This window comes from Lepidochelys kempii, chromosome 18, assembly GCF_965140265.1.
Source record: "Lepidochelys kempii isolate rLepKem1 chromosome 18, rLepKem1.hap2, whole genome shotgun sequence".
Taxonomy (NCBI): Eukaryota; Metazoa; Chordata; order Testudines; family Cheloniidae; genus Lepidochelys; species Lepidochelys kempii.
Window position 1 is genome coordinate 19,983,502 of NC_133273.1, and position 114,294 is coordinate 20,097,795.

The window sequence follows — 114,294 nt, forward strand, 5'->3', positions numbered from 1 at the left end:
TCTTTCTGTGCTCCTTGAATGCATTCTTCCAAATCCTGCCTTACCTCATGGGACTATTGGAGCTCCTCGTGTCCCCTCTTTTTAAATAGCAAACTTGAAAAAACACCTTCTTAACTACGAGATTCAAAACCAAAACCTCGTCATATAGAGTGACAACTGAATGTATTTTAATATTCAGTTTTGCAGCAGGTGGGAAGAGTCTAAATTAAACCATGAAATTGCTGTGTAACAAAACAGCCTGAAGAAACATCGTACTCTTTACTTCACTGATTAGCTTGAAGATTTTTTTTTCAGATTTTTGTTTTTGTTGGGTTTTTTTTGTTTATGGTAGTGTACTGGAAATTGCAACCACAGAACATTGGCCTCCGCTCGGGGGAAGAGCTGCCTGGAGCCCTGGCATACAATTCAGAAGCTCCCTTTTGTCTCCAACATGGACACCTCCAAATCTCCCTTACTTCAAAATAAGTTTTCTGTTGCCCGCTTGGCTGAGGAGTTTTTCTGGATTGGTGGCAGCATCGTGGCTACGCCGAAATGGAAAATGGGCCAGATTGGTAAGACAGGGAATGTCAGAGTCCCTGCTGCTTAATTGCACAAGATAATAGTATCTTAAAGGCTTTCACATTTACATCTTATTTAATGACAGCTTTGTCTAGCCGTAGCTGGGGTTGGGAGGAGGATGTTGACACACATTTGCAGAGCATGCAGCCCCTATGTTCTTTTATCTTTCATTGCTTTATGAGTTCCTGGCATGTCTCTCTCTTTTATTGTGAAAGATTCAAGAACTTTTGAATTATATTTTGACTCTTGATTTCATTTTTTTTATGACAATCTGAATAAAATGTGTATGTCTTAACACACATTGACTTTGAAAATCCCTATTTTGCCATAGATTCCCCCCCCCCCCGAACACCCCCTCCGAAAAAGTAAAGTAAGTTGGTTGACTGGGCAGATCTGGTGTTAGCAGCAAGAGTTTGTGCAGTGTGAACCATTCCTCCTGGCTCATCGCTTTTCACAGTCTGTCCACTTTCAGCAAACTGAATCCTTCACCGTTGTAAATTTGAAGGAGCTGTGTTTAGAAGGAGCCATGTTGCCTTTTCCCAGATTCAGATCCCTTCCTGGGTGTTTAATTGTAAGTGCTGATAAGCTGTGGCACAATCCTTTGACCTCAGGATTGAAATTCTGTACTAGCTGGATGAGGTAAGAGCACTTTATTATTTAGGGAATAAAAAGGGGACACCTGGCTAGAAATGATATCATAAATATCTGCATGGTACAGTATAGTAATGTGATAGAACAAACAAAGCCTCCTGTTACATTGGTGCATTGTCACTCGATAACCGTGGGCTTGCCCAGATGTAACTGAGACTCTGTAGAAAAGGGGTTTGCCTACAGAGCCTTCTATTACTTACACCGTTCAAAGATCTACTTCTTAAAAGGAAGCCTGGGTTGGGGCTTGCTTGAAAACTGATCAGAGCTAGCTGCTTCTACTCTGGCCAGAACCACCGTCGTGAGTGGAGCACAGTGCTTCGGCAGCACCCCCGCCTGTAGGTGGGTTGAATGGATGTTAACATAACATAAGAGCATAAGAATGGCCAAAGGTCCATCCAGCCTAGTATCCTGTCTACTGACAGTGGCCAATGCCAGGTGTCCCTGAGGGAGTGAACCTAACAGGTAATGATCAAGTGATCTGTCTCCTGCCATCCATCTCCACCCTCTGACAAACAGAGGCTAGGGACACCATTCCTTACCTATCCTGGCTAATAGCCATTAACGGACTTAACCTCCATGAATTTATCCAGTTCTCTTTTAAACTCTGTTACAGTCCTAGCCTTATAGTTCCAGTCCAGAGGAGCAACTGCAGAAGCAACAGGTTGCCCGTAAATTAAGCTTTTTAATTTTTGCAGCGTTTCCAGTGTCTCTTTTCGCATTAACCTCTTTGTTAATGATTGTGCGCTTTAATAATGGAAACATTCCAATACACTCTGCTTTGTATAGTACCATATGTACAAACACTGCCCATCCCTCCACTTGCAGGTTTAAGTAGCCAGTAACTCAGTTCCCCTCTCCCTGATGTTTTAAGGGCTGTCTGCCCGGGGGAGGAGAAATGGGGTTCAGCTGAGAATTGAAATGAGACGTGAGTCAATGCAGGCAAGAACTTCAGAGGAGAAGGCTCTTGCACCAAGGGTGACGAGACAGTGTGCAGGGACAAAGGAGACCTGTTTATCCAGCACTGAGGCAACAGAGAGGCAGGAGTACAAAGAGAAACCAGGTAGAGGGAAGCTGAAGAAGTCTGAGAAAGGCAATTATTGAGCTGGGTCCTGGAATCAAGTGTGCAAATTGCTATCAAGGCAGCCCTCTGTGCCTGGTGCAGCTGTGACATAAGTGAGTCTCCTTGGCTCTGCCGACTGACTGTACCAGTCACTGCAACACAATAGCCTGCTCTCTGTCTGAAATGGAGTCAACCCAGTGAACAGCAGCCCATGCATTGTGTAAAAAGAGATTTTCCCTCTCTCCCCGAATGCTGCAAAGAAAAGCATTTGCAGAACATCTGTCCTCCACTTCCATTTGTGTGCAGAGCCTCAATCGCTCTTGATCACAGGGGTAATTTAAAAGAAACAGGCATAGCTATGACTGCTCACCCATCAGCATAGGGGCGTCTGCTGCTAGTGGCAAAAGCCCACTCTGGAGCCAGTGGCAGATCCTCACGTTTCTGTAGTAACAGAACTCAGGGGTGAATTTCTGCAGGGTAAGAGTGAGTGGAATGCAAGGCACCTTACACTGAGCACTCTAAGGTGAGTTGCCAGGGAAAGGACTAGCTCCCAGGAAGCCTTTAGTGCCGCTAGTGGGTTGGCTTTTTAATATGTCCTCCAGTTCTGTGGCCCTTCAATGGAACAGAATTCTCAGAGCTGAAGTAGGATACCGGGGTCTAAATTGTATGTGGGCCTCGTTCCTCCTCCCCCGTGTAAACTGGGACTAATGTCGCTGAGGGCAATGAGACTGCAGCCGTGTACAGCTGGGGTGCGCTTTAGACCATGCAGGGGCTGCTTCGGGCTGGCAAATGTCACATACTTGGAGATCCCTGAAAGGGAAATGAGACTCTCGTTAAGCAGGTGCTCTCTCTGTCTCCGCCACCCCCTGCAGCGAAAAGATGAGCCGTTGTCATGCAGGATGCAGAAAACATGCACTTTGTAGGTTTCCAAGTCAGACTCTGTTAACAAAACTGGGCTGAAAAGTTCAGCAGAGCTGTGAGCGGCTGGGCTTCTGACCTTCCTAGGGAGCCTGGCTGTGCTAGCAAAGCTGCATGATGCACCCTGGAACCGGGCCAAGCTGTGTTTCTGAATGTTCTGAGAAAAATCTGAGCCCAGGTGTGAAGATACCCAACTGCTCCCTCCCCTCTGCTACCTTGCATCCAGTACAGGCAGTCTCTTCCCCTGCCCCCCCCCTCACTGAAAGCAGTAAGAAAAGTTACAGTGTTACAGTGGGGAGATTTATATTTATATTTTCTCTACCTGGGTTTCTCAATCTGTAAAGTAGGGCTGCATCCCTGTATCACAAGAGTATTGTGAAGCTGAATTAGCGTTTGCAGGAAGGTGCTGCGGGGGTTTAGTGAAAGGGCAGAAATGAACAGTTAAGGAAGGTAGCTGAGCTCTGAGCTCATAGGAATATTTATCCACCTTCTCATGACTGTTCTCGTACATTAAGATTTTTCTACCTGTAACTTTCCTTGGTATAAATACCACCATGGAGCTCCTTTCCATAGAGCTGCCACATCTCCTCTAGGGGAAGGAGCTCTTCCAGACCTTAGGAGGTGCCTAAGAAAGGAGTGTAATGTATGTTTGGGCTCCCCACCCTACCCCAGAAATTCCTCTGCTCTCTCTACCACCACCACCCCCAAACCTCCCCAGGGCTGCCTTCTTTCCACGTTAGTAGGAATTTGCAGTTGTGTGCACCCGCAGGATGCTGCACCGCCGAAATGCTTGTCGGCGGCATGTGTGGCGCCCTCCACAGCCTTCTGGGAATAGGAATGTGCTATTCCCACAGAAAGGTTGGGGACCACTGGTCTAACCTAAAAGAGCCTTGCTCCCCCTGCCCTCCTTTGAATCTTGGCTTCTTTTGAGTCAAAGTCAAAACATGGCCATTGAGCGAAACTCTTATTACTGGAGCTCCTGCACCAATCCAGCCGACTGGGGGAATAGATATTCAAATACACAAGAGCAGTTAGGCTCCTGCTCAGATTGACTTTCAATAGCAGTTAAGTGCCTAGCTGTCTTTTTTCAGAGTAGCAGCCGTGTTAGTCTGTATTCGCAAAAAGAAAAGGAGGACTTGTGGCACCTTAGAGACTAACAAATTTGTTAGAGCATAAGCTTTCGTGAGCTACAGCTCACTTCATCGGATACATTCAGTGGAAAAGACAGTGGGGAGATTTATATACATAGAGAACATGAAACAATGGGGGTTACCATACACGCTGTCTTTTGTGCCTCTGAAAATCCACTCCATGAATAACAAATAAAAGTGTTGCACAAGAAACGCCTCTGTGACACTGGATGGTCTGGGTGTTAAACGGATACAGGTGTCTTTACTTGTGCATTGGGTGCAACATTTGAAGATTTTTCTTAACTTGGAAAGAATCATATCTTTGTTCCATTGCTTCTCAAACAGACAAAAAGGAATTTCCGAAAGAATATTGCTGATAAATTCACATTAAGCTTGTTCCAGATTCTTTTCTTTCTTATTCTTTTATTTTATTTATTTATTCTCCTTTCAAATCACACCAAAATATTTCTCATTTCTTTCTTCTTTACAAACTTTGCTACAAAGTGCAGTGCACATTGGAGTACCCTGGTGTGCTACCAGACAAGTTAAGGACTGCAAATCAATCTTGCCTCTGAACTTCCATGCATTTTATGCAAGAAACTTCTAACAGCTTCATGTTTTCTCCTGATCTTGCTCTAAATTATGGGAATGAGTTTACCTGAGACATGCCAACATTTGGGAACAGTTTTAGTTTTGCAAACCTAGGGGTGGTTCTGTTCTACTCCACTTATCACCATGGTTCTCAGATGTGGTTTCTCTTCTACCACAATCTGCAGATGTCAGGGTGGGATGGATAAGTGTTTGTCTCCTAAGCTTTAATGACTATATTAAATAGTATTGGACCACTAGACTTTAGGCTCCAATCTTGCAAATACCTAAACAACACAAGGCGTTTTACGGGGACTGCTCATGTGCTAAAAGTTGACTAATTTGTGTAAGCGTTTGCCCGATCTGGGTTCTAGACTTCAAGTGCTTTTTGGGCAAGGACTGTCTTCACTCTGGGCCTTGAGCAGTACTCAGTATTCAGTCAACATTTTAATAAAGTGTTCCATGAACTCCTATTTTTCAAATCCATATGAAAACAGACGGGGGGGATGGGTGGTTTTTCTTACTGCTTTTCTTGTACTGCCACCTTTGTTTTCTATTCTGTATAGGTGCTCATCACTGTAGTATCTGAGTGCCTTCCAGTCAGGGCATCAAGCAACACGGCTAACATCTGGCCTGTGTTTTGTTCTCTCCTTAGGAGGAGAGTGTGTAGTTGAGGGGGTTTTTTTTTGTTATTTATGGTTTGGATTTTTTTAAAATATATATTACACACCTTGCTCTAAGAAAAGGAGTACTTGTGGCACCTTAGAGACTAACCAGTTTATTTGAGCATGAGCTTTCGTGAGCTACAGCTCACTTCCTCTGTTTGTTAGAGAAGGCAGGTCAAGGAAGTGTGCATGGCACTGAATAGAAGGCGGACCGGTTTGGATCCTTAGTCCCTGGGGCAGTTCAGGCTACAGTCTTGGGCTGGCTCCCAAGAAAGCTCTGTCTCCTGCACAGATGAACTTTATTTACCCTAATGGTAGAAAGTTCCAGTGTGCTTGAGGAGCGGAGCTGTCAACCACAATCTTCATCCTGGAGCTTTAGTTGATCTTTTAGATACCTTGTGCCCAGGCCATTGAGCACCTTGAACTTGATTAAATATTCTCAGAGAAGCCAGCTTGTGCTGCTTTTTGCTATCCGACTGTCACAGCTGTAAGCAGACCAAGTTTAATGATCCTCTCTTGAATAGTTCAGCAGCAGATGGGAGTGCTTTATTGTCTGCTGGAGTTCAGAGCTCGGAGCCATAACCAGAGCATTCAAAGAAAGGCAACTGCGTATTTATCTTCAAAAAAAAATTTTTTTTAAAGTATTAACCCTGAAGCTGGCACATTAGAAACTCCCTCCATTGCAGACTTAGCCACTGCTTCGTATTGCTGGTTTTTATTAATAAATCTGTTTCATTTTTATCTACGAACTTACCTTAACATTGGGCTCAGATGGCCCATTAACATGAAATGAGCCTGAGAATATTGGCATCTAACTCACAGCAGTGCACAGAGTGATGCATGTTGGGTTTTTTTTTTTTTTAAATCTTACAGAAGTATATGATGCATAAGGAGAATGAGCATGAGTATTGATACTGTGGTGAGCAGCAAACAATTACCAAGCTCTAGTAATAGTCACTTGAGCATCAAACTGACTCACGGCTTCCGCTGCTCAGTTCCTAATGATGGGATGCAGGAGGTAGCAATGGTGCAAAGTTGGTTTGTTGCTTCTTTGAAGAACAGAACATTTAGGGAGATGGAGGGAATTGTTTTGGAATGCTTTGTTCAGCTCTGCGTCTCTCTGGCTATCGTACAAGGCACTTAGCATTACACAGAAGATAACTGCAGACTATTTTATAAGAATGTAGCCTCTGAGGCTGCCTTCGTCTTAGCAGATGGCCCTTTTAAAAAATAAATAAATGAATTGAATCCAGTGTGTGTTTCTAATAACCTTTGTGCTGTTAATTTTTAATGCCTCCCCTCTATAGTGAAAAAATGGTTTTTAGTTCTAAAGCAATTTGTACACTAAGGACTTTTGTGAATTATTTATCAGGTTCCAGAATATTTGCTATATTCTGAGTGGCCAAGTTGGGTAATTAATTTTTTTTCCTTTTAGTTAATTGGGCTCCGGGTAGGCAGGATGCTAATTCAGCCACTTCCCAGGAAGCAAATTTATTTCTAACTGGGGATGCTGCTGCCCAAAACTTCTGACTTTGTAGTGAGAAATGGTGGGGAGGAGGGGAAAGTGTTATCTTTTTGTTAAAGAGGCAGTTGGAAGTTTAAAGGTCAGCTCTCAGCTGGTCGGTGTAAATCTGTGTAGCTCCACTGATGGTAACAGTTATGCCAGTTTTACATCTGCTGATCATTTGACCTAAAGGTTGAAATTCCCCCGCCATGCAGAGGGTCAGCAGGAGGCCTAGACATCATAAAAGTCCAGCTTAAGTGGTGCCTAGTTCTTGTGCTGACCTCCTGTGCTAGTGTGGATTCCACCTTAGATGTGGAGGTGGAGCTTTTCAAAGGCACGGCTGGGAGCTGTCAGCGAGAAGGGACCCCTGTGATCATCTGGTCTGACTTCTTGTGCTACTGAGGCTAAAGAACCTCCCCCTTTGACTTCCTGGGGCAGTTGAGTGCCTAACTGCACGTTGTGCCTTTCAGAATTTTGAAGAATTTCAGTCTTGTGTCTAACTCAGGCTGTCCTTTATTTCTCTCTCCAGTGGAAAGATGTATGAGCTGCATGCAAGCTGGTACCCAGATGATCAAACTCCGGGGCAGTTCCAAAGGGCTAGTCCGGTTTTATTACCTCGATGAGCACAAGTCGTGTATTCGCTGGAGACCGTCGCGAAAGAATGAGAAAGCCAAAAGTAAGTGCCGGCCACCGGGTCTTTCTACTGAGAATGAGAGGTTTGCGTTGGCACTGAGCAGCCGACATGAGGGGTTCGGTAACATGGAAGATGACCAAGGCAAAAGCTGTTGCTGGATTGGCAGGACTGTGCCTGACTTGTATGAATGTTAATAACACATCTGCTAGTTGAGGGCTAAAATAACCCCACAGACTTGGAGATGAGCTCCAAGCAAATCCTATGTGAATAACCCCAGATTTAGGAGAGTCTGCAGTTTGACATTTGGGTCTTCCCTAGAAATGTCTGTGGGAGAAGGAAGGGATATTTCCTCCCCTCCACATCCATATCCCATGTGGCACAGCTAGCTAGCTGTATTTATGGTTAAGGCAATGTTCCTCTGAAGCACCTGCTAGTGATCATTGCTGGAGACAAGATCCGAGGTCACGTGGACCAGTTGTCTGATGGGTTGAGGGAGCTCTGGTAGGGTTTATCGTGCACCAGAAGGGTAATGATTATTGGTTGCAAATAAAGACCCCCAATCCTGCAACCAGGTCTATGTGGACAAAACCCCATTAGAGTCAATCAGGATCCATTTAGACACAGGGATCTGCCCTTGCAGATCATGCTGCATATTCTGGCTCCAAGAGCTGATATGTCTCTGCATTCAGCTACATGTTGTGTTGTATTAGTCATCCTGAGAGCCCCCCACTGAAATCGGGGCTCCATTGTGCTAGATGCTGGAGAAAAAGATAGTGAAAGGCTCCCTGCCACAAGGGGCTTGCAATGAAATCGACAAGACGGATGAAGTTTGGGAGCCCCACCCCATCTCCCAGTGGCCTAAGGGTAAGGGTTTTTACCTGTCAGGACTTTTGTTCTTTAACTGGGGCCGCTTTGTAATATTTTCCCCAAATGTGTGTGCATGTGTGTGTGTGTTTTTTTCAGTGTCTTTTTTCACCAGATGGTGGCTGATCCACTCCAATGAACATATACATGATTGAAAAGCAATGATTGCTTCACAGACACGAGTTGTAACCTGCACTAAAACAGGGCCTTCAATTATTTGTTTAACAAGATGTGTGAAACTGTGCTGGCAAGGAAATGCTGCAGAGAGGTGTCTGACAACCATCATGTTGAGGGGAGGATCAGGGAGACTGAGATCTTGGGGACCAAATTAATCTTATTGTTTCCCCTTTCAAAACTACAAATATGAATGTAAATGTTGGCACAATCTGCATCTCTGCTTGTGACCTGTTTGTTGGTATGTAAAGATGCACAGGTGCAATCTGAGAGGGGTGCTGGCATAGTGGTTAGGGACATAGTAGATTAGGACTTGGAAGATCTCGATTCAATTCCTGGCTCTACAATAAACTGCGTTGTGACTTCTGACAAGTCATTTAATCTCTCTGTGTCTCAGTTTCCCATCTGTGAAATGGGATAATAATCCCTCCTTTGTCTGTTTTAGCATAGATTGTTCAAAAGTGCCCAGCATCCCTGGGTGACTACAATGGGAGCTTGAGGAGCCCTTTGAAAATGTGACCCTTTTCCAGTGTTGACCCTAAACTCTTCAGGGCAGAGGTTGTCCCCCGCTAGCATGTTCATAGGGTGCCTAGCACAATGTGGCACCAATCGCAGTTGGAGCCTCTTGATTCTACTGAAATACAGATGAATAATAATGCACAGGAACGAATATTGAATAGTGAACTTAAACCTCTACTGAAATCTAGCTCTAGACTTTTCCTTTTGCCTCCTGTTGCATTATTCAGAACCAGCTTTTTAAACTGCATGCAGAAGACCTAAAAATTCCTTCAAGTATGTGAGTTAGAATTACTTGGCTGGTTGTTTAAGCAAAGATACTAACCCTAATAATAATTAATAACATGCACATCTTCTCCGACTAAGCTGTAACGGATTAGTTTAACCAGCTACCATTACGTTAAAGACATTTAGGAAATAGTTTTTTTCAAAGTCTGTGTCTCCTTGATCAGGCTTTTTTAATTTGCGTTGAGTGGCACAGTAAAGCTAGAAGCACTAGCATACCAAGCCACCTTGATAATGTCCAAAGTGTTAAATTTTTGCCCCGTTCTATAAAATGACTGCACGTAAATCGACTGCTCTAGACTATTAAAGGCTGGGCTTGGCGTTGACATTATCCTTGGTGTGAGTTGTGCCATCAGCACAGAGGGCTCATAAACCGGAGGTTAAGTCTTTTTGCATTTCCTCTTTTGACATTTGCTTTGACTAGTGCTATTTGAGCTCTGTGTGTCTGTGACTGTCCCATACCCCCTTGCTAAATAACAGTAAGCCCAGAGGGCAGTGATGTAACACAACACAAATTCACTGGTTTCTGCTTCGTTTAATTTCATATGAAGAAAATCTGCCAGGGTCTGGAGTCTGTGTTGGATTTTAAATGTTTTCCTCCCGTCCGCTTTGAGCTAACTGCTTCCCCCCTAGAAACAGTTAATGGTGCAGTTTGGATTTTGGCCCTGCTGCAACACTTTTCCTTTTTTAAATCTTTTAAACTTCTGGCACGTGTAGATCTGGGTAATATATCCTCTGTAGCTGCCCAGTACACATACCATAGCAAACAGCTGTCTGCTTCTAGGGAGAGCCATGCTTCTTGTAATCTCAGGAGGACACTGTAATCTGCAAAATTAAATTCTGTGCTGGGGTTTATTTTATTGTTAAAATTTCTCTTCTTGACACTCAGGATCTAGGATCTTTAGAAGGGAAACAAATTATTCAAATAATTATCGGATGTGCTGGCTCTGAGTGCATGTGGATACTAGACACCGTTTCATTAAACGTAAGGGCACTCTATAGCATTTTAAGATTTGTATATTCAAGGGGAAGAGGAATGGGGGTTGACAAACATTACCAATATCTTGGTAATTTACTCCCAAACCTAGATGTAGGAAGGAACCTGGTAGCTAGAAATGTGAACGATTAGTTGGATCAAGTCCTGCAAAGGCAAGAATTCATTCCTGAGTAAATGACACTAGGTGGTTCAGTGGATTGTTTCAGAGTCAGGGTACCTGGGTTCTGATCCTGGCTCTGCCACTGAACTATTGTGTGACCTGGGGCAAGTTACTTCACCTCTCTGTTCCTCTGTTTTGTCTCTCTTTGCCTGTGTTGTCTATTTAGATCAGAAGCTTCTCGGTGCAGAGACCATCTCACTGTGTATGTACAGTGCCTAGCACAATGGATCTCAGTGCTTAGAGCCCTCAACTATCATAATTATAGCTGTTCTACTGATACTGTGTTTCATCCTAGCCAAGAAGATTTACAGGATGCTTCACAACAGACTAGGATGTGCCTAATGTCCCTTGTTGGCTGAGCTTGCAAATGCCTTAAACCCAACTCAGCGGCATTTCTCTATCTATAATATTAGAGAGACAAGGTGGGTGAGGTAATATCTTTACTTGGACAAACTTCTGTTGGCGAGAGATACAAGCTTTCGAGCCACACAGCGCTCTTCTTGGGGTCTGGGAAAGGTGCTCCCAGTGTCATGGCAAAATGCAAGGGGGAACAGATTGTTCAGTAGTTGCATTTTCCTGTGACGCTGGGAATACCTTTCCGAGACCTGAAGAAGAGCTCTGGGCTTGTCTGCGCTTACAGCGCTGCAGCTGAACCGGTGGAGCTGCGCCACTGTAGCACTCAGTGAAGACACTACTGCGTGGATGGGAGAGCTTCTCCCTTCGGCGTAGGCCCTGCTTCTTGGGGAGGTGAAACCCTCCTGCTGACCTAATGCTCTCTACACCGGGAATTGGGTCAGTATAACTGTGTCACTCAAGGGTGTGGCTTGTCCGCATGCCTGAGCGATTTAGTTTTACTGCCATAAGTTGGTAGTATAGACCAAGCCTCTGTGTGGCTTGAAAGCTTGTCTCTCACCAACAGGAGTTGGTCCGATAAAATATATTGCCTCCCCCACCTCGTAGGCGTGTCAGTCCCAGGATATTAGACAGACAACACTGCGTAGTATCTGTAACATAACTTTGAATGCTCTAGCTGATCCATTCCAAACCTCACGGCATGTTCGAGGTATAAGTGGCTAGAACCCAACTGATTTGGAGAAAGGGGAAGAAATGGGGGCAGTAGGACACCTCTGCCAGCTCTTTAGCACTGTCACAGCCTCAGTGTGGGAAACTAGTTTTAAGAGCAACCATTCCTGGGGGAATTCTGAGGCTACGACTCATAAGAAATACTAGTTTTTAAGGTGTTTCTCTGAATTCTGCAAAGAGTTTTACCCACCTCTCCAGTGTTAGAGGCCTAGGATATTGACTGCCTGCTGCACAAAATCCATTGACATTGGTGCTAAATGCTGGTGAGAACATGGGGGGCTGGCTGGCTGCATGTGCCTCTGACTCTTCCATAGACAATGTGTAGGCTCTCTTTACAATGGGTTGTGTGTGGGGAAGCAACTGTAATATGCAAACTGTGTTCGATTTTATTTCTAGCTGGAGAATATAGCAAACCAAATATTGCCACAAAGAATGGTGGAAAAGTGTCACTAACAATTGATTGTCAATGCAGACAGGCTACAAAAGCTTAAAGGAAAGGCACGAGAGTACTAGAAACTAAACGGTTTCAGAGTAACAGCTGTGTTAGTCTGTATTCGCAAAAAGAAAAGGAGTACTTGTGGCACCTTAGAGACTAACCAATTTATTTGAGCATGAGCTTTCGTGAGCTACAGCTCACTTCATCGGATGCATACCGTGGAAACTGCAGCAGACTTTATATACTAAACTAAACGGTGTATCATAAGATCCTGTTGTATTAATATGCAGATTACCTCATGCTCCTTTACCTTCTCAGACTAAAATAAGATCTGGATGCTTGTCTGGGCTCATTTTGTTACAAATCCTTCCCCCCCCCCATGGAAAAGCTCTTTCATTTATTAAGTCATCCTCCAAGTGATAATGCTCAGCAATGAGGATAAAGGGGGTGATTTGTTTTTCCAGGACAAAAAAAAGGACCCTTTTCCCTCCAAGAGTCTGATTGTAACTAACTAACTAACACAAATGATCTTCCACTGACCATCTCTAACGAGCCACCCACCTCTCTTGTTCTTCTAGTCTCCATTGACTCCATGCAGGAGGTGTGCGAGGGGAAGCAGTCGGAGATCTTCCAGCGCTACGCCGATGGCAGCTTCGACCCCAACTGCTGCTTCAGCATCTATTATGGAGACCACATGGAGTCTCTCGACCTGGTGTCCTCCAGCGGGGAGGAGGCACGCACCTGGATCACGGGGCTCAAGTACCTGATGGCAGGGATCAGTGATGAAGACAGCCTGTCAAAACGGCAGAGGACCAGAGACCAATATCCTTCTGTGCTGTGGGGGAGGGTGCCTAGCAGGGTGGGGCGGTATCACTCCTAAAGGAATTTGTGGAGCTGTCCTTAGTGCTTTATTTCACTGGCAGCAAGTGTGAGGCATAGGATTGCACAACAAGTCCTATCATATGTTCCTGTTCCCATGGGGCCCTACACAACCGAGTATGGGGTGCAGCGTTCCATGCTCTATTTCATCCCAGAGCAGATTCCCACTTCTGCGCGCTCCCATTTAGATCCCCTCCTCCAGTCCAGCCCACACACCCGCTCTCCTGTTATCTGTGTCTCACCCACGCACATCCTGAAAAAGCCAGGGGGATATTTTCAAAGGCACAAATTAAGTGCATGACTCCCATTGACGTTCAGTGGGAGATGGGCTCCTACCTGCCCTTTGTGTCTTTGCCAATACCCTTAGCGGGTAGTTTTCAGCCTTCTGGGCTGAGAATAAGGGGCAAATGAGTGAGAGAGGCTGGGGGGTGGAGAAGGTGGGTTCTGTGTCCTATCACTGGTTGTCATCCTGCAGGAAAGTCTCAACAGCTGACACTTTGCATGTCAAAAGTCCTTCATTAGGATTAGAGGCTTGTGCTAGGCATATGGTGAAGGGAGAATGGAATTTTAAAAAAATAGAGGGCCACATTCTGCCTTCAGTTAGACCCTGTGCAGCCGTATCTATCTCTGCAGGTTGCAGAATTCAACCCTAAGTTTATATTTGTTCAGAGCTTAAAGCCATTTCTCATTGTGTATCTGTGGGTATATAGCCGGTGCTGCTGCTGAGGAGATTCACATGAGCAGGATTTTAATAGGCATCATTTAAAGCGCACGCGCAAGCAGACCAAAATCCTCTCCCCACATCTTAACATCAGGGACCGGAGAAAATTGTATTCATGGACAAAACTACATCAGACCCCCAAATCAGGCAGTGAGATCCTGGCTTGGGGCTGCTTCTGAGATGCTAAAGGCCCCATCACTCTCTGCTTATTGCAATTCCTGGATCACTCCGCTATGCTGGGCTATTGCAGGGTATCTGCTGTGGTCACCACTGGAAGACAGAATTTGCTGCCAGTGCCCATACAGTGAGATTTCTCCGAGATGCCATCATTTTCTTTCCCTGTATTTAGAATAGGAAACAGATTGTAGACTTGCCAAATATTGTCCCTTTGGTAATGGCCACTGTACGGTATCTCTGATGTTAACTCTGGCAGGTAGGAAGCCTTTGCTGCTTATTAGATCCTGTTCTGTAGAGGAAAGCCTGTCCCCTGCTATTGCATGTAGCCGCCTATTGTTATTTCCTTGTACAGGGAATGTTCTTGTGCTGGTGAGAAGAAAAGGGCATTGGGGTCCCTTTAGCTAACTGCTGCAAGGCAACGTTAGGTCGAGCAGTCTGAGATCCTGGCCTGGGAAAGAGGCACCATAACAAGGTGTGTAACAAACTGTCAGCCTTCAGGAAGGCTGCAAAGAACTTCAGCTTTTTTGGGGACCAATAACCTGTTTAACAAGCACCAGCCAGGAAAGGTGCTGGGAACCTGTTAAAAGCTTGTATACAGTACCTGACGTGCATTTGCATCCTTTGGATTAGGGGGTTTTTATATCCAGCTTAGGCTGTCAGGGTTCCCAGTGACAAATCTAGTTCATGGGCAATAAAGCTGCTTTTATTGTTTTTCTAGTTAAGCTATCTTTGGTTAGATAGTAAGAAAACCTTTCTAACTATAAGTGTGGTTGAGCTCTGGAAAAGGCTTCTAAGGGAAGTTGTGGAATCCCTGTCAATGGAGGTTTTTAAGAGCAGGTTAGACAGACACCTGTTGGGACAGTCTAGGTTTAGTTGGTCCTGCCTCAGCACAGGGGCTCAGACCTGATGACCTCCTGAGATCCCTTTCAGCTCTGTTTCTTTGATTTTTATGTGTGGTTTACAGCCTCAGTAGAAAGTCCACTAGTCTGTAGTGCTACGGCTGTGCCGCTGTTCACTTGCAGCGTTGACACTTTCTGCAGTGAGAGAGGGGGATTTTCCACCACTGTAATAAATGTACCACCTGGAGAGGGGGTAGCTAGGTCAACAGAAGGTGATTTTAGTGGTCAATGGAAGTATCTACTTCCATTTACCTAGGGGTGTCTATACTGGGGGCGCAGAGCAGCTTAACTACGTCTCTCCGGGTGTGAATTAGGTCCACGTACGTTTTAGGTATAGACTGGGCCTAAATAATGTTCAGTAAGGTTCCTTGATGCTCCATTGCCTTCCTTAACTCCAATTAAATGTGGTTGAAGCAAACCTTTGATGAGGCCGATAAGAATGGTGATGGCAGTTTGAGTATTAACGAGGTGCTCCAGCTGATGCACAAACTGAATGTGAACCTCCCCCGACAGAAAGTCAAGCAAATGTTTAAGGTAAGACGTGAGAATGATCATTTCTAAGGGAAAAAGGGCTGAGCTGCAGAGATCTAATGTGCAACACGGCAGGAGAGAGAGTAAATGCTTCGCTAGCAAATTCCTTTTCGTTTCCTCAGTGGATACTGCATTGTGCATTTCAGCAAGTCGGAGAGAACTTTGGAAACAAAGGGGTCGTTAGTAAATTCTTAGCTGCAAAAGGAAAAGATACTTGCACCAAGTTGCTTCTGGAGTTTTACAGTGTAAGGACAAGCACAGCGCATCTGCCTCTGTCAGCTTCCGTGCCCTACCCTCCTGTGCTCGGGGCCGGATTCCGATACCCTTATTTGCATTGAACCATGCCTTCTCACTGGAGGAATCTCAATCTCCATCATGGGAGGTTTTTTGGAGCAGGTTAAACAAACACCTGTCAGGGATGATCTAGATAATACTTACCCCTGCCATGACTGCAGGGGACTGGATTAGATGACCTATTGAAGTCCCTTCCAGTTTTATGATTCCCCTAACTCCAGAAGTAAGGAACTCAATAGGACCACTCATGGAGTAGGGTGATACCCTTTCTCTCACAGAGTATCAAAATTTAACCAGTATTGTTATAAACCTGGTCTTCTATGGCCATTGGTTTGATTATCCTTCATCATTTCCAGCTGTGAAGTGACATGGGCATTCTTCCATGTGCAATGGACTGCTCATTTGGTGATGGTGACTAGGTGTACTGTGCTCGCAAACCATGTGCTTCATCCAAAAGCCAGCTGCTACCAAGTAATTTCTGTTACTAGACCTATTGCTCTACAAATACCTGGGGAGCCTTTTCGAAGTTTGAAAGGAAGAAATGACTCCGAAGGAGTACTATGGGAGGCGAATGCAGATACAAATTTAAAGATCCTATGGATTGACTGAGAAACACGTTAAATAGCAGAACCTGGATTTAGGTCCAACCTGGATTTAGGACTATGAAAGCGACCCACTCTAAGGGGCTACGTTTCCATTGTCCTGATCTGTAGCTAAATCCCCATTTCACTAACCTAATTGTCCTAATTTTTAATGGTCAAGCAAAGTGCTGTTGCTAAATAAGGTGAAGTGACTCACGCATGATGCCAGGTGCTGTTGGCAAACAGGGAGGTCATTGCATTTCTGTAGACAGCTGCTTGGGGTGATTACTGTGTGCAACAGTGGGGCTGTGGCTTCACCTTCCTTCTCTGTGATTCCCTTTCCTCCCTTTTCACTGTGCCTCTTCTTCTTTAAGTTTGGCCTAGAATTAGGTCACATGAGTTGCTGAGACATTATCTCCCTCTTGACTCCAGGGATCTCTCTTGGCATTTCCTCCTCTCTTCAAAGTGCTCTGACTGTTCTTTCAAATGAAGTCTTAATCCTCCTGCCAAATCTCTGAGTAATTATGACTGGCCTGCTCCCTTTCGCACAGCACTTTGTGAAATGCACTGCTTGTAGTGGGTAAATTATGGGACGCCAGGTGATGTGCCCAACCTTTCTCCTCCGATATGCTCAGTGCTTCACCCAGAATACGTCACTCCTACTTAGTGGAGAAGGAAAAGTTCTCTCTGTGGTTGGGCTTGGAGTCGATCTCTGTTTAAATGTCCACTTGAGTTGGGCTAAAACGCTCTTGTAGATGTTCCGGCTAAGGGGAGCAATGAGTGAGGTGAAAGGAACTGATTGTCTGCGGGGAGAGGGAGTGTGTAAGTAAGAGAGATTGAGAATGTGATTGGCTTAATACAGGGGATAACTGGCTGTCCAAATTCTTGCTATTTTTGTCCTGCTGTTGAAAATATGCCCTTAAGCTGTCAGGCAGTAAACCCAGAAGCCCACCAATGGGACCCTCTTTTTGTATGTGCAAGATGGGGAGAGAAGGGGTTAGTCTCCTTAGGAGCTGAATTGTGGTCCTCGGTGGTGAATTCTGTATACATGGGCAGCTACTCGGTGTGGTGGTGAACCTATTAAGCTAGTTTTTAATTACAATTCAGACTAGACATGAGCCATCACCCCAGGGATGATAGTGAATGAAGAGAAGTTTGTTTTTTTTTAAGATGTGGCATTAGTGTTTTTTCAGGAGCCCTGAATCTGAGATCTGCTCTCTAGTTCTGTTGGGCTGTGCCTGTTCTGACCATCATCACGGTACTTGTGTACTAATCTGTCTTGTAGAATATGGACCAAATCCATTTTGGAAGCTGTAGCTTGATTATAATTATTTCCTTTAAAAAGCCTCAAATCATGCTAATAACAGGTTTCAGAGTAGCAGCCGTGTTAGTCTGTATTTGCAAAAAGAAAAGGAGTACTTGTGGCACCTTAGAGACTAACCAATTTATTTGAGCATAAGCTTTCGTGAGCTACAGCTCACTTCATCGGAGCTGTAGCTCACGAAAGCTTATGCTCAAATAAATTGGTTAGTCTCTAAGGTGCCATAAGTACTCCTTTTCTTTTTGCAAATCATGCTAAGACATTCACAGAAAACATAACTTACATCCTAAATAAAGTCATCGCATAACAGATGGCTGCTGGAAGAACAAAAGCAGTCAGGAAACTTGACTACAGTAAGATCTTTGTTCATTAGAATGAGATGTTGCTGACCTCTGGGTCTTGCATGTTTTGTTTAAAATCTACGCTGCTGGTAAGATGCAGAGGATTCCTCCAAAAGTTCCCTGATCAAGGAAGGACATTTGTAAGGTGCATGTGTTTTAGAATCACATCCTGTCCTGGGGTCAAGTCCTCAGCTGGTGTAACTGTCCTAGCCCCATTGACAGCAGCTGAGGATCTGTCCTCTGAAGCCTTCATAGTGGAGAACTTAACAAGTTATATCTCCCATTTATACAGCAACGTTGTTTCTTAAAGTCTGGTTTGGTGATAGACTTCTCTGCAGAGAAGTGTAAAGTCTGGTTCTTTTATATCCAAAGACATTCACTGGCCAAAAAAAAAAATTTTAAAAAAAATTTAAACCTACTCGATATTTGATAACTTTCTGCTAAATTGCTTTACCAGGGTTTCCTGTTGGGGCAGCCAGACATCAAAGATAATATTGCTAGATATGGCCAAAGCATGTATGACTGTTGCAGAGAAATCTTTCTTGACCTACCTGGTGATCTGAAGTCCAGTCACCGACTTGGTGTCCTCTGATCACACCTGCTACAATCTCTGTTTTTGTTGGAGTGTTGTATCAGGTGTGCAGACGCTCATATATGTCATGTTGACACAGCTACAACACTGCATACATGTCTGTTGCAATGCAGATAGCTGCTCCTTTGCAGTTAGTTCTGCTGTTGTCCTTGGCCCACTTTATTGTCTAATTGAATAGGAGAGGATTAAGGATACATCTGTGCCTCCACACCAATGATCAAAAAGCTGATTGTGCATGGGACCCTGCTGTGAATGAAGTCAATGCGGTGTTTTTATAGTAGGCAAACAACGGCAGCCTTTGCTGTATGCCATGTGCCTCAGAAACATGCCAACAGTAGCAGAATTTTAAAGAGGCGGCTTTGCTGTTGATGATGTGCTGGAGATTGGAGAGAAGGGATGTTTTCAAAAAATCTAAATGGTGGGATTTCAATGGAGCGCGGCACCCAGTTCCCAATGACCATCTGAGATTTTGGGCTCCATCGAAATCCAGCCTAAATCAATTTATCTTAGATGCTTACATGGCCCCCGTTACAGTAGTATCTGAGAACCTCAGTCTTTAATGTTGTTACCCTCACAACACTCCAGTGGGGTAGGGCAGTGCTATTATCCTCATTTTACAGATAGGGAAACTGAGGTAGACCAAGTCACTTGTCTAAGGTCACATGGAAAATCTGTGGCAGGGTAGGGAATTGAACCGAGGTCTCCCAAGTTCTAGATCTGTGCCCTAACCACAAGACCATCCTTCCTCTTTTACCATTTGTCCAGGTAGTGTCTCCAGCTCCTGTGCAGACTTGTACAGCTCTTGTACAGACTGCAACCGGTTTAAGATTCAGTGGTGAAAGATTTCTCTCAAAGTCCATCCCTTCATCTTCCAAGAGTTTTTCTGTCCAGACTTCTGGACTCTCTGTGGTTGTGCTGGTCCAACAGGACTGGAATGAGGCTGCCTTGACATAGTGGGCCTCTCCTCTCGCTCTGTAGCGAGACAAATAAGGAATCTGGGCGTCATAGCCAGTGTTAAATTGCCTTGGATCTGTATATGTAATCAGTTGGGTAAAAACCATTCCAAAGCTGCAGTCAGGGGAAATGCAGTTGAGGCACAATACGGTTTGAACTGTTACCAGATTCCTTTGAAATCCTAGTGTGGTGGTCACTGTGCCATGAGACCTTGTTTGACTGAGCTCAGATGCTTTGCGTCTCCGTGGGGAGGAGCCCCCAAATGATCTTCCAGTAACCATTCAGGAGCAGGCAGTGCCAATCTCTGTAGTCCGGTGTTCCCAGGTATGTTGTCTAGGGATGTCTGTAACTTGGGCTTTTGGGTTCTCTCACGGCTGCGTGACCGTAGACAAGCCTCTTACTTCACTGTGGGTGACATGCAACCCTGTGCAGAGGGCTAGACACTGCTTCAATCCTATTTGCAGGGCTTAAGTGGTGCATGGATTCACTGTCTGGGCAGTGCATTGAGATCCTTGAATGAAAGGCACTAGGAAAATGGATTCACTACTAGTAACAATAACAACTAGTCATAACATTGCCCTAGGGCGGGAGCAGAGCTCAGAAGAAAGAGTCCAGCCTAGATTTTTCCTTTGCAATGCAGACCCTGTCTGAATAGGTATCGTCACTCACGGAGAGCCCTTACTGTCCCATCCTGAGCTGCCTGTATTGTTTACACTCAGAGTGGCTCCTTTGGCAGTGGGGTAGCTGCTGGTGTGACCAGCAGAAATCAAGTCAGTCAATCCGTTTTTTACAGAGATCCCAGCCGGAACAAAAACACCCGTCCCCAGCTGGGTTTCCCAGCCCTCAGTACCCATTCTGGATTCCTCTCCTTCCACTCTTGCTCATGCAACAGGGGAGGGAAAGAAAGGCAAAGTTAATCTCTTGCTTACTGGAAAGCAGCACTACCCTCACACCCGCCACCAGCAGCCTTTGTGGATAGACTTTTTGGCCTTTGATTTTGGTTTTTGCCTTGAGTTTTTTAGGAAAATGAGAAGGGGAGGCAGGGGGAAGGTGGCACTTTGGAAATGATCTGTCTTGATTCTGGGGAGAGAAGAAGATGCCTCTGGATTCCTTCCCCTGCCTCATGACTGTGGTAGCAGATTTATTCCAGTGCCTCCGGGCAGAAAATATTTTTAGCCTGCAACTCTTTCTGCTGTGTTTTCTTCATCCTGCGGACAGCTGATGCTAAAGCCTGCCCTGCTGTCTCTTGTGTCCAATGTAGATTCCTCTATGGATATACAATGGTAGGATGTGCTCAGCTGGAGCATGGAAAACAGAATGGCTCTGTGGCTTGCAGCAGCGCAGGGTCTGGGGGAGGGACGGAGAAGCTATTGCAGAGGCTGAGAACCCTCCAGCAACTGCAAAATACAGGTTACCCTGGCATATACTATACCTGTAACTTCAGTGTCTCTGGTGCCCTGCAGGTATAGAAATTGCTGCACTGATAACCACTCACAGCTAAAAGATGGAAACACCAGGGCAGGAGCTGCTTATAGTGATGTCTTTCAGCCATAAACTTCACACACCCAGCAAGTCTGTGTTACTGAATAAAGTCTTGGATGAATAAAATAGGAGGGATTTTAAAACTCTGGGCTGAGGCTTTTTTTCAAAGGTGCCCTGGGGATTTGGGCACTTTGTTCCCCTGGTCAGCTTGGCCATCACAGCCCTGACCTTTGTAACAATTGGCACTGTTTCAGATTAATAAAATTCACGTGCAAATGGAAACTTAATAGGTGTGTTCTGGAACTTGTGCACTAGTGCAAAGTCTGGGGATACCTGTCAACGAAGAAATTAGCTTGAACTGCATGGAAACACTTGTAACCTAGTTAGGTTGTGGCCAGCCCTGCACATTAACTTAAAGGTTTTCCCCATCCTCCCTACACCGCATTCCTGACACACTTGCATCCACGTGCTCAGAGAATGCAAGGACTACGAGAGTCTGTAGCACCTCTGGGGGTGCTGGGTTCCTCAGGGGGTGTGGTAGGGTTTCTGACCCTAATCCAAGCCACAGAAGGCCATTAAATGCTGGCCTGTGGAATCATGTCACCCTCTAGTGGCTGCCCTGCTACCCACAGCTAAGGGAGAGTTTCCTAGAAATCCCAGGCCAGCTGGAGGGAAGGAGTCCAGGCCCATCTCCAAGGAGCATGTGTTACTCTGGCTGGTAACTGTCTTAGCTCAGTGCCTGGCTTCATTCTGCTCCTCTTGAACGGATGTTACAGGCACCACGCTCCCCCTGCACTGCAGGACGCATTGCTGCTTAATGGACCCACCACTGGGAATGAAAAGACTTTTTTTTTTTTTTGGTTTTTGCCTTGAGTTTTATAGTTGTTTTTTTTTTTTTTTTTTTGCCTATGAGGAGGGGAGGCAGGGAGAAGGTAGCACTTTGGAAACGATCTGGCACTGGAGATCTGCGTTCTATTGCTGGCCCTGTCACTGGCCAGCTGGCTGACCTTGGGCAGGTCCATTCCCCTTGTGCCTCAGTTTTCCCCATCTGCAAAAGGGGGGTGATGATACTGGCCTCCCTGGATGGTGGTGTTACTGCCGGATGCAGCGTCGCAGGAGGCGAAGAAGCAGCTTCTCCCCAGTGCAGCCTGCTGAGCCACGCTCCACACCTGAGCGCCTCTAACCAGGCGGGGCCTGAGTGCCTTGTGAGCATCTTTACCTTGAGCTGAAAGCAAGTGTGCTGAGTGCGTACACACGTCTAGGTACCCCAGCTTTAGCCCAATGGGCCCATGCACCTCAGTGCATTTCCTTCCATTTGGGGGCAGATGCCAGGCTAAAAAGCTTTGTAGAAACATATACGTGTCCGCACCTGCAACAAGAGGCCCTTGTCAAAAGCTTGTTTTTGAACAAAGGCTCTTCCCTCCCATGGCAATGGGAAGATAATACTCATACATCTATTAATATGCACGCTGCCTGGCAGCACTATAATCTGCTGATCCCTGTGTTATTAGACCCTGTGCACCATGGACTTCTGCTCCACTGAGAATCCTGTCCTTTCATCAATTGTGCTGGACTGTAATGAGGCTTTTGGAGCGGGGCAGGGGGGACATGGTGTCTCTGTACAAGCAGAACATTTTAATAATGTTTTAATAAAACTTCTTTGCAATGCCAGCAAATACCACACTCACAAATGCAGCACTGTGGAAAACAAAATTTCAGAAACTCATTAAAATTAGTGGATTAAAGGGAGTTGCTTTCTAGGATAAATCATTCGGATTAACTGGAGCCAAAGGGTAGAGACTGGTATAACTTCTGTGACCAGAGAATGGGTTTCTACTAGTAGCATGCTAGACTCTTGTCTTAATAGTTTCAGATGAATGGCAATAATTAGAAATCCTGTTAAGGGAGGAAAAAATGGATGAGCCTTTTCCATATGAAAGTGTATAAATGAGAGCAGCCTGGTCTGAATTATGGATGTAATTGGTGTTCTGTGATATAAAATTCCTGATATTAAGCAGCCTTGAATTGCCTAATCAAAGCAGAAATCTCTGCCTTGGTTAACGAAAGAGCTAAACAGAACGTTGTTAAAACTAACATTGTATATCATACATGGGGTTTGAAGGCAGTCCCCTTGGGTTCAATTTTTCTAATTAATATCCTTTCACTGACTTGGATGAATGCCTGCTTTTATTAAAGTGCTGTATTTTCATTCTACCCAGAACTTTATTTTTAAAGGAGATGAATGTTGTGTGTTTGCGCCCCCCCGCTGCCCCATTCATTCATGGTGGTGGGAGGAAACAGTGCAATTTTATTATTAGCAAGGTTTTGCTCACAAGTGCATTCAGATATGTTTCACTGGGCTCCTTTAATAAGTTCAGTGTCTCTGCATTGATTGACCTGTTTTATATTGGTGTCTAATTCTATTAACCATTTCAGAGCCTACACAAAATTTGGCTTCAGTGTTGTAGTTGCTACAATTCTAGAGTTGTTAAAGTGTCAGGCTGCTAAATAGAAATCTAACATCCAGGGCAATCAAGAGTTAGAAAGTGTGTGTGGATTCCTTGGGGGCTGAGAATAGACTAGGAAGCTGATAATGTATCGCTGATAACCTATTGAGTGTCTCTCTCTAAGTAAATCAAGGATTTTCAGTTTTGCCGTGTTCCTGGAGAACTAGCTGAGCATGGGTACTTAACCCTGGGGCTCCTAAATGGAATTTGTGCTGTTAGTTCAGTGCTGTTTGTCCATGGTCTTGGTGTGCTGTTGTCCATCGTCTTGAGACGTTTCCCAACTAACTGATAAAACTGCAGCCTTCATGGCACCAGCCCAAGGGAATGCAGCGAAGAAGTATTATCTGGGCTGTACAAGAAGCCTGAAACTTTGTCTCTGATCTGTAATGTGCTTAGGTTTGTCTACAGCAAAAATGTGCAAAGCAACCAGCTGACAACTCAATTGCTGGAAAACAAAGTGGGGGATGTGGGAGGAGCTCAACATTAAAGCAGGTCTGTGGAATCTTCAGTCCTGACACTATGCGAGACACACACATCCTGGCTTGATAATGCAGCAGTTTAATTCCAAAGGACAATCTCTGAAAGGGATGGTTAAGCTCTGTATGGTAAATGAGCACAGGCGTCTTACACTGGGAAATAATGTATGCAATGTTGTTGTAGCTGTGTCAGTCCCAGGATATGAGAGAGACAAGGTGGGGGAGGTAATATTTTTTATTGGACCAACTTCTGTTGGTGAGAGAGACAAGCTTCCCAGCTACACAGAGTTCTCTTTCAGGAAAGGAAACAATGAGGAGTCCAGTGGCACCTTAAAGACTAACAGATTTATTTGGGCATAAGCTTTCATCGGTAAAAAACCACTTCTTCAGATGCATGAAGTGAAAATTACAGGTACAAGCATAAATATACTGGCATGTGAAGACAAGGGAGTTACCTTACAAGTAAAGAACCAGTGATGACCAGGCCAATCCAACTCCTCGTTGTTTTTGTGGATACAGACTAACACGGCTACCCCTCTGATACTTTCAGAAAGGAGTCGGTTAGCACCATCCTAGCAAGATAATTACTGAGCAAATTTTTGATTCTCTTTTCAAACTTTTTCTTTCTCTCTCATGCTCCTGCAACAAGACACATTTCCCATTTTGTCTAGCCAGTGGGTTGATTCTCCAGCCTCACTGACAGGCACATTCATAAAAATGGGACCAAGTGAGAATAAGGATGGGAAGTGCTGATTCAGAGCTATCCTAAAAGATCCGCACATGTGGCATCTGACTGGATAGTGCATTGTTCTGCCTGCCATCTGCCAAACTGCCAGCTGCATTTTCTCATAGTCTGAAATGGAGGTGTCTGGAGTTGTCACCTAAGGGTATGACCACACCGCAGTGAGGAGGTATGTAGATATACCCAAGCTAGCTTACATCTAGCTAGATAAAAAGCTAGCTCAAGGAACAAGAGCAATGAAGCCATAACAGCATAGGTGGCTTCCTGCGCCCTGGCTACATACTTACGCAGTAGTTATTCTGCTGTTGTTACTTGAAGTCGCTTTGATCTACCCATGCTGCAGTCACACCTCCTGATTGCAGTGTAGACATACACTGAGTAGCTCAACATTCCTATACTTGTCTGCCCAATTGAGTCTGAGGATGCTGGACTAGCTGTTCCCTAAACCATCTGCGAGAACCCTTCTCCGTTCGAATGCTTGGTGAGGTCTGACCTGACCGCTGCACCTTTGGTGGGAGATGTTCATTGGACTGAGATCTTCCAGAAGAGTATTTTTCAGGGGGGCCACGCTCAACAAACAAAATTCAGATCGGAGTTTGGATTTTAAGCATTCTTAAGCTTTTGATGGGTTCTGGTCTGTGAATGTTTTGGTTCAGGCTGATGTCTAAATGTTTTGCCTTCCTATATTTCTCATAGTTCGTCTATGGCTGATAGTGGCCCTGAATTTTACAGTAACTGCAGCAGAAATGTGCACTGGCTGACTCGGATCAGCAGTACTACAAACCTATTCAGCAGCTGTCTTAGCTTTTCCCCTGGCATCATCAGTATGTATGCCTTACTGGAGACTTCAGAGCCTATTCCTAAGCATCACCCAGATACAATCAGATAATGTGTCATCAGACAAAGCGACTGAGCCCTGCGGCCTTCAAGGGGCTCTTTTTAATTCTTATGATTTACTCGTTGATTTTTTTCTTCTTCCTCCTCTCCTCTTCATAACAGCTGCTCAACTTTAATTGAAACTTCAGTGTTGATGTGGTGGACTCTACACTGAAGCACTGAGCTGCATTCAGATTCCTCTCGCTGTTTAGGAGATCTGCTGGCTGTTCTGGATGGCTGGCTTTTTTTCATTATACTCCAGTCGTCTTATGCCATTGTATTGACTTTACTCTGCCTTATCTGCCCTGCTCATTAAACAGAGCTCGTTTTGCATATTTCATATGCCTGCATTGTACGAAGTATTTTTCCCTCTATCTGCCCATCATAGACTGTTCCTAATTTAATTTTTAGGGAGGGATTAGCCATGGGAAGGGTGGACCATTCGTTCTCAATAATCTTTTTAAAACTCTGCCATTGGTATTGCTCAGCCCAGCAGCTCTGGGAGATTTGATTAGTCCTTTTCATTAGGCACAAAACCTTATGCCTCACATCAGCGGTTCTTTTTTTATGAGACACTTTATGGCAGTGGAGCTCCCCTCTATTCAGTTTGTGGGTGTGAGGGGTCTTTTCACAGCTAGCTTCCATAAGCTGACATGCAAATGAACAGCCATATTTACGCCGGCCACTTTTGTGGGTGGGTCGGTGGGGTCAAGGGGAATAGTGGTACAATACACATCTGTAGAATTTCTGCCTGTGCTTTCTTTAGGCTTGCAGCTTGTTGTGGGTAGAAATCTGAGTTCTTTAATTGACAGATACCTAGCTGCAGTCACAAATCAGGTGCATAGCCCCTGCATGGTTGGACTTTGTACGTTGTGCATTTCAAAAATACAGGTGCAATTTTTGCCATTGCATGTTTTGTCTACCAAAAAAAAGTTACCCTTTAAAAATCAGATCTCATACAAATTGCTCCCCCACCACACACACCCCCAATCAATAGAAAAATCATTGAGACTCTTGCCTAGGGCACGGAGCTGGGTTTTGTTTGGTTCTGATCATGGCGGTTCCACTGACTGCATAGGCATCCCTGGGGCTCACTTCACCCGTCTGTAGAATCACTGGCTGTAATGTATTTACTTCACATGTTCTTGTGAGGCTCAATGCCTGTAACGGGCTTTTGAGACTGCTGGATGAAAGGCACGCTAGAGGTGCATCGTGAATGGCAATCCAAATGCCAAACCTCTTGTCCGTCTGTAATTCTCCACACTTCTCCTGTCATGCTCCCCTCTAATTTTAGGATATGTTAGTCCAAAAAGCAGGGGCTCCCTTTAATAGAGAGCAAGAGGACTGAAGTGAAGGAGAGGACCAAGAGTCACAGTACTCCTTGAGACTTATGGGTAACGGAAATAGGAGCTGATCTATATTCCAGAGGACATCAGAAAGCATTATTGCACAGGAGTTCTGTGTCATTAGCACTAATGGAGCGTGAGGCCTGCGTGGTGGCAGAGTGAAAATGGAATCAGATTTTTGTACTCAAAGCAGTTATAGGTGTAAACCAACTCTTGATAAACTGGCAATGCAGTTAAGATACAATGTGAAATTGCTAATCCAAACTGATGTGTGGTTATTTTGGTATTGTCAAAGCTGAATTCCAACAGGCTCTGATATCTTGGCATTTGCTGACATGGGACTATATTTGCACTTCATCCAGCTTTAAAATCCTGTGAAGAATCCTGTTGTTGATGGGTTGCAAAGGGGAAAAAGTGCTTCTCCCATTTGAAACATCAGAGCAATGATTCTCAACATGTGGCCCGTGGGCCGCTTGAGGGCCAATCAGCACGCAGCTGCTGCCCATGTGACATCCTCAGGGCTATACAGGTAGTATTGGATGCGGTAAATAGGTTGAGAATTATTTCATCAGAGGATAATTAGGGACAATGTAATGGGGAGAATTGGCTCATTTTCTGTGGTGTGGTTTGTTTGGGATTTTTTTTTTTTATGGCTACTTTGCTTCAAGGGATATTTTCACACTCCTGTATCTCCATGTATTTCTAATTGATGAATAATGTTTTTTTTAATTAGCGTTTTCACAAAGTGTGCCAAGGGAGAAACATGCTGAATGAATGTACAACATCTCTGGAGATGGGGTGTGTGGCTCACTGAATCCTATAGCTATACAGAAGAAGTATGGCCTTGTGGTTAAGGCACTGGCCTGAGAGGCTGAGGATCTGGGGTCTATCCTCAGCTCTACGGTATACTTTATGGTGCCTTATTTTCCTTCAGTAAAATGGGGGAAATATTTGCTGTTCCATCATTTGTCTGTCCTGTTTAGATTGTAAGCTGCCTGGGCAGGGAAGGTCTCTAGTATCATGTGTTTGTACGACACCTAGCACGATGGGTGCAGGAACTCTGCTGGGACCTTTATATGGTATGTATCTCAGTGGCCTCCAGTCACGGACATGCACGCAATTGGCGGTGCTCTAAGGATCAACGATAAGCTTCTGTGTTGGGCCCCACTGGTGCCCTGACACTCACGAGACTGGTCTGGAGCAGCCCCATTTCAGCAGTGATCAAATGGAAGGTTTTGTGCCGGGTAGGCTGGTGCAATTGGTCAAAGAGTGGAGAACTGCTGAGATGTGTAAACTTATTAGGCTGGGTGCCCGAGGGCAGTGTATTTTGCTGCTGCTTTATTTCCTCCGTAGGACCCTATTAAATTAACGTGTGTATGTGTCTCTGCCCTAGGAATTCACAGGCGTGCTCCTGAGCCATGGGCTTCTTGGCAGGATGGTGTTGTTTCTAGTGACCTTCCCAAGACACCACAAGTGTCCCCTTTTTCCTGGACACCTGCATGTCCTCTCCCCAGTACTCAATTGCATAGTGCCCTGCCTCATTGCCATAGATGGGAGAACCCTCCCAATGTGGGGGACCTAGTGAAGACTGCTGCCTCTGGGAAAGTGAGCTCTGGAAGCCTGCATTAAAATGCAGATGTTTGGGAAGGTTAAAAGGGGTGGGGGTGGGGGGGTTGCAAGCCATTCATGATACCAGTTTCAGCCTGGTGAGCCAAATCTTCCTGAGCAGTGTGTTGCTAGGCGAGACTGCATTCAGGTTAAAAATGACTTTCTTGTGAAACACAAGGGTTTGTGTATTTTGGTTTTAGTTTTGGTTTCTTTTTCAATTCCCTCCATTGTAATGATCTTGCTGGGAACCGGGGCACCTTTAACGGCACCTTGCTGTTGCGTATCGCAGGAGGCTGATACGGACGATAACCAGGGCACGCTGGGCTTCGACGAGTTCTGCGCCTTCTACAAGATGATGTCGACGCGGCGTGATCTGTACCTGCTTATGCTCACCTACAGCAACCACAAGGACTATCTAGATGCAGATGACCTGAAGCGCTTCCTTGAGATTGAGCAAAAGGTAGGTGGGCACTGGGGAGAGAAGTGTAGCTTGGGTGCAGAACCCTGGTATCTCTCCCTTAGAAAGCTACAATGTTCCAACCTTCCACTTAAAGGTGACCTTTTAATGGTTCGCTCGTGGCTTCTTCCCAAAGTGGACAGAAACCCTATCAAACCTTGACATTTTATGTGATAACAAGGTCACCTGCAGAGCATGTCCAAACCTGTGCACAGAAACTTCAAGCCTATTGCCACTCGATGTTATTTATCCCAGCTGAGTTCTTGGTTTTGATGTCTTAAAATGGAAAGAGATTCTGATAAGCTAGTGCTACCTCTTTTTCTCTTTATATGCAGCACCCTTGGCAGGTTTGAATAATCGGCCTGCTCATTTAGGGAACATTGGAGAAATTAATACTCTCCATAAACTGGGAGAGCAAAGATGGGCTAACCATCTAATTTAGCATGGAAGATGGATTGTGTTTTACTCCTGTGGATCTCACCTGGTATGTTGATTTCTTAATGATCATAATTTGCACGCCCCACCTAATATCAAAATTGGATGTCATTGTACATAGCGTACTCTGTATGCACTGCACAGCTTTTTTAATTTAATTTTTTAAAGCAGTAATAACTGAGTGCTTTAATTGCGCACAGCAGAGCGTGGGCATGACTCTTGGTGACAGAGGGAATAATCCAAGAAAGAGTTAATGTTTGCCATATGTTTGATTCAAGGCCTCTTCCTAATACTGGTTTATGTTAATTTCATGCTTGTAAAAGAGAAGGACAAACAGAACTGGCCAGAAGCAGGCAGGAGATGGGCAGGTACTATACAAACATCCCAAGGTACCCCTTCTGTTGCAGTTATTAGTCTCCCAAAGCCCGAGCCTTCTGATCAGGCCAAACTCCATATGGCCTAGAAAAATGCATCCGTGTCCACCTCAGACCACTGAATTCACCTTTCCCATTTTCAGTGACTTTTTGAATAAAGATTTAGTTTCACGCTACAGACTGTAATATGGTTGAACAAACAATTGTCACTGTAGGAACATGTTTTGCAGTATCACACCTACCAGCTGCTTTGATGGGCCCTGCCTCACGAGCTTGGTTCACAATGGTTTTTACTCTACTAGACACTTATTACTGGAAAGATACATGGCTAGCTTTATAACTAAGCATGACTGTAAGGTTTCTGACCAGCCCCCTGGGTTCTAAATCGGCCATGTTTTAATTCTGTGGGTGGGATGAATTTTTACATTTGTTTCAAGTAGAGAGCATTTCCGAGGTGCAATTGAAAAGTTTAGTAGCTACCTACGTCTGGCCACTCCAATCACGGGGCATGTGGGGCACTCAGACAATTGGGTGACTTAGACAAAAGCCACTGATACCACTTCAGGCCTGGTGTGGATGTTTCCTGGAATCTCCTTATTCCCTCCCTATCTCCCTAATGCAGATCATTCTGCTGTAGCTTCCCTCCTTCCCCTTACTTTTCCTTTAGAAAAATCCTGCAGACATGTGGCTAGATGGAGACATTTGACTCTTTCCAGTATGAGAGATGGGAGTGGGAGGTAATATCTTTTACTGGGCCAACATCTGTTGGTGAGAGAGACAGGCTTTCACAGAGCTCTTCTTCAGGTCTGGAAAAGATACCCTGAGTGTCACAGCTAAATAAAAGATGGAACAGATTGTTTAGCATAAGTAGTTAATACACATTTCAAGGGACCATTCAATTGTTAACACCTCTCCAGTTATCACCTTCCCAGTATGAGGCAACCTGATCCAGTGGTGATGTTTTTGCCTCTGTCTCTGTCTTGCTGCATGGCCTTGTGGGTAGAGTAATGAAGTGATTTGCTTACTGGAGGGTGGCCATCTTTCCCAGGCTTATTGAGAGGATTCACTGCTGGCTTGGATAGCCCTTTGGAGATAGAAAGGACTAACTGTTTGGTCCTTCTCTTGCCACTCTAGTGGGTTTTACAAGCCACACAATGTTCTGTCAGTTCATCTGATTTGAAAGAGATGAAGAGTTTATGATCCAACAGAACAGGTGATTCTCTAGTAGAAGCCAATACCTAATGGCAAGCGTTACACCTAACGCTGTTCATAAAATCAGACCTTTCATATGTCTTCAGAGACTTTAACTCCTGGGTTTATAAGCTTTACTAGTCAAATATTGAATTTTACCTCGATGCCCTTGCCATAGTTATCAATGGGCTATCAGTTAAATAGCAGCAAACTAATCTCCGTGCACCCTGTTGCAATAGCTGCTATGTACAGTGGAATTAATGATTTGCTCCTTGTAGGCGAGGGCTAAACAGGAAGGTTTGCATTCTTTATGCATTCTAGTCACTTTTATCCATCAACCAGTGCTGCAGATTAAAGATGTTGGCTCCCTTTCCTGACAGCTCCTGTAGGCTTTTGTGAAAAGGAAATAAATAGAGGTGTACCGTGCTTTTATTTTCTCATGGCTAAAGCTAAGTAGCTTCCTCTCTGCACACGTACGTACACATGCTTATACAAATGCATTGATCTATTCCATCTTCTGCATCAAATCTCAACTATACCCACCTTGGTGGGAACAGCCAACTGCCAGCTACGTGATCATCTTGGTTATTGGTGGCTTCAGTGGGCTGATCGTTTTAAAATAAGCCATGAATGATGAAAAATACAAATGTTAATATCACCCCTCTCGGCAGCCATAGGAATGGAACAAAGGCTGCCACATATTAGGGCTTCTATGCCAGCAAACACTGGTATGTACCGAGGACGGCTGCAAATAGCTGGTAGACCTTGCCAGAAGTGCCAGTTAACCAGATTTTGTGACCCATTCATCTGTTGCTTAGTGTGAATGTGCTTTACTGTACCTGTACTATACTGTACCTATACCTTACCAGTTGTTCCTCTTATCAGGTTTTGAGTGGCTTCTGATGCATAGCTGTCTAAACCTTTTGGACTGCAAGGTTGTTGGCTGGTCTGTTCTGGGAAAGTTAAAGCCCATTGCAGTGAAGAGGCTGGTGGTTATTTTAAGTTGGCTGGTAATGGAGGAGCGATTTAGTAAGCTAGAGTGCCACTAGCAATGGGGACAGGGAAACCAGCCCACTATAAATGTGACCGAAGGAACATGTAATAAAAGACCACATTGCAATGCTTAAATAAAAGGGGAGAGGGAAGGCGGATGCCAGAAGCTGAAGGGTCAGTATGGCCCCAGAGGAAGACAGGAGCTATGAAGTTAAGGTAAAATCCAACCAGAGAGCCCTGCAGTTTAGAGTATTTGTTTTCATAGAGGAGAGAGGGATTCCAGTGGAATTTTTTTTTCAAGATTTCATTAAGTCTGAGAATTTAGTGAAATTGTTTTGTTTCTCTCGCTCCACTTTAACATCCTCAGGAGAAAGGGAGCATTTCAACTGCCCATTGGCCCCACCCCACCCCACCCGATATAAAACCCCTTCTCTCCTCTACTTCTGCCCTCGAGGCTCCTCTGTCAGGATGAGGCAGGGCATTCCTGGTTTTAGGGAGGCAGCAAAATAATAGCTCAGCCAGGACTTTTTTTTTCTCACCAGAATTGTAGAAGTAGATGGGGTGGGAAAGAAAAACTACCATGGACAGCAATGGCGAAGTCAGCACGAAAACTCCTAGGCTGGGCTATCTCTGTCCATGTGCTTCTGCTTTTCATGCTCTGATAGAGTCTCATGAGTCATCCGCTAATTAAATAAATGAACACCCATCCCTTTGTGCCTATTGTCTCTTTAAACGAGTTATGCAGTGTGTCTGTTTCCCTGGGCCTATTGATCCTCTTCATGCTGAGAGAAAAAAATTAACTTCAGCCATAGGACTCAATCAGTTCAGCTAATCGCTGGCACTGAGCACTAAAAGCTCTCCAGCTTTCCTCCCACAGATAGTGCTGCCCTCTCTAATGCAATATGTCTAGAACGAGCAGGTGTTGCTGCTGTAGGTTTGAGCCTTGTCAAAAACAGAACAAAAGCATGCAACAGCAGTGCTGAGCTAGCAGCAGGGAAAGGCCTTGTTGTGGGATTGGGACGAGAAATCTCATGAAAACCAATTTTCTTATGAGATCCTGCCTTTGCTGGTCATGGCCAAAATGTAAATGCTGCAAGAAAGGTGTTTTGGTAGGGAGACTTCTGGGCTTTTGTGTCTCAGCCCAGCCCAGCCAAGCCAGGACATTCAGTGGAAGGAGAATGCTTTTTTCATGCTCCTTAATCTGTTGTGTTTTGAACCTCCCCACAAGAAGGCTCCAGTCCAGTGTCAAAACTGCTGACCCTTTGGGCATGGGTCCACCTTGCCCAACCCACCACCATAATTAGTCCCTTTGTTGGCAGACTCAGCAGAGAGGGCAAGGACGGAACGGTCCATGCACTCTGAAGTCCCCTTGCAAGTGGTTCCTCCTGGGCAGGATACAGTTCTGTTTGTGCACTTCCAGAGAAGCTTGCATGGCCACTGCCATGCTGTAGGTCTTCTGTGGCTAGATGGAGAACGCCCTGCTCCAGGCATCTGTCATGAGATGTTAACTCCTCGTCCCGCTTTATGCTTTACTTTGGTTTTACGTGTGTATTTTTGAAAGATTCTGCTTGGCTTTTTAATCTGCGCCACTCTTTGGGACAGGCACCATATGGTCGTGTGTGTGCACAGCACCTCACACAGTGAAGCCTTGATCCTGATTTGTAGCACTGCTGATGACAGATGTAGTAAATAATTGGTCATCCAGTTCTGTTTACATAATGCAGGGCTATATGGTTCCTTTTTAAACATAAATGGAGCTAACCATAAATGGCCTAACTTTCAATTGTCAATGTCTCAGAACATGCAGAATTTTCTCTGTGCACACATCTTGAGGACCAGAATGAAATCCTACCATAGATCAAAGTAACGGATGCACTAGAAATGCTTCCAATAATCTCCTGACCTTCTGATACCTGGCCAATTTATTATAATTCATTCTTCTCTCCACTGGCTCCTGGAGTTCTGTTTTGTTGCATGCCTCTAAAGTAAAAACCTTTTGACAACACAAATTAATCCTGCAGCCAAAAGACCCTATTGGGCCATAGCAAAACACGTGCTGTTTAGTTGCCCTGTGGGCTTAAAAACACTAAACAAAATTGACCTACAAAGCAGAAATCGGGCTCTGTGTTTTATTGTGTGCTATCAGGCAGCTGCCAATGGGACTAACTTTTCACTAAGCAGCCTGATTCTTATCTGACCTGACACTGAGTGGCAGGAGTGGGAATTTTAGTGAACAGTGTAAAAATCCTAGTACTAGTGCAGAAAATACAGCCAGTTCTCATACTACACAGAGAGAAGAGAACTAGGGGAGCAGTGGATGATTATTTAGTTAACGAGATGTTCTCCACTTCATGTTTTGTTTCCTTTCTAGATGACTAATGTGACCAAGGAGTACTGCCTGCAAATTATCAATCAGTTTGAACCGTGTCTGGAGAACAAGAAGCAGCGGGCTCTGGGAATAGACGGTAAGTTGGTTTTTGCTGCTGTTCTGGAAAATGCCCAATGGACGGTAAATGCTAGTTCGAATTTGACACTTGTTTGAGTACTGTATGGTGTCACCTTGCATAGGGGATGCTTTGTCTGTGCTTTTCCGTTAATGTTGTTGATGTGGGCTGGGATTTTCAAAGGAGCCTAAGGGAGTTAGACACCCGGAGGGATGAGGCTCCTGTCATTGCAAGTCAATGGAGGTTGGATGCCTGTCTGTCATTTATGCCTTTGAAAGTCTCTCCCCAGGTCCTACTGAAATGCAATGGAATTTGGCACTTAACTCCCCTAGGCATCTGTGACAATCCCAGACAAAGTGTTAATCCCCCTCACCCCCCAAAGAACAACAAATGTTAGAGTGTTAATAAAACCAGTGTTCTGAGCATGTGTCGAAATTTACAATGGGGGTGGTAAATAATGTTGCCCCAAGAAGCACACTCTCAGCAGGCCCGGTGCTGATGGGCTCTCACTGAACACCAGGTGCTGCACTGAACAAGACTTCAATGGTGGCCAGGTGGTACAGGTTGCTTTAGGGCTGATTCTGAATCCCTTACTCAGTACAGTGGCCCCTTTATCCTTGGTGGTCCCATCAACTTCAAAAGCAAACAAGGAGTGCTAGTCAGGCCCTGGAAATATTGTTTGGCAATAGATTGGGTGGGAAGTGTCTTGAGCTATGTTTAAAAAAAAAAAGCCGTAATATGCACATCTGTGGCTGTGTTGAACTAATGCAGAATGGCCAAGTATAAATTGGTACAGTCTGTTCTTCAACCCAGATGAATGGGGTAGTTTCCAATACCTGGAGTCGCCTCTTTGTCGTTGGTGAAGGATGGTTCCTATATAATGGATTCAGGTCTCTCCTGCTCTGGGGACTGAAATCGCTGTTGCCCTTTCCCTTTACGGCAGGTAAAACACTCCATTCGGGATGTGTTGTGCTTTACGCCCACTTCACCTGAGTGTGAGAACAGAGAATTGGGTCCATCAGCTTGGCTGCCTTGTGATTGGACATTAGCCTGATCTTACCTGAGACTTAGACATGTTAGACAAGAAGGGATTATTGTGATCATCTCATCTGACCTCCTGCATAACAGAGTAATTCCTGCAATGAACCCAGGTTGTCTGAGTGAGAGAGAACATCTGACTTTACTCTCATTATGTTTTAACACAACTTCTCTTCCTTCTTACCCTTAAATTCAAAGTGCATGGGAGTTACTGCTCACTCCTGGGCTCTGAAGACAGATTGCACAGATATTAGCGACATTGGATTGCCTGTTAGGGTCTATAAGCATTGCTTATGAAGAAGTCAAGCCTATGAGCAACAGTACTTACCCCTAACAGGCAAAGCATAGACTGTGGGGTCACCTTGACAAGAGGCACAGAACTACGTTACTCACGGCTGGTTGTGCTGCTGTGAGAGATTCTGGAGCACAGGTGTTACTCTACCATGAAATGGAAGTCTAGCACAGGAGCCAGTAGCTTGGTCCTCATTTGAGAAGTTATTGCAGAGGGACTCCATATGATTTCTTTCTTACTTTTTATATATACAGTTTCTTATGGATGGAAAAGATGCTCTTGTGCTTAAGGCACAAAATAGGGAGGCAGACTTGGTGTCTACTCTTAGCCAGTGGTGAGCTGGAGCTGGTTCGCTAGAACCGGCTGTTAAATTCCACGAGGGACAACCGGGCCTAAAAAGGCTTCTAAATTTAACCGGCCAAAAGTGGCGCCTTAGGTACCGACTCCATTTTCCAAGGGGAAAATTTGGTGGGTGCAGAGCACCCACCGGCAGCTCCCCGCCCTACCCCCAGCCCCAGCTCACCTTTGCTCTGCCTCCTCCCCTGAATGCGCTGCCCCACTCTGCTTCTCCGACCCCCCACCCGGCTTCCCGCAAATCAGCTGTTGGCACGGGAAGCCGGGGTGGGCTGAGAAGCCGGCGGCGGCTTCGCACTCAGGCCCAGGGAGGTGGAGGTGAGCTGGGGCGGGGGGACGCGAGGAAGGCTGCCCACGCCGCAGCATGTAACCGGGGGGGCTCAGGGGAACCACTCCCCGCCCCAGCTCACCTCTGCCACCCTCGGCCCGAGCGGGAAGCCGCTGCCTGCTTCTCAGCCCTCCCAGGCTTCCCGCTGAACAGCTTATTTGCTCTGCACCCACCAAATTTCCCCCTGGGTGTTCCAGCCCCGGAGCACCCAGGGAGCCGGTGCCTAAGGCGCCACTTTTGATGGGATCAGTGGGGGGAGCGGTCGCTCCCCCTGCTCCCCGCCTAGCTACGCTCTCCCACCCCTAGAAGCCAGAGGGACCTGCCGGATGCTTCCTGTGAGCTGCCCCAGGTAAGCACTGCCGGGACTCCCCACCTCGCCCTCCAGTAGGTCCATCTGGCTCTTAGGGGTGGGGTGGGCACCCACTACAGTGGCCCACGAGACCCTCCTGTCCAGTTCTGGGGGAAGTCAGGGGACAGGGGAGGGGGTGGATGGGGCAGGGGTCATGGAGGGGGCATCAAGGAACGTGGGGGGTTGGATGGGGCAGGAGTCCCAGGGGAGTGGGGGTGGGCAACGACCCCCTCGTGGGGTGAGGAGGGAACTGGTTGTTAAGATTTTGGCAGCTCGTCACTGCTCTTAGCTCTGTGCCAGATGCCCTATATACCCTTGGGTTTAGATTAGTCTCTGTCAGTTTTCCCACCTGCAAATGGGAGTAATAATAACTCTGACCTCCATTCTTCCCAGGAGGCTGTAAAGCTTCACTTCGCTAATCTTTTATGAAGCACTTTGAGATCCTGGCGCTACAGAAGCACAGAGCATTGCTCTTTATTATTGTGGTTTGAAAATATAAAACAAGTGCTTGGGGTAGTTGACGGAGTTTATGATGAAACATGCTCTATTTCTCCGCAACTTTTTATTGATAATTGGTTGCAGTTCTAAGATCCTACCTGGTATTGTCCAAGCTTTTGGTCTGCCAAAAACTGCTGAGAGAGAGAGAGAGAAAGTCTGGTAAATGTCTTGTCTGGGCTGCCTATCTAGGAAATACACCTGTCCCTGTTTTGAAATGTGCAGAAGACTGACAAGTTATGTATATCCAGGACTTTTGTTTGCAGGCATTGCAATTATTGCAATTCTTTCTGCTGGTCTACACATCTCATTTACCCATATCTTATCCCAGGACTTGATTTTGAGAGCCTGAATGCCTAATCAAATAGCTAATATATTTGGGGAGGAGGGATTGAGAACACACTTTATAGATTACTAGATTTTGCTGAGGATGGACAATAGCCAGGCCTGAGACTAATGAGTGAGCTCCAGGAGTTATTTTTCATTAGGATGAAGACAGGATGGAGAGGGACAAAGCCCCTCTGTTTTGCTCAGATAGTGTCTGAGGGGGGCTGTGTAGGGCTGTTTCCCAAGCATTCTCCCTCTTACTCCATTACCTTTTTTAAATTGGCATCTTCTCAGGGATTCTTCATTCTTTCAGGGAGTTCATTCTTCAGGGCTGTCCACTCTGGCACGTCTAGCTAGCCCCATGTCCTCTAAATGTTTTTTTTTTAATTCACACAGGGGGTTGTGTAATCTTATAACCTCCTTAGACTTCAGAATGCTGCTGCTTCATTTATGTAATCTAGTATAGAGTTGTTCTTTTCATGGCTTTGTGTTCTCTAGACTTTAGGTCTCTCTTGCCCTCTATAAAGGCTAGCTGGAAGAGGGCTAGCTAGAGAGGCTGGACTGTAATAGTGCTGAAGACAGAAGTCCTCTGTTTTTCCTCGGAACCAGTATGGACACACGCAATGCAGTGCAAGTTCCCTGCCAATGACTTGGAGGGCCCATTCTCTCCTGGTGATCTGTTGAGATTGCCAAGTAGGGATCTAATTTATGTCCTCTGTAGTTGGTGGCTTCTTGTCATGTGGCACCTGACTAGTAGGAACTGGATAATTTTAATAGGATCATGGTTTGCTGCTGAGCAAAATAAAGCACCTTGTGTGACAGGAGGCTTTCCTGAGAATGGAGTCAAGCTCTCGAGGTCTTCGTTTCACACTGCTGACAGCATCCCGAGGCATTCATTTTTCTTCATTCTAGAGCTGACGGACACAGTTAGTGTTAGCTAATTACAGCAGTTTCAGCATTAAACTTCAGCAAGTGCATGAAACAAGCACCAGGGCCAGTTCACAGGGGGCCCAATTAGCGATACACAGAACCGCTCCTTCAGCAGTCAAATCTATCATCCAGAATGAGGGAATGATTAATTTGCTGCAAGCAGCTGGTACTATTTTTGCTAGTGTGCAATACATCCTATTGATTTTTCATCCTAGCTGATCTTACTTGGGTAGCCTCTTGCTTTTACGCAAACTATGGTAATGGTTTGCTGGAGGAGGTGTTCTGATCATGATATGTTCAATTCCCTTGCAAGCTGGCCTAAAGCTGCCGTGTCTTAGTGTTGGCTACAGGAGTTATGAGCCTGCTGATTTGAAAGTGACTCCCTGCTACATTGCATTCAACACAGGCCATCAAATAGGGTGAAATCTTGTTATCAATAGTTGGTGGAAGTGGGGTGGCTAGTGCTATTATTGGGCCTGATTGCTTATTTCTGTTTGAGACATGTTTGATGGAAAGAGAAAATGCTACAGTGCAAACATTATGCTCCCCTCTACTGAGATAGTCTTGAGATAGCAGTGTGACTTGCCTATGTAGTTCGTTGGTATTTTTGCAGTTCTTGCAAAGATGTTGTTTTTAAAGAAAAATCTAAGTGGTATGAATGCAAATCAAGCAAATAATGATTTAATCAATGAAGATCAGGTGTCAGTTTATCTGCATAGATCCACAACTGAGCAATTAAATACAATAATAATTAGTGAACAATTGTTTTTCTTTCAACATGTATTAAACCAGTTACTCTTATGGAAAAGTTCCTGTTATGTTTAATAGGAATTAAACCAATTGGGTTCCACAGAAATTACTTTCACATATAGAATGTTAATAGATAATGAGAACCTTTTCTGTAGGTGGTATTTGAATTTTCTGTTGCAGGAACAGAATTCTCTGTTACATTCTGTAGCAGTGGTCCCCTGGGGGGAGCACTGAAGAATGTTTTGGGCGGATGCATCGGGCCCCGGGCCAGCCCCCATGGGGGGCAGGGAGGGAGCACCGCCAAGCTCTTCTCTCAGCCTCAGCTTCTCTCTGCCCCCAGTCCAGTTCCTCCCCCATCCCCAGTTCTGCCCCCAGCTCTGCCTTCAGCTGAAACTCCTCTGAGCCAACTGTGCAGTAACAGAAGGGGACATGGACTGATTCTATTACTGGTAAGGGAGGGGAGTGACAGGAAATGTTTGGGTACCACTGGTCTATGGGATGGCTGGAAAGCCTATAAAATGGTTACTGTTCTCCATTACATCCTATAGAACTCTTCCATAAGAGTAGCGTGACCTAACTTTAGTTTTTGAACCTTCATGCTACGTCCGATAGAATTGTATGGAAAGGGAGGACACAGCTGAATACAACTGACAGTCTCTACTAGGAGTGTTATTACATTTTTGCAAGTCTTTGTGAGAACTTGCAGACTTTTGTTCTGAAGGTGAAACTTTTGGCATCTAAGATGGCATAGACAGGGATTTCCCTTGCAGGAAAAAATAAAATCCCTATGGAGACAAACATCTGAAAAATTGAGCTTTTCCCATTTGTTGCCTTCGTTTTTACCAGCAAAGAGGTGTCTGAGCTAAAATGACTGTGTTGCACTCTTTTTTTAATTTTACACAAGTGTTTGCTTCTGGTCTGGTCTGACTTGTTTTTTTTTTTTCTTTTTTCTTTTTTCCCCCATGGTTTCTAGGCAGGGAGGATTGCCTGGCTTTGCACACCATTGTAAAAACTTAACAGCACTTAGTGCTTGCTCATGGGATTACTTGACTACTTAAAGTTAAGCCTGTGTTGAAGAGCCATGCTTTTGTTCAGAGCCTACCCAGGCAGGGACTGCACTAGGGCTAGGTTGAGGCTTTGGAGAGCTGTCTCAGGGTGGATTATTCAGCACTTAACTACCAAAGTTCTCATTGTAGCCTGTGTTTAACAGCTCAGTTTAATAAGCATGTTTAATTAACACTCAAAGTCAGAATTTGAAGCCAGCAAGAACCATCATAAAGGAAATGTTTTTGCAGCAATTTATCCCCAAGTTAATTTTCTCTGCAGCTTGAAGGCCAGTATTGGGAGGCTGATTCAGATTGTTTCTGTTTTCATTTCCTGGGTAGTCCTCTACTCTGTAACGGACTGATGTATTGTTTCACTAGAATCATAGAAGATTAGGGTTGGAAGAGACCTCAGGAGGTCATCTAGTCCAACCCCCTGCTCAAAGCAGGACCAACCCCAACAAGTGAGCGTGTTAATTCATTTAGGAGGTAGCAGCATCTTCTTATAGTCCCCACTTTGCTTATGGACTAGTGAGAGAGATGTCAGGGGAATGATTCATGGCAAAGCAGAGATTCCAGGGAATAAAGTCTTCATTGTTGTGGAGAGCTGTTAAGACCCAGTTGCAAATGGGGAACATGCAGCATTTCAGTGGAGTTGAACAAAAGGGATTTGTGGGACACTTAGGATGGAAGTTATGGTTTTTACTAATCCTCTGTCCTGCACGTACTGGGATGTGAGGCAACAGTTTCTCAACTATGGGAGAAAATCAGCGTCCCAAAGCTACTTCTCCAGTCCCTTCTTCCCCCCGTGTTCCCCCAAGTCTGTAAAGGGACGTACAAAAAGATGGCATGATGGATCATTGTGCAGTGTCCTTCAAGGCAAGGAGTCTGCATGATCAACAAAAATTCCATCGCTTTGGGAAGCTAATTCTTCAGGTAGCATCTCTGTGCCTAGTCCAGCTGATGAGCGGCCTGGTGCCAAATCCACAGTATTTCAGCGACCTGCAAGCTTGATAAAGATACAGACAATAACATATGTGGAAATGTGGTGGCCCGTTAAAGTCAGGGATTCAAGTATGGCTTCTGCAGGAGCCAGGCAGAAGGGCAGACCAAGAACCAATGCACAGCCATGCCAGACAGGTTGGGGGCTGAGGCTTTCTCAGGAAGGCTCTCATGGGAGTTGGAGGAAAGAGAGGAATCCTTTCACGTTGTCCCTGGCTGTGGCCAGGCATCGGAGACTGTCTGCATGGATGACAGTAACCCCTGCAGCTGTTACTCTCCCTCTGCATGTAGGAGAATGGCCGGTGCAGCTATGTAATCATGGCTCAACTAGCCAGAAACCTTCATACTCCGGACACTGTGGTGCAGGGAACACCTGAGGAACAGCATGATGCCAGCAGCCCCTGAGAGAGTGGTCCTCAAATCCTGCCTTTCTTTGTGGAGTGAACCCACACTAGATTTGCCAAGTTAAGGGGGCAAGGTTTGGTCCAGACAATCTCATATGACCCTTACTCCTGACATGCAACACTGTTCTCTCAATATCAAATTCCTGACTGGGGGGCCTCTGAATGAGCCAAGTAGAAGTGTGGCTTTGTCATGTCCCCAAGGGACTGGAACGAGACTCCCGTCCCCCAAACTCATCTCACTGATAAGCAAAGGTCTCCAGAGGCTTCCATCTGCTCAACCCTTGGCCAGCATCTGTTTAATGAAATTAACCTGAATCATCAAATCTAGGCAGTAAAGAAACACTGCAGCCCTCTGTGCTGCAGAAGGCAGTCCAGGGCAATGTAGAAGGCAACCAGGAGAGATTCCAGACACCTTTTCCCTTTAACAGTACATCCTCAGAACTAATTATCAGACTCTAGCCATGTGACAGTTTTGAGTTCTGTCTATTCTGGGTCTGGATTTTTTTGTTTTTATTTTTTTTTAACTACAGACTTTCAAGGTGAATGTAAAGATGCGTTCAGGGACTAGTTACTCCGAAGGTTACAGCGACAAATCTGTCACAGCCCAAGTACAGACACAAAGTCAAACAGCAGCACTGTTGGGAAGATTAGGATATAGCTAGACCAAGCAGCATCAGAGAGCTGAAAAGATACAGAAGCCACAACTGAAAAGTAAAAGGAATATTAAGACAGGCCGATGGAAGGTTTAAGGACTTGTATGTTGTGTCTGAACTGGTATTTAAGACCAATTATCAGCTGTTTGTAGCTTTATAGTGAGTTTGCCAAAGAGAAAGCATCCGCTGCCCTGGATGGAATGCTAGAATTTTGACAGTGCCAAATAGATTTCAGATTCTTAATATAGTAATATACTTAGGAGTTCTGTAACTCTGACTTGTCTTGCAGCCTTTCACTTCCAAATCTGACATTTGGGTCAGCTTTTCTAGTCTAATTAAATCTCCATAGAGCTGGCTTGCTACTGTATTGGAAATCGTGAGTCAGTTGTGGCATATACTGTCCACAGAGGACATTAATTGCTGGAAGTCAGTCGTGGAGATAACCCAGTTGTTCGATAGGAATTAGGATTAGTATCACAAATGGAACCTGGACACACTCTGTCATGAATGATGAGAAGAAACTGTGGGCCAAAGTACACAAGCCTAAATGAACCTGATCTGAATTAATACTGTGACATAAAACCAGGTTACTTTCACATAGCTTCCAGTTCTGTTGCCCACCTAACTTTGTGTCACACAGGCCACCCATCACTTCTGTTATGATTTATTGCTTCTATTTTTCAAGCACCGAGATGCTAGGGCCCTGTGCTGCTAGGTGCTGTGCAAACATGTAACAAAAAGACTGTATTTGCCCAGAAGAATTTACATTTGAAGTCTAATAGTAACACCTAACCAGAGCTGAATCAGGTTAGTAACACCTAACCTGGACTGGCTACCTTTTGGAGAAAAGATCTCCATCCTGATCCTGATCCCCTTGGCCAGAGTTATCCCAATTAATTCATAACAAATTTTGGAAGAGATATTTAATCTCCTGCTTCAGGGTTAAGCCAGTCTCTAATTATTAGAGACCAGGATGACAGTTTACCCCACATATGGTACTGCAGGGGTTCTTTGCACCTTCTTCTGAAACATCGTCTACTGGCCACACCTGGAGCAGGATATTGAACTAGATGGACCTTGGGTCTGGTCTAGTTTGGCAACTTCTAGGTATGTGAAAGATGGCAAGAGCAACAAAGTGTTACCCTTCTGGAAGCGCAGAGAGATATGTGAGCGAGACCATTCTGAGCTGTTGTTCAAATCCCACTGAGGGGAGTAAAACAACATTCGTAGGGACAGCCAGGATGGATCAAATGGATCCGAGGATCAGGGGTCTATCTCGTGTAGTATCCTGGCTCCAACTGTGACCCACACCACATGCTCCAGAGAAGGTGCAAGAACCCTGTATTGATATTTATGGGATCACCTTCCCCTGAAGAAGGTTTCCCATTAATCCCCAATAGGATTCATGCCCTGAGGTAGAGAGGTTTATATTCCTTCCAAAATGTATCTTAAAATTGTTGCTCTTGAAACTCTGAATGTTCTTCTTATCAGTATAAATGTTCATTCCTTTATTGCATCCTGCTAAGCTCTTGGCCTCAAAATGGAGCATTTAAAAAGCGTGTTCAGTAGGGTTATAGGAGAGGGAAGGTTTAGCAACTCTGCCTAACAATCTGTCTGCAGCATAGTTCCTTTCCTCTGGGGTTAGCAGCTTCACAGCATCGTCTCTGGTGACCTCCAGGAATAACAGTGGACACTGGGAATAAACACAGAGGGAGCAGAAAAGCATGAATAACCTTTTTATTTACACTTTATAAATGCAGATATGATTGCTCTCCATGTGGGTGCATTTGTTTCGTTGTTTTCACATACCCATATGCTCAGTAATTCCCATCAGAGAGCTGTCACTTTGCAAAAGAAAGTAAGGGTTTCTGAAAGACATCATGTTGGAAAAGAACCTGAGCATCTTGTCTTGCTTCTATAGTTCCCATCATCTCAGGGACCAACATAACAAGGAGCTCTCTTAAACTGGGACTGGTTTTTCCGCAGGTCAGGGGATTGGAACCACTTGGTTTTGCCATTTGGGAGTTATTGGCCTGGTGGATGTAGAAATGTGCTCTGCATGGAACTGAAGCTGATAGGCGGCCAAAATGGTCAGTGGCCAAGGTTTAGACTACATCATTTGAAAGGATTTTGACAGCTGTATGACTGTGTCTTCTCTCTGATTGCTGATTTTAAACCATGAAATTAGGTGATCTTGGTCTCCCAGTTTCTCTGCTTGCTTTTTCTTGAATCTCAATGAGCCCGTTAGACATGGAAAGAGTCAAAACTCTCCTTCCTTAGAGGTTTTTAAGGTCAGGCTTGACAAAGCCCTGGCTGGGATGATTTAACTGGGAATTGGTCCTGCTTCGAGCAGGGGGTTGGACTAGATGACCTTCAGGGGTCCCTTCCAACCCTGATATTCTATGATTCTATGAAAACCCTCCATCCTGTAAAAGGAAAACTCACCACTGCTCTCATGAGAATTTGGTGTTCAGACTGTTTCACGGCAGATGGGGTGCAGAGGGGTTTGTGTCAGACTGGTGTGTGTTGGGAAAGAGGAAGAATGTAGATAAAGGAGAGTTTATACCGAGCAATCTCTGATTCACATTCTGCTCTCAAACAGAACAACAAACGCTGTTGCTAGCCTATCGGTTTTTCCTACAGGTTTCACCAATTACACACGGAGCCCGTCGGGGGACATCTTCAATCCAGAACACTACCAGGTGAACCAGGACATGACCCAGCCTTTGAGCCACTACTTCATCACCTCTTCCCATAACACCTACCTCATGGGGGATCAGCTGATGTCTCAGTCTAGGGTGGACATGTATGCCTGGGTGCTGCAGTCTGGCTGCCGCTGCGTGGAAGGTAAAGACAGAAGGGAATAACTGTGAGGTAATCAGGAGGCTCCATAGTTCATGTGTCTCATCTTTTAGGGAAAGAATCATGAGAGCAAAGTAGGTGGGTTGGGGGAAAGGTTTAGCACAATGTGCATTTCCTGTATAAGCAATGGCAAAACAGGGCTTCTATGATAGCAGTATTTATGGCCTCCTCGCTGGTGCACTTTCCATGACACAGCAATAGGAAGAGGCCTGAGGCCAGTGTTGTTGTTTATACTCATAAAAAATTTTGAATCCATCTTTTAAGGGAGAAGGCTCTTTTCCCAAAGCTATTCTATGCTTGTTCTCCATTTGCTGCACAGGGCTTGTGATGTATGGTTGAGCTATACCGATTCCATCTAGTACAGGGCATTGGTGCACATACACACTAGCCTGGGATTTGCAGCCATGTTGCTAAGTGGGAGGGAGTCCCCGATATGGAAAAGGGGGTCACGCTATGAAACTGTTGTGACAACCCTTGCACTCCACAATGGGTCTGTTGTTTGTTGCTGGGGAATCAATCGTGGAGTCTGTTAGCGTAAAGTATCCTGTCGGTAGCAGTACCCATGTTGTCCCTGTCTCCAAGGTCTTGACCACTATATAGAGGGTCACCGTCTCCAGGAGGTAAATATGGCAGCCTGCTCAGGTTGAGGTTTGTGAATGTGGTAACACATTCTTAGGGGAATGAAGCATTACATGGAAATATGCCTATAGGTGAGTGTAAAGCTTGGGAAATTCACTGGAGGGACAGAGGTGCTTAGATCTTGGCATTACTGCTACCCTGAGGAGCTCTGCTGAGACTCTGCTCTCTAGTCTAGTGCTGAATCCGAATGGGATTTTTACGCTTTAATATCTTTCTCCAGGAAGATATTCCTCTGCACTCACAAAAGAACATCTTCTTTGCTTGGGGCTTTCTCAACTGAAGGGATCTGGGTCAACTGTTCACAACATAATTTCATGGCAAGCAAGTGCCTGCAGAGGAAACCGCTCAGGGACCTATAGGGAGAGACACACATGAGGTGGGGGGAGGAGGCAAGCCTGCACTCAGCTGCGGGACAGTGGGGGGCAGATGCTGTGTCTGGGTCACAATGGGGAGTTGCAGGTTCTGAGCACCTTTCACAGTGGCACGGCCCCAAGTCACTCCTGGCAGGATGACACTACTGTAATGGGTGGTTATGCTGTTCAGCATGATGCGCCCAGTACCAGGAAAATCTCTGGCTCTCTTTTTAATGGGCTTGAGTCTGTCTGTCTGTCTGTCTGAATTGTCTGTTGTAACAGGGGTGGCCAAACATGCTGACTTGCTGAGCTGCATACAATGGTCTTCAGAAGTTCAAGAGTGGGGTGCACCTGCCGGGGCTTGGGGTTTCAGCCCTGCTCCTGCTGAGCTCCCCCTCCTCGCTGGGCATAAGGCCCTATCCCACCACCCTGCTGCAAGGCAGAGGTCCCAGGCCTCCTCCCTCCCTTCCTCCCCCCCGCCCATGTCTAGTAAGTGGAGAGCAGGGATGGCGTGGGGGGCTCCACGGGCTGCACTTTAACTGTAAAAGAGACACATGCAGCTTGCGAGCCATGGTTTGGCCACCCTGGGTTATAATCTATGATTCTAAGATCTAAAGATAAATGGGACCTTTTTTCCCCTCTGTAGTTGACTGTTGGGATGGGCCAGACGGCGAGCCAATTGTCCACCATGGATACACCCTCACCTCCAAGATACTCTTCAAAGATGTGATTGAAACCATCAACAAATATGCTTTCATCAAGAATGAGTACGTACCCAGCCTGCTGCTAGCTCCCTTGGTATCCCCTGGCTCCGTGGTCCTAGATCCCTGTTTAGGCAGCCTTGCTTCGTGCAAAGGCAGTATGCAAAGCTGACTCGGTACTGTATGAGCCAGACAAGCCTGCACGTGCTTGCTTCTTCCTGCAGTGAATAACTCCTGTGTGGAAGGCGTAATAAGGCAGAGATGCTTGTTGGCCTGATAACTTGCCCTGTTCTATTCATTCACTCTGAAGCATCGGGCACTGGCCACTGTTGGAAGACAGGATACTGGGCTAGGTGGACCGTTGGTCTGACCCAGTAAGGCCTCTCTTATGTGGAAGGGCAAAATTTAATTAAACCACGTGGGGCTTTCCATAATCTCGTGTCTAAAAGCCAGAGACTCTAACACATTTTGACAATGAGTGCCCTGCTTATCCATGTGCCAGTAATACCAGCGTCACTGGGTGGGAAGTTGGGCAGCAAAGGGCTAGACAGAGGCAGTAGCCTGGACTTGGGTTACTCAACCCATTCAAGGGAAATGGGATTTGTCTGAGTCCAGGATCTGGCAGGAGACCAGAGAATCACCAGGGGGGAAGATGTTTCATACAGCTGACCGTACACACAACCTGCACTTACGATGTGAGGAGTTGGGATTCTCTGTTTGGATATTGAGATGAAAGGGCAGGGCAGCCACCCAAGTGTCCCTGTAAAGGATGCTGTGAAAGGCAGGGGACCGGTGCCTATGACAGTTATCTGTTTTGTTTTGTTTTGTTTTCTCTTTCCTTGAATTTTTGTCAGATGAAGCAACGTGCCTGCTGAAGAATGCTGGGGTTGGGGTACAGATGGGTGTTTCAGTTAAGCTTCCCCTGTTGCACAGCTGCTTTCTGAATTACCTCTACAACATGTGCCTGTGTGCAATGAAGAGTGGTTATTGTACTTAGTAACCCTAAGTAGGCAGGGACTGTTACCTGATGCTGAAAATCTGTTCCTGGGTCCTCTGTGTTTGCCTGGTCTGACGTTTTCTACAAAGCAGCAAATCTGATGAGCGCGTGAGCAAGGTGTGAGAGCACAAGGCTTTCACGCAGTTCCGGAGACCTGTATAACACCGCACTGGGAACATCTGGGTTTCCAGTATCACACCCATCTTTGTTCTCTGCCAGAGAGACAAAAAGCTGTGCAGAGCCATTGTAACCCCAGAGCCCGTACCCCACAGTATATGTCTGCTGCACCCCAAACACAGCCATGCTTGGCCTTTTCTCCTGATCTATAGTTCTGGGAGTGTGGAAGTGGTATGTGTGTGGGGAGAGTTATAGCAGCTTGTTCCACAACTGACTTCCAGGAACCCAAGCAGTTCACCAAACCATCTGCTTGGGTAGAGCAAACTCGTTACATAGACTTGTGCTTCTCCAGAGTAGCTTACACAGAAAAGCCCTGGTAAGTTATGGCCACTGTGGACAGCAACAACTAGCTATTGACAAAAGCTGCACTGTGGGGTGGAGTGGTATAAATATTCCCGTGGAAGGATATGCGTGTGTGGTGGGAAGGCCTGCACCTCAGGCAGCTCCAAAACCCCAACCTGCATAAACACTAGACTCTGTAGCACACTTCTGCAGAAGCTCCAATGTGTTCAGGGCCATGTTTCCTCCCCATTATGTTCTTCATGGTGTTTAGCTTCTAGGCAGTGGATGTTTTCAGCTGCGTCCCATACCACCGACCATCTTTGTCTTTTCACTGGAGGGCATGGCGTGCCTCAGAGGAGAGAGCGTTCGGGGAGGAGGTTCCTGCTGACACTAGCCCTTACTTGGTACTTTTTAGAGCAGGCCCATGGGTGCTGATTCCGCAGTTTTTGGAGGTTTCAAAACTTGTTTTCATTCCGCACTGGAAGGGAAGCCAGACCTTCTTAACGTGTCTGCGAAACAGAACTGAGTCAAGATGTCCATTTTCTGATCAAAGCCCAAGCTTTTCTATTCAGCAGGGCAGGTGACACAGCTGGTACTTGTATCCCACCATCTGTGTTACTTTCTGAAATCACACTTTAAAAAAAATAATAGGTCTTTGCGTGTCCCAGAATCGTGTCCCCTGTAAGCTAAACAGAAATCCATCTGGCTTTGGTTTATATATAGTGCCGATCACCTTGGTTTCAAATTCTATGAATCCTTCTTGACGAGTTCTAAGGAGTGCAATGTGATTTCCCAGCCTCAGCCAGAAGGACCCAAAAATAGATGCTGAAAATGAAAAATAACCCTGGAAATTGATTGCCCTTTACACGATGCTGTCTGGGTTGTTAGACCTTGATAATGAACTTGTTTTGGCAGTAGTTCCGTGTGTGTGTGTGTGTGTTTCTTTTTGGTGGTCTTTTCTTATCAATAATCTAGAGCTAAGCTTCAAACTGAGTCCTGTAACCATGTGCTGTTGTAGGTGGTCCACATAGCTTTGATGCTGTTCCCTTTTGGGTGCAGTGTAACCCTTGGGAGCAATCTGGAATTAATCTTTCCAAATCCTAAAACTTCTGGCTATGTTTTCCAGTATGGAAAAAAATAGGAGAACTCTAGATCTGGTCCAAAGCCCACTGAAGTCAATAGAAACTCTCTCACTGACTTAAACTGATCCAAAGATCACTGCATGTATCCCCAAGAACATCCAAATGAATAGTGTCCTATAAATAGTGTCTGAGGGCTCTGGTTTGCCCACTTTCCATTTATATAGTGAGGTGGCTGATTATAAGACCTGTGGATGTCTGTGCTGGATAAATTGGGTGGTATTTCATACTGCATTTATCGAGCTGCCATCATTTTTATGAGGCTTTCCATCTCATTGTTTATCACCTCTGAATGTCTTGTCTTTGGAAGAGCGATTCATATTTTTTTTTTAATGGCCTGGAGCCCTGCCGTGATCATGAATAGAATGAGGCACCATTAGGATTTGCCTGAGTATTTGTCAACAAGCTACTTATGACTCCTGTAGCTATTACACAATTGTTAGACAATGAAAGATGCTGTGAGTAAGGTGAGGCTGTTAGAGACCAGATGGATGGTAAGCGTTTTAATAGAACAATCCTGCGGGGGCAGGAATGAGAGGCTCTGCCCACTTTGTTTGATATGTTTTTTGTAAAATACTGACTGAAAATAATTTTGATTTTTTTAAAAATGACATGAAATGATGTTTGTTGCAAACCTAAAAAAACAAGTAAAAACAACTTTGTACCAGAGTGTACGATGACTAGCAGCATGGTCATGTGAATCAGATGCTGGCCTGGCATTTAGAAAAGCTTGGACAAGTCACTTTACTGCTCACTGCCTCAGTTTCCCAATACAGGATAATGATGCTGACCTTCCGTAAAAAAGCACCTGTAGATTTATGGATGAAAATCTCTAGATGAGTGACCATTAAACGTCACACTTTATATAGTGCTTTTATTCTCTCAAATCCAGGAACAATCTCCACAGAACCGCTTTGTGAGAAGCACGTAGGCAAATGTTATCCCCAGACATGAAAACCAAGATATGCCGAGAGGTTGCAATTAATTTTGGGTCTGTAACAGGACACTACCCTGTACACTGATTGGCTGAGTCAGTCCCTTGAGAGTATCAGTAACTGTCCCTAGTCAGACTGAGCTGCTGAATTGGTTGGATTCAAATGGTTCTTTCTCCATCAGCTCTGTAAAAAGCTGACTCTGCAGATGGTCTTTCCTGGTTTTTTCTTTTCCAGGTATCCTGTTGTTTTATCCATTGAGAACCACTGCAGCGTTCTCCAGCAGAAGAAGATGGCTCAGTATCTTATTGAAATCCTAGGGGACAAGCTGGACCTGTCTTCAGTGCGCAGTGAGGATTCCACCAAACTCCCTTCCCCGGAAAGTCTTAAAGGAAAGATATTAGTGAAGGTAAAAGACCTGCTTGTGTTTGCTCTCTAGCCCTCTTCTTTGGTGGTTTTAAGCTCATTCTGGGTTATGAACCCCTTGCAGCTTCACTTAAATCAGATCATTAGAGGTGCTCTCAAGTCACAGAACTTGGATCCAGATTTCAAATTACTCAAAAGGCTTGTAAAAACCCAGGCGATGACCCAGATGAAACAGTGGGGACGGTAGGAACAAGGACTGAATGTGCTTGTCATACCAACCCTTTGCACTTTCCCCATCACCTTATATCAGTGAGCAATGGAGTGCCTGTTGCTCTGTCCTTGCACCCCTGGCTGCCTTTAGTATGGTGGGGTGGCAATCAGAATTGAATGATCATCGTTCACTCAGCTCAACTAGGAGGTTCTGTTTTTAACCCAAATTAAGATAAATATGTCCGGCTGGCTCTCACTGTAAACTTGATCTTTCTGTATTTATTTTACATTTGCACAAAACATCACGGTTTCTTGCTTAGATATTAAGTTGCTCTTCTGTGAATTGGAAGATGTCACCTGTATGTGCGTGTTTGTGTTTATACAAGCTAACATTTTTCAGGCCGTTAGTTTGTGATGTTGACTCTGATGCCTCTGGGTATCTGTTGGTGGGGGGAAATAAATAAGAGATGACAGGGTTATAGGATTTAGAATCCTGGTTCCCTTCACCTGCACATGCTGTAAATTATTTTAACAAATTGTTTGTAAGAGTATTTTCTTGCACCAAGACTCTGGCTGATGTCTTTTGCGCTTCCTTGGGGGTGGAGCGCATAAGTGCTTTTAATGCTAATGACCCATTGAGAAGGATGTGTTCCTAACTGGCATGAACGGCACTCAGGCTGATGTAATATAAGAGCTGTTCTCCAATCTTTCCAGTCCAGAACCTGTTAAATATAAAGAAGTGTAGCTGTTTCAGGGAAGCCTGTGTTATCTATTGGCTCAGTAATGCATGCACTGACATGAAAACCTTACCTGCAAATCTGTCCTGGCTCATTTTGGAAATGTCCTAAACTTTTAGGTCTATTGTATGTGCTTTCTTACAGTCCAGATGAAAGGGAAGGGTGCTAATTTGGCAGGTCTTGTGGCTTCATTAGAGCACCAGGGTCAAACTTCTGTCCTTTGCTTATGGTAGCTTAAGGAGTACCTGGGTGCCCCTCAGAGGAACTCGTGTGAGAGAAGGGGTATGTTTTCTCTTGCTGAAGAGGGGCTCTGAGTGCTTTAGCCTTCCCCCATGAAAACAGTTTGCTTCTGATCTGGTCTGTTAAGAGTGGCCTATGTGTGGAGGGATGGGATGCAGACTGAAGGCTTCATTGAAGGGAGGGTTTGTGGTCTAAGCAATGTTAGAGCCAGAGAAGAGGTTTGGGGTCAGCTCCTGTCTCTACCTCTCACTCACTGAGGCACCTAGGCCAACCACTCCGCAAACTAGGACTGTTTTCCCCCCCTGCACTTTGCCCCTCGTGCATGGACATAGAATTACCTGTGCAGATGGATGAAGATGTGCAAAGCAGCATCCATTGCCTGGTTGAAAGGAGCATTTGTATTCGGTCCCTAGTTCTTTTCAAAGTCAGGGCTGTTCCATATGACTCTTCCTTAAGGCACTTGAAATAGTCGCTGCTTAAAGTAGGTTTTACCTGTCTAAATAAATAACTCTTTGACCGCAGCTAAATTCAACATCTCTGTGGAATCCTTCCAGCATCAATCAAGAGCTAATGCCATGTGTGATGTAGCCTGTAAAATTTGCCTCAGGAGGGCAGGGCCAGTCTTGGATCAACTAAGTGAAAAAAATATACAGTTCCTATTATCTATGTGTTGTGCAAGTAACAGGGCAGAGACACAGTGGGCTGCTAGCCATGACTGGCAGTAGATTCCAGGTGTGCATCCAAACCAGCCATTCTGCACTTTTTACTGGAAAAACTAAATGTATAAAAACAAAGTCTCCTGAAGTCCATGTATGTTCTTAGATTAATTCAAACATAGCAATGTAAAGGGTTGAAATAAAAATGATTTTTCTTCACCCTACTCTGAACATTTAATGGTAGGTTTCCAGTGTAGCTCATGAGGGAGGTTCATTTTACATGGTGCTGAGTGCAGGACGCAAACACTAAAAACCAAATCACTTCTGTTTGTGGAGGTTTAAATATTAATACAGTCATACAGCCTTCCTCACTACAGTCTGCCAGCCTTTCTCCTTCTCTCCAGTCCAGAATAATAATGGGTTTTCAGCACCTCTTTTACCCTGGGAATCCAAATAACTTTACAGCGGTTTATTAGTTAACTAAAACCTCTCTGTGCCCTGTGCTATACCTGTGTTGCCTGTCATATTCTTGAACTGGTTCCATGGTTCAAAGATGGGATTTTTCTTTGTGTCTTTTAACCTGCCTAGGTCTGGGTTTCATTTCTGATGCACAGGACACTGGCATCTCCATAACAGATGCAGTAGGTGAATCTCAAGACTATTAGAGTCCATTAGGTACTTAGTCAGACTTAGCACAAGTTCTTCAAATCTTGTCATCTCCCAGGCACCTGCTAACGAGAAATAACTTTCAGCTGCTTTTAACTTATTCAAGGCTAATCTATCAAAAGGGCCACTGGAAATGTCAAGGACGTTTTCAGAGATGGAATAAAACCAGAACAAATGGGATTAAGGGTAGGTTCCAGCTGTGCTATTGTAGTGCCATAGAGTAGACGCATCCTACAGCGATGGAAGGGGTTTTTCCATTGACGTTAGGAAGTCCACCTCTCAGAGAGGCAGTAGCTAGGTCAACAGAAGAATTCTTTCATCAGTCTAGCCACGTCTACACAAGGGGTTAGGTGAACCTAACTTCAGGTCTCAGGGCATGATATTTTTTCCTTGCCCTGAGCAACATAGGTAGGTCAATCTAATTTTTAAGTGTAGACCAGGCCTAATATAACACAGAATAAAGCGGAGAGATACACTGGTGAGTGAAGATATTGTGGTGAGTGCCCTGGGACTGAGATGAGCTAGGCCCCAATCATCTACTCTCTGAATTGGGATGGCCACCTGGCTTAAATCAATTAAGAGACCCACTCAAAACTTGTGCCAGTCTTTGAGGTTTGAGAAAACCCTGGGGCAACTTATTTCTACAGCTCTATTTCTCTATCCCCTGTATTCTTCACATCCTTCTCTCTTCAAGTTTCATACCCAACTGGAAATGCCCTAAGAAATTTTCCTTGTGGCATTTCTGACCTACCCCATACCAAAGAGGTGCAAGGAATCTCATGAGACAATGGTTCTGTGCAGAGGATGGACTGCCAAAGAGTGGCATGATGGTCTCAGACCAAGCCTTCACCTCAAACTGATCCAGAAATGAATGCTGCTTGCCCAGCTCTGATTCAGCCAGGCGATAAATACCTGTCTTCAGGAATAATCACACTGCAGCTGACGTTACTTATCTGTTAAATGTCCGCAGTTTCAATATGAATTACTTTACCCATGCTGCTATTCTGGTGGAGTCAGAAATGCTGGGGCACTGGGCTGGCACACTCTGTGGTTCTGGTGGTGTGAATATTTGCTTACTAGGTCAAAGGGTTTCTGCTGGGGCTGTACAGAGTAATTGCTTTAATTGTACATGCTGAGTTTGCTTTTGTGCTGGCAAATATCAGTGACGGCCCTTTCAAATGAAATGAAATCTCTTTCCTGTGTGGACTGAATGGACAGGGCAGCTGGCGACTCAGCTCTTTAAATAATATCACCAGCTCCTGTTCTTCCTTTTGCTGCCATTTCAGCTACTGCAAATGGTGATAAGCATCCGTCGAGGAGATTTAAACTCCCATTAAATCCTGCTCATCAGCAGCAGTGATGGCTCTTAGACCAGAAGGCTCTGAAAGGTTCCATGATTCTACCCTTTCTTGAAAAAGCTCCAAGCCCAGCCTCTGTCCAGGTCACTGCCTGAAGCTGTAATTCAGGCTCATTCCCCTCTTCTTTGCTCTGTAGGTTGGGGCACACATTGAAGAATACTATCAAATCTGGAGTTTCCACTCTGGCTTGAGGTGGCTCATAGCAGCTACTGTGAGGGGCAGTAGCAGCTAGGTTTGGAGGAAAGAAAGGGAGATGGGCAGCAATGGAAGGGAAGGTATCTCCTTTAGGCAGGCAGGATAGATGTGCAAACCCTTTTCCTAGGTGTATATGTAATGTGAGAAGGAAGCTAGGCTTTTCCAAGCCATGTCCACTCACCAACGACAGATTCTGTCCCCTTTTCGGACTGAGATTTCACTGCCAGACCTTCAGAACTGCTCATTGCTCATGAGCTCCCATTGAGAACCTCTGGAGCAGCTGGACACTGAACTCTTCTGAAAATCTGGCCCCTCGCATCCGCTCTCCTCATAGCCATTTCCTTCCTGACTATGTTTCTTGCATTAGTTCAGTCCACCTTGGGATTACTCAAGGCAAGAATTACAGCAAAAGGACCAAGGAGTGGAACCCTTTCTTCCCTACAATATGGGCTAAAGGAGAGTCCTTTCTTATTCTTGAGTGGGTCACTTGACAACCTTAAACTTAATTGAACCCATGATATACTGACTCCACAGACCACAGAAAACCGGTCTGGACTCCCAGCCCTTCTCATGTCTCCAGTTGCACATTATCACTTTCCTCTCGTCATACCAAGAGATGCATGGTGACCTGCCTGTCTAAACCTTTTCGTTTTCCAGGGCAAGAAACTTCCAGCCACCATTAGTGATGATGCAGAGGAAGGGGAAGTGTCTGATGAGGACAGTGCTGATGAGATTGATGATGACTGCAAACTAATGAATGGAGATGTAAGTAAAACAGATACATGAATATAAATGTATGTTGACCTGTTCCTCTGCAGTGGGATGAATGCTGAGTTCATATGGTGTCTGGAATGTGAAATTAGGTTCAGGCGCATAGGGTTCTCAAACTTTGTGAGACTCTTTTTTTAAGGAGTGTGTGTGTGCGTGTGCGTGTGTGTGTGAAATAGAGCTGACCTGAGGGTGACAAATCTGTTTCACGACAACTTTTCAAGGCTTCAAAATCTGGGAGATCTGCATTGGAATTTGGGAGGAAAACTAAACTTTCAAATATTTTTCACAAAATCGGAATTGTCTAAATGTCTGTTTTGGTATCAAAACCTGAGGTTTTCAATTCAGGCAGAGGTACCTCCATGAGTGAGTGAGTGGGTGAGTGGCCTTGTTGTGAGGCCACCAGCCTGGCATTCCATGTGGGAGAGTCCGGTTCACGTCCCTGCTATGTCTGACTCAAAACAGAGTTGTTCATCCCAGATGACTCTGATGCAGACAGAGCAGGGACTTGAATCTGGCTCGCCCATGCTATAGAGTTAAGTTAAAAGAGTCTCACTCTTTGTCAAAAACATTGTGACACAGTCTGCATCCAAACAAAATGGTTTGGCTTTGACAAAACTGCACATTTTGGGGAAATTTTATTTTATCAAAAATGTTCTGACCATCTCTAGTATCAAATGTTCCAGATAGGTACAGATCTGGTTTATTTTTCTTTCTTCCCTGCAGAGGTACTAAGCACTTACAGCTCCAGTCACCTTCATCTGGAGTTGGGGATGCTCAGTTGTTCTGCAGATCAGGCCCACAAGGGTGGGTCTGCGTGTGTATGTGAGAGAGAGACGTACAATGCATGTATATGATCTGATTTCCAGAAATGCTGCACAACTTAATCTCCCATTGAAGTCTTTTGAGAGCTGCAAGTGTGAGAACCTCTGAAAAATCAGTCCATAAATATACATTACATGTGTCGGGGTCTATATATTAAATGTAAAAAAGATGCCCTGTGGAGGGGGTGGGAGAGAGCCATACCTACATGTGTGTCTCTCTATATATAATTTCATTGAAACTCTTAAACTTGGCACTCCATGTGTCAGAGAATAGACTGTAAAAAAGAACTGCAGCTGCTTAATCAATGGTAAATGACAGTGGGTAACAGCAGTCCAGTTGCTTTTTTCTAACTTTCCTTTGTGTGTGTGTGTGTTTTTAAGATAAAAATGTCACCTTGCAGATTCTTTGGTACCTTGGTGGGTTGTATTCTTCCAAAGTGGAGTATTCTTCCAAAAAATGTGAGCCCCCTTTCAATGCTTCCCACCCCATCTCAAACTGGGCCTTCTCTGGAGAATAATTTCCCCAGCTCTGTGGTCCTTTTATTGAGCACTTTTTGATATGTAGAATGCTGTGCTTAGTTGGCTTTAACTGTACAAAAGTGTTAAAAGGAAATAAGCTGTTCATTTCTGCTTACTTCAGCCTGAGAACACCTTATTCATTCTTTCCTTTTTAGAAGTAAAATTCTTCTGACACTTAATCTTCTGGCATGCAGTGAGTATGGCATTACAGCTTATGGAAACTTAATATAAAAGGGACAGCAGAAACCTTTAATAACATTAAACCAAGGTTGCCTTGGACGTGTGTCACATTTGCGGTCCTTTATTTTTGTCCTTCAGACTATTTCCTTCTTTCCTATTATGGGTGCAATTGTTTTGTTTTAGGTCTAGAAGAGAAACTTCTCCTTAGAGCTGTGCTAGCATGGAAGGGAGCGGGGGAGGACCTTGAAATCCATCTTAAGGAGGAGAATTGGTTTTGTTTGGTTATATTTCTACTGTAGCACTCTTAATTTTTTCCCCTTAATCTTGAGATCTGCAATGTTTTGACACTTTGCTGCTATGGTTTTTGTCTCTCTCTCTCTGCCTGGCATTACGTCCATTCAAAGTGGAAGGTACTGTACACCTAGGCTGGTGGTAGAGGTTAGCCTGCCGGGCTTTACATTGTGGGATCAGTCCTGTTACCAAGGAATGAACATGTGGAGCAGGGAAGAAAAAATCGTTGGAGGGTATTGAGGTGAAAGGCAAACCAAATTGTACTAAAAGTCCCACATTCACATGAACTATACAATCCAATCCCCCTGCCTTTTATGGTTGTGTATACGGAGCAGCTAGAGATGGGCAAATCAGATAAAATAAGAGCCAATGGAACACTCCACATCTGCAGACTTCAGCCCAAATTGAACTGAACCTTTCTACTGCCATAGGCCAGGGTCATGCAGCTTGTTGTTCTTCTCCCTCCTGTTTTCCACATGCCTTTGTCTTCGTTCCCTGGACTCACCAGGGAGCACCCAGCATCAGAAAGCAACAAGGGAACCATTTCCTCATCCCTACTGGAACCAGGAAGTGTTTCAAGAGCCTGTTCTCGCGGCTTTCCAGCCTCGTTTAGTAGACAGTTCAAGTAAATGCTCACATTTCTGGATGTTGTTCAAAAGCAAACTTTTGTGACTCTCCCATTGGTAGGTTTTTTTCAAGCCGTTTTTGACACAGCTTTCAGGTGAGCTTCTGTTTGAAAGAAGGAAGTTTTCCTCCCTCAAACAGGCAGAGAGAGCTGGAGGGTAGTAAAAGAGACATTCTTCCTTATAAAGAGACTCTTCCACTTTCCCTGCTACATCTTAGAGCTAGGCACATTACTTTCCATAAAGCCCCTGTAGGCACTGCCTTGCTTACATCTTTGTCTTCATTAACTAACAATTTGTTTTAGTCTGACTTGTGCCGACATCTGGGATTCCAGATTTGCTCGACCTGGCTCGCTCTACAGTGAGGCTTTGGGAAGCATGGGAAACAACAGCTTGTTTCCTGATGGAATTAATCAGGACATTTTAAGGCCTGTTAAGCAAACACAATCTGTGAGGGTGGTGGGTTTTTGGTTTTTTTAAACCGTCCAAAGATCTGAAGTTGTGAGTTGCTCCATGTAAACTGCATGACTAGAAAAGAGAACCGTGTTTCCATCTCTGTTCCCCTACACCACTCCTCACCTCAGTCGTTCAACAGCCTGAATGGAAGAAGGGAGCAGGAACATGCAACAAATATTGCGTTTTAACTGTGGAAGTCCTGATTCACCAGCTGCTCCCATTCCAACTGAATCCTGCAGGCACTGTGGCTGCAGACACAGGCTCTTCCATAGCAAATAGTTGATGGTTTTGATCTCTTTAAGTTCCCTCAAACTTGATGTGGAATAGAAATGCCATGTTTTATTCAGCCTTTGTGGGTGTGCAAAACTTGAGAATGGCAAAGCGCAGTCACTATAGTGAAATAGATCCGACTGTTTTTGTAAATGAGTACTACAAAATGGAGCCTGCACTAGTCAAGTCTCCAAGGAATCACCTCAATACCAGCTATTTCCAGGTAGCACATCAATGGCTTGGTAACAAAGCCCATGCCACATGAGCAGCCTTGCTGACAAGCGATTTTGGTTCCACGCAACCAGAAGTTGTTATATTTATATGTATGTGTTTATTTATTTTGAAAAATGTTTAACTTTCATTCCATTGTGGCTTCAGGTTATCTATTTAAACTCCCTAACTAATCTCCAGGTTAGGGCTTCACATGCCTACATATCTGCTGTGAAGCCCAACACTGGGCACTCTTATAATTGCAGATAACTGACAATGTTACTGTATTTCACAGTGTACAAACTAAGAGGCAGCTGGGCTATTAGCATGGAGAGCAGTAGTTAATAATAGTCCTTTAGAACGAAGCCTCAGTCCATTTCTTTTGCCTCATTTTCTTCTTATTTTTTTCCCCCTTAATGTACAGTTTTAGTTTGTGTTGCCTCTTGTTGGAGAAATGAAGATTTCACATTAAATGTGCCCTCATTTAATGACCGCATTTCATTGATAGGCTTCCACCAATCGGAAGCGAGTAGAGAATATAGCAAAGAAGAAACTTGACTCGCTGATAAAGGAATCCAAAATCCGTGACTGTGAAGATCCAAACAATTTTACAGTCGCCACTCTGCCACCATCTGGGAAACTCAGCCAAAAGTCAGACATCAAGAAGGTGAAAATCTTTTTTGTCTTTCTCCGCCCATAACAGAGTTGACTTTTCATTTTTCTCTCTCTTCCCCTGATGTACATTAGTATAATAAATATTAAGAATAACAAAGTCTACAGAGCTGCGTGCTTAAAGGTAGGCTTCTAAACACACATTAAGACTCCCAAATTGAAAGGACTTGGCTTATGGGTGCTGAGAACCTGCAACTCATGACACCCATGGGATTGGAGCATGCCCAACCCCTTTATTAAATTAAGTCTCTTCTATTTGTGCGCTTGGATGTGGATTTAGAAGCCTAACTTTAGGCCCTCAGCTGTGCCCCCTTTCCCTTTTTTGGCTTAATAAGTGTGTCTTGTTCTTTCCTTTTAAAACCCAATAGTCCTTTAGCCCGAAGAAGGTGTGTTACTATAATAACCAGTATGACTTTTAATTTGGATGAATTCCAATGTGTGTTGATCTCAACGTATAAATCATGAAACTTTTTTTTTTTTTAAAGTATAGATTACTGTGATTGATACTTTTCCGTATTAAAAATGCTGGCTGCATGGGAGCCCTGAGTGCCCAATTGAATATTAATTTTGCAGAATTATAGTTCTGTGGTGCTTTCTGCAGCAGACAAGACCATGGAAAGGCTTATAATATCCCAGCTGTTGACTCCAAGTCCCACTGGAATCCCTTGTTTCCTCTCTGAGTGTGCGCTGCAGTGGCTGCTGTGTGCAAGGGAGATATCCTTGCTGGCGATGTAACAAATTTGTGCCTCATGTTGAGTACGCGGTGTTGAACTTCACCATATGCAATGCTAAATATAGACTGGAGTCACTCTGTGTGTATGCAAAGACATCTCATCGTGGGAATTTAAAGAACCGGCAGCTAAAGCCTGCTCTCATTTGAAATCCATGGCAAAACTCCAGTTCTAGTTCGACTTCAGCGAGGGGGAATAATAAACCATATTAATTAACAATGGTTGAACCCCCACCACCCCAAAACCTGTGGCGAATAAGGCCAAACCTACCCTTTTTTTAAAAAAAAACAAAACTGCTGATCTCAAAGCACTTGGGGTCAGAAATTGGAAAGAAACCATATCGGAACCCTCGAGCATTCAAAAATCAGGTGTTGGCCTTCTCCCCTGCCCCAAGTCATGAATTTTTTTAATACTTTTGAGTTTCTTTTTATTTGCCTTCTGGTTTTGAGCCTTTATGATTCACATTATCCAGCTTCTCTGTGCAATCATGAGATCTAAAAACTTATATTTTATTAATGAAGGTGGAGAGTCTCGTCTAATCACATGACTCTGGGAGCTGGGCCTTTACAGACCAACTTGCAATAACATGTCAGGAGTTGGCAACACCGAGGAGTTCTAGAGAGCCAGCTTGCTTGGGAGATTTCTATTAATGTTTGTTCTGGTGTCCTTAATCATGCAATTAAGTTGCATGGAAATCACTGTGGTTTACTTCTCTGATTGACCCTAAGTTAATTAAATTAACTATGGGAAATTGGGAGAAGTAAAAACTTCAATGAATCTCTTTTTCTGACTGTCTCCAGTTAATGACATGGAAGTAGCCAGGCTCTTCGGAGTGAGTCATCAGAAAGGCCTATAGTATTTCCATCCTGCATGTCCTTCCATATGCCCGTGAAGGAGCTATCTGCAGTAGGTCGAGAGTTTGTTATAATTGGCAGATATCATTCCCAAAACAGCCGGTCTCTCTCTCTCTGTCTCTCTCTACCCCACAGCCCCTTGGTCTCTTGCATGTAAGTCTAAAGCAGCCTTGACACTCTGTATATAAACCAACAGGAACCTTCCAGTACATAGGAGGTGATTGGGAAGTAAGTAGGTGGAAGAGTGGGAAAATACAGGCCTGGGATGGCATTGGAGATCTATCAAAACTGAAGCTCTGCAATCTATCTTCTTTGCAGCATGAGCCTGTCCTGCTCAACTCTAAGCTATACCCCCAAATGAGCGAGTGAGCTCAGATAAGCCTGGATTTATGGGTTTTGTGTGTGGACAGTAGGGTGTTGGGCTAAAACCGAGGTGAGAGCCTGGGGTTAAGCCTGCTGTGCAGCCATACCCTGTGAGGCACACCTGGCTGAGCTGCCAAATGCAGGGAGAGTGGAAGTGGCTGTTTTTTTATTAGTGTGAGTTGTATTAGTAGCGGAAACCATGCTGAGATCCACTGGGCTGTATTTTTAGAGTAACAGCATGCTTTGTTTGTAAATAGGGACACCTACATGTTGTTTAGTCTGCTGAAGCTGCCCGGAGAGCTCTGAATACCCTTCTATTTAATGCAGCTCGGTGCTTGTGTCATACTCTGGTATTTCAGTTCCTGGGTGGTGGCTTTCTGCTTTGGTGCATGGGGACATTCTGTTGCAAAGAGCTCCTTTTGTTCCTTAGCAGGCTCTGTCTGTTGACTGCTATAATGATAATACTTTGCCTTCCCTAGTGCTTTCCATCCATAGATCTCAAAGCCCTTTGCAACTGTTAACGAATAAATCTTCATAGCCCACATGTTATGCTGGTAAATCCCATCTCCAGTTTGCAGATGGGGAAACAAGGCACAATGCTGGCTGGTTCTAAGAGAAGTCTGGGGCAGAGTCTGAAGCAGAAAGCCAGATCTCCTGGCTCCTGTGCTTCAACCACTTAGCAGAGCAGGCTGCTCTGCATGTGGCTGCAGAGAGGGCTGATGCGGAGAAGGCTGCAGTTTCAAACAGAAGAACTGTGATGCATTTGGAGCAAGAGGAAGCTGGGTTACATGGGATTGCTAGGCAGTAATGGCCCTGTTTTCATGTCAGTGTCATGAGGAATAAAAACTGAGGGATGTTAAATCCCAGGGGGTGATATTTCGATCCTGCTTTCCTATACTTTGCTTTCCTGTCATGGAAACAGGATCTCTGCTTCTTGAAGACTTCAGCGATCCGGCTGCTGGGGAGTTCGGTCCAACGTGGACCCCACTGGGCAAGCTGGGTTCTGCATCGGAACCTGCAGTTGGAGTCAGTCCTATCATTCCGTGGCAGCACAGACGGTTGCTGTGGCAATGACTGCAGCGAAAATGTCCACAAGTCCCAAGTGAAAGAATCTTTTGTCTCGTCCTATTTCACACCTGTGCCCATCACAGAATTGCCATAGAGCAGGCAGCCCTGTTTGAGACTAAAATAGCAGGGATCTGGTTGCTCACGATCATTGAGGCAGGAAGAGCCGCAAATCAGCTGCACTGGAGTACGGGACTGGCAAAGCTGAGGGAATGCAGGTGCAGTTGCTAGAAAAGCATAGAGGAAGCATGCATAGTGCCTGTCCCTTCTGCACCTCACTCAGTACATCCATAGCTGCTTTTCAGTAATGTAAAAGGTGTGGCGACTTGCATAAGGAAAGCACTCTGAGGCTTTAGCATTGGCCTGCTAAACCCAGGGTTGTGGGTTCAATCCTTGAGGGGGCCGTTTGGGATCTGGGGCAAATATTGGAGATTGGTCCTGCTTTGAGCAGGGGGTTGGACTAGATGACCTCCTGAGGTCCCTTCCAACCCTGATATTCTATGATTCTTTACGATCAGTGTTCCCGTCTCTGCCTGAAACCCGGTTCTGTTTCATGTGGTGCCAAGCGCATTGTCACTTGAGTTCTTATGAGACCCACCTTTGAAATACTCGTGTCACTGGGCAAAGAGGGTTCTCTGGCTTTGCGAGGGGCATGGAGTACATTTCAGCAGACACAGCAGCAGTCTGAGGGGGCTTTTGTTTGTAAGTCCATGTTTTATTATTTGGGAGGCTTTCTACGATGATGGAGTCAGGCACATAATCACGGTTAATCCTAAATGATGGCGGGGAATCAGTTTTACCGCATGTTGCTAATTTAGCTTGAAGCGTTAATGGCACTATTTGGCTTTCCCCTTAATCATAATAAATATTTGTCAGTCCACATCCACCGTCACCGTTTAGCATGCGCCATCAGATGCTTTGAGTGCAGTGAGGCATGCAAAGCCTTTCGTTTTCCTGTAATGAACCATTAATATCACTTTTTGGCACACACACAGCCCTTGCCACTGCACCAGGTAGGAAACAGGGAATATGTTTCCCTGGGCAGAGAGGGGGCCGGGGGGAGAGAGAGCTATAGAGTTAATTTCATTCAAAAACCCCATTGTTATTGGAAACTTGTGTTCAGGGGTAGAAGGTGGCAAACTGCTCACAGCCATTTCTGGGAGGGGCTGGGAGAAAGAGGCGGGCCAGGTTGAGTTTTGTTGAAGGGTTGGTATCTGTAAATGGCAGTGCGCATGGCAAAGCCAATCCAGCTTTATAAAAAGGATATAAATAAAATGTTGCCAGGTTGTCTCATTAAAGAAGAAAGATGAGGAAAGGGCACTGGGTTTGCGCTAACAGCCTGGCCCAGAGCTGGCGAGTAATGGAGAAAAATGATTTGCACCGATAAATGCCGTCCTCCACTCAGGCTTTGGCTTATGGAAAATAGATGGGGGTGCTGTGTGCACACTTTTGGAAGCTCTGCCTGTAGTTTTTACGGATGAGGCTGTTGTGAGCAATCTCTGCCACTTTGCTGGGTGGCTGGAGATTTCCTTGTCAAAGGAGAGGGAAGAAAAAATGGTCTCACATTTTGTGTGCTGGTCAGATCAGAGTTTGTGCTGCTAATGCAATGGGGAGACGTAATGCTTCTAACGCAACAGTTTTCAACCCCCTTTTTTTTTTGACCCCCTTTTCATTTGCAGACCCCTAAAATTGTTGAATGCTATTTATGGAAGGCACAATGGACAAATTAATTCATTGCTTTTTGCACCGCTTCAGTCCTATGTATAAAGAGGGGAGGGGGGAATTGCCTCTACTTCGAAGGGCAGCTGCTACCGATGGCCTTGTTCCAGCACATAATTCAGTCTCGGGATGAGGCGCAGCGCTGGGAACGGGGCAGAAGGGCTCAGCCTGCAGAGATACAGCGGCAGTCATTTAAACATTCAAGCGCTTAGAGGCCTCGGTACTGATTTGCACAAATGGGATCATGCGTTACATAATGCTAAATAACAATAGCCCATAAACCAGGAGCCGCATTCCGGCAGGAGGAGACTTGCAGAGTAAATATTTTGGGTCTGCAGCTTTGCAGGAGGCAGCACTGCGCTGTTCTGCTGCTGCGGCTTCACATCAAATGGTTGCAAACCTCTTCTTCCCCTTTCTCGGCAGCGGAAGACAAAGCTGTTCAGATGTGGAGCAATGGCTTTCTGTGCCCCCGGGATGGAACATTTAATCCTCCCTCTAGCTCCAGTTTTCACTGGATTAGGGGTTGAATATGATCTTTACTATTCAATACATCCCTGTTTCTGGAAAACTGTTCTTGGCAGTGGAGTAAGTAAAGGGAGAGATGTGCTCCAAGTTTAGAGCTGGGATCTGAATCTTGGCTGTCCGAGGGTGTCAGTAGGCTCCCTAGGCTGGCTGTGACTCATGGGAGACAGGACCCACAATACAGACATGGGAAGCAGGAAGTTGGTTGGAGATTCTGAAGGAACATTTTCCGTCTGAGAACGCCAGACGTGAAACATTTCATGGAAATAGTTTGATTTCAATGAAGTTCTGACCGACCCCAGGCAGGATTTCAGTGGAGCCTTGTCTCATTTCCAGCCCGCTCGCTTGCCTGGTTTCTCAGCAGCCCACCTGGTGGGATGCCAGGGAGCTGGAAACCATGCTCCCAGGATCCTAGCTCCTCAGCAGCCTGCACTCTCAGGGCTTCCAAGGTGTGGGGCAGCGTGCCAGGCAGACCCCCTTGGCTCCAGGGTTCCAGTCCCGTTCATGGAGAACATCTAAAGTCTGGGGCTTTGTCCTGAATCAGAACAAAGCCAAATTTCAAAATATCAAAATCCTCCATGAAACAGAATAACTTATTTGCCCAGCTTCGATGGGACACTTTGGAGAGAGAAGTAAAAGGCTGACGGTATGAAGTGGTGACGAAGGGAGATGTCCCATCACCTTGCCCATTGGTATAATTTATCTATTGCGGCAGCAGCAGCCGCCGAACCTCAGGTGGAAATTAGAGTTGAATTGACTGTGTCAACCTGAGGCCAGGAGCACTGATGAAGCTACAGTATAATCCATCACTGCTGAAGCTGAGCCACTTCCCTTGCGGCAGGAAGCGATTGTTCCTGCCCTGAGACTTTCCAATCTAAATAGACAAGACAGAGAGAGGCAGGATTATTATCCCCATTTACCGATGTGGAAACTGAGGCACAGAGGGATCAAGTGACTTTTTTTCCCCAAGGTCACACAGTGAGTTTGTGACAGATCTAGGAAATGAGCTCAGTTTCATGAGCTGCAATCAAGACCATCCTTCTTCTCTGGGATCCTTTCGATAGAAAGGAACGAGTTTGAGACTCCATCCCAAAGCCCCTCCTCCACCTTTGAAACCTCTCCATTCCAGATTTAATCTTCATCCTGCGGTTCTTGTCTCGGAGGAAGAAATTTCTAACTGTCTTAAATCTAATTCACGAATGAAGGGAAGAAAATAATTTCTTTCCTCCCACATCTCTGTCCAAAAGTGTGCATGTGAAATGACTTGTTTCATCTGACATAGGAAACATTGCCATTTTGGTCTAGAAACCCTTGAGGACATGAATAGCAGGTTCCTTACACCCTACTGACGTCATGGCTTGATCTTGCTGACCTTATGGTAAATGACTTTTATTTAACGTTTTTCACTCCGTTCATCAGAGGCACTTATCTTACACTAGGATCTGTATGCAATGCTCATTTAGCTCCTTTGTTTTAAGGCCACTGAGGTATTCCTGTGCCTCTCTGTGTTTTGCTTGCATAAACTTTTCTACTGCGATATCCTGTCTGGCAATTTGGACGCTACGGGCTGGAATCAGCTCTAGGCTGGTCTGTAAGACTGAGGCACACCCTTGGTGAGCCACCCCACTGGAAATAAATAGAGGAAGAACTTGCACAGAACCTGGTAGGAATTGACAAAGTTGAAAAATTCTCCAGCTAGGGATGAGCAAGGCAGTACAGATTAACCCAAGTCAGCCCTTCACCTGAAACATGAGCTTCTGTGACCCGTCCCCGTCACCTTTTCTCCTCCTCGCTTTAGGCTGCCCTTTCTAGTGCTATTTGGAAATGGAAGTGCTGAAACACTGAGAGAGGCAGGAAAAGGCAGAAATACTGTGGAAGAGGCTGTTCTGGTGAATTGTCTGTTATGATAAAGGTACACAGATGGACTTGTTTTAAAGAGATTAGTTTGTGTTTCCAGAATTAGAAGAATAGTGTGTGTGGGGATGGTTAAGCTGTTAAACTCTTGAGCCGCCAGAGTGTGTTGTGGCAGTGAATTTCACAGGCTAGCTCATAGCACTGGACAGGGGTATTTCCTCTCCCATCAGATTTTAACCTTGCTGCATCTGCATGTTGTGGTGTCATGCAGGAGGGTAAATAGAAGCACCGTCTCTACCTTTTCTGCCATTCATTCTCACGTAGAAAACTCTCTCATGTCCCAAGGGGCCCAAGCACTGGGATAAACATCCAAATGTTTTAGGGACTTCAATCAGAGTTCAGAACCTGCACGGTTTGCCTGTCACCCTGCAGTTGTTGATGAACCGTTGTGTGAGGGAACTCCCAAGCCTTCAGGACTGACCATCCTGCTCTGTCCTGACTGGTTCTTTTTGTCAAAGACAAGAGAATTACTCCTTTGAGATTGCGACGGTTCGAGGCACACACAAAGCTGCCAAGTCTGGCTTGAGAGTCTTGCCCTGACGTTACGTTGTTGGGGGATTTGAAAACATTTGACAGACCTTATTTGTAACCACTAATGCTTCCTGACTGAGCAATGAGAGCAAGCGCTCTGGGGGGCCTGGCTTCCTGCCACCCGCCTTTTGGAGTGGGGCTGGGCTCTCAGATCCTGTGTTCTGTGGACTCTGTGCAATTTCCAAGACCTCTTCCCCTGGCATGGAAAAATTATCCTGATCCTGGAAACATCGCAATTTGCAGGAGCAGGGAGCCTAGATGATGCTCTTACAGAGACTCTGAATAATTGTGGCTAGAGCTGGGTGAGCCTTTTTAGCAGTTAGGGTGCCACTGGAACACTTAGTAAATTCATGCCGATTCTGCCAAATGGTTTTGGTCAAAAGAATCCTGAGAAAAATAGTCTAAAATAATCAAAATATTTCATTTCAACATTTTCTAAACAAAATGTTTCAATTTTTGGGTTCAGAACAAGTTTTTATTTCAACATTTCTCTTAATTTTATTTTAAAAAAATCAAAAATATCTAAAAATGGTTGAAATCAAAATGAAACATTTTGGTTTTGTTGGAACGTTCTTTGACCCAAAATGATTTTTTTTTGTTGAAAATTTTGAAGAAAAATGTTCCTTTTGGCTCAACCCTAAACTAATTTTTTTTAATTGTTTTTGAAATTGCCAGTGAACCAAAGACTATGATCGAGTTCTATTTGTGGTGGCACCCAAGAACCCCCCACTGAGTAGAGATAATTAACTTTAGCTTGGGCTCTAGAATTTTCAGTTGCTTTTGATTCCAGACTTGACCCCCTGTTCTCGGCTAGGTCAGATCACTATTGATTTGTCAGCTGTCTGCAGTTGTATAACATGGTTAAACAGCCTGTCTCCGTGTGTTCAGTGAACACGAGCATTTATTTTAACAACATCTACACCTGCTCTGACAGATAGTCAGGAATCAACTATTTATAAATAATGCAGTTCTGTAATATGCTTTTGTAAGTTATTAAAGAGATCTTAATAAATATTTAATAACTAGAAATAGCCATTTTTAAACGTGCTTTTTAATTTTAAAGAAGAAAACCATTTAAGTAGTTCAAACCCCAAATTTGCCAATATATGTAGGATAGATGTTCTCTCTGTTCTAAAAATGCAGTAGCTGTGTATGGAAGGGATGTGATGTCTTGGCTTTTTAAAGAGGAGAGAGATTCTTGAAAGTTAATGTGGGTCAGACCTAAGAGAGGCTATCCCAGGAACTGGATACCTTCTTTTTTTGTTTGCAGTGTTGTTGTAGCAGGGTTGATCCCAGGATATTAGAGACAGACCTAAAAGTCGCAATTCTTCAACAACAAAACTTCAAAAACAGATTCCAACAAGAAACTGCAGAACTGGAATTAAATTGTAAACTGGACACCATTAAATTAGGCTTGAATAAAGACTGGGAGAGAATGGGTCATTACACAAACTGAAAACTATTTCCCCATGCTAATTTTTCCCCTACTGACAGGTTTCAGAGTGGTAGCAGTGTTAGTCTGTATCAGCAAAAAAAACGAGGAGTACTTGTACTCCTCATTCTTTTTTTCCTACTGTTACTCACACCTTCTTGTCAACTGTTTGAAATGGGCCATCCTGATTATCACAACAAAAGTTTTTTTTTCCTCCTCCTGATAATAGCCCACCTTAACTGATTAGTCTTGTTAGAGTTGGTATGGCAACCCCCATTTTTTCATGTTCTCTGTGTGTGTGTGTGTGTGTGTGTGTGTGTATAAAAATATATATATAATATGTCTTCCTACTGTATTTTCCACTGCATGCATCTGATGAAGTGGGTTTTAGCCCACGAAAGCTTATGCCCAAATAAATTTGTTAGTCTTTAAGGTGCCACAAGTACTCCTCATTCTTTTTGCTGATACAGACTACACGGCTACCACTTTGAAAGGTGGGTGAGGTATCTTTTATTGGAGAAACTTCTGCTGATGAAAAATAAAGAGTACTTGTGGCACCTTAGAGACTAACAAATTTATTTGAGCATAAGCTTTCGTGGGCTAAAACCCACTTCATCAGATGCATGCAGTGGTGCATCCGATGAAGTGAGCTGTAGCTCACGAAAGCTTATGCTCAAATAAATTTGTTAGTCGCTAAGGCGCCACAAGTACTCCTTTTCTTTTTGCGGGTACAGATGAACACGGCTGCTACTCTGAAACCTGATGAAAGATACAAGCTTTCAAGCTACACAAGTGGTGTTAATGTGTCACTTCACCGTGAATGGTCCCTTGAAATATGTGTTAACTACTTATGCTAAATAATCTGTTCTACCATGACACTCTGAGTACATCTCCCAGCCATGAAGAATAGCTCTGTGTGGCTCAAAAGCTTGTCTCTCTCACCGACAGAAGTTGGTCCAGTAAAAGATGTTACCTCACCCACCTAGATCTTCTTTTTTTGACATTTATTTTTTAAAATTATGGTCCCGTCCACCCACACCTCATCCCTCACACTATCAATGACCGTTCAGGAAGTGGCATAGCTTTCTGTGTGTAGAACCGTTGCCCTCTAGAGGTGCAAAGCTTTCTTAGCCTGGAAAACTCTATTGTGTGCTGCATTAAGAGTGAGGATAGTCTAAGCCTCTCTATAGGGAACAATCCTGTAGATTTTAATAGAAAATAGCTGTTCTATGAGGGGTTGTGAAGCTTTCTAAAGAATTCTCTCCATGCTATAGAACGCTCCAGGCTTACATTTGAAATTTTATATTCATTTTTATAGTTCTAGATCAACCCTATTGGCTTCATCACTACTCAGTTCTGTAGGATTTTTCCATATGACTTGGAGCATTTTAGATTTCTTCAGTTGGTTGCAGGGCACCGCGGGTTTCTTTGGGTTATCCAGCAAAGTTTATCCCCTCTCGGTTTTGGAAAGCTGTTTGGTTGGCATTGTGTTGGATGTGAAAGCGCTTTGCTGACCACAGCAGATGGGTCTAATGCACAGTGTAAGCTTTAGGTTTTAACTGGTATATACCAGTTTTTTACTAGTGAAATAAACCAAACCAGCAAATGTTGGTTAAATCAAACAGACACCTGAGGATCGTTCCTGCCTGTCGCCATCTTTCTCCTTGTGCTCATCATGACACCCTTGGTTTGCTGCCATGATCATTGCTGCACTAGAGGGACCCCTGAACAGTGGGGCTATGTGTATCAGGAGCAGCAAAATATGTACTGGAAATGACAGAACGAAGCAAAGACAAGGCTGTGGCGTGGGGCTCCCAACCTTTACTTAATATAGTGGAGTCCTGTCAAATTTCAGTCATGTGACGTAACATGTAGGGACCAATATTAATGTCCCTAAGGCATATCCTCCCTATTTCAGCCTCAGGATATTAATGTCCGCTATCTTCATTGGCCAAAGATATGCCAGCAAGCCTGCTTATACTATTTAACTGCACTTTTACCTACCTGTGCTGTTTGGTTTCTTTTTGTCTGCAGCCAGAGACGGGACAGAGTCTGCTCTTGGATGGTTATAAATCCAGAGGTACTCCACGGGAGTTGTTCCACTTTTATAACACTCCAAGATTTGCTTCTGACTGAGAATATTAAGAAAATAAAAAGGAAAAGCATGTTTCCCTCTGCTGTAATGTTTGTCATGGGTCTTTGTTGGTACTTTGAGTTGTTTATGTAAAAGCTATTTATGAAGAAAAATGTCTCTCCTGTTGATGTCCATTTAGAGGTCTCTTTCTGCTTTTAAGGGTGAGATATTTTTATTAGCAATTTGTATAGTGAATGCTGGATACAGGAGGATAATCTGTCATTGCACATGAATAATGGAGTGTGGCAGTCTTTGGAAATGCAAATTGGGACTATGGAGGAAAAGGTGTTTAGCAATCTACTTTGTTGGATTTTACTAGCTTTCTGTATAAATTGTTTATTAATGACTTTGGCTTCCATAGCTGAATGCACACAGTTAATGACGCTGCCAGGTGAGCAGCATTGTCGGAGACACAGGGCTTTTTTTCTGGCTCCAGCACAGAGCAACTGGGGCGTGACATATACACTGGTGACTTTTTTTCTTTTGAGCAAACAGAATTTGTGTTCCACTGTAAAGTGCATTTAAAAATTTGGGGGTTTTAGTGTAAGGAAAAAAAGTGTCTATTCTCTTGTTTCACATTTTTAATTTTATAATAACAGTTATGTATAAAAGTGTACTCAGCCCACTAACTAAATTGCATGAACTTGAAGCACTGCCACTTTAGAGTTTATCATTAGCCACAAAGGGCTTAGGGAAGGTTGTTACATGCAAATTAGAAATGTTCTAGACAGGTTACTTAGCAAGCATCTTGGAACTAAAGCTAAACTAGGTTTAGAAACAGAACTCTGCTTCCCAAGTCTTGCTGGGGCTTGAGTTTGTGCATACTTTTAAACCTAGCTGTTTTCGTAATGTATCGTGGAGTGTAGTCCAGGTCAGGGCTAGGCAAGTCCCTGTAGGGACTGCACTAGGGAGAACAGGCTGTGTTGAGCCAATCAGGGAGACAGAGAACCCCAGGTTCTTGTCTACATCCAGTGGCCTCAGTGAAGAACCTCCCTTTAGAGTCCTAAGAAGTCTTTTCTCTTTCTTACTGTGAGGTATCCTATCATTACACATCCGAGCAATAATACAGCCACTCAAACAATAAGCAGAATTGTTTGACCTGATCCTATTAATCCTAAAGAGTAGACAGCTCAGCTATTGTGAGAGAAGTAACTCCCATCAGTATCTGCCTTGCAAAACAATCAAATATTGATGCATGACACATAGTTTGTCACCAAATTTTTGCCACAATGGACAATGTAATAAAGTTACCATAGACTGGTGCATGGGTACTTTATGTGGTTCTTGTGAAAGTGACCATGGATTGTGACTATACCAGTGGAAAAGAGCAGTTAATAAGATCATGCTGCTGACTTCAAAGGTCTTGCGTTGAACTGGTAGGGGAGATGTTGGTATCAGTCTGAGTTATGCTGAGGTTTTAGGAGGGATTTTTCAAACTTCTGGTTGTATTTCAGTGTGGTTCTCTGCAGCACTGCTGTCCTGTCTGCTATCCTTTCATAGTCTCTCTCTCTCTTGCTCTCTTCTTCCTGTAGAACAAACCTGAGGATGACGTGGAATCTGGAGAAGACTCAAGCACCAACAAACGGTACAGCCGATCGCTGATGGGCAGCTTTTCCAAACGCAAGGTTAGTCTCTCAACAGATAACTTGCACTGGATAGCAGAAGAAGCACTGAGCTCCCAGATCATAAAATCATAGAATATCAGCGTTGGAAGGGACCTCAGGAGGTCATCTAGTCCAATCCCCTGCTCAAAGCAGGACCAACCTCAACTAAATCATCCCAGCCAGGGCTTTGTCAAGACTGACCTTAAAAACCTCAAAGGAAGGAGATTCCACCACCTCCCTAGGTAACGCATTCCAGTGTTTCACCACCCTCCTAGTGAAAAAGTTTTTCCTAATTTCCAACCTAAACCTACCCCACTGCAACTTGAGACCATTACTCCTTGTTCTGTCATCTGCTACCACTGAGAACAGTCTAGATCCATCCTCTTTGGAACCCCCTTTCAGGTAGTTGAAAGCAGCTATGAAATCCCCCATCATTCTTCTCTTCCGCAGACTAAACAATCCCAGTTCCCTCAGCCTCTCCTCATAAGTCATGTGTTCCAGTCCCCGAATCATTTTTGTTGTCCTCCGCTGGATGCTTTCCAATTTTTCCACATCCTTCTTGTAGTGTGGGGCCCAAAACTGGACACAGTACTCCAGATGAGGCCTCACCAATGTCGAATAGAGGGGAACGATCACGTCCCTCGATCTGCTGGCAATGCCCCTACTTATACATCCCAAAATGTCATTGGCCTTCTTGGCAACAAGGGCACACTGTTGACTCATATCCAGCTTCTCGTCCACTATAACCCCTGGGTCCTTTTCTGCAGAACTGCTGCCTAGCTGCTCGGTCCCTAGTCTGTAGCGGTGCATGGGATTCTTCCATCCTAAGTGCAGGACTCTGCACTTGTCCTTGTTGAACCTCATCAGATTTCTTTTGGCCCAATCCTCTAATTTGTCTAGGTCCCTCTGTATCCTATCCCTACCCTCCAGTGTATCTACCACTCCTCCCAGTTTAGTGTCATCTGCAAACTTGCTGAGGGTGCAATCCACACCATCCTCCAAATCATTAATGAAGATATTGAACAAAACCGGCCCCAGGGCCAACGGTTGGGGCACTCCTCTTGATACTAGCTGCCAACTAGACATGGAGCCATTGATCACTACCCGTTGAGCCCGACAATCTAGCCAGCTTTCTATCCACCTTATAGTCCATTCATCCAGCCCATACTTCTTTAACTTGCTGGCAAGAATACTGTGGGAGACCAGATCAAAAGCTTTGCTAAAGTCAAGGAATAACTCGTCCATTGCTTTCCCCCCATCCACAGAGCCAGGTACCTCGTTATAGAAGACAATTAGATTAGTCAGGAATGACTTGCCTTTGGTGAATCCATGCTGACTGTTCCTGATCACTTTCCTTTCCTCTAAGTGCTTCAGAATTGAATCCTTGAGGACCTGCTCCATGATTTTTCCAGAGACTGAGGTGAGGCTGACTGGCCGGTAGTTCCCCGGATCCTCCTCCTTTCCTTTTTTAAAGATGGGCACTACATTAGCCTTTTTTCCAGTCATCCGGGACCTCCCCCGATCACCATGAGTTTTCAAAGGTAATGGCCAATGGCTCTGCAATCGCATCCGCCAACTCCTTTAGCACTCTCGGATGTAGCTCATCTGGCTCCATGAACTTGTGCTCATCCAGCTTTTCTAAATAGTCCCGAACCACTTCTTTCTTCACAGAGGGCTGGTCTCCTCCTCCCCATGCTGTGCTGCCCAGTGCAGTAATCTGGGAGCTGACCTTGTTCGTGAAGACAGAGGCAAAAAAAGCATTGAGCACATTAGCTTTTTCCACATCCTCTGTCACTAGGTTGCCTGCCTCATTCAGTAAGGGGCCCACACTTTCCCTGACTTTCTTTTTGTTGCTAACATATCTGAAGAAACGCTTCTTGTTACTCTTAACATCTCTTGCTAGCTGCAACTCCAGGTGTGATCTGGCCTTCCTGATTTCACTCCTGCATGCCTGAGCAATATTTTTATACTCTTCCATGGTCATTTGTCCAATCTTCCACTTCTTGTAAGTTTCTTTTTTGTGTTTAAGATCAGCAAGGATTTCACTGTTAAGCCAAGCTGGTCGCCTGCCATATTTACTATTCTTTCTACACATCGGGATGGTTTGTCCCTGTAACCTCAATAAGGATTCTTTAAAATACAGATGTGTGTGTGGAGGGGGGGAAGGGGAGGGGAGAGAGAAGGAAGATATAATACACAGTCTGACAGAGTCCCACTCCAGTGGTCAAGCAGGCAGGATGACCAGTTGCCTTTACTCTTAACAACTTGCTTAAGTTCACATCAAATGCCGACAAACTCAAGCTATCAGATCCAACCTGAAAAGCAGTAAGGTTAATTTAACCTCTTGTAGAGCAGTTTATTGCAATGTGACTTAGAGTAACAGTGGAACAAGAGAATCCTTTTCTCACGCCCTCTCTGATCATAGTAATCATAGTAGCACCAATAATAATTCCCCTTTAGACAGCACCTTTCATACTAGCATCTCTAGTCCCATTATGAAAGGCTCTAACCCCAGGCTGTCTTGTCCATGTGTTCACAGATCAGTTCTGGCGTAGTGCAGTCTCTTGTAGTAAAAGGTTGCCATTTCCCATTCCCTGGAAGAAACATGCTCCTTGAAAGAATGAAGCAGAATTGCATGGGGCAGCGTGGTCAAATGCTTGTCTGATGAGTGTGGCTTTAAAAGCTAGCTGGCCTGGATCAACTCCTGTGCCAAAATTTTCAAAGATGACTAAAACTCTGGGTGCCGAACTTGAGGGGCCTGTTCTTCACAAAATGGATGCTCAAAATCTGGGCCCCTTTCAAAGTCCCTCAAATTGGGTACCCATAAATCTCTAGTCACTTTTGAAAATCTGGGTCCAGAATTATTTGCCACCATATGCAAATGCGTCACCAACATGGCTCGCTTGCATGTGAATGGTTAACCCCAGACGAGCTGATCCATCCTCTGACAAAGGCTTCCCAAACTTTTATCACCCTTTTCCTTTTCTAGCACCCTCTTAGAATTTTGCAGACATCTGTTTGGTTGTTCCCCTGCACACAACTTTTCAGAACAAATCCTAGGAGGTTTGCTCCACTTTGCTTGTAGCACTCAGGCACACATGACTAGATCTGTTTTTATTTTTCACACACACCACCCTTTAAATGTTTACTTGGTGCCCAAGTGAAACCTAAGACTTTTCTGAACAATGATGCCTGTTTTGTACCGTGGTTTTGTTTCCTTTATGCAGAAAAAAGGAAGCAAATTGAAAAAGGCATCCAGCCTGGAAGAAGGTGAAGATGACCTAGACTATCAAGGAAACTTAGCCAGGGGCGCAGTGCATTATAGCAGGTTGGTAACAAGGAATCCTGGCCATTTAATGCTCTACAGAGGCGTGTACACAAGTGTAGCAAGTTTGGAAGCTATAACCATGTGATTGGAAGCCCATGTACAGGTAGATCCAAAATGTTTGTGACTCCATCATCAGATTAGTCTCCTGACACGGCTCTTCCTAATTTGTCAGTGGACGACTGAGCCAGACATGTTGTTCAGACCTGGCTTGAGGTTTCACTACTTCGCCCAGCTCTATTGTGAAGATGTCTCTTAAGTTGGTGTAGCATTTTAGCCATGGGAGCCTTCCTGTAGCACAGGGGGTTTGAGGTGAGCGTACGAAGCCCATGGCTGTTCAATTTGTTAAATGGCATTGCACCTAAGAGTCGAAGTGCTGCTTTGATTTTGAAAATCATCCCTTCAAAACACCTGAAGCCAAAGCTTTTTTTATGAGATTATCTGATGGGTTCCAGACTCTGGAAGCAAGAGATCAGATGGAAATCAGGTTGGGAAGCTTAGGAGAGATTCATTGGGGCTACCAGGAGAGCTGACTGGAGGGCAGAAGAGGGTGTGTTGGAAAAAGGCCAGTGGAGTAGCCAGCAGCCTTGTCAGAGAGCTCCAGGATCATAAACCCACTTGGCACACTGTGGTGTTAACCAGAAGCAAATGGAAAGGATCAGGGCACCAAATTCTTTAGTATTTAAAATATACGTCCTTTAAGGACTAGTAAAATCATATCAGTTAGAGGTGAAAAAGACCTTTTAAAGGGCAAGTCCACCGTTCAACCTCCTGTCTAGCAGCACAGAGTATCTGCGACACACCAGATCTTAAAGTATAACTCTTAGTCAGAAGTTCAAGTCTTTTCTTGGCCATTAACATACAAGAAGATGAGGCTCTTTGGCCCAAATTTTAAAACATATTTAGGCATTGCTGTGCTCAGTGTTGTGATGCTTAAGTCTCATCTTCCAAAGGGATTTAGGTGCTCAGGAGCCAACAGCCCATTGACAGTCTTTCTGTGTGCTTCCAGAGCTGGTTTAACCAGAAACCTGTACTTTTACAATGAGTCTTCATGTGGTGTCCCTACAATTATGGCATAAGAATGACCATACTGGATCAGACCAAAGGTCCATCTAGCCCAGTATCCTGTCTTCCGACAGTGGCCAATGCCAGGTGCCCCCGAGGGAATGAATAGAATGGGCATGGCAGCATGCCTTATTGGAAGAGACTCCTCCCTGTATTTCATTACCGTGCCAGTTATTTAAAAAACTAACGTTTTATGGGGGAAAAATTGTCTCTTGATCAGTTTATGGGAAACTGTTTGTTTTATTCACCCAGGATGAGCAGACAGAAGAAAACAATGAAGCTTTCCCGGGCGCTCTCTGACCTGGTGAAGTATACAAAGTCTGTTGGGATCCATGATGTTGAAACCGAAAGTAGGTTGAACTAAGTGTCTGCTAAAAACAAACTGCCGTGCATAGAGCTTGAAACTGGCATGGAAGGTTTATGTTCTTTCACTTAATTTTGATGATAAACGCTTTATTCCAAGAGGAATTTGACAGTAGAGCTGCATGCAATAAATCTGTGTCATTTCAAAGTGGCCAGTCATCATTTGTTAAGACTTGGAGTCTGCAATGTGAATCTGGATTTGTGCAGGAACTTCATTAAAGTGGATAAAAATAACCACATGTTGTAGTAACCCGTTGGCTACTGCCAATTGCTAGAAAGGCTGCTACATGCCAGTTCATACTTTAAGAAGCAGGACAATTCTGAAAGGACATTTATGCTACTCCCAACTAGAATTTGTGGTGGTTTGGAGAGGAATCACTACATGAGAAATTTTAATCTTCATTACAAAGCAATAGGAAAATCTCCAGAACTTTGGCTAAGTATATGAAAGTTCAGGGGCTGCTTCAAAACAGTTGATTCTGCAGAATGAAACTGCTTGGAGAGTTTAGCCCTCCTTGTATGTTTTCTGCACCTGATCCTGAGCAGAACCAGAAATTCCAAATGCCACCTGTGGCAGAGAGAAATATTCAGGGATTAGGGGATTTCAACTTTCCTCAAGCCATCCTCAAACCTCAAATATTTGGGTCAAGTTCTGTGTGATGGTTCAGATCACTTATTGTACCTGACCTGGATTTCCCATCACTAACTCTTCCATGCATGAAGCAAAATGTGGTGATGGAAGAGAGAGAAAACCATATCTGATCAGGTTGTGTTTGCAAGAGGATTATTAGTAACGGATGGGATGTTGTTGAAGGGGATTGTTTTTAAGGGGAAGCCATCCCCTTCTAACTTTCTTCTCTCCTTGCAGTCTCTTCCAGTTGGCAGGTCTCATCTTTCAGCGAGACAAAGGCCCACCAGATACTCCAGCAAAAGCCAGCACAATATCTGCGTTTCAACCAACACCAGTTGTCCCGCATTTACCCATCTTCCTATCGCGTAGATTCTAGCAATTACAATCCCCAGCCCTTCTGGAATGCTGGCTGCCAGATGGGTAAGCAAAAAGGACTTGTTTTGTTTTATTTTTGTAACTAGGTGGAAATCTCATGCTTGAATGCGGTCCCAGAATCTATCTTTGAAAGACAGGCTGAACAGAAAGCACCAGCAAAGATCCCTGGGTTACCTGGTCATCCAACTCTCCTGACATCTGGGTCTTTGGTATCTGGGGTATTGTCTGTGTCTCTAGTAGGGTAGGATGCCTTGAGTATTCATATGCCTAGTGGTAACTGGTGGCTGAGACATGGAAAGCAATGCCCTCTTGCCCACTTGCAAGAAACCCTACAGACAGGAGGAAAGACTCTTCTTGGGAGTCTCTGTCCCTGGAGCTGTGCTGTCTTGGGTTTAGGAGGAGAAGAGAGTCCCTTTTCCAACATCTCTGGCTCTCTGTCACCAGAGAACAAAGTTTAAAACATACGTCAGTTTTCTTTCCCGTGAATGCACTGAACAGACTTAATGTTGTTGCCTCCTTCTTTGCAACAGTCGCATTAAACTATCAGTCAGAGGGGAGAATGCTGCAGCTGAACCGGGCCAAGTTCAATGCCAATGGGAATTGTGGCTATATCCTCAAACCGAAGTGCATGTGTCAAGGTAAGGAAAAGCCAGCCAGTAGGGACTGCAGAGGGAGAGGAAGGTTCCTGTGGGTGGGAATGGTACTTTACAAGGGAAAGATGTGTGGTGCTGCTATGCATTGTGGGACAGGCCAGCAAGCGATGGGAATGGAAGCAGTAGAGTGAATAACTCATTATGTTTGGGCGTGACTTTTCCAGCAGTTTCCAAAGTTGTTCGAGTAGTTAGTAGGGGAGTGTACGTGTACAGCTGCTGGGCGCTTTCCTCCAGCTTTTCCTTCTCCCTTTGAAACTTCAGGCCTTATCCTGCTCTTACGCTGGCGTGAGTACCGTTGACATCAGTGAAGTTGTTCCTGAATTACACGGGTGTAAGTGAGAGCAGGTTTGGCCCAATATCCCCAAGTGTCTCTGAATGCATTGGGATGGAATAATTTTCCCCTAATACATGTACCATAGACTTATTCGTTAGTACTTCTTGAAAGTAGAGACTGCAAGTACTGTCACATGGGCTGTGTGTAACTGTAGGCCCATGATACGTCATCTAAGGTAGTCACAGATAAATGAAAGCTAAATGAGGCCCATATCTCCCCACACACGAGAAAGACTCATCCTCTCTACAGCTTCCATATTTCAATCGGCTGGAGTTGTGGCAGTTTCCCCCTGAATGGAGTTTGGATTGTATTGCTCCAGGTATGGTGCCTTAGTATACATGACTGCAGCAAGGAACCTACGAACTACACACTAACCACTGCTTGCATCCAAAGTGATAGAGGGATTGGGATCAGTATATAAAATATCTGTTTCCTGGATCTCTATAAGTCTTTCACACATAAGGCACCATCTTCTCCCCTTCAGCCCAGCCAAGTCAGGCAAGAATTCACAAACTCCCACAGCATTAAGTGCTGTTCCGTCCTTTCTCTTTAAGGAAGACGGAATCCCAGTTTAGAGCATCAGCTGACAGGTAAATGTAAGTTTGGCAGGCTCTTTAGCCTCTGGGGTGACCAATTGCTCTCCCTCTAAATCCACAAAACACAGCATGGGGAACCAAATGTTATCCTGCTAGGGAGATGCCGTAGTAAATAAAGCTGGAATAGCACTGACAGGTATCCAAAGTGGTACAGGGATTGGGACCCAGCCCTCACAGGAGACACGTTTCTTGGTCCTGCTGCATGTGGGTTTATATAACTGTTTGTCATAATAATCATCAGACTTTGGGGTGGGGTTTTCAAAACTACTTGAGTGATGTAGGAGCCACAAGTCCTATTGAAAGTCAGCAGGACCTGGGTTTCTAAGTCACAGAGGGAATGTCTACACCAGCTGACTCAGGCTTGTGGGTCTTGGGCAAAGGGGCTGTTTAATTGCAGTGTAGACATTCGGGCTCAGGCTAGAGCCCAGGCTCTAGGACCCTGCGAGGTGGGACGGTCCCAGGGTTCTGGCTGCAGCCCAAGCCAGAATGTCTACACTGCAATTAAACAGCCCAGTAGCCCGAGCCTGCGTCTGCTGGTATGGTCCAGCCATGGGTATCTAATTGCAGTGTAGACACACCGTTAGACATCTTGAAATTTACACCCTTTGTCAATTATATTTTGGAATTTTAGGGGAGGGGGGCTTTGTTTGTTGAGTTTTTTTTTGTGCAGTTCTCACCACTGCAGTCTTATCATCACTGTGGTGTTCATTACCACTTCCTAAGGGAATGCCATGGTAACCTTATCTACTTGCAAAAGCAGACATGCAAAAATTATACAGCAATTGCCATTATAGGCACTCAGAAGTTACCAGGGGTGCACGTTTATTAAGTCTAGTTTAATTAAATCAGTTACACTAATGTGTTTCAGAGCGGTAGCCGCGTTAGTCTGTATCAGCAGAAACAACGAGGAGTCCTTGTGGCACGTTACAGACTAACAAATTTATTTGGGCATAAGCTTTCGTGGGCTAGAACCCACTTCATCGGGTTCAAGCCCACAAAAGCTTATGCCCAAATAAATTTGTTAGTCTCTAAGGTGTCACAAGGACTCCTTGTTGTTTTTACTAATGTGCTTGTGGTTAGAACAACTCTTAAGCAGAGCCTTGTGCGTGTGGAATGTTTTATGGGAGTGCATAGGTCTGTGCAGGTGTGATCCTCCTTTAGGCCTTACACTACTACACTGTATGGGCTGCGTAATGAACATCTCCCGTGAAGGCACCCAGCTGTTAAGGATCTATGTGTTTGTTTCAGGTTCTGCTGAAGCAGATTTGTCCCTGAGAAAGATGAAACCCTCATTTTTATTGGGTTGATTTCTCATTTAATTCGTCATTTTATCTCTGTCTGTAACCCTTTATCTAGAATCCTGCATATTTCTAATAATGTGGCCTTGAGCAAAGTATTTTAATACTACCTTAGTGTTTGAGGTGTCATATGTAAACAACTCCCAATTTTCTTCATTGATTTGATATCTGCCCAACCCTGGACTTTTAAATAAATTGAATTTACTATCCTATCTTCTCTATTGCAATGTCCCATCTCCTCCCACTGCTCTACAACAGTACAGTCCATTACTATCCCATGCCTGATCTTGTCTTCAAAATGCTCTTTTAACTTCAGATAACAGCTGACTGATGGTTTCTTTCTGTTCTAGTATAAGTCAGGTAGAGCACTTACTAGCATCCTAAGTCGAGAGTTTCAGTGTGTTATGAATTATTTCACCTCAGCAAAGTTCCAGTGTTTATGATCTAAAAGCGATTGGTGCTGGTTCCAAAGCCATAAAATTCAGGTCTGGATTTTGAAATCCACCACACACAATTATGGGGTGTTCAGTTCCAAGTTTCGGTTTGGCCCCACCTCTCAGTGCCACCAGATCAGTAACCTACTACCTGGTGATTAATTTGGTAACATGCAATATTTGCAACTAAAGCTTTTTCCAATTGCCTTTGTAAGCAATTAACTTGTCCTTGGCGCTCGCTATGCTGAAAAGTATCCAGAATGCTGTACCAGTGTGTTATCTGCTTGTAAAGATGTTAATGACTATGGTGCATTTTTGGATGTTTGTACCTATAAGTGCTTGAGGGGACCGGGTGGGGCACCTTCCTAAGTATAGTTTGTAACAACTGATTGTAGAGTCAAATAAGCAGGGAAAAGAGAGAGGAAGAGCTCGAGGAAAATGTCACCATCCCTAAAATAGCACCAGACCTCCTTTATGTTCTGCGGATTCTTGCCCCACAGGTGTCTTTAACCCAAATTCTGAAGACCCGCTCCCCAATCAATTGAAGAAGCAGCTGGTGTTGAGGATAATCAGCGGGCAACAGCTACCGAAGCCCCGGGACTCCATGCTGGGAGACAGAGGAGAGGTGGGAATGCTGAACGAGGGATGAGGCTCTCCTATCCGAGAGTGTCTGTCTCTCTGGGAGCTGGTCTGGACAAGGCCTTAACTTCCTGCATTTGTTTCTGTGGGGAAACACTGAGCTTCACTTGGAATATATCATGCAGCTCATTAGCTTCAAAGAGCACCAGGTGCCTTTCCTCCCTTAAGCATTGTGGAGCTAGTCCATTTTGCCTTATTCTCATACAGTGCCTCTAGGATGTGTAGGAAAAGCCAAGATGCTTGATTACTGTGATGGGTCCCTATTCACTGCAGTGCTCTTAAACTCCCAAACAGAGCCAGCAAAACCCTGCGTCCCCTAAACTTGCACAAAACTACTGAGCTCCTCAGCAAGACAAATGAAGCTACTTGAGGGTCCCTCTTGTCCTCTGCCTGTGTGAGTGCTTGTTCTTTGAAAGCCTCTGGCAACTCTAATTGAAGCAAAATCAGCCAGTCCATAATGAGCAAAAAATTTAGCCTCTTGACAGTGTTGGGGCTTTTTATTTCTTCTGCTGTTCTGTATCGAATGCTTGTGGAGTATGGCCAGTGTGCCTATATTAATTAAACATTAGTTTTCAGAAATGTGAAGACCGAGCAACTAGCTCCTAATAAAACTTCCCCTCGAGCCTTTAGCCCATTAGAACTAGAACTGAACCTCTGAGTGGTTCTGAAATGCTTGGATTTGTCACGAATACTTTGAAATACTCTTTCCCTGAATGCTTAGTGTTGAGAGATGTATCAGTCTGGAATGGCTGTCATAATCCAAATGAAGATTCTGGCCAGAAGCAGCAGGATGGTATGCGGTTGAATTGTTGGATTGTCCCCTTAGAGATACAGATTTCAGTCCTAGTTTTTCCACAAACTCACTGTTGGGCAAGTCACATAACCTCCCTGTGCCCCAGGTCCCCGTCTGTGAAACTGGGATAATAGTCTCCCTTTTCCCCACCTTTTGTCTGTCTTGTGTGCAGAGAGTGAAAGCTCTTTGGGATAGGGACTGTCTCTGCATCTCTGCAGCGCCTAGCACAATGGGGCCTTGATCTCAGGTGCAGCCTCTAGGTGCTCCTGTAATACAAACAATATTTATTGGTGGGATGGGAAGAGCTGCTAATATTGAAAGATTAATGGGCTATGGGCTCCACATAGAAAATAATGAGTCAACATCTTCCTTTCACTTCCCTTTTTTATTGCCAAGGGCACTTAGGCTGTGCACAGGTTGTCTTCTCCTCAAAATGTTCATCTCCTTTCTCTCCTGCCTGTCTATTCCCCACCCTCAAGTGAGGCAAACCTCACTTTTTGACATCACAGTTAATTCTCTGGAGGGGTTTGTGATGTCACAAGCAGAGGGAGGTGACAAATGGGTCCTTTTGGCAGGAATAGTTCACTAATAAAGTTTTTTAAAAACAAAACAGGGGAAAGGTTGAGGGTGGGAAAAAGCAGAAAATAATTGAGTGGGGGTTGCCCCAAAACTCTGGATTCCAACAACCATGATGGTCTGTATATCTGGTAGAAACTTGGTAATTCCATCCCATGGGAAATTACAATATTTCAGCATTTGTTTTTGTCCCAAATCAGGATGAAAAAATCTACCTTGGAATTTTTTTTCACAAAATGAAATAGGCAACTTCTTATAGAATAGAAAAGTCAAAACAATAAAGTTGAAATGAAATGTTTGGATACGTGCCCTACATGACTTAGAAACACCATTGACCCATGTGCCCTAAAGTCCCTCAGGCCTGACCTACACTAAAAAGTTTGGTTGACCTACCTACATTGCTCCGGGCATGGAAAAACACTCACCCCTGACCAATGTAGTTAAGCCCACCTAACTTCGCTGTGTAGACAGTGCTGGGTCAGTGGAAGAATTCTTCCGTCGACCTAGCTACTGTCTCTCAAGGAGGTAGATTAACTGCAGGGATGGGAGAACCCCTCCCGTTGTCAGAGATAGTGTCTCCACTGACATGCTGCAGCTGTGCTGCTGTAGAATTTCAAGTGTAGACAATCCCTTAGCTGCTTTTGGAAACCCCACCCTTTATTTTATTGGCCGTGTGGTACGACCTAGAGGCCCCAATCAGTTATCAGGGCCTCGTTGTCCTAGGTACTATATACACGTTGTGAAAAGAGAGGCCCTGCCCCAGAGCCTTTTGCAGAATAGAGCTATATGAACAAGGTTCATATGTACTGAACATTCAGCTGTCTTGCAAGCAGTAAGGAGGGAGGTAAGACACTTGTGTTTTTCTTTAGTGACAAAGTATCCCGAGTGCTGAACATTTGTTTTCTGCTGAACACCAAAACTCTAGCATATAACCATTACTCAGTCCAGCCACTCTGTGTTTTGTTTTGCTTTTGTCATCCCAATTTAGCTGGTCTCAGATTTGAGATGATTCCTTATCGTTTTTGTCAGTTTCTTGGAGAGCAATTACTTGAAAGGCTCTTCTCCCTGCTGAGACTGTATTGAACGGTGGTTGTACGTACTCTGTGTTCAGCATACACTGACTGAAAGCAGTAGCAAGCTTTCCTAGGATCTAACTAATTGTTAAATTACTATTCTTCATCCCCACTATTCTTAATTTTAGTTCCTAGAAGTCCCAACTGAGATCATGGCTCCATTGTTCTAGACAGCTATAGACACCCAGCAAGACACATGCCCTGTCATGAAGATCTTCAGTCTAAACTGATAGCAGGAGGGGGAAAGGAGGCACAGAGAGCAGAAGTAATTTGCCCATGATCAGAGACTAGAGCAGAACCCACATGTCCCGAATCGTAATCCATTGTTTTATTCACTGGATCAGGCTGCTTCTCTAGTCACCCAGATCTTCCACAACCAGAAGTTCCCTGAACTCTCTCAGTTTATGTTGTCTTGCAAGCTGTCTCTTTACAACTTCTTTGCAATGGTGACCACCTGAAGAAATTCTTAAAGCTTCTGCTTAGATGTACACTGAGTTGAAAGTTATTCAAATAGAGAGAACTGTTAACTTGCTGTAAGCTCTAACACCCATTTTGAATCAGTGGGGAAGTAGTCACATCATGATGATGAAGGTTATTATATTTTTTTAATGTGATGTAGTCCTACATCTTTTAGCAGCAAAGCAACAAGTTACCCATATGACCCTGGCTGTTTCATCTGCAATAGCGTGTGATGCCCGTGTGGTGAAGCTAAGGATATTACTTGATTTCTATCTTTTTCATTTTTTTAAATATTCTTTCCTTTCTCTTTTCCAGATTATAGATCCATTTGTAGAGGTAGAGATCATAGGGTTACCAGTGGACTGCTACAAAGAGCAAACTAGAGTAGTTGATGACAATGGTAAGACCATGGTTTGGGTGTTTTGTTTGTTTTATTTCCCCCTTGCCATCTAGTACACACTTGGACATGAAGTTCGAAGGGTCATTTTGTCACACGGAGGCAAAATGGGCCAAATTTGGGATCCATTGCAGCAAAGCATTTAGCACATGCTTAAGTGTTGTTAACTTCAGTGACGATTACACGTTGTTCCTATGTGTTTTGCTGAATCAGGGCCTAGGTAAGGGAGTGTTGTGTAATTACAGTCTTGATGCAATGAGATCAGACACACAGATCAGTCTGTATATTTATGTCACACTCCTCTTCATTAGTGGTCAGGACAGGAGACTGGAAGCCAGCAACTTCTCAGGTTTATCCATTCCTTGTTCTCCCACTTGGTAGACCTTCGGAGAAGATAAAAATGTTTGAGAGACATTAAAATCCTGTGTTTCTTACACCATCGCAGCTCCAACTGATATGAGTGGGAGTTCCGGATGTGCAAGGAATACAGAACCAAAGCCTTTATGGTCAATTAGAGTGACCATTGCTATGTAGGAATTGATGGATCTTCAGAACAATATAGCAAGAACTAAATGGGTTTCTGGTCCGTAGCTGGGGCTGCTTGGGGCTGCTGCAATATAAATAACAAAAGCTGATTCTCCAATTCCCAGGTTTCAATCCAATGTGGGAGGAGACTCTGGTGTTCACAGTGCACATGCCAGAGATTGCACTGATTCGCTTTCTGGTGTGGGATCATGATCCAATTGGGCGGGATTTCATTGGACAGAGGACGATAGCTTTTACCAGCATGATGCCAGGTAGGGCCGTGCTCTCTGTCTTGATGACCTACAGGATTGATTGGCTGAGGCCTTGTTTTATAAAATTGTGACAATTAAAATATACCCAAGGGTAGCTTTACCACGTGCACATAAATATGAATCTGCACTGGGGAGGAGTCGTGAGCCAGTGGCTAGAGCAGGAGACTGGGTATTCAGGACTCCTGGGTTCTGTACCCACATCTGTCACTAACTCATCCTGTGACCATGACCAAGTCACTTACCCTCCTCTGGCTGGATTTTCAAAGGTGCTCAGTGTCCAGAAGTTCTCACTGAGAACAAATTCTAGCTACTTATTTAGGCACTTCTGTGGACACTGGTGTTGAGCTCTTTTGGAAAATATGGTCCCTTGTGCCTCAGTTTTCCCACTTGTAAAATGGGGATGCTAATACTTGCCTCTGTCACAGGCATGTTATGCAGCTTAATTAGTGAATGCCTTACAATGCTCAGGTTTAAAAGTGCTCTTGGGTAGAAGTGCAGGGGATCAGGCGGGAACTAGGAAAGCACTATATAGCTATGCATGCTGGACTGGAAAGGCGACAGTAAATGGTCCATTTCTTTCTGTCCTGTTGTGCTACAACTTTTATTTTTTTTTCTCAAATGTATTATTTTTATTTGGCCGCTGTTTGGCTTTTGACAGCATAAGTGAGATACGGTGATTTCCGTAGACAGTGGGGTAAACGTCGAAAGCCTTCCTGAACAAAGCTGGAGTCACATTTGGTCTTGTGTTTGCTGGCAGCTCACCAGTGGCCACAGTTATTGCCTGTGCTAGCTGAGTGTAAAGTAGGCTGCTGGTTGGGCTGCCGGTGAGCTCTGGAGATTTGTTTGTGTTTTTATTTGGGGGGGTGGTTGTTTTGGGGGGGTTTTTCTGACTATTTTGTGCTTTTTGCGCAATCTTATTTCACATAAAGAAAACAGCTGCACCCACAGGGTGCTTTTACCCATCAGAACAGAGGAAACTTAGGTTTATTCAGGGGCCGGATCCCACAACCCCCATCTGGATAATGAGAGTAACGTCTGCTGAAGAATTAATAATGGCCCCAAGTCTGTCAGGGACGAGCTAATCAATTTGCATTGCAGAATTGACAGCAGCAAAAGTGTAAAGTGGGAAAATTAGGGTGACTTTTTTTTTTCTATAATAAGGAAGGGACAGGGGAAAACACCAGTAAACTTTGTAAATGGCATATTGCTCTCACACAAATCAAGTGTGGCAAGATGATGTTCAAGCCTGAGTGCTCAGCGGTTGGACGTGGCCATAGAAAGCTTGTTAAATTTTTCCCTCCTGTGGTTAGAAATGGAAAGTCTGTAGCGACAGGAGGCGCTCATCTCTGCTCGCTCTGTGTTTCAGGCTATCGGCACGTGTACCTGGAAGGCATAGAAGAGGCATCCATCTTTGTTCATGTAGCTATTAATGACATCTGTGGTAAGGTGAGTGACTGACTGCAGCGCCCTAATGCAGCCTGCGTTTGTAATCGTGCTGGCAGGGTTTGTACCATGCAGGGAGGGGGAGAGCCCAGGGGTGGGACCCAAGCTGACCCATTTGTGGAATCCAAGTAACTGCTGCTCTGAGGTTTTTATAGTAGCCTGAGAATTCTTTAAACATCCATGTAGCATAAGCGAGTGGCACAACCAGATAAGGAACCTCCACTGGATTCCTATCTAGATACTCCCCATACAGTGCTTCGGTTCTGGGGCATTCTTCCATCGCTTCCTACTCTATTGCTCCTAACGAAGGGCCAAATCCTGATGCAGTTCTTACTCACTCCTTACGGCTACTGGACAAAACTTGGCTAGGAACTCTGGTGTAACTCGGAAGTGGCTGCACTGATATGGCAGAATTCAGCCCATTGTCTGAGTAAGGCCTTTGGGATTTCGCCTAAGTGTCCTGCTATCGATGCAGCCATATGCAGCAGCACAAACTGGCGAAAGCCTGCTTGTTCAGTGAGCAGGTTCTCTCTCTCCATCACCACATGCCTCTCCAGGCACCGGGCATGTCTTCCAGCCCTTGTCGGGGAATCATAGAATCATAGAATATCAGGGTTGGAAGGGACCCCAGAAGGTCATCTAGTCCAACCCCCTGCTCAAAGCAGGACCAATTCCCAGTTAAATCATCCCAGCCAGGGCTTTGTCAAGCCTGACCTTAAAAACCTCTAAGGAAGGAGATTCTACCACCTCCCTAGGTAACGCATTCCAGTGTTTCACCACCCTCTTAGTGAAAAAGTTTTTCCTAATATCCAATCTAAACCTCCCCCACTGCAACTTGAGACCATTACTCCTCGTTCTGTCATCTGCTACCATTGAGAACAGTCTAGAGCCATCCTCTTTGGAACCCCCTTTCAGGTAGTTGAAAGCAGCTATCAAATCCCCCCTCATTCTTCTCTTCTGCAGGCTAAACAATCCGAGCTCCCTCAGCCTCTCCTCATAACTCATGTGTTCCAGTCCCCTAATCATTTTTGTTGCCCTTCGCTGGACTCTCTCCAATTTATCCACAAAGACAATTTATCAGAAGACAATGGAGCATTTAGACCATATAAAAATGTGTCAGGCTATCTGTACTTTACATAACACATCTTCTGGTGGTTTCTGAACACCCCCCCCCTTGTAACACTGATACAAACACTCATGCAAAATGAAGGATTCACCCACCCCCAATATATTGTGTAATTGGTGGACAGCTCCTAAAGGGGACAGCAGCACCCTGCTGAGTGATAGCGTTTTATAGGCAGGGGTATAGCACTTCAGCACATTTGTGTGCATGTATAGGGTGTGTCTGATACATTTGGTGCTCCTAAATTAAAAGTGCAGACCTGAACTGTTGGGTGCTTTCTGGCTGCAGAGTTTATGCCATGAGTGCCCTGTCACTCTGCCTCCCTGATGCTTTAGCATTTTAAACATAGCGCTGAAGAGTTGCCAGCTTGGAGACTTGATCCCTGCTGCTGCACTTTCCTTTTCGGGTCTGTCTTTGACTCCTGTTGTGCTGAGAAGTGCACAAAGTGGCCTCCCTCCTGGTTTGTGGGGCTCAGTGGTCTCTCCCCACCTGCCATTCATCTGTCCAGCCTCTGGCTTGCTTCACATGCAGTCAAAATACAACTGCCTTGATGACATGTTCTGATTTCATATGAACAGTTCCCAGGTTGAAAGTACAGCCTAAGAGCTTCAAGCGTCCCCCCTAGCTGAGTCTGAGACTCTTTCCATTGCAGTCCATAGCGTTTAGTTACACATCTCCTATTCATTTTAACGACGGGCGCGTGGCTAAATCCCTGCAATGCTTTGGAAACTGCAACCGTTGCTTGGTATAACGTGATAAAAAGAGGGACAGCAGGCTGAAATATTGGCATTTGGACAGCAGGAGGCAGCATTAAACAGGCTGAGAAACCTAAGTGTCTCTAGTATTGCTCATTTTAGGATAATTTTTTTTAAAGGAATGTGGCTTTTTTAGGTGAATTCTAAAATAGGAAAGAGTTGGAATAACTCATGGGAAAGCTGCACTTTGGGGCATAGAAAGGGGGTGGGTTTCTGGAAGGAACATCCCACTGCTCATTTCAGTTAATGCCTCTACAAGGAGAGGAGTGTCCGGCTGTTATTGCCCAGGTATCTAATGCCTGAACTGACAGCTTTCCGGCATGTACATCTCCCTCCCTTCTGACTTTGCCGACAGCCTTGTCTGCAGCGTCTGATCCAGGATTTCATTTTCCTCGTGAGAGGAGCATTGCTCTCAGGAGCAGGAGACTTGAAAGCTTTGGGTGAGAGGGAAGTGGCTGGTGCTGGGTGGCGAGCAGTAACATGCTCAGTGTCAGGCGCTCCAGCCTGTGGTGCGCCTATCCCCTCCACAGCTTGGTAATGCCAGTCCCCAGGAGCAGGAAAATAAATGGCAGGCTGAGAATAGCTATTATGAGACTGATTCTGCCTGAGCTCCCACTGCTATGTGCCTGAGATCAAAGCAGTTGCACAGGATGTAAATCAGACCAGATTTAGCCTTCTATATAAAGGGGGAGGGATAGCTCAGTGGTTTGAGCATTGGCCTGCTAAACCCAGGGTTGTGAGTTCAATCCTTGAGGGGGGCCATTTAGGGATCTGGGGCAAAAATTGGGGATTAGTCCTGCTTTGAGCAGGGGTTTGGACTAGATGATCTCCTGAGGTCCCTTCCAACCCTGATATTCTGTGGGGAAGAGTGTGGTTTTGGCCCAGGGACCTGCTTTCAGATACGTGCTCCCTGGCCTGGATTCAAGCAGCATCATTTGGTTTTACCCCACAAACCTCTTTTTGATTCTGGGGTCACTGTGTGCAGGTTGATTGCCTCTTTCCTGGCCCCTCTAGCCCCACCACGCGCCTAGAGCTGGGAGAGCCAGATGTTCAGGGCCCTCAGGACAGTGGCCAGTGCATGCCTAACTGGGCCACGAAGGTGAAACAAAGCGTCTCAGGACTGTCCCCACTGCACTGACCTGCAATCACCTAACGGTGCCCCTCTGCTCCACTAGCCCAGCTCTTGAGCTGACTGTCCCCTCTACCCAAGGCAGGTCATGGAAAGAGAAGTGATAGAATTTACCAAAGCAAAACTTTTCCGAAATGCAGATTCTTCTCCCTGCCCCAGTCAGAATGCTACAAAACAGATAAATTCTTCCCTCCCTCCTGATGCAGTGTGTGTTCGCGCTGCTGCAGCTACTAGGTGCAAGAGGGATTGTGCAGCATGATGCCCTCCATCAGGGGACACGGTGGGTATGTTTTAGACACCTGCAGCTGGTCCATGCTCGCTGACTCATGGTAAGGAGCAGTTTAATTGCAGCATAGACATCTGAGGTGGGAGGGTCCCAGAGCCTGGGCTGCCGCCTGTCTACACCACAGTTAAACAGCCCCATAGCCCAGGTCAGCTGTCACAGGGCAGTTGTAGGTTTCTTAATCGCAGTGTGGGCATACGGTGTCTGGCTAAGCCGTCCAGGCCCTCTCCTTTCTCCTGCTCCTTTCAGGGACACTGTTGCTGGGGCCAGTTGTGAGATCTCTATTGCTTAGGCAGTTCCATAAACATGAGTCTGCTGGTGGAAAACAAAGCCAAATCCAAACACACACACACACTCCTCTCTCTCTCTCTCTGTTTGAAATCATTACATTTATTTTATGAATGTTCACCTGCCTCTCCAGTTCTCAGTTACAGCTGGGATAGGACAGAGAAGAACCAAAATAATACTAGGAGAGCCGGGTCTGGTGCTATTTCTGACCCAGCCTGAGATAGGAAATGCTGGAAATGTCCAGAGAGTGTCTGTTGGTTCCCGTGAGACCCTATTGTAACTTCTCGGCTGGGGCACAGATGCTTTGCTGAACTGGTGATGGCCCTAAGCCTCCGAGACTGTCACGGATGGCACAACTCACAGCTCCCCTGCCACTATAAACCTGTTTAATTGTGTTTGCTTTTGGGCCTCTGTTGTTCCACTGGTTTTTGACCTGCCATCTTCCCCCCCAGCCCCCCGCATCCTCCTGCCAAAAAAACCCCCAGAAAGGAATGGCTGCCACTATCCTTGCTACAAACCCAAAACAAGGGAGAGAAAAAGGCCAAATGATTACCAGTGCTGCATATCATAGTATCCAGCTGATTATTTAGCTCCAGAAAGCTTTGTCTGTTATAGAAGAAGCAGCTTCTGGAGCTTAAATCCTGTACCTCCCAAATACTAGTTAGCACTTAATTACTGCAAACTCCACAAGGGGGTTGTCTTTTTTTTTTTTAAGCTGGAGGAGGATGGAAAGGGGGGAGCATCAGGACTTCATCTATGGCCCCAGGTGATTGGAGAGGGGATGTACAGAGACTATTCCATTTCTGTTACTTCCTGAGTTACCTCCCTCTTTATAAGAGCTACTTCGTGTCTGGCCCCTTCTGCTGCAACATGCAAAAGGAGATGGGCTAGTTTTTGTCCATCTGAAGATGCCAAGAATGAAAACAAACCTGGGGATGAGGGTGGGAGATAAGAAAGAACTGATCCTAAAAACAACAGTAGGCTATAGCTTTTGTACATACACCTTCAAAGGTGAAAGGCCTTATATACCCTTACTATTCCCCTGAGCTATCCAGCTTTCCCAGAGCCATCAAGTGGCTACACTGGCAAGCGAAAGACAAAACTTTTGTCATTCAGAGGTGTTAACAAAAGCACCCCACTGAAAGACACAAGTTTTGCTGATTGCAAGCGCTGGTGGGAACACTGCTCTGTTGACAGGAGAGCCAACAAACAGCGGCTACACTACGTACCTTTTAGCAGCATGGCTGTAGTGTCACGTAGCGTAGACATAGCCTAAGACTCTTCTCTTGGTGAGTGAAATCTTGACCCCTTGAAGTCAATGGGAGCTTTGTCATTAACCTCCAGAGGGCTGTTTTTAAAGCAGAGCCATTCTTAAACTTGGTTTCAGAGTAACAGCCGGGTTAGTCTGTATTCGCAAAAAGAAAAGGAGTACTTGTGGCACCTTAGAGACGAACCAATTATTTGAGCATAAGCTTTCGTGAGCTACAGCTCACTTCATCGGATGCATCTTCTACATTTTCCACAGTATGCATCCGATGAAGTGAGCTGTAGCTCACGAAAGCTTATGGTCAAATAAATTGGTTAGTCTCTAAGGTGCCACAAGTATTCTTAAACTTGGAAGTCAATTAAATTCAGAGGGCACATTTTCAACTCTTTTTCATCTCTTTTTTAAAAAAGCTTCTTAAATGTGCTGGGGTTTTTTTTTTTTTTTTTTTTTTTTACATGGCCCTAATTAAAGGCAGGGGAAAGTGACAGGAGATTTTAATTAGGGCAGCAAGAAATAACGAAATAAACAATAAAGACTTTGTCTCAGTTCAAAGAAGTCTGAGGGGAAGCTTGGGAGCATCTGATGCCAGCCACTGATGGTTTCAGGGTAAAACTGTTTCAAGTGTTGCCTGGCAACAGCCACAAAGGAAGGGGAAGGAAAGTGCCCACCTGCCCAGCCACGTGCTGGGATCAGACGGGATGGAAAGGGGAGCAATAAGATGAAGGCATTTAATTTCCAGTTAAGTTTCTTTCTAAGGTGCCCACTTCCTTCTAGCCTCTTGCTGCCAGTGGACTGGCTTGTGGTCTCTGGTTTTGTATCTGTTTGCCTTATATGATTCTTAGATGCAGAGAAGTTGTCTCTTCAGCCCTGGTCATCTACAGGTCAAGTTCTACAGTATCTCCTCAGTGCACCCTCTTATGTTACAGCAAAAGGAAGACGACCACCACAAGTACTCCTTTTCTTTTTACGGATACAGACTAACACGGCTGCTACTCTGAATCCTAAACCGTAGTCATCCCTAATCTTTGTGGCTGTTTCCTCTGAAGTGTCCTTAGCCCCCTCTTGTGTGGCAGTTCCTTGGTTTAACTGCTCCTAGGAAACTATTTCATATCTAAATTTGCCTTTCTTTAGTTGAAGGCAGGCACTCCCTTTTACTACCTCCTTGGTCAGTCTCGTATAATTATTTGCTTTTCTTGATTTCTCCTTTTTCTCCCGACTAACTTGCTGATAGATCATTTTAATTTGCAGCAGCGTGACGCATTTGTTTAAACCTTTACAGGAACTTTGGGGTTGTTGGATTTTTTTCAGAAAGCTGTCTTACACAAGTAGTTATCTTTAAGCACATCAAAGGACCCCTGTTGTGTCTTGCTGTTTCATCCATGTCTTTATCTCTTAGCTTCCAATCTACTGAGCTGATTTGTTTTCTGAGTGCTTTATTTCCTTTTCATGTTCTCAATATATTACACACCGCTTGTTGCTTCTCATTACCACTGCAGCCTCTTTAGCTTTGCTGTTGTTTATATGCCAATACTGAGATCTCACCTCAGGAAGACACAGATTTTTAATGAGCCTGTGGACACTTCCAATCACATCTTCTACAAAACGTGAGACAAAACACCCCCAGCCCTGTGTCTCCACCTCGCACAACACCTGCTCACCCCAGTCTCTTTGGACCACATTCTGCCACCCTCATGTTAGGGTAGTACCTTGACATGTAAGTAGACTTATTGTAATGAACAGAACTGCAGATGGAGTAAGTTTAGACTCAACAAGAGCAAAAATGGCAGTATCTGACTCACAATCTGCATCTGGACCATTTCCCAGTTGATTATAAAGACTATCGTCAACAAGACTACTGTAGCCTCCATTGGAACCCCTACACCTCTTGTTAGCTCGGACTTCTTGCTTATTTCCTTGGATCAGCTTCTGTTTGTCTGCTTTGCTAATGGTTAGAGTTGAAGTCTCCTGCCTCTTAGCAATGTTGCTCCAGTTTCTGTGGTTTGTCTGGTCTCAAATCACTGGATCAGTTCCTATTGTTTAGATTTAGGGCCAGGTCATGAGATGGTGTAAATCAGTATATTCATTAGAGCTATGCCCAGTTTACACCTGCTGGCTAATTGGCTTATTAACATCAGTTAAGCTATTCTGTTTTATACTAGCTGAGGAATGAACCTTTAAACTGAAAGGATGTTGACTCCAGTTTTTCAGAAAGACTTCTGCTCCACTCCATGTTTCTATCTGGATATAAGTGCTAAAAGACTTTGAAGGGATTAATATTTGCTGGTTTTAGACATCGATGTACTATAAAATGTCCCCATATTTCTATTCAGGCTCATTGTATCTGATGTTGCTTATAAATAGAGATGGTTGGAAAATCTGTGAGTAGTTTTTTTATTATTTTTGACCAAAAATTGGGAACTTTCTTAGACAAAAATTTTAACCTCCCCCTCTTGGCATTTTCCAACCAACTTTACTTGAAAATATTATTTTTTTCTGAGTTTGAAAAAGAACTCCGAGTTGATCTCTGGTTAGGAACCTGTGTAAATGCCTTGATCATGTTAATTTTGGGTGGTTCTGTGCTGTGTTTATATTACTGGAACAAACAAATTTTCAAAAACAATTATCAATCAGTAGAGATGGATCAAAACCAGAACCGTATATCTATTTCCCCACACAGCTGGGTGAAAGCCACGTCACATGTCTCAGAACAACCGTAATCAACCTCTGGTTTTGCCTATCCTTACCGATCCATTTGCTCCAGTGCAACTAGCATTCTCCTAAACTTAGGTATTGTCGCTTCTTCGGTAATTCACAGTTGCAAAAATAGGGTGACCCTGCACCTCTAGTTAACTTAATACCTCTTTATGGGCTGTTCTGTCTCCTAAATTTGATCTTCTGTTTCTGTCTCTTCTGTAGTCTATTCATGTATTGTGGAATTTCTCATGTTTTTCTAGATGTGCGTATCTCTTAGAGCCTCCCTCAATGTTTTGTGTCTTACTTGCCTTTACTCTGTCTGTTTGTGATTTCAGTGGACTTCTCTATGTCAAAAAAAAGTCTACTTTTAGAAGCAGAGCAATTTTAGGAGCCTTGAAGGTACCCCCTCCTGACTCAGGAAGGTGTAGTGAGCACCACCACACACCTGCATGCCTCTAACCAGTGAACTCATTAGCATTGTTGTTTCCTTATTAGCATTTTGAAACTCTTCAACTCATATAACATGGATTGTGACATTTTACTTGGTTAGTTTTGTCGGGTCATTGATCAGCCAGAGAGCCCACCATTTATGAAGCAGATCCAGGATAAAAATCTTTCTTCCTCCCAACCCATCCCCTTCCCCCCTCCTTGTTGTCTCTTCTTCCACATCCTATCTTTTTTTCATTTTTTTTAAGCTACAGTTCAAACCGTTTCCTTCAGTTGTATGTGATATCATTAAACATAATGTGGTTAAGTTTTGGGAAAGTCAACAGTGAGGACCAAAGGGTCTGGTGCTGATTTCTATAGGTCTGCTTTGAAGAAGGAAATCGCCAGCACTGTTTGCAAAAGCTAGAATTGGAGCTGAAAGCAGATATTCTGGATCTTCTTCTAAATGACTCTTGTTTTTACTTTTTTTTTTTTCTTTTAAACCAAATTTGCATTGGATTTGGGATCTTGAATCGGTAATTTGATTCAAGCATTAATGACAAGTCTAACAGATGCACCAAATAAGCTAGAATGATACCTGGGGCCCTTCACTGCACATCACCCATTCCATCAGTGGGCCACTTTCTTTCATTTTAATTGGGGTTATTTTTGTGTGTGTGTGTGTGTGTGTGTTTGGAGATTTTTCTGAATTTTGCAAGTATTTTGTAATGGGTCTGATTATCATTTTATGGTAGTAAATTAGTGCACTTGCCAACTTGTCTCAATTGGATTCTGCTTGGAAACTTCATATTTTGGCTGGTATAATTTCTTTCCCCCTCTGGTTATTATCAGATGCGGTTGCTCAACAACAAATGTTTAACCTAGCTTTGAATTTCTCCAGTGAAGTTGAGTCCACAATCTCCCTTAACAGCTTGTTCTATTGCCCGAAATGTCACAGAGAGCTTATTTGTTTGTAGTGTTGTTATAGCCCTGTTGGTCCCAGGATATTAGAGAGATAAGGTGAGTGAGGTATTCTCTTTTATTGGACTGTCTTCTGTTGGTGAGAGATGCAAAGTTTGGACCTACACAAAGCTCTTCAAATCTCTTTTGCCCACACAGAGCTTATTGATATTTAACCTCAGTTTTCCCTGCCCTATACTGTTTGCACTTCCTTTGTTGGCTTATGGGAATAATCAGTCCCTGTCTTCTTTCTTTAAACAGGTATGTTTCTTCTTCGCACAGAAACATGCTTACTCTTGCTGGGTGTAAGGCTGATCCAAACCCTACTGAAGTCGAAAGAGAAGTTCCCGTTGACTTCAGTGGGGTTTGGATCAGGTCCCTAAACTATGATTTTTATGGGCTAGGTTTATAGGCTCACACAGAGCAGCTTTATACCCAGTCTGGCTGGCTGGTTGAACTGGGTGTGCAGCTGCTTCCTAGCTCTGAAGCCATGCAGAGCAGGCAGAGCATCCTGGTGAATCTGACCATGTGTTCCGGAGTAGGAAAGTAAAATTAAATTGAACACTTCTGCACCTACAAATGGTATTGCAGAAATGTGACCTCCTCTGTGACATCACAGGGCAACGGATCCAAAGTGACTGCAAGCTAACTTCTAGCTTTTAGCGACACTGAATCAGTTGCAACCTTTATCTCCGAGCTGATAAATTTCAAGCCCTGGCTTATGGGGGCCTCTGATAAGAGCATGTGTACTCCTCTTTACACTCCAAATAGAGGACAGAGATTACCCTGCTACCACAGGGGAATTTGATCAAACTGCAAACGAGACAGAGTTCAGGGAGGGATGAACCGATCAACAGAAGCCGATCAACAGAAGCAAGTTATATAAAAAGATGCTCCAAGCACACAGTCAAAACCAAAGGAGCCCTTTATTATGCATGAGCAGCTTGTTACTTAAAAAGTTGGCAAGTACATCTGGAATGTTTATAGGAATGCTGAAACTTTGTAAAATTCACTGAATTGTAAATCAACTGGGGGAGGGTGTGGGGAATTGTCTGTGTTTAACATTTGGATAAGCATTGAAATGTATTTATTATGGCTCTGACTGCCCTTGCTTGTTTATAATGTGTTTCTCCAATGATGAAAATGTGCATGAGGGACATTTGGATGAGGAGGTTGTATGATGGGAATTGATTAAAACGCAATCCCATGGGTGGGGAGGGCCAGAATACGTCCTTGAGACGGAAACATTTCTGGTGCTGGAGCCTGGATATATGGTCTCCTGTATGCTATTATTATGGCACCCGTGATAGTCTTCTGTTTGCTATAGAACAGAATGTGGCATTTTATAGCTGTTTTAGACTTCCCTACAGTTACTAAAAAAATGTAAAGATCAGTTTGAATGACAGGGTTATTTTTGTTTTTGATGAGGCATGTGGGATTTTTTTAATTGAAGGGGCATTGTCTGATTAAACTGTCAGCTTAAAAATTGAAACCGCACCCATGTTACTAAGAAGGCATTGGCTGATTAAAATTGGAATGATTTTTAAAAATACATTTTTAGCTTGACCCCATTTCTGTTGTTTTGTGTTTTCAGCTGTTGTGTGTCAATCATTCTGGACCTCTCTGTTCTGCTTTGGACCCTGACTCTCTCCTGCCTTGCACACCATGTGCTCAGTTACTCCTATGCAAAGTGTTAGGGTATGTCTACGCAGCTGACGTAACGTGGCTATGTAGTTGTGGCTCCAGCCCTGGGAGAGAGGTCTCCCAGCGCTGTAATAAAATCACCTCTGCGAGGGGAGTAGCTCCCAGCGCGGGTGCACTGTCAACACTGACATTTTACAGCGCTGAAACTCTCATCGCTGGGGGGGGGTGTTTTTTCACACCCCTGAGTGAAGAAAGTTGCAGCGCTGTAAGTGGCAGTGTAGACAAGGCCTTAGAGAGGGGAGAATTCTGATTGGAAGCATTTGACACCCACTCTGCACAGTTGTTAACTGACAGCACAAGATGAAAGGCCGTGGAGATTCAGCCCCATATTTCTACTCACTTTTTCTGCCGGGTACTCATGCAGTAGCCCAGTGCTGTTGTGTCTGGGTTTCCAGTATTACAGGTGACTTATTGAATTGCAAAAACATAATTTTTAATTGACTTTTTAAAAAAAACCTTTATTGGGTTGTTCTTCCAGACTGGCCTAGCCTAAATGAAGTGATCCTTTTAAAATAATTGTTTGTTTGCAATATATATTATTAGTTTTATTTGTATTATGGTCGGGCCAAGGGGAAGCCCTGTGCCACGGCATGCAGTACTGCTCTGCAGGGTGACACATAGCTCTCCTCTGAGACTTTCTGCCTTTCCTGGTGGCAGCTGGCACAACAGGAATGGCCTTGGTCCATAGCCAAGGAAAAGGTGGCCCAGGATGAGGGTGAAAGGAAAGAGGCTTGGGACAGTCACTCAGGCTGGCTAAATCCATGCTGTCGTCACTGGCTTAGTGAGGCGAGGGCTCTGCCAACACCAGTGGGTTAGAGAAAGGTCCACTGAGATGTCGAGGGAGCCTCTGATTTTAAAAAGTGCAGCACAGTGTGTAGGCTCACAAATCAGCACGGGCAGCCCCTAGGGACTCTTTCCATTGGCTATTTCCCCTTCCTTCTGTCCTGTAGCAGAGCCAGTTACAGGTGTTTGGCCTGGCTGGAGGGGGAATGAACGTGGTGCTTGGATAAGCCAGCTACCTCAAAGCGGGAAGCTGTTCCCTGGACATGCACAGCTGACGTCTTTATCTTGTTGAATGATAGCCTGCACCATTTCTAGGCAGCTTTGCATTGGAGAACCAGGGAGGGGTTAACGGCCTGCCTTAGATAGATACAGCAATGTCAGGTGAAAGAGCTCTAGCTAGGAAGTAACTCACAATACCTAATATTATTTTTTAAGGTGCTCGTCCAATTCCCATTGAGGTCAGTGGAAGAACCCTGTGGACTGAAATAGAGTTGGATCAGACTCTAATGTCATAACTGTCGCTCGGCTAAGAAGTTGCTGAGAACATTACAGGTGTAATGTTGTCCGTTTGTTGAGTGCCATCATTGTGGGACTCAAGACACTGGCTGATCTGGGTAACCAGAGACATTCAAAGTTGCTGTAATGTACATTCTTAATATGTTTTTACATTTAGGGTTACTACTGTTTAAAGTATTTTTTAAACATTAAAACACTTTCAGTGTTTGTTAAAATTAAATATAAATTAACTATTTTAAGCAGTTTTATTTTGTTAAGGGAAAGCACTAACTTTGCAACAAATTTGTAAGTCTCTACTTACCCTGGATTCCACTGAAGAGTTGATTGCCTCTTCTCCCCTCACCCCCAAGTTCTGCTCTGCATCCTCATAGTGAGCCTGTGGGTGTGAACCATTCACACTTGCGGGCACATTGGAGGGCTGACCCACCAGCTGTGCCATGGAGGTAGCAAAACAATAACTAGTATTTTGAAAAAGTTCCTTGAAATTCATCGTTGGGAGCCCCAAGGCTGTAAATTTATGAGTACCCCAAAGCTTGCTGCTTTCAGCAGGCATTGGGGCACTCTGCACCTTTCAGAATTCAGGTCCTTATTTAGTGTTTTTCTCTCCAGTATCTTGCCCCTGTGGATTTCCTTGTAAGGAGATGTGTAGTACTAATACAAGGATTATTAATACAAGAATAAAGCTAAAGGAAGGGTCATTAATACAGGAATAAAGCTGGTTGGAAAAATTAAAACAACATTTCAATGAAAAACAGCGATGAAATTCTGCAAACCCATTTGCCTTCTCCATCCCCGTCATTTTCCAACCAGTTCCGGTGCTGGGCAGTGACAATTTCACAGGAATTGGGGAGGGGGAACACTCCTTTGCACTTTACTGCACCTCAAGTACTTGTGTGCCAGGGCAGACATGCACATCTTCTATTACGGGGGTTTCTTTTATTTTCCAGGTCAAGCAAGCTCTGGGCTTAAAAGGTCTATTTCTCAGAAATCCAAAACAGGCCTCGCTAGACAGTCATGCTGCTGGTCAGCTCCATCGCAAACACTCCTTTAGCAGCCACATTTTACGGCGGACGGCCAGCGCCCCTACCAAGAGTCAGAAGAAGAACAAGAAAGGCTTTCCCGAGATTGTTATCGACACCAAAGACAACAGCTCTGAAGGGGCCAGTGAAGACCACGAACTGGAAGATTCTTCGCAGCCTCGCTTTGACAAAGAGCCGGAAAGCTCCTCTCCATCGCTGGCTCCCAGAGAGGGGGCCAACGGAGAGGTACATGGCAAAGGGTTGAAAGGTAAGGCCCATAGTTCTGGTAAAGGTAAAGGCCAAACTCGTACTCATGGGGGTGCAACTTTCAGTGAGCCTACACGGAGGTCCAACAGGGTCCGTCTTCAGGAGCACCAGCAGGAGAAACAGAGCGTCTTTGCACGCTGCGCCATCAATGGCTCTGGTAGGATCGGAGTGGCAACCAATTGCATGAAATGCATGATTGGTTCCAAGGAGAGCCCCGATCTAGAATGCAAGTGGAGTGACCATGCTACCAGGCTAATTGCTAAAGATATGCTGCACCATGATCAGTATAGCAGTATAACGGGAGACGAGAGGTTAGAACTAAAAAATTGGGGTATAACAGAGCAACCCAGGCCTCGGTCAGATTTGCAGACTTGCAGCAGCCTCGGAACGGCCAGTGATCAACCAAGGAGCACTCAGTCCTTTGTGACTCCAGGGAAGAAAAATGGTGAAACTAAATGTCACGGGATGAAAGGTCATCCCCGGCAGAGGTGGCCGTGCCAATCAGGTGGCAAGTATGGAAGCACTGTCAACTTGGTGACAGCCAGCAATGGCTCAATATCCTCCAACTCAAGCAGTCTAGAGAGTCTTGGAAGCCCAGAATTCCCCAAGCGCTTGTCTGAGAATTCCCGAAGGCAAGTGGGCACCCTTCAGAGGGAAATGAATGCCTTGTTCATTCAAAAATTGGAGGAAATTCGAAGTAAATCCCCTATATTCTTTACTGGTAAGACCAGATTTTTTTCACCCCATTTGCCTTAGATCACCTCATTGCCTTGGCTTCCTCATAGCTCCTCCCCTTAGAAGCTCCCAGATTTTTATTTTGCCATCATAGCTCATTTTGTTTTTTTCAGTGAAAGAAAAACATTTCTGCATAAATATGCTTTGTTTTGTTCCCTAGTTGTATCTGATCTAGACTGGTCCTTTCCATACCTAGCAAACCATCTTCAGTAGCACATCCATCTGTCGTCCATGAATGTGGAGTGGAGATTTTAATCATGAATAAAGTATGATACTAAGTAAATTTTGAAACTCCCAACCAGAGCATTGCTTAGAGATTGAATTGGAAAAGGAACACTGCTGTCCATCCTGATTGTCATCCTCATTATCATTATTATCTGTATTGCAGTAGAGTGCACAAGCCAGAGCAGGATAGGGACTTAGTTGTGCTAAGCACTGTACAAACACACAATTAAAGACAGTCCCAGCCCCAAGGAACTTACAATCTAGATATTCTCTATTTCAGCTACTATTTATGGGCTCAATGCAGGATTACTGGGTGAGGTTCTCTGGCCTGGGCTACGCATGAGGTCAGACTAGATGAACATAATAGTCCTTTCTGGTCTTAAACCCTATGAATTTATAAACCCCATGACAATGCAAACACTTAAGTACCTGCTGAACTTTAAGCATGTGATTTCAGTGCAACTTACAAACATGCTTTAAAGTGAAGCATTTGTGTGTCTGCAAGGTGGGAGCCTACCATGGATGTCCTCTTTAATTCTCTTAAAGGACACTATCTAGATTAAAAATTATTCTATTTCTTTAAAAAAAAATCTTGCTAATGAGATTGTAGATTATTAAAACTGAAAGATTTTTTTTTCAAACAATACTGTTCCCTGTCTTTGCCATCTGCCATCTTAAGGTTGTATGTCTGGGATTTCTAAAGCAGTTAAGGGAGTTAGACATCCAGGGTGAAATTTCAGAAACACTTAAGTAACTTAGGTGCTTTTAAAAAGATTATTGCCAACTCCCATTAAATTTCACTGCAGTTTATTTCAGGCTCCTTTGAGAGCCCCAACCAAAGCCTAAAGAGCTTCTAGAGGGGAAGCCAAGACAGATTTGCCTTCCATGGATTAGGCTGCTCCTTATATCTTTTTTAATTTCAATTTTTAATTTTGCTTTAAATGATCTGCTCTGAACATCTGGATTATGTTTTATCGCCAAGTCGCATAGCATGAAATTAAATCAAAACTGCGGAACCCTTTGTGTATCTGGATTGTTCATAAGCTCCAAGAGATGCAACATATGGAACCATTTACCATCGTCTGTGCCAGCGGGCGGGAGCCCCACCCCAGCCTCCTAAGTCACTGAAGAAATATTAAGATAGGCTCGAAATTTGATTAAATCCACCTGACTTCTCAAGTGTAGAATCACAAACCTTTAAAAGGATGAAAGAGGCATTTGGATTGGATGTTGATGAGCTAGTGACCAAATATTAGGGTTGCATAAACTGCAAGCATTCTCCGTCCACGTACTATTTCAGTGCACTGTGCAAAGACCACCAAGGAGCCAATACAGATAGGCTAATCTAACGACACTTCAGAAATAAACGTTGTGTTGGTGAAAGATGCCAGAAGGATGGGACAGGAAACTGAAGGCCCCTGCTTGGCCACAGAATAGGGAGAGCTCTGGCAGCAGCAGTGTGAGCCTTGGTTCTTTTGCCATGCTAACGGGACAGTGAACATTCAGCCCTCGGCACTTCTGAGCGCCCACAGTGGTATTGATCAGCACCACTGGTAGGGAATTTTTTCACGTGGGTACTTGCCTTATAGATATTAGACTGAGACACCCTCCCCGACTAGTGGTATATAGGCCACTGAACAGCCATCTGATGCTTCCAGTCACTGAGCTAGGATGAAGTCCAAGCTTAGTATGCTCAGCCCCCGCACTGGGCAGTGCCAGAGTCAATGGTTCATGTGCAGGGGATCTATGAAAGGGATGTGCAGAGGGGGAGAAGTCTTTCCTTCCTCCAACCTGCTGGCTTGGCATGGAGTTGGTATGCAGCCACTAACACAGTCTAGGGGCTATGAAAGCCCCATGGGTCCTTGCCTGCCCCAAGCAGTCTAGGAAACATACTGATTTGGGCCTGATCCAGGAACGCTGACATAAATGGAAGCTTTGCCATTGATTTCAGTTGAGCAGATTTGGGTCTTTGGGACTTTTTCTTCTACCTGGGAGGAAAAGGGCTGGAGAGGGGAGAAAGTTGAAGCTACTTACCAGTCCTCCTAGAAACCAGCAAGGTTGACTCTTGGCAGGGCATCTGCTTTCATGCAGCTAGACCACTAGACTGGTCCCATGATTGACCCCAGTCAGCGAGGAACTATGGCTGGAGATGGATGAATGGACAACATCCAGATGACCGCAGGAACCTGCCCCTGAACCTGTCAGATATGTCTACACTTATTGTTGATTTACCTTGCTGCATGCATGCCCTGCTTGTGTGATATGTAGTGCAGCTTTATGCTGAAGTCATGTTCTGCTCGCCCCAAGATAACTAGCATCTGCTGGAAAACTCATTTGTGCCCAGTTAGTGTTTCTTTTATAGCAACTCCAGAATGTCAAGTAAGGCAAAAATCAGAGGTGGTTTCAGACTCAGGTTACATGTTTCCAAAACTTCCTTGAACAGTTACAAATTTTCCAACTTCTTTTTAAAACAAAAACCTTTGGTCTGGGTCCAATTTATGCAATCCATTGTGTGCTCTGGTTGGTCAAAAATTCTTAGGATCCTACAAGAAATGTATTCCTATCTGTGTCTATTTCCCTCTCCCTCCCCACTAATCGATCCTTTTATCTGCTCCTGCCTTCCGTAAATTAACTGGATTTTTTCCTCTGTTCTATCCTCCTCCACGTGCACACTCTCTCTCTGTAGTTAAGAACTGAAAGGACAAGCAAGTTCAAGGTAACTGTTTATTGAGTGTCACTGATGCAAGCATTGTGTTGCCCGGGTTCCTTTTTAGTTTCCAGGCATCTTATAACTACCTCCTCCTTGTACTCCTAAACCTGCTGCCTGGCTTCTTTCTGCTGCTTTGCTAGTTCTTGGAGCATGTTGGCATTTTGGTCAGCGGGCAGCCTTTTGTTTGTGTGTTTGTTTTTTTTGGCATGATTGTTTTGTATGTCAGGATATACAAGATAAAGAATATAACCTGAGCATCTGTTTTGTTCAGGCAACTGGCTACTCCAGTGACTTCTCAAGAGTGGACTGTCAGCTTTGTTTTCATCGGCATGCCTTCGTGTGTGGTCTTTGAAAAATAAATGACAAATTCATTTGTCAAAATAAGGTGGTGCTTGCTGATAAGTAACAAAATGGGCAAATAGCTGAAAAGGATTTTTTAAAAATCACTTGGGTTTTCATCTCTTCCACTGCCCCTGCACCACCTTCCTCTTGAACTACAATGGATGCCAAACACGTCACCAGCTGGTCAAGCAGCGATCTTCTGACTTTTGTCTCATGCTGGCCGTTCTCAGTGCTGCTGAAGGATAGAACAGTTCAAACAGATGGGGGATGGGGTCAGGGTTGTTTTGCTTCTTTGGATATGTATAATCAGTGAAGTAACATGCTACAGATATGGTCAGAAGTGACTAGTGATCTTTGTGTGTCTCATTGATGCTCATCGCTTTCTGAAGATTGCATGTCTTCAGTTGGGTACCCAACATCACGACGAGTTACTTTTGAAAATCCTGGCCAACATTTCTGACAAATGACAGTTTTCATAGCAAAGGGATATTGAGTAAAATATGCATCTGTAAGTGAATCAGCATTGTTGATAGTTTGATTAACCTTTACATTGCCCGTGTATTTTTTTTCTCTCCCTCCCATTAGGCGTCTGCCAGCTCTCAAGGCAGAGGTCAGTCACTTCTTTATGCAGCCTAGAAACTATGACCGAAGAACCCATCATTGCCAATGAAAAACAACATGCTGGTTCTTGTATCCCTCTGCCTGTTAACCCCAGCAGCGATTCTGAACAAGGGTCTGTGTCTTATCATTCCAGTGAATCTAGATCGGCAGGAAGTAGCCCAACAGACCAGCCTGAGAAAGCTGCTCTTGCTCATGAACCACAGGCAGGCTTGGCTTCAAAAGACCAAGTGCTCGTAACTCCAGGGACAGCAGCCACAAGCACGTTGGGCCAGGAAGGTAAAAGTAGAAGCACAAAGGGACCACTCGAAGATGGGGGTGACTGGGAAAAAACCCATGGTATTGGTGAAGATCAGTCTGGTTTGGCAGTGTATCCTCAACGAACCTGGGGGATGTTGGCACCGAGTGATACTTCAGTCCATTCCACTGAAAGCTGCCAGAAGCAACAAGACCGTGTATATCAAAGGTTACCAGATGTGAACTGCACTGCCGCATCCATCAGCCAGAAGGATGGTGCCACAACCAGCCCACCACGACCAAGCCACCTGAATAACAGCACCCAGCCGACTTTGCCTCCAGATGCTTTCCAGAGACTCCAGCCTGCCTGGGCTCCGACTGCTTCTGTTTCTCTGACCAGCTCTCACGTATTAGTGAGGAGGTCGAAGAACGATGGGCACAAGAGTTCTGACTACTCAGCCTTAATGAAAAATCCAAGTAGCCTGTCCCCGGCAGCAGAAGTGTACTCTGATGCCACTGTTCATGACCAGATCTGGAACAAGCTAGATTCCAGCAGTCACCGGGACAGTATGTCTTCCTCCTCCAGCATGTCATCCAACGACACTGTGATAGACCTCTCTCTGCCCAACCTAGCTCGCAAAAGCCTTCCAGACCTAGGTACCCATCATGAAAACATTGAGACCGTTGCTGTGAGAAAGGGCATGCGCCCCCGGTCTGCTACGACATCTGGTAATGAAATGCCAATAGTGACCAAGAGCAAATCCAATCCCAACCTGCGGGCCAGCCAGACGTCCGTTGATGAGCTGCACGCCAGGCCTCTGGCCAGGGTTCCTCAAGATGCATTAGCCTCCATCCCAAGGAGGCATACCTGGAGCAGGCTCTACATGGAAAGTCTCAAACAGTCTTCTGTCAAGTCCAAAGCCCAGGATAAAGCAGGGACCAGCCAGGCAAAATCCAAAAGCCTTGGGGATCTTACCTCCGATGACATTGCGTGCACTTTTGAAAGCAAGTACCGGAGCATCAGCAGGAGCTTCGTCACTAAGTCGATGCGAGAGCAGCGCCGCTCCTCAGGTATAAGGTCCTCGGCCAAGCCGCAGGACCAACTGACCGAGCAGCTGAAGAAGCTGACAACCTTTCAGGAGGAAAACAACATCACCTCCCCAACTAGCCTCGAGCCAGTTGAATCCGAGGAGGAAGAGGAGGGCTTGCTCCTCCGCAGGTCTTCCTCTCGCAGCCAGAGCAGGGTGCGGTACGTTGCCAATCGAGCCAAGCAAGCCCAGGAGAGGCAACGGCTGCAGAGCCTGGGCCAGATCAATGGGAGCCCCATTGAGGAGAGGGGGATCCCCGAGGGAGCCTGCTGCATTGCAAAAGGAGTTTGTACGGATTCAGCTGCCCCCCGTCTGCTGACACCCCAGCTAAAGAACCAAACGGATTTTAACCAGGACACTGAGGTCTTCTTCATGCTGAAACTCTAATGCTGGGAAACACTGAACAAGGTCGATATTTACATTCCAGTCTGAGCAAAACTTGGAAACCCGAGAGGTGTGAAATGTCCACACGCATGATAACATTTCTTCGCCCCCCTTGAAGATAAAGCAACCAAAGAGATTGGCTGTGAAGAGATGGATGACAGCGTATTGGACATCCAAAATTAGGGCAGGCCCAGTGGAGTCAGCAGTTTGCAGATACGGTTACAGTTTTAAGGGCCTGGGGTTTTTTGGGGGTGGCTTGTTTTGTTTTGGCAGCCTCTACTCTGGCCTTTTTTTCTATCTGACCACCAATTTGCTCCTTCAGTTGTCTGTGCACTCAAGCCACGTTGCTTCCGCCTGCCAGGTAAACCTCTGTGTGACACTAGTGGTGCCCACAGCTACTTGCTCCCGCAAAGTGCAGGTCCATAAAGGGAGGCCTGGCTTTAAAATCTGGCCCCCGGCTGTTTTTCTGAAGAGGCTGAGGCAGTCTGAGATAGTCAAAACCATAGTATAGCTGTTTTTCTGTGTTAATAATCCAGCCAGCAGAGTCCACCGCCCAGCCTGGTCTTGTATGTTCCAATGAAAGTCCCCAATGCCTCATTCTTTTAAGCTGAGGAAGAGAAATCTCTCCATGTTCAGAAGCAGTGCTTTTAACCCAGTCTGTCTATATATACAAACTGTGTCAAGTTATTGTTTCAGAACCCTAATTTTGGGGGAGAAGGAAGGTGCTCGAAAACAGACAGGAAATGTCTTCTATTGACTTTGTTTAGCTCTGCAATAGTTAAAATGAATGCTACTATTCCTTTGAAAAGAGAATTGACCCTTTTAGGTGAGATTTTAACCATGCTGCTGTACATAGCACCTTCAGGATGAATTCTACTTTTTTCTGTTATGCACTGCCATGCAAGATTTTTGAGCGTATGTTTTAAAAAGATATATATATATATATATATATATATACACACACACACACACAAATTTTAGGTTAACATATTTAGAATGAAACCCACCTAAACAGAATAATTTTTTCATTTTTTAACCTTTTTTATTTTTAGTTTATTTTTGTCAGGATTATCATTTGTTGTTTGAGATGAGATGTACATTTTATTGGTGTGGGAGGAGAATGTTTGTTGAGATGTGTTTTTAAAATGGAGCTAAAGTTTTAATTTTATTTGCCTAGTCCCTTTTATTGGGGGTATTTTTGTTTTTGTTTGTAACGATTCCTCTCTGAATAGTTCAAAATTTTAAAATCTATTTGTAAAGCCGTCTGACACTACTCAAATAAAAGCATTTAACCTTTTTCAGCTTCCAGACTGTTTAGCTGCAGCCAAACAAGAGAAGTTCCCGGGATTTCTTATGCTCCCTATAAGATTGTTATGGAAATGTGCCTAATTTCCCGTTTTCCACTTCCATGATACATGCCATTTAATGGACCACCTTTCCAAGGTGCCACCCATTTTGGATCCCACACAACTTATGTCCATCAGCTCCACCGAAATGCAGCCCACTCTGGTTAGAGGGTGGCCTCCCATTGTGTCACAATATCCTCACAACCATTATTCAGGGTGTGTGGGTTCAAAAGGGATGGGGGTGCCTCTAGCTGACAATTCTAGGTGGCCCTGTATCTTCCCCCTCTATAAAGGCCTGAACCAAGGACCTAATGTAAAGTCCACTGAAGTCAATGGAAGACTCCCACTGAGGGCACTGAGATTTTGCTCATTCCTGTAGCAGTCCTCAGTGGCTGCCAAGCTGTTCGGTGGAGGGTCTCTATTGCTGCATTGGAGCCTGCGGCTAGAAGGTACGAGATACAGTCCTGAGCAGCTGCAGCCTTCTGGAGCGTTCATCTGTAAGAGCTGTCCCGTGCCCACGAAAGCTGCGCGTGGTGAGTAGAACGGGGGGAGGTAAACATGGACTGTTTACTCTGTGGAGCAGTGGTGGAAGTGAGGTTAAGCTTGACTGAAGACAGAGTGGCAAACCTCTGCTCTGATGCTGAGGGCCCTTGGTCTTTGCTCTTTCATGTCTCTGTAGGTTTCATACAAAAATGCCCCTCCCACCCCCGTGTGCAGCAAGGTGCATATTGCTCAGTTCACGCTATTTACGCTGGAAGGACAATCCACCTGCTTTGTGTTGCAGGGTATCCAATACTCATGGAGTCGGATCCACAGATAGTCGGGGTCAATTTGGCCACAGGCATTTCAGACCCGGATATTGGATCATAAAGCCACTTTATTGGATGATCACTAGTGACTTGTTGATCACAATGCATAGAGGGACAGCTTAGGGAGGCTAACTTCTCTGACAGAGCTTTTAAAGTGACATTGAAATGTTATCATAAAGCAAAGTCTAGCATACTTAAATCTCCCCAGATGGAAATCTTATCACTCCAAATGCCAATTGGACAAAAGTTTTACTAGACTCCCAGGGCACAGGGACTATGGTAACGCTTATTGAAGTGGCCCAATGGGATCTTTTGAATCTCTGAAGAATAATGCCGATTGGCAAAGCGGAATGCGTGACTTGCCAGGACTCGTCCCGCATTGTCACCAACACAAAGCAGCTCCCATTAATATTCACAAGACACCAAGTTGGACTCTTATGCCATTTATCATTGGGCTGAAAAGCTGTATGTTTTTGTACTTAAAACTAGACACCCATAGAGCAGAGTGTGTCAGTTTAAGAATGTTAATAGTTTATTTTAAGCTCCCCTGCTGGGTTCAGGTAAGGAATGGGGAGAGGCATTTAAAATGCATTTTAGTTTGAGGTTTTTTTAATCTAGTTTCATAATCTGATTCTCTGTATTCAACTGATTAAATACTTTTTTATTTAACTAATGCACAATATGAAAGTCAAAACCATGAACCACTTCCAGCCACTTGGCTTTTTTCACAGTTATGAAACCTGCATATCGTTTTAACACCCTCTGGTTCATTTGGATTTTGTCACCTGCTTGTAGGTCTATAGCAACTGTCTCTTAAGCACATTTGGACGGTTTGCCGTGTTCCAGTAAACCCAGGGGACAGTGAATGCTGCTACATAGAAGACTTTTAATGATGTGTTCAAGTATCTATTCTAGTGGGATTTTCTTTCACGGTGTCTACAGAAGTTTAATAAGCTGCCTTAATTTCTCTCCTCGCGTTTAATCTTCTTGGCTAGCACACTGGTTTCTCTGCGTCCTATTCTGCATTCTTGCTCGGTTGGTTGGATGCTGCTGTCCAGAGCTGATCTGCGGATGGAAGTCAGGAAAGTGCTGTCACCCACTGTGTTGCCTAAAAAATTGTGGGACAGGTGGGGGAGATTTTCTAAGGTATAAGCGGGAGCCAGGTCCCCAAACCCCACTGACTTCCACTGGGAGTTGGCGGGCGTCTAATTGCACTATGTGCCTTTGATCAATCTCCCCTTCCGTCAATATACCAGCAGACAGAATGAAAAGGCAGGCCCTGCCCGATGGAGGTTACAATCGACTTTTAAAAAGGGAGGATGCCACAAATAGAGCACAAATTAACTGTCAGATTATGATGATTATTGTAATTAGCAGCAGTCACGGGACACCCCCTGCCTTGCCAGTATCATTCACTCCCGGACATCTGAAGTAATCAATAATAATCATGAATGATCAGTAGCTGCAAACATTCCCGTTCCTATAACAGGTGAAGTGGTTCTACAGCGCTCTCTGGCCTCAGAGATCTATCGGGGAGATATAAGAAACTACCCCCATTATACTGTTAACTCCATGTAACAACCCAAAGCCCTGGCAGATACTGTACACACCTCGTTCTGCTGGGCCCCATTTGGATTGTTGTGCAGCAGAATGGCAAGTGCCAGAGATGGAATGGCAGCAGGCGTTCAGAGGGGAAGTAGGCAGCAAGGGCAGGTGAATTCAGCATCCTTCCACAAGGCCAATAATGGAAAGGCCAGAGAGAGGACACTGCCATTCTGCTCTGAGATGTGAGTCCTACAATAGCATCATGTTGGTTCAGTACTTTCCACTGACTTCCAGCTCCACCCTACCTGGTTTACACATTTAAAAAATGACAACCACCAATCCTGAAACCTGCACTTGTGATCAGAGGTGGAGTTCGTTCTGGCTCAAGCATCATCATCACTAATTAAGACCCTGCAGGTCAAATTCCATCCTCAATTACTAACAGGCAAACCTCATGGTCTACTAATTTGTCCCAAAGTCGAACCCGGGCCAGTCCATTGATATCTGAGCATTGGCACAGGGGTAACAGAATGCAGAACTTGGCCTTGCAGATGGAACTGTATTAACAATGTTGCTGTTACTGAGGCACAAGCCAGACTAGTGATACGGGTCAGCTGTGCCCAAAGTAAATAAAGCTACTCCAAGGGCATGTAGAGAGAGAGACAGCACTGTGAGGACATTACACTGGTGAGAGTTGCAGTGTTGTATATAAAAACTCAGTGAAGCTCTCCTAATCCACTCCTCAGAGACCCTGGCACCCGCCAGGCACAGTAGGAGATAAATAGTGTTACACATCCATTGCTTTTTATATCCTGCTCTTTGAGCTTCTGTTGTCTGGCTTTCCATCTCCTCTGCGAATGTGCCACCTGTGCGAGCGGCTGCAGAGTTATCACATAGCAGGAAATGCGTCTTCCCGCCATCCCCAAGCTCAGTGAATCCTCCATTATTAGTATTTGAATTTTCCAGAGTTTGTGACTAACACAGCGTGAGAATGGAACTGTCAGAAGAGAGCAGAAGCCAGCGCTTTGCGCTTCTATACAGCACCTGTCTCCTAAGACACTCAGACTGCCACAAATGGGTCTGAATCCAAATTCCAGGTCCCCTCTTATAATATGGATCTGAACCTAGACCCAACCTTGCAGGCTGGGCCCTAGGTAAACATAAGGCTGGACTATCCGTCACATCCCAAATCCAAGCACCTCTCCACTCTGAGGAAACTTGGATCTGAGTTTTGTGAGTTGGATCCATTTCTATTCTATGCCCTGTCTAGGTCTTGCAGCATCCCAGGAATGTATTCTTACCCCAGTACTGCAATGGGGAATGGAGGCCCTGAGCAGCTGTGTCTGTCTCCCAGGAAAGAAAATAGGGTCTTCACCACCTGTTGCTATGATGCAAAGGGACAAGGGAGTGAGGTAGAATCACAAGAGCAGGCGTGAGGTAATGGGTATCTAGAGTCACCTTGCTGCCCTGCAGGGTTGCCTGTGCAAGCAAGTATTTTGCCTCGATGCTGTGATATCACCCACACCTTTAGAACAAAATATTTCATCCCTCTAAACACCAAAAAAGAAATGGTTTGGTCTGGAGCCCATAATAATGGCCACACTTGGTCAGACCAAAGGTCATCTAGCCCAGTATCCTGTCTTCCAGCAGTGGCCAGTGCCAGATGCTTCAGAGGGAATGAACAGGACAGGAATCATCAATTGATCCATCCCCATATTTGTACCAGATACAGCAGTTGGGTCTTCCCAGGATGCTCTGGTCTTCGTCCCTCCTAGCTCCTCTTGGTAAGGCATCACATGCACCCAGCACTGCAGCTTGCTGGAAGAGGCAAAAGCATTGCCTTGAATAGCCAGGAGCCTATGTGGAGAGACAGCAAGAGTTTTCCCCTGCCCTCAGTTCTTGCCATGAGGCCTTGCATGCTGCTCAATTCATTAAACCCCTGCGACTAGGACCAGTGGTTCCACTTTACAAGCTATTTCCCCCTCAGGGTTTGGCTGAGTGTTTGTCCTCCAAGCCCCCTGTGTAGCTCAGTGTTTGGCCTTGCTGATGGTGAGCACTTGATTGTATTTTTAAAAACTCATTTTGGCAAAGCACAAACATGCGCAGCAGCCCCTGGTTTTACTTATTAGCTGATTATCCCTTACTTGCCACCAGCTGTGAAGAATCTTACACATAATTTACATCTTCTTATAGCCCATAAAATTTCACAAGAACCAGCATGAAGCTGCTTACTCCCCCCCTCCCCAGTTGCTTGGATTCTTGCTTGACTCCTGGGAGCAGAGAGTGAAAAACAAATGGAGGGATGATCTTCTTAGCCTCTTGCAGGAAAAAGGTGTTTGTGCCAACCACAGGAGCTGGGGACTGCCCCTGCAGGGGAGCCAGGAGGAGAGAGCCATGGCTGACGCCACTTCTCAGGGTTCTTTGACCCTTGCACTGCAGCCATAAGAATGAGAAAACATTTGAGCATTTTCTCTTCCTGCCCCTACTTTCATCCACCATGGTCTCTTGTCATTCCTTGTGCTGTCTGTTCAATGGAGGGCCAGATCCAAAACCCATTGAAGATACTAGAAAGACTCATTGATTTCAATGGGCTTTGGCTCATGCACTTGAACTGACCATTCTGTTACGCAAAGGTGTATGTAGAGGCAGCTCTGAAGGATCTGGAGCTGGCCGAGTGGCAGCAGGAGTTCGCTCTTTGCCTTGGTCTCTGAGTAGAGCCAAGGCTGGAGGCAGAGTTCCACCCTAGGAACGGTGGTGGGCCAAGATTCCTGGAAGAAGGGGTGTTGTCAGATGTCACCGGTGTGGTGCTCTGCTCTGTTCAGTGCTGATAACAGTCGGCTGCCTGGGTGTCTTCCCTCTGTGTGCAGCCCCGGCTCTGCAGATCACTGACACAGCAGACCCGAGAGAACCCCCAATGACCATAGACTCCGATAAGGTACGAAGGCACCCATCCAGGTTTATTGCCAAACGAAACACAGTTTCTCGCTCCCCAGATCAGATGTGTACAGTTCTGCTAGTACATATGTGCTCCCTGACAATGGATAACTCCGTCAGCGGTGGGATTTACCGCTGCCCCCTAAGCGTGACAAGACAACTTCTCAGGGGTAAATTCTTATACACGGGTACAAACAAGTTACACCTCACTCCTGACGTATTGAGGTACAACCCCTCCATATAGTAAGGTGCTGC

The 114,294-nt window shown here is 44.8% G+C and overlaps 1 protein-coding gene across 1 annotated transcript; it reads left to right on the top strand.

Annotated features, from left to right (window-relative positions):
* Positions 1-523: 523 nt before the first annotated feature.
* On the top strand, positions 524-109,546 carry PLCH2 (phospholipase C eta 2). Its single transcript, XM_073316846.1, has 22 exons — positions 524-551; positions 7,604-7,750; positions 12,802-13,045; positions 15,304-15,433; positions 28,840-29,010; positions 34,372-34,465; positions 45,053-45,256; positions 46,910-47,030; positions 50,729-50,900; positions 55,577-55,684; positions 59,569-59,727; positions 72,530-72,622; positions 75,829-75,929; positions 77,244-77,341; positions 78,223-78,405; positions 78,891-78,998; positions 82,176-82,300; positions 85,531-85,615; positions 86,263-86,409; positions 87,776-87,855; positions 100,728-101,787; positions 105,664-109,546. Exons 1-22 carry the CDS (start codon positions 539-541, stop codon positions 107,406-107,408), a joined length of 5,388 nt encoding a protein of 1,795 aa, XP_073172947.1. The 5' UTR covers positions 524-538; the 3' UTR covers positions 107,409-109,546.
* The last annotated feature ends 4,748 nt before the right edge of the window (positions 109,547-114,294 follow it).

Coding starts and splice junctions, on each gene's coding strand:
- PLCH2 (XM_073316846.1), top strand. Junction 50,901..55,576: donor AAGGAAAGATATTAGTGAAG/GTAAAAGACCTG, acceptor TTCGTTTTCCAG/GGCAAGAAACTTCCAGCCAC. Junction 86,410..87,775: donor TTTTACCAGCATGATGCCAG/GTAGGGCCGTGC, acceptor TCTGTGTTTCAG/GCTATCGGCACGTGTACCTG.